Source organism: Pieris napi, chromosome 13, assembly GCF_905475465.1.
Source record: "Pieris napi chromosome 13, ilPieNapi1.2, whole genome shotgun sequence".
NCBI classification, from domain to species: Eukaryota; Metazoa; Arthropoda; class Insecta; order Lepidoptera; family Pieridae; genus Pieris; species Pieris napi.
Window position 1 is genome coordinate 1,019,641 of NC_062246.1, and position 134,041 is coordinate 1,153,681.

General features: G+C 33.1%; 11 protein-coding genes and 2 long non-coding RNA genes across 23 annotated transcripts; 7 read left to right on the top strand and 6 right to left on the bottom strand.

The window, feature by feature from the left end:
- Window positions 1-1,819: 1,819 nt before the first annotated feature.
- Window positions 1,820-17,165, bottom strand: LOC125055000. 4 transcript variants are annotated; one of them, XM_047657181.1, is made up of 14 exons: window positions 17,040-17,165; window positions 16,513-16,540; window positions 15,839-16,099; window positions 15,007-15,057; window positions 14,462-14,697; window positions 13,548-13,695; window positions 12,379-12,432; window positions 10,100-10,213; window positions 9,105-9,626; window positions 7,615-7,713; window positions 6,680-6,767; window positions 5,337-5,650; window positions 3,865-4,341; window positions 1,820-3,165 (listed from the first exon to the last, which is right to left on the bottom strand). In XM_047657181.1, the coding sequence occupies exons 2-14, from the start codon at window positions 16,533-16,535 to the stop codon at window positions 2,454-2,456; spliced, it is 3,099 nt and encodes a 1,032-aa protein (XP_047513137.1). In that variant the 5' UTR covers window positions 16,536-16,540; window positions 17,040-17,165; the 3' UTR covers window positions 1,820-2,453. The 4 variants fall into 4 exon arrangements, with proteins under 4 accessions (XP_047513137.1, XP_047513136.1, XP_047513139.1 ...); XM_047657180.1 differs by lacking the exon at window positions 17,040-17,165 and adding an exon at window positions 16,613-16,885; XM_047657183.1 differs by lacking the exons at window positions 12,379-12,432; window positions 17,040-17,165 and adding an exon at window positions 16,613-16,886.
- An 85-nt stretch (window positions 17,166-17,250) lies between these two features.
- Window positions 17,251-25,271, top strand: LOC125055001. Its single transcript, XM_047657185.1, has 7 exons — window positions 17,251-17,559; window positions 18,009-18,474; window positions 18,614-18,759; window positions 19,155-19,294; window positions 22,315-22,402; window positions 22,935-23,146; window positions 24,993-25,271. The coding sequence occupies exons 1-7, from the start codon at window positions 17,344-17,346 to the stop codon at window positions 25,108-25,110; spliced, it is 1,386 nt and encodes a 461-aa protein (XP_047513141.1). The 5' UTR covers window positions 17,251-17,343; the 3' UTR covers window positions 25,111-25,271.
- A 594-nt stretch (window positions 25,272-25,865) lies between these two features.
- On the top strand, window positions 25,866-27,002 carry LOC125055003. The gene is made up of 3 exons (XM_047657187.1): window positions 25,866-26,132; window positions 26,545-26,608; window positions 26,880-27,002. Exons 1-3 carry the CDS (start codon window positions 25,920-25,922, stop codon window positions 26,918-26,920), a joined length of 318 nt encoding a protein of 105 aa, XP_047513143.1. The 5' UTR covers window positions 25,866-25,919; the 3' UTR covers window positions 26,921-27,002.
- A 1,573-nt stretch (window positions 27,003-28,575) lies between these two features.
- On the top strand, window positions 28,576-30,527 carry LOC125055002 (NADH dehydrogenase [ubiquinone] 1 alpha subcomplex subunit 8-like). The gene is made up of 4 exons (XM_047657186.1): window positions 28,576-28,830; window positions 29,254-29,429; window positions 29,760-29,867; window positions 30,159-30,527. Exons 1-4 carry the CDS (start codon window positions 28,702-28,704, stop codon window positions 30,274-30,276), a joined length of 531 nt encoding a protein of 176 aa, XP_047513142.1. The 5' UTR covers window positions 28,576-28,701; the 3' UTR covers window positions 30,277-30,527.
- Window positions 30,528-32,796: 2,269 nt separating this feature from the next.
- Window positions 32,797-33,548, bottom strand: LOC125055596. Its single transcript, XR_007117925.1, has 2 exons — window positions 33,370-33,548; window positions 32,797-33,211 (listed from the first exon to the last, which is right to left on the bottom strand). It is a non-coding gene; the product is annotated as an uncharacterized LOC125055596 (long non-coding RNA).
- A 351-nt stretch (window positions 33,549-33,899) lies between these two features.
- LOC125055427 lies at window positions 33,900-39,116 on the top strand. 4 transcript variants are annotated; one of them, XM_047657886.1, is made up of 8 exons: window positions 33,900-33,990; window positions 34,079-34,256; window positions 34,556-34,654; window positions 35,050-35,137; window positions 35,632-35,733; window positions 36,882-37,243; window positions 37,446-38,141; window positions 38,867-39,116. In XM_047657886.1, the coding sequence occupies exons 2-8, from the start codon at window positions 34,132-34,134 to the stop codon at window positions 38,889-38,891; spliced, it is 1,497 nt and encodes a 498-aa protein (XP_047513842.1). In that variant the 5' UTR covers window positions 33,900-33,990; window positions 34,079-34,131; the 3' UTR covers window positions 38,892-39,116. The 4 variants fall into 4 exon arrangements, with proteins under 4 accessions (XP_047513842.1, XP_047513841.1, XP_047513843.1 ...); XM_047657885.1 differs by having other exon boundaries at window positions 33,901-33,990; window positions 34,058-34,256; XM_047657884.1 differs by having other exon boundaries at window positions 33,956-34,256.
- Window positions 39,117-43,285: 4,169 nt separating this feature from the next.
- On the bottom strand, window positions 43,286-58,605 carry LOC125055373 (synaptic vesicle glycoprotein 2C-like). Of its 5 annotated transcripts, none has more exons than XM_047657815.1 (13): window positions 58,357-58,605; window positions 55,394-55,536; window positions 55,025-55,161; window positions 54,519-54,666; window positions 53,607-53,769; window positions 52,933-53,151; window positions 51,316-51,436; window positions 50,638-50,778; window positions 49,468-49,560; window positions 48,429-48,709; window positions 46,673-46,881; window positions 44,603-44,762; window positions 43,286-44,356 (listed from the first exon to the last, which is right to left on the bottom strand). In XM_047657815.1, the coding sequence occupies exons 2-13, from the start codon at window positions 55,506-55,508 to the stop codon at window positions 44,209-44,211; spliced, it is 1,935 nt and encodes a 644-aa protein (XP_047513771.1). In that variant the 5' UTR covers window positions 55,509-55,536; window positions 58,357-58,605; the 3' UTR covers window positions 43,286-44,208. The 5 variants fall into 5 exon arrangements, with proteins under 5 accessions (XP_047513771.1, XP_047513770.1, XP_047513768.1 ...); XM_047657814.1 differs by having other exon boundaries at window positions 58,292-58,605; XM_047657812.1 differs by lacking the exon at window positions 58,357-58,605 and adding an exon at window positions 58,171-58,309.
- A 1,374-nt stretch (window positions 58,606-59,979) lies between these two features.
- LOC125055499 (origin recognition complex subunit 4) lies at window positions 59,980-65,362 on the top strand. The gene is made up of 7 exons (XM_047657960.1): window positions 59,980-60,313; window positions 60,468-60,593; window positions 60,904-61,126; window positions 61,871-62,065; window positions 62,177-62,400; window positions 63,142-63,350; window positions 64,734-65,362. The coding sequence occupies exons 1-7, from the start codon at window positions 59,981-59,983 to the stop codon at window positions 64,996-64,998; spliced, it is 1,575 nt and encodes a 524-aa protein (XP_047513916.1). The 5' UTR covers window position 59,980; the 3' UTR covers window positions 64,999-65,362.
- LOC125055498 (putative ammonium transporter 2) lies at window positions 65,079-77,513 on the bottom strand. Its single transcript, XM_047657959.1, has 12 exons — window positions 77,227-77,513; window positions 75,600-75,686; window positions 74,682-74,880; window positions 72,408-72,553; window positions 71,527-71,690; window positions 69,172-69,257; window positions 68,406-68,488; window positions 67,692-67,841; window positions 67,418-67,495; window positions 66,851-67,029; window positions 66,389-66,508; window positions 65,079-65,810 (listed from the first exon to the last, which is right to left on the bottom strand). Exons 1-12 carry the CDS (start codon window positions 77,375-77,377, stop codon window positions 65,415-65,417), a joined length of 1,839 nt encoding a protein of 612 aa, XP_047513915.1. The 5' UTR covers window positions 77,378-77,513; the 3' UTR covers window positions 65,079-65,414.
- A 7,066-nt stretch (window positions 77,514-84,579) lies between these two features.
- On the top strand, window positions 84,580-98,951 carry LOC125055639 (segmentation protein even-skipped-like). Its single transcript, XM_047658110.1, has 4 exons — window positions 84,580-84,970; window positions 94,614-94,677; window positions 94,864-94,996; window positions 98,247-98,951. The coding sequence occupies exons 1-4, from the start codon at window positions 84,685-84,687 to the stop codon at window positions 98,565-98,567; spliced, it is 804 nt and encodes a 267-aa protein (XP_047514066.1). The 5' UTR covers window positions 84,580-84,684; the 3' UTR covers window positions 98,568-98,951.
- Window positions 98,952-108,766: 9,815 nt separating this feature from the next.
- LOC125055433 (chymotrypsin-2-like) lies at window positions 108,767-113,079 on the bottom strand. The gene is made up of 5 exons (XM_047657896.1): window positions 112,949-113,079; window positions 112,620-112,767; window positions 111,323-111,581; window positions 110,321-110,479; window positions 108,767-109,319 (listed from the first exon to the last, which is right to left on the bottom strand). Exons 1-5 carry the CDS (start codon window positions 112,998-113,000, stop codon window positions 109,131-109,133), a joined length of 807 nt encoding a protein of 268 aa, XP_047513852.1. The 5' UTR covers window positions 113,001-113,079; the 3' UTR covers window positions 108,767-109,130.
- Window positions 113,080-117,860: 4,781 nt separating this feature from the next.
- On the bottom strand, window positions 117,861-121,658 carry LOC125055466 (chymotrypsin-1-like). The gene is made up of 5 exons (XM_047657929.1): window positions 121,536-121,658; window positions 120,844-120,991; window positions 119,496-119,754; window positions 118,841-118,999; window positions 117,861-118,177 (listed from the first exon to the last, which is right to left on the bottom strand). The coding sequence occupies exons 1-5, from the start codon at window positions 121,585-121,587 to the stop codon at window positions 118,025-118,027; spliced, it is 771 nt and encodes a 256-aa protein (XP_047513885.1). The 5' UTR covers window positions 121,588-121,658; the 3' UTR covers window positions 117,861-118,024.
- A 2,552-nt stretch (window positions 121,659-124,210) lies between these two features.
- Window positions 124,211-129,318, top strand: LOC125055628. Its single transcript, XR_007117934.1, has 5 exons — window positions 124,211-124,307; window positions 125,188-125,311; window positions 126,025-126,268; window positions 127,103-127,249; window positions 129,094-129,318. It is a non-coding gene; the product is annotated as an uncharacterized LOC125055628 (long non-coding RNA).
- Window positions 129,319-134,041: the final 4,723 nt, after the last annotated feature.

Sequence of the window (134,041 nt, forward strand, 5' to 3'; positions counted from 1 at the left end):
ATAAATATTTATTTTTCTTTTATTTTTTTTACAAATAAGATGGTGAATCACAGTGGAAGCGGCAGCCGCCCGACCACGCGCGTCCATACTCGCAGTTTACAAGAGTCAACTGGTCTGACTATCCGCCGCGGTCTGTTCGTGATGGATCGCCTGCCGCGCGCGGCAGTCACGTCCAACTAAATTTATATCTACATATTGGCTCGCGCGGCAAATGAAGGTCAACTCTGGTCGAACATTGGCTCGCGCGGCTGCCGCGCTTAATTTATACGCAGCTTAACATTGCCAGAGGGTGCGCAAGGACGCCTAAGTCAAAATTGGTTCGTAAATACTTCAGTGGGAACAAATATATTGTATGAATATATATTATAAATAATATATCAGCGAGAAAGGTGGAAATCCAATTGCATTATTTCTCGGGGAGCCCATAGGCTGAGAGCCTGTGCGTCCTCAGTCAGCCCTCAAGATATCTCAGGAGCTGGCCGTTAATAATGAATTTCATTGCACGTTTCCTCACGATGTTTTCTTTCACCGTACTTGAGTCCATTGGTGCACAGCCGGCGTTCGAACCTACGACCTCGGAAGGAATTCGCACCCCAATTATTATTGCTTATCAGGTTATAATTAACACCCGCGATAAAAATGTAGACTTTAAAACGCCATTGGTTCACTTTCATTATTACACTATCTTGTAATTAGTTTTAAAACAATTTTTATTTCATCAATTAAAACCATATCATTATAGTCCATCATGCATCGATTAATTTGATAAAATATTTGCAGCTGCTATCGCCGTGGAAAGATAAGCATCTTAAGTAGGAAATGACGTTTAAATTAATATTTAAAATACTTATCGGCGGAGTAATGTTTTGAAGTTGCAAAGGGAAGCTCATAAGGGCTTTCTAATAATGATTTTTTAATAAACAGGATTCGTTCTAAGGGGGTGAAAGGGAAGATTATGAAAAAAAATAGAACCATATTCTCTTATCTAAATGAAAAGACATAAGAAACTTCAATATTTATTCTTATAAATACAAAAACAAAACTTACTTCTAACAGAAGATAATAACTTTGTAAAAAATGGTTCGTAATATAAACCGGGAGCATTTAAATCTAATTTTACGTTTTTATCAAAAACCTTTATAAACCCTCGACTTTGTTTGCTAAAGGTTAACAAAGATATATAACGAATTCCTTCACAATCAGTTCAGCAATTTAAACGTAAGCATATAAAACTGAAACTTAGATTGATTTTCCATTACATATCAAGTAATCTTAGCTATAGGTAAAATAAAATAGTTATAATAATAGAGAGCGAGCACAGCTCCATAAACAAAGAGTTGAAGCTGGCAGAAACTGACATTGACGTATAGACTATAGACTATTGTCTATAGGAGAGCTAATGGTCTCTCTCTAGCTACTATTTCGTCATGATCGTAGAACAATGTCGGATTTGAAAAAAATCCAAAATCCACTTTTATCATATTTGGATACTACATTGACTTAATATTACGGCTACATTAAAAAATTCCATGTGTTTTAAATTTCAAATTAATCAGCCGGTTAAGTGACGGATTTGATAGAAACGTGACTTTTCGAGAAAACTGTGTAATTTAATGTTATTATTTTTATTTTGTTTCAAAACAAACCCTTTTGTTTGCTTGTATGCCAATTTTCATAATAACAGAATATGAATTAAAATAGTTATGACAAAAACTAACATGATTATATTATTTTGAAATGGCTGCCCTGTAAAGTTTACTATTTGTCAGATCCGTCACAATTCTACGACTATGACGATTTTGACATTGCTCATTTTCGATTAACTGTCAAGTATTGTCATCAATACAATTATCAGTTTATGTCAAACGCGTTGATTTCATATTTTACTACGCGAATACTATTCGGAAGATATGTTATCTCTATCCCGTTAAATCCAAGATATATTGCAAAAATGTCTTTAGTCTTCTTTATACGTATTTTAACTAAGTATTTTTGGTATTGAGAAAGACTGACTTACAAAAGACTGCTTCAAGAAATTCTTGAGATTGAAAAAAGTAATAATTTTCATTACTCAATACTGCATGAAACACCGCGACTCTCGAAAGAGGCCTATTTCAAACGTTTATTAAACATTACAAAAAAATATAGATATATATATCATTAATGTATTATATTTTGTAAATGTTTCAAGGAATAAATGACGCTTAATTATTATTCTATATTAAAAGTAGATTTTCAATTCATCCTATTTGACAGCTGTTATAGAAACCGGGCGTTAGACAAATATTTAGTTGAAGTATCTCTGCAACTATTCCCTTGGCCATTGTAAAGGCTTAATAGTCCCAAAATATACCAATACCAATTCTTAAAAAAAAATCTGTTTCCCAAGAAATATGCTAAAAAGCCGACATTAGCCATTCGTTATTAGTTACTAGTTTAAACACAAATAGGAACTATATAATGATCTCAAATGTTAACTCGTCAACACCCGTAAGCAATGTAAATTTTTTCATACAAATGTACTGAAAAGAATCAAAATCCATAGACACCGTAAAACTTAAATTACTATTTGTTGAGGTACTTAATATATCCCAATTGTTAACATTCAAATTATGATATAAGTGTAACCAGTGTAACACTTTTGCTAACGACGCGTTAGATTTGAATGTAGCCGCCATTTTGAAAAGGCTACTGATCTCGTACTCGACAATTTGAAAATCTTTTAAAACCTCCTTTAAGAATTCGAAACTGTTTTTGTCATAACAACTGTAGATCAAACTGTCACTTTTGACACCGTGACACTTCAACATTGGAAATGGCGGGGAGACAATCGCGTTCGAAATTCGAGTTTGAATTTCCTTAACCGTGTCAATTGTCATCGGTTTGCCGATTCGTTGAATAATTCTCACGTTTATCACCGAGCTGTTTGTGTTGTCATCTATTTTAAATTTAGAATTTTCAGACATATTATTGGACACATTATTTATATTATTACCAAAATAAAATATATTTTCAACATCACTTTGTTGATTTTTTTGCTCCTCGCTATCTTTAGAACTTTGTACACTTGAGAAACTGGTGTCACTGCTTCCAGAGGACTCTTCATGATTTTCATAAGTCGTGAAGTTTGGACTGCTTTTTGATATTTTATTCAAACTAAAGGACCTAAAATCGCATTAATGAATTTAATGTTAAGTTTGATTCTTGATATTCAACGTTTACTATAAACATGGTCTCTTAGTAAAAATAACTAAATTGGTATAATTGCACTGTTATAAGGGTTGCCACTTTATAATAAGTATTGTACTCTATACTTTATGAGAACATTAAAGTACACGAAAATACTTTATTTCGCATGATGTGCTTTCTTCAGTCGTAAATATTTTTTTGTTAAACGGAATTTATTGATTGGGGCTGAATCGATGTTGCCACTCGCCACTACTAGCCTCATTCAGTGCTCGTTAATTAATAAAAATACATTTCAAAATTATTTCATAAAAAAATGAAATTGTTCTTTACTTTTTTCTTGTGCTACCAATTAATGGTGTTTAATTGCAAAAAGGGTGGCAACCCTAATTGTTATACCAAATTACTCTTTTAACTCTTTGAACTTTTTAATGAGATGAGTACTTCACTTAAATCGGTGTAGACTGATTATTTCTTATGAATAAGGGGCTAAATGTGAACACTACAGACTGAAGAATCATAAATGAAGTCTCTGTCAAATTCAAACAACCATTTGACAGATTTGACAAAGGAGTACTTCTTTGGCTTAACTCTGAATCAAAGTTAAAAAAAGATTCGAAACTGTAAATAAATCAATTGCCAAAATGCAACTTTTGACAATTGACAAGCAAAACATACCTAGAATCCATTTGGACCATGAGATAAAGGTCTCTCCCCTTCAAATACTGCACGATATCCAACCAAACAAACGTCTCTATACTAAAACGAAATTTGTGTTCTGTTCTGCTATTTATGGCTGAGCACAATCCATGTATGTATTTCCTCATAGGTGACGACAATTTACAATTCAAGGTCACATTATCAGAGTCACTTTTGAAAAAGTCTAAGAACGATTTTATTATAAACAATCGTATCTTAAGTTTATTCATAGATTTCTTTGAGATTTTCACCTGCTCTTTCAGATCTAACAGAGAAAGTATCTCTTCATCTGATAGATATGCAGGTTCTCCGCGAACAGTTTTATTAGTTTTTTCTTTACCAGCATTTGGTAAACTATTAGTGTTTTCAAGATGTTTTTCTAATACAAAAGCACTTTGCTTTTGTTTTGTTTGGTTGTGTACGTTTAAAATTGATTTCTTTTCTAATTTAACTTGTCTGAAAAATAAAATCATATCAAAATCGACCAATACAATGAACACCTTTAGAGGCGCTAAATTAACTACTGGCAACACTACATGTGGTAGTGTAATATATCAAGAGAGTACCAATTTGTTAAAAGGCCTACAAAGACCTTGCAAGCCTCCTGACGATGTCAATGTCCATGGGCATTGGGCATATCAGATGAGCTTCCTGTCCGTTGGCCCCCTGTTATATATACAGGTTGGCCAAAAAGTCACGGGAGGATATTATCTTCAATACACCCAATAAACAACCATAAATAGCATGTCTAGCGCTATGAAAAAGATACAGGAGGTAGATTTTTCGAATTTTAATAAGAATTAGAAAAATTTAATAAAAACGCAAAATAAGTGAGAGAGAGTAACTCTGCAGGGGTTGAGCTGAACGACCTCCCGTAGAACAATTTTTACTTACAGGTCTATAACGAGATTGGTAAGATGTATTTACTGAAGTATTAATAGGAATAATTTTTGTTTCGGACGTAATCATAGAGAAACTGTACAGATCGTAATTTGGCCCAAAAAAAAATCTTATATTTATAGAAAAATAACAACCCTTAGTCGTGTCGATAAGAGAGCGTTCAAGTATTACGTAACTAATTTTGGGGGGAGGGGGTCCTTTTGTAAAACGTTACTATACGGGGCGGGGATTGAATTACGCGTTATTGTTTATATTATTTCCGACTCTCCAGTACTTTACACCACATAATGGTAATTTTTAGGTATAAAGAGTCACTAGGTGGTCACAAAACGTTTTAAAATACTTGGGTACAGAAAAACGTTACAGCGCGTTACGTGGGGGGGGTCCAATATTCTCCAAAAATTGCGTGTCGTAATACTTGAACGCTCCCTAACGAGTTGCATTGCGTGCACATTCCTACTATCAGTGACATTTAGTGCCCGACGACTTAGTTTAAAATGCTTCGACTATAGTTTTAAAAGTCCGACTATAAATAACGAAAATTTCCTCACCTCTTATTAACAACCTGTATATCGACCATCAAATCCCGTTTCGAGGACAAAAAAGCTGAAATTTTCTTATCCAGCTTTTCCTCACTCTTACTACTGACTCCGATACGTTTTCCGCTCTTCAGTGCACGACCGACATTACCAAGGTAATTTATCTCCTTTTTGTTCAATTGGTCACAGAAGTCAATCACCAATTCCGTTGAACTACTATTCAATAGATTTAGTATATTTTCTAAGATGTGTAAGCGATATTCCTGGCTATTTTTGGCCTTCACGACTTTGTTAGTACCGACGTGGCCGAGGCCAGCTTTGGCTGTCTGAAATTTTTTTAATTCTAAAGTGATGTTTCGATGTTTGCATCTATTACTTCTACTACGCAATTTCCTATAACGCGGTAGACCCGAACGCCATTACTGTATAGTAATCCCCCTTATAACGCGGTAGTACCGGCGTTATAGGAAATTGCGTTGTAGTAGTACGAATTTTTTTTAACAATTCAAAAACTAGGAGCGAGAATTTTATTTTGTGAATATTTATTTAGTTTCATTTTACAATAACGTAATTGTCTAATTATTAAATCATTTTAAATTTCCCACTACAGAAATATAACTTGATAAATCTCCGTATTATAGGGGAGATATACCGCATTGAAGAATAAATATAATAAAACCGGCATATCAGGTGATATTCAGAAACTCGCCTAGCTTAGAATATTAAAATCCAGTACATTTTTGACATACAGAAATCACTCGACTCATAGGCTGATCACCCTTTAAGAATATATTTTGAAGTTTAGTCCCATAGATATGCCGCACTGGACCATTCACAAACCAAGCTTAGGGGCCATCCATAAAGTACGTCACACGAATTTTACGACTTTTGAACCCCTCCCCCCGTCCTTGTCACAGGTTGTCACATTTTTATAACCCCCCTCTTGATGTGACGTCACACATTTTTTAAATTTATGTATGTATTTAAAAATAATCGTTGTAATAACAACTTTAAACAATTCGCGTAAGGTTGATTTTGCAATAATATATGCTTGTAACTTATAGAAAGAGACAGAAATAGTGTTTCGGGACACTTTCGAGCGTTACTTTTATTCGAGACTGTGCATCTTGGGTTTTTTGTATATCAATGGTTTTAGTATTTAAAATTTTAACATGTGACGTCACAAAAGTATTGACCCCCCCATGCCCCTTGTCACACGATGTCACACTTCGGTGATACCCTCCCTCCCCATTAACGTGTGACGTACTTTATGGATGGCCCCTTAGATTTATACATTTCTATGCATTTTTTATCCTTAAAATAAGCTTTCAAAGATAATTCTATATAAAACTCACGAGATGCAAAGCCGGCATTATCGGTTCGGTGATCCCTCCCTCCCGCGTCCCTAAAGCACCGCCATCCCATCCCATACAACGCATCATTCTGAAATTATTTCAATTATTTCTTACAGAAGTATTGTTAACTGAGATATTATTACAACTATAAGTCATTGGTATTTTAAAGATTCATTTGTATTTTTAAAATTTAGTTACATGACTGATTTAAACAAAACATCAGCTATCTGAAATTTATGAAAAATAAAATACGCAAATTATATATATTTGACAATAAATGGTATAAAAGTTGTTTTCTATGGCTTACATACCACAAGCCCATGAACAAAAAATACCTGTGAAATGACCCAACGTGAATTACGTTTAGAAGGCTGTTACTATATCTGAAAATAGCTCTGAGCACTATGCCGTCATTTCTGAGCGGTACATGTGAGTACGTGAGTGAATGGACTTTCTCAGGTACAATGGGGGAATTTCGACTAATTATTAATGTACGGCTTTGTTATAAGTGTATAGATGATTAAAAATAAATGTCGAAAAACCTAGTGCCGTACCTACTAAAGTGATGGTACCGGAAGTCGGTGCAAATTTTTAATTCGACGACAGTTGCAGAAGCAATATAGGTCATTTATTACTGTACGGCATTTGTGTGATTCCTTTTGGACACATATACAGATACTTTATCCGTAAACGCCGTACTTATTTCCAGCGGAGCGGTAGTGCTCAGAGTTATTTGCAGATATAGTAACAGCCTTCTAAACGTAATTCACGTTGGGTCATTTCACAGGTATTTTTTGTTCATGGGCTTGTGGTCTATTAGAGTTCCTTCTGAACTCTAATATCTAAAAAAAAACCCAACACTGCTATATCAAAGATCAAAGCGTTATATATTATAATATAAGTTTAGTATCGCAGAGCTATTTAGAAAAACACACCTTAAACCCTTTTCACTCTCCAAAGGTTTCGATAAACCTTCAATTAATTTCACCTTAGGCTGGGGCAGCCTTGATGTGTTCATCATTTCGTTTAATGCGCTGTAAAGAAATTTTTTACGTCAGTCACGTGACACAAAACGTAGAATGCTTGAAAATAATGTCTTAGCTTATCTAATGTAGGCAATGCAATGATTGATTAAGAATTACAATGTGGCGAGATCTCGGTATGTTTGAGATCTTCCCTCTTGCTTGCTGGGTTTTACGAATTTTTCACTGCTATAATTTCAATCTAAACTAAAACATCTTTGGGGCCGTTCAAGTATTAGGTAAGCAGATTTACTGCAACCCCCCCCCCCCCCCCCCCCACCTATTGCTAACAAGCAAAGTAAAAGTACATAACGTATGCATTTCCTTTTCAAACATACACAATGTGTGAGGTATATGTGTAATAAATATAGTTTAAAAAAACTAAAAAACACGCTTTTAAAGCACATCAAACTAAACGGCGCTCTGTGCCGTCTATCGAGCAACCCACGCTTTTTCACAATAATACCAGTATTTTTTTGTTAATTACCAATTTCAGCCTACATTAGGAATTATTTTTCACTTTTTAGTTTGATGTGCTTTAAAAGCGTGTTTTTTAGTTTTTTTAAACTATATTCATTTTTTCATATTTTTTTTTTGGATTATTGCATTGTCATCAATCTTTGACAGGTGCGCAAAGTTTGAATTAAATCTGTCCGTTAAAAGTGTGTCAAAATCGAGTCCGAAGGAGTCGGTTACATACATACATACAGGTGAAGCTAATATAAAGCGTGTAAAAAGAAAAATAATTAGTGTTGAAGTGTTCACCAAATAAGAAACAAATAATTCATAAAATTCTAAAAAAAATACAGTACATAAGGGGGCGTCCATAAATTACGTGAGGTGTTTAAGGGGGGGGGAGGGGGTCGAGTCAAATCTCATTGAATCTTACGTTGGAGAGAGGGGGGGTTTTGGCAAATATTACGCAATTTTTTTTCTGATTGAAAAAATTTTTTTTAGGAAAACGGTTGACCCTAAAGGCCATCTCTGCAACTTCCCGCTAACTCCATACCTAAACGCTCAGCATTTCACTTATTTTGTTTTTGAGCTCTTCGAGCTCAATATTACGAATTCTGTGTTATTTTGAGTTCTCCGAGCTCAAAAAGATAACTTCTTACGCGTTTACGTAAGAAACCGACATTTTGAAAAATCTCACGTGAGATTGGGGGATGGGGGAGGGGGTTGAATAAAATCTCACGACATCTCACCAGAGGGGGAGGGAGGTACAGAAAATTTAAAAAAACACCTCACGTAATTTATGGACGCCCCCTAATACATAGTACATAACACAATACATAATAATACCCATCATCAAAAGCATTTAAACAGTCGTAATAATAGTGCTTCACTAAGTTCCCCGGGGAAAGCAACAACAGTTAATTATAATTGAATTTGTAAATACTCACCTAGACACAGTCGGCACTTGTATAGTTTTATTTCTCTTTCTTCCAACAACAGTCTTTTCTACGGTCGGTACTTTATTTGAATTTATTTCTAAATTAGATATTTGTCTATCAATATTATCAATCACGGATTCTTTATCTAGAACTGGATTACTAGTTAATGCCGGTTTTCTATTTGTTGCTATTTCTTTATTTGTTGCTGGTTCTTTATTTGTTGCTGGTTCTTTTTTTGTTGCTGGTTCTTTATTTTTTGCTGGTTCTTTATTTGTTGCTGGTTCTTTATTTGTTGCTGGTTCTTTATTTGTTGCTGGTTCTTTTTTTGTTGCTGGTTCTTTATTTGTTGCTGGTTCTTTATTTGGTGCTGATTTCTTATCTATTGTTGACTCTTTCGTATTTGTTACTGGTTTCGTATTATTTAGTTCTAATTCCCTGCTATTCGTTGATTCGTTAAGTAAGTTCTTACTTGCTAAAAGCATATTACCGCTATTACCGCTATTTATATGTGCTGATTGGTGAGGTGAGTCTCTGAAAATTTTCATGTTAATAATTAAAACTTAGTATTGTCTTTTATTGACATACACTCACACATTTGATAATAAAACAATTTTTTGCCGGATTTAAGTTACGTATGAAGACGGCCTAAAATTTTCAAACACCTGGGATCCAATAATATCCAAATTAAAAACTCTAGATAAACAATCCGCGAAAATAGAGGACACCGTGAGCCATTTCTGCCAAAACCCTCCATCTTTTAGTCGATACCAACTCCGGGGAAACGAATACAGATAATGCAACTTTTTCTACAGCTATGACACTTTTTGACATTCAACAACTTTCCAGTGTTAGCGACAAAAATATATATATTTAATAAATGAAATGTATTTATTCATTGCATTACGTGTAAGATTTGGTAACCCGTTTAGGTAATAAATACCTGTCCGGGTTCCAAAACAAACTCAATATTATATATAATATATATCTATAGTCTATATACTTACTTCTTTACACAATTTTCTATGGATTGCAATAATTTCAACCTGTTAACATCGGATACATCTCTCTCCATATTCGGAGGACTCTCATTTTCAACATCAGAGTCTGTACTTTCATTTCTGAAATAAATATATATTTTTAAATATTAGTTGTTTAGTTCACGATTTGGATTGAAACAACTTTTGGATATACCGCGCGCCGTTCAACTTGGTTAGCGAAGCACCACTCACCCGTGCAATACATATAACATAATATAATAAATATACAGTCGACTCGCGATAATTTGAAACTCAAGGGACCAGAGATAAATTTCAAATTATCAAGAGTTCAAATAACAAGTGTTTGAATAACCACGACGGAAGGAAATAAGAATTTGATAAAAATTTGTTACTTATTATTTCTATATTCTTATTATGTATGGGTGATAACTGACAAGTGACGATTGCTGCAAAATTTGTGAATAATTGTTATAATAATGAACAATTATTATAACAATTATTCACAAATTTTTATTTCGAAAAGATGTCTGTAATCTTTTTTCAATAGTGGTGAGAGCTGCAAAGAATCGTCAGTTGTCACAAATTTATGTAAACAAACGACAGGTATGTGCATGATAAACGCTTCAATTTATAGAGAGTAGAGAAGACCGGATTTCAAATTATCGCATGTTGGCGAGCAAGATAATACTTTTTCAACTTCAAATTACCGAAGGGACCAATTATCATTGATTTTATTCAATTTATCGAGTATTTTTCAAGGGACCAGTAAAAAATTTCAAATTATCGAGAGTCGACTGTAATTTCTGTTGAGGTAGACCTATATGTTTGTACACTGGCTGAGTTCACAAAAGTTGCTTCCTATATTATTAGTTATAAGATTTAGGTATATAAATGTGGTTTTATGTAGGTTAATTAATGTGGAGATAATTAATCTGTCGTTCTATCGCATTAGTAATAACTGTAAAGATAGAATAATGATGTGGAATAAATAAATAACTTTTTAATAATTATTTTTATCACCGATATACCAAATGTTCGGACACATTCCACAGATAAGATAGCGAATGCATATGATCAGATTGTTTTGTATTCGACGTGATTTAGATTTAAATTGAATGTCTAAAGGCCGCCAACGCCTTCTGGCAATGTGAGTATCCACGGCCGGTATCGCTTAACATCTGATTAATTTTTAGCCTGTTTTCTCCCTTTAATAGTAGCAGATAGTCAATTGTCAAACCATTTCTGTATGATGTTTGACATATTTGACAGCGCAATATGTGAAACTAAAAAACAAGATTTTTGAAGTTATATGTACTTCTTTTCACGCGTTAGGGAAAAATGATGAGAATATTTTTTTACGATGCGCGCACACTGTCACAAAAACCCGACACCCTGAAGTTAGCCAGTCAACATTTTAGTTTTCTTGTGATATTTAAATAAATTTTATTTAACTAGATAATGCGTTATAATAAAACTTCCAATGTATTAAACACCTTTTTTCTATTGTTAGTGTCGTTTCTTCTACAAACGTAGAATAAGGCGAAAGATAAAAAAAATTTACGCCAAAGAAGTATAACTTCTAACGCGTTTACATAAGTACACTTTTTGTTTTTTTTTAATCAGACATAACTCTGTTTTAACAATGGTTAAGAGCAATGTTACCCCAGCGTTTTTGTTTGCACCATGTCCCAACTTAGCCTTTCTAAAATTCACCCCTCATGTAATATAATAATTTTTAATATAAAAAAATTGAGACAAACTTAAGAAAATTGAATGATAGGAGGGAAGCGGTGACCCGCTCATCTTCAATCGAATGCATGGAAAGCGTCACGTGACCAATCGTGAGCTATCTCTTTCTAACACAGCGTGACCACAATTTGGCAGAAGAAGACAAAAGCTTCAATTAACACAGTGTAATAAACTACGTACCGTTATGCTTTTTTCTTCTTCATTATAAAGTCTTTCGTAATAAAAAACTTCTCAAAACAAAATTATGACAAGATTACCCGTTTTTATGATTAGCTTTTCCGTGGTGCATGTTTAAAACAAACGGAATATAAGCTATTTATAAAAATATTGTTAAGAAAATGTAGTCTTAATGTTAAATGTAATTAAACAAAGTCGAATAGGTAAGTGACAAGTGTGTATAAGTATGTGAATGCGTGTGTAAGAGTGAATTTGTGTAGCCCATCATTCGAATTGAAGGATTACTTACTCCAATTATAATTTAAGTAACAAATTAAATAAATATAAAAAACATATATATTAATAATAATGATACTTACATTTCTTCAGTTTTCTTATTATTATACTTTGGTGTTTTAAACAACGTTATCTGTCTGAAAATTTAGAATTTAGAGAATTTTAATGTAACGAAGTATAGATAAATAAATTAAATATAAACTCATAGACATAACATTTATTACAGACAAAATAACAATAATCAAATAAAAAAATAAAATGAGAGATATCAAAAACAATTTAAAAGAATGTTTCAAATTTCCCCTTTTCCCATTCGGTTCGTTTCAAGTATGTAATGCGTGTGTGCTGTGGCTGTAATTGGCCCTGGCTCAGCATCATGCTGAGGAGCAGATTGTTCCACAGCGCTGGTCCAACTCCAACCGAAATATCAAAAAGCTATAATACTCCAATATCGAAATAACAGCTACATTATTGTACGGTTACTGGGACATCGGGATTTTAGATTTACTCTTTAGGGAGCGTTCAAGTATTACGTAACGCAATTTTTGGAGATTATTGACCCCCCCCCCCCCCCCCCCATGTAACTCGCCGTAACGTTTTTCAGTACCCAAGTATAGTAAAACGTTTCGTGACCACCTAGTGACACTTAAGTTACTATTATGTGGTGTAAGTCGAAAAAAATATTAAAAATAACGCGTTATTTAATCCCCGCCCCGCATCGTAACGTTTTACAAAGCGACCCCCCCCCCCTCCCAAAATTCGTTACGTAATACTTGAACTCTCCCTTATTAACCACTCACGTACAACATTACAATATATTTAAACTATTATTGCTTTAAGTGAGTAATAGTATGGTTCTAAGTGGTCTCGGGTTCGAAACCCGGGTGGGAAAAGACCAATTTCCGACATTACTAATATTTGAACGTTGTTCTGTTCTGTACATACATTATATCCTACATAAAGGCCAGTTACTAGACATTTGTAGCTTGAGAACTTTATTATGCACTCAAATGTTGCTTAATATTGTTTACTTAATATCATTAAGAAATAAATCAGTGGCGCTACAACCTATTTATCTAAACCTCAGATTTCTGTATCTGTTTTATGATTATTGTCAATCTAATAAGCAAGTAGGTGATCAGCCTCCTGTGCCTGACACGCCGTCAACTTTTTGCGTCCAAGGCAAGCCGGTTTTTTTTTTCCCACACACTGCTCTAAGTAATAGTGAATTATTATTGAGCGTAATATTTACCTCCTACATGTATCAGGATCAACATTGACGCTGGAAATTTCTAGTTTAAAATGAGTTGCATCTTGCAATCTATCATGTATTTTCTTCCATAACATATTACAAACTGGGGAGAATAGTTCCTGCATTGCGTCTTTTCGCTTTAAAATACCTAAAAATGAACAAAATTATTATTATGTTACACCAAAATAATACGCTTAATTATACAATTTGGGTTTCATAACTAAATCAAGACAATTTTCTCACGATGTTTGCCTACTCTACCGAAATCTCAATTATTTATTTATTTACACTTTGTTACATTAAAAAAAACAAATAACATCAATTATTAGGAATCACAAGCGATCTATTCCAGGCAACCCTAGAAAGGAAAAAAATCAAATTTAAGTTATGTAGTTATAAAATTACAATTTAAAGTAATACAAAAAATGAATAAAATGAACCAAAAGCTTATCTCACGGTTCATGAATTAACAACACAAAGAATAAGAAATTAATTGATTACAAAAGTCGCGAATGAGCAGGATAGTATATATATGGTAGAAGAGTTTAAATAGATGTTGGCGTTCAAGTTCTCTTATAAAACGTTACGATGCGGGGCGGGGATTAAATTACGCGTTATTGTTAATATTATTTTCGACTTTCCAGTACTTTACACCACATAATGGTAACTTTTAGGTATAAAGAGTCACTGGGTGGTCACGAAACGTTTTATTATTGGGTACAGAAAAACGTTACGGCGCGTTACATGGGGGGGGGGGGGGGGTTTCAATAATCTCTAAAAATTGCGTGACGTAATACTTGAACGCTCCCTTAGAAGTTGCTGTGAGATGGAATTTCCAAAAAGCATCTATCAGAAGCGTAACATGTAGTTATAAGGACCTGAGAACTAGTACAAGAGTTTAAAATAATATTTACCATTAAAATTATATATAAACACCGCCTCGACTCGCGACAAGCTGTCAAACGGAAAACTAGCCTGTGCCTCATCTTCGACAAAGTCGGAAATCGATTTCAATGAATTCTTAACAAATAAAGGCGATATCGAATCCACTTGTTCTCTAACTATTTGCATAAAATTCTTTTTATTGCCTTTCTTTTTTTCCCTCTTCTTCTGTCCTTTGGATATTGCGCATGATTCTGGTTTGCTCTCTCTGGAAAGTGGGTTAGAAAGGTGGCGTACGTGCCTTGAATTAAAATTTTATGTCAAATTGTAGTGTACACACAATCTACTTCTACAATCACTGCACAAATTCTCGATCTCAGCCACTGAGCCAGTCTATGGTAAGACTGCTTGATGATCCTCCGCTTAAGTCGGAAGTCAGCACCTTCGTTTCCTATGGAGCTTAGTCAAGCTTTTTACACCATCAGGTGACATTCAAACATGGGTACCTCTAATAGCAGTAGTGATGTCAAGTTCAATCTTAAATACTAGGCAATAAATAAGATAATTAATTTCTTACCCATCATCGTAAACAACTTCTTTCTTTGGTATTTTCTCCAAAAACAAATGTCTGCAAACAAAATCACAAATGTTTAGTAATTCATACAGCAAACTATTTCATCAAGTATTGAATATTATATGAGAATGCATAATGTAATAATAGTTATTATTTAGAAACAAGATTATTTTACTATAGTTGAATAAGTTTTTACTTAAATTCTGTTTGAATTGGTCACTGAATTTCCTATATAATCTATATTATATTTAAATCTCTTTGAAATGTGTTCTTCATCTAAGAATCTCGTCGAAGAATGCTTCATATATTATCCTACTGTAATATATAATAATTAAATAATGTGTGTTGACAAGATCTTCTGTGCTTTGAAACCCAAATTTTGTTCTGCCGGGAACCAAACCTAGGACTTATGGAATATTATGGATAAATGGGTTATCAAGACACAAAACCACCTAATCTAATATCTCATAACGCTTTATATCTTTTACACTTATTTATTATCAATAAATCCACATAGTTAGCTACACCTGTTTTGGCACAAATCAAATATTTATTTAAAGCTAGAAAAAGAAATACAATAATATGCTTACAGTACCAAACTTTCAGCAAGATGTTTAGTAGTTTAAACTTGAAAGTTACCAAAAATAGATATAATATTTTTTCAAGTCTTAGTAACTCTGAGTTATAATTATTTAAAACAAATATTGCATTGAACACACTTTTCCAATAAGAAAAATCATTAATTAAACAATTTGACTTTTATATAGCCCACATATAATTTCTACTACCTAACTACATATTATTTTTTTACTATCATTCTTAATAAGTAACTTACCCTTGCTCAGACCCTGTACGTTCAACATACATTCGAAAATCATACTTTAAGCTCATTATTTTCAATGCTTCCCTAAGTGGAGAAAACAATCCATTTGTATTTGATGTTGTTATCATAACTTTAAGAAATTTTATCCTGTTAGCAGGCATTTCTGGATATTTAAATAGTGATAGTTTATCATTTTTTACAAATTTCAATGTTGTGTTCAGCCATAGTACTTTAAAATCAGTGGGTATGTCCTCCTCCAACAGTTTTGTAGAACTACCAATAAAATCACAGAAAAAATATTATTTTATTTATAATTATTAACATCTTAACAGTTAATTACTAAGCCAATAGTTGTTCTTCTAAATAGTACTTGTTAGATGAGCAGAAGTGTTTTTATATTTTTTACTCTAAAAAGTGCAGGCTGTATCTTACACGAAACTCAATAACAAGTCAATCTTATTTTTATAATTCATCCTGTAATCAGGATTCACAAGGAAATGGAAGCTTATTAAATTTATTATTTGTATAGGTATTGAAGTCATGTTAAATTTACTAAATCTTAATAAAATATTGTTTAAGTTACTGAAAACATTATAGGTATTAACAAAGAACTTGCAATCAGTCTCAAATAGTACGTAGTATAGTATATTTATCTGATCAGTGGAAAATTAACGCTTATGACTTACCTAGATTTTTTTGTAGAATCCATTATATCTGAAAAAAGTTAAAATTAAACATAAGAGCATGATGATAGCTTAACTAATTTTGTTGAACGTTTATTCAAACCTTAAAAGACTGAAACTTTTTGCAGCCAAATTTTCTAATAAAAGTACTTTAGAAAGAAAGTAATGAAGATTGAAGTTATTGAAAATACGTATTAATCTAAATATTTATGGGTAAAAGTATTATTTAATACTCAATATGATTGAATAATTCGTATTTCGGTATATCAAAATACAATAAATATTTCTAGCTTATAAAAAACGATTTTTTTAAAGGGAAAGACGAAAATAAACAACCGATTCTGGATCGTGGATCCGCGAACGTTTATAGTTTATACTTGTGGTTTCAATTAATATGATTTTGACGTTGAGTTTTTACTTTTTTCTGAAAAAATTAATAATCATAACGCATTCATCATATTCTGTGGGAACTGGGAAAATTAGACCCATCGGCCATCACCCAAAATAAATATCCACGGTCCACCGTCCACCTAGTCGAGTGTCGACCGTCGTCGTTCTGTTTTTTACTTGTTTGAAGTCAGTTGAAACTTGAAAAAATATATATAAATTGTTTCTTTTAACGAGGGTCACGATCTGTTATTCATAATAATTTATCATTCTTTTACAATAAACTGTTTACTATGCATGTATATCTACTATCTGACGACTGACATCTGTGTTGAATTGGTAGGAGCCTAGGAGGTTAGAAGCGTTAAGCATGAAATGGTAGAAACTAGAAATCAAAATAAATAATTTTTTTTCCTAAAAATATAACTACTTTAAATTTACATAATAATGTCGGTTGATGTGTCATGGGATGTTGATAAATATCGAGAAGAGTATGAAAGCGAAGAGCATTGGAATTTAAGACGAGCGTTTATTAAAAGATGGAAAGATGACTATCCCGAGGAGAGATTAGTTTGTTTGGCGCAAGTTTTCGCCAATATTGAGTTTATGGGATGTAGATACCCTCTAGAAACCATGCAGGAAGTTGCCCGGTTATCACAGGATGTATGTTTTACTTGCTTATAAACTTAACTCCTGAATTTTTTTCCGTTTCTGTTTTAATAATGTTCCTAATTTCACTACTAACACTTCAGCAAGTAGATAGTATTGTGGCTGTTTGAACTTGTTAAATTTTTTTGTAAAAAATAAGACTACATCTATTGTTTTATTATACTATTGCTGAATATTGAGTATTTTAAATACAAGCTATATGGAACATTTTGTTTTTATATTTGTTGCAGTTGGAACCCTAGTCTAAACTGAACAATACCTGAAGGTTCTGTTTAGTTTAGTCTTAAGAATAATTTTGTTTAACATATTATATCCATAGCTTAAACTCACATAATTGTAAATGCAAGCTATCGTCAAGTACCTATTTACCTTTTCCTGAATTTAGAAGATTAACATAAATTTTGGTCAAGCTAGGTAACATAGAAAAAACTTTTGTTTTTCAGATAGCAACTAAATATAGAAAAGAAAAAAAGACAAAACTACAAAGGACATTTGTATCTGCCTCTGATGCTGCAGAAGATCGAGCAAGAGGCATCAAAAGAGAAGGTGGTGTGGTTAAAGATGCTCCAAGTTCAAAATCAAAGAAAATAGAATTTGTCAAACAAGGTGAATCTAAGAACTTAGAAGATATACCAAATACTGATGAGATAGCCAATTCAGATAATGAATTATCAGAAATCATTGAAAATGAAAATGATAAGGAATCTACAGAGGTCAGTGATGAAAAAGTTAGTAATGATGTCCCTAAGGAGGATTTAAAGACAGCTCTTTTCAATACATATGTAGAAGAAATCTCAAAAATAAGATGTTTAGACATCAGATGTTTTAATAGAAATATGTTTATGACATCATTTGGTAAATTTGTACTTCTCATACGGTCGTGGGCACCAAAAATGAGTAATATACAAGGTCAGTGTAATGTATAAGTATATTTAAGATTGGTTGAAAGTAATTAAAATATAATTTTAAGCAATGTGGAATTGAAGTGACGAAAGAATACTTTTTTAAATTATTAAATTATGTAAAATAATGTTTTCATTAATTCTAGGTAGCAGTGTTGCTAGCCATCTCCAATTACAGTCCACATATGAAAATAATATATTGACCGTAACATTAAATGGTAAATTCTTGGCTCAAGCATCCAGCTCAGTAAAGACAATTGCCAGAAAAAATGTTGAAACAATTGCATGGAATGTATGTACAATGTAAGACTTTTATTCTCTAGACAGAACTTAGTGTATTTTTAATAACATATATTTTTAAACATCGCTTTAAGACCCTTACTCATAAAGTAAACCTAATTATTGTTCTGCTGCAATTAGTGTGTTCAACTGTTTAACTGTGTCCAGTTTGTGTTTCCACCACGCCAACTTCTTTGTATTTAGAATCATGTATAGAATAAATAAATAAAAAAATAAAAAAAACTAATTATAAATAATTTGTGTTTGAAATGAAAATTATTTGTGCTGGATAGTTTATTTATTGAGGAAGGCTAAAGGCTATATTATGGCAATGCGCTACAACTTAATTAACACGACTAAATCAGAAGAAAAGTAGAAAGTATTAAATAATGTTTTTTTTGTTTTAAGAAACTATGTCAAGAAGCAATAATTTTGTTTGTAAAAGAGCAGTGGATAGCTCACGAGGATCGACAGATATCGATGAGTGAAGTTTCCGGAAAGAAACAGTATGAATTTGGCACTCCTATTGAAAGCAGTGTTGCTACCAAGTAAGTTTCTATAACTTATCCCTTGAATTGTTTGACAGAAACCTCATGATCAATTAATGATTAAAAAATATTCTATGTTCATCAGGGATAATGTAGGCTAATGGTGACAGAATCATATCCTTTATAATATTATGGTCGACGCATTTTAAACTGAGTCGTCGGGCAATAAATGTCACTGAAACACAGCTACCTGTGTACGCACTCTGATTTATGATAAAAAGTTACATGGACATAATCGTAGACACAGCGATTTGCTACAAAATGTGTCTTTGCAAGTTTTATGTACGATGGATAGTTCAGGAGATATAGCCAAAAACATGGTTTTTGGACCCCTTTATCCAAGATGGCGGCCGGGGGACAAGCACGCCAACCCCACAAACTTGGAGTTAAGCTTGTATTGACCCCCCCTACATGTTCCATAAATAAAATTGCGTCCTCTAAAAAACGCAACCCCAAATGTAACTTTTCAATGGACTATGGGTGCCTATCAAAATTTGGCCGCCATTATTTTTAATAGATTTTTGGTAAAAAATTTCGTTCATTTATTTTTTAAATAAAATAACGTCTACATCACGGTAATTAATATGAAGATTCTAAAAAATCACGGGTGCCATTGCGCACCTGGCCGCACCTCTTTGCAGCCAGGTGTAAACAGGTATGATTTCGATAAATTTATACGTTTATAACCTATTTTTATTAATTATATGTCAAATTGAAGCTAATTTTTTTCTTTTAATTATCATATAAAGTTGCTTAATTAAATCTGGCCGCAAATAAGGGCTACTGGCTGTTAAAGATAATAAATATTTAAGGTAGAGTGAAAGAGAGTTAGCGCGTAACATCATTTGTCAGACGAGGACAGCGATTGTCGGCTGTGCGACGCTTTTAAGCCATTGCGCATGCGTCGAACGTTAGTGTTCTCAACCACCGGGGAGTGTGAGACGACTTCTAATAAATACTCCAAAAAATATGTAATTTTTGCAAAATGACAAATTTAAAAATTGCAACAAATTCAGCCCAGAAAGTAATGGCTGGCTGGTACTAGATGGTTTTTTAAAACCAACATGGTTCCTGGGAGACTCAACTCCAACGCAAGTTAATAGTGTGCTATGTGAATCTACGAACAAAGCTTCCGATAACGACGATTCTGATATTTGTAGCGATGAAAGTGATAGCTCCGATGATTCAGATTTTTAAATAAGAGTTACGGAAATATAAGAGTTATAAGATTAATTTTTTAATTTGCTTAAATGTTTAATTAATATGTAATAGACAATTAATTACTTGAATAAAATCTAATAAAATCTTTAAATAATACTTTCGCAATAAAATTTTCTTTTACTTAAGTCATCTTGGTTTTATTTTTTTATTTTTTAAATTAATATTAAATATCGACGTTCTAATTAGCAAATTATCTAACTCCATTTTAGAGAATCTTTTATTTGTACGAAAAAAACAATGACTTCAAAATTTATTATCATTTTAAAAAACCATTTAATATCATTAATATCTAATAGAGATATAATATTTAAGTTTGAATCATTCAAATAATTTGTAATTGGATTATTGCTTCATCAAAATGTTAAAAAAATCACCCTCTAAAAAATAAGGAGTAAGAGCTGATTTACACAGGGTCAGTAACTGACTAGAAATTCGAGGCATCTCAGTGCTGACCCGAAAAAACCCTGTGTAAACTGATTTGAAGTCAGTACAGTGGCTTAAAGTCAGCGCTGACTTAAATATTCGTGTCCGAATATTTTAAAGTCAGTTGGCGCCCCCCGCCACCCGCGCACCCCCGCGCCAGCTAAATAAACCCCGTGTAAACAGACAAGTCAGTGCGTGGTTAGTCACTGCCGCTGCGTTGTAGAGTGACCACGTTTTTTTCGCTGGCGATAAAAATGAAGCTTAGCGAAGACGAAACCTTAAAATTGGTGCAATTATATGGCCAGTTTGTACTCCGCAGGATCTTCAAATCGCAATTGCTTCAGCAACATTTGCTCCATTTTCTTACCCATTGTCGTTTATTTTTAGTTATCTCATTTTCTACCATTTCTATTAACTCATTCAACAGCAAAATTTATAAATTTTTCAACAAATAATTAAATCGTCGTTTCAGTTGTTTTCGCGAATTCATTTTTCCCACTGACTTCACACACGTGTGCTCATCGTGAGAAACGCACCACTACTACTTACTTCATGTAAACAGTTAAAGTCAGTCGCGGCGCCGACATTGGCGCTACGACTGACTTGTCTACTGACCCTGTGTAAATCAGCCTTGAGACAAATTGCTAACTAGACCGTCGATATATCAAATCAATATTAATTTTTTGTTGCAATTTTTAAATTGGTCATTTTGAAAAAAATTACATATTTTTTGGAGTATTTATTAGAAGTCGTCTCACACTCCCCGGTGGTTGAGAACACTAACGTTGGACGCATGCGCAATGGCTTAAAAGCGTCGCACAGCCGACAATCGCTGTCCTCGTCTGACAAATGATGTTACGCGCTAACTCTCTTTCACTCTACCTTAAATATTTATTATCTTTAACAGCCAGTAGCCCTTATTTGCGGCCAGATTTAATTAAGCAACTTTATATGATAATTAATAGAAAAAAAATAGCTTCAATTTGACATATAATTAATAAAAATAGGTTATAAACGTATAAATTTATCGAAATCATACCTGTTTACACCTGGCTGCAAAGAGGTGCGGCCAGGTGCGCAACGGCACCCGTGATTTTTTAGAATCTTCATATTAATTACCGTGATGTAGACGTTATTTTATTTAAAAAATAAAGGAACGAAATTTTTTACCAAAAATCAATTAAAAATAATTTAATTAAAAATAATGGCGGCCAAATTTTGATAGGCACCCTAGTAAATATATATTCTCTTAATTATAAATAAACATAAAAATTTGGTTTTAAACAAATAGTCGATGAGCACACCAATCCTGCAGCGGGATCTTAGACCATTACCAATTTGAAGAGATCTAAATCGTATTATTAATTGATTTTTAGAATGATGAAGCTAATGGGTTGGAAGGGGGGCGGTTTAGGCGCCGACGCACAAGGGATTGCAGAACCCATCAAACCTACCTTACAAATGGTATGAAATATTCATTTAACCAATCTGGATGAACGTGTATTGATTTATTTTTGATGAATAAGGATAGACCTTACTTTTTAATAATAATTTTTTTTCTTGTTTTGTATGTGAAAATAGAATTTATGGTGAGGTCGTAGGTTCGATCACCGGCTGTGCACCAATGTACTTTCTTTCTATGTGGGAATTTTTCGCTCGAATGGAAAAGGAAAACATCGTAAGGAAAGCGGCCTGACTAAGACACAAAAAGTCGATGGCTTGTGTCAGGCACAGGAGGCTGATCACTTACTTGCTTATTAGATTTACAAATTATCATGTAACAGATTCAGAAATCTTTAGCCCTTTATAAATTATACATATAAATATAATTACCGCTTTTATTTGATTTTGTATTTCATCTTAATTTTTTTTTAAATAAATATTCTAATTAATGTTCTAATATTACCATTGCAATTGAAAAAATGATTTCTGGCAATGTGTTCATTCTATATTAAAACAAATTTTATATTTCTAAAATATTTAATTTAAATTTCAGGTGAACCGCGCAGGCCTTGGCAGTATCAGCTCCGATATACACCAATTACGACGAAAGGGTATGGATATGATGAAGAGGTTCGCAGCATCAGAACAGCTCGATGTGGACCTGGTTTTCAGCAATGAGTTTAGCTCTGAAGAAAGGAGTGCGTTACATCTCTGTGCGAGGAAAGCTGGTCTCGTTTCTAGAAGTTATGGAGTGGATGCTGATAGGTTAAGATTTTAGTAATAATAAAAGCACATAATAAGTACCTATAAAATGTCACATCTCTCACCCATATCTCAAAAACTACTGAACCGAATTTGATGAATCTTGGACTGTCTTCTTTAAGTTTCTGAAAAATTGTGGACAAATGTACATACACTTACGAAAATTAAACGTTCGCCATGTGCCCAAATTGGCTAAATTTCTAGTCCAAAATTTATCTTTACAAATAAATGTTACTTGAGGGAAATAGTTGAAGACAATTTTCATATAATATATCAACAAAATTATAATGAAAAATCATATTATGGAGTCCTCTTCAGAACCGAATTAGCGAAAGTGGCTTAATGCATACTAAATTGTATTTATTTTTGTTTAAATGAAGTTAGTTAGTTTATTTTTACCCTTGCTAAAGTGTTGCACGGACCGAGAGAAAAATGCATCGACTCGGACTCAGATGTTTTTCTTAATAATAATCTTTAAAGACAAGTTGTTTATTTTTTTAATCATACGAACGTTATAAGATTTAGAAACCGTTTCAGATTATTTATTAATGATTATAGAATCTACACAAATTGCTACTTTTAAATCATTTTAGTATAGGGTTTAAAAATCCAAATCAAATATAATTTCAAGAACCCTCTAAAACGCTTCTGTAAACAAGATGGCGTCGCATAAGTGAACACGTAAACAAGCGTCACTTTTTACTTGTTAATTTATCATTAATAAATTACAGAAATATATATATTTCAATCAAAAACAGTCTGCGACGAAATAATTTAGACCGTAATAGAATTAGGCGAAGTCATTTGTGACCGTTTTCTATCTAATATAATCTAAATTATGCAATTTTTATACAAATTAGTCTCAATCTATATATATAAAAATGAAGCCCGTTTTCCGTTGTCACGGCATAACATGAAAACGGCTTGACCGATTTGGCCAATTCTTTTTTTATAATATTCTTTGAAGTGCGAGGATGGTTCTTACGTAGAGAAAAATTAAAAAAATCGAGTGAAAAAGTCTAAAAACAACACTTTTCTATATTCCCATACATAATATTCGTAATAATACTTAAAAGTCAATTTGAACTTTAATACCATATCATAAAGTTCAAGTGTTAGTGGAGGGGTTCCGGGAACGTAAATTTTTATTTTTTGACAAAATGTCTTTGTTGTCTTCAACTTTATTTTTTTTTATCTTAGCTAGACCGGTGTCCCGAATAGCAGAATAAGTATTTAAAAAAAATAAAGAATCGACTGTTAGGCGGGACGATGTTCGCCAGGCCACCTAGTAACTCTATATTTTTCATACTGTCAACTGCCTAAACTAACTATTATTAGAAAATTTGTATAGCCGTAAAACTAATAATAAAACTTGAATTCGAACATTTGAAGAATTTTTCTTTAACCTGTTTGCCCAGAAGGGATCGCTTTACTAAATGTTGCCATGTTATTACTAAGAGCTATTACGCACTGTCGACTTGTCGCCGGCGACTCGGTCGTCTCGGCGACCAAAAAATAGGCAACTAGGCAGGAGACCAAGCTGAGCGACAGTATTCCAAGTACATTCGTATATATACGTCCGGTCGTTACAACAGTTGCTCGCAGTGTGAATGCTTCCATTTGAAGCCGTGCTCCTATTGGTCGCCAGCGACCGGCAGTCGCTTGTGTGTCGCCACGACGCGGCGAGTCGCCCAGTCGCTTGGGCGACCGACGACCAAGTGCGTAGACATCTATTTAAACTGTAGAAACTCACAGTCGCCAGCGACCGAGTCGCCGGCGACAAGTCGACAGTGCGTAATAGCTCTAAATGTCAATTGATTCCTTGATATTTTATTGTAATTTTTTTCAGATTCCTGGTCGTAAAGAAAAAGTTTAATGTATTTTCAACAGTTGAAGCTGTTGTAGAAAAGGGCGGTTCAACCCCTAAATATACAGTCTACATACCTGCCTCAATAGAGCATAGATAATAGACCTCGATACTGCGATAAATCTTTAGTGACAAATTTTACATATCTGTCCTATAAAAATTCATAGCAATATTTTGAAATTTTAAATAAATCGTATAGAAGTAAATAATTTGTAGAGTATAATTTTGAAATTTCTTACAAAATAAACTATTTTTATATAATGTTTATTTCATTTCAAATACATTTTAATCACAAAATAATTATAATTTCATACCTCTAAATTTAGTGTCCATAAGATACTACTTAACTCACTGAAAAAAAGAAAAATGGCAACACCATTTGGTATTAACCCAATATACCTACTGTAGATACTAGATCTACAATAATGGAAATGATTTAAGGGACACCTAAACCTATACAGCGTAGGTATAACCCTCAAATTTAAGTTTGCGACTCCGACTCTGACTTAATTGTTTCGGCAGAAAGTACACATAAAAACATCGGAGTTGCTTTCATTATCGCTATTGTAAGGTACAGAGTACAAACAATAAAAAAACAAAGGACGAAGAAATAAATTAACTATAAACACACATCAGACATCTTTGAGTACATACACATTACATTATGCGTTGCATATTTACCACACGTGTGAATTAGTGGAGGGCTATAAATGTAACATACTATTTAATGCAATCATCACCTACCCCTATCTCTGATAAGTATCAATCAGATACTAAATCTACTTAGTATTCTGCCCTAAACAATGCGGGATCAGGATAAAATCTTCCAAAACCGTATAAAATACAGGATTTTCAAATACTCAACACAGTTCTAAAAAGTTTTGACAATCGACACTTTAAGCATTTGACATGGCGGGAAAATTAAACATCGCAGTAGCTACTTTCTGTTTAATATATCTTTTGGTTAATGTTGAAAGTTCATTTATTAAGCCTAATAATGTGCCAAGAGTTGGTAGAAGCAACGAAGCCGATGGTTTATTCGATCAGGGAATGATGGGATACGTTATAAAAACTATTCCTAGCAAAAATATACCACGGATGGGCAGAAGAAATTTTGACTCTGTAAGTAAATTATTAATTATGGACTCCGAGGAAATAATCTGCCATCACACTCCTCGTGAGACATGGAGCCAAATAAGTTATGACATAAAGGTCTATGTTACCAGGTCATAAAATTAAAAAAAAATATAGAGTGAGGTATATCATCCTCTAATACCTTTAAAATCTTAGCATATTTTGAGTGTTATTCAGAAACGTCATTTTGCGCTGTCTGTCCACGTAGGTACGTCGAAAATGTAATGGATTATGATATATGAGAGTCTCGTTTCTGAATCTCACTTAGTTTCCTTGGAAATGCAGTAACTCTGAGCAAACCACGTAATAGATTACAGAAAGCAAAAGTTATGGTGCCGATAAATTACTAATATTATATTAAGTTAAAATATTAAACCAGAGTAACTTTTTTGCATTACAGACTAGTCGTTACGATATACCTAAGCTGTACCAGATTTCCGATGACGACACGCAAACTTATGCAGGTATGTAAATTTAAGTGGTACAGTGGTTCAGGGGTACACCCAGTACATTCAAACGTTACATATATATTCAATGATAGGAAAGTCAATAATAATTGCGTCTCTAACTTCTCAAATGACAGAATATTATCAATGTGACAGTTGGTTCCTTTAATCTAAGTTACAAATAATATACCTAATTATTAAATGGAACTTAGATTATTTGAATCAGGAGTGCATACATATTACATAGTATAAGTAACGTTCGGGTAATATATGGTTTTTTTATTTTCAGATAATGGTGAGCAGGAGGTTGAACTTTATCAAAACAAATAAGACTCATTCCATGGATGCCGCAGAACCTAAATTCTAGTCATAGTTTTTAATTATTATTATCACAATAAAAATTGCATGATTACATAAACCTTTTAATGCTTACCACCTCCTACTTAATATACTTTATAAGTTTAAAAACACATATACATATTTGATATTATAACTGCTAAACAATTTTAAGGAATCAATTATAATGTATTTTTACAATATTTAAGAATTATTATTATACATATTTATATTAAACTAGAAGATAGTAGAAGATTACACAATCCAAAAAAACAGACTAAAACATAGTTACATGTTATTAACGTTAATTTCGGAAACTACAGACTTCTTTAAATTTAGTCTGGTGAAATTTACATGAGGTATAGGTATGTTAACTAAAGCTGGCGGCTTCAACACATTTACACTTTGTGCTTGTGTAGTGTCTGTGAATAAGCGCGAGACGTGATGTCAAACTGAAATACAAACATAAATACATCATGAATAGACTGTCCGTCGTGTATGAGTGGACTAAAATGTATAGCATGGCAAAAAAATCATATTTTGAAACATACTGTATGTGAAATTGCATTAGTGTGAGTACTGTGAACCCGCCAGCTTTCGATAACCGACCTATACATGACTAACATAGAAGATATGAAAGAGAGTGAATGGGGTTAAAAAATGGGCCAGTCACTAGTGAATAATTGTTTCTTATACGCTGAACTGCAGTAGCCGGTGACAATTTTGAAAAACACTGACTGTTAAGAGGATGAAAGAACATAAGAAAAAAATATCTAAGATAAGTATTTGAAAGAAGTGTGAATAGGACTATACGATATTCTGATAGATGGAGAAACTGTGGAATAAGTGGATAAGTTCGTTTCGGAAAGTATGACGACGATATAGAAAGACAAGTGAATGCTGGGAATATAGTAAACGGTGCGTTGCATTCCTTTATGTGTAGGCAAGAACTCTGAAACGAGGCTCAACTGGCCGTACATTTTATCTCGACGTTAACATAAGGTCATCTTTCTCTGCGGTTCTGTAAGGTGCGGCAGAGAAAGAAAGAATGTGGAATAAATGCCGTGGAAATAAGGGCGTTAAGACGTATGTGTGGTGTAACATTGCGTGATAGGATAAGAAATAGTGAGATACGTGAAGTGTGGGTTAAAAGAGATGACAAGTCCTCCTCAAAGATCGGATGAATGAGAAGTGGGTAACAAGTAGGATATACAAGGCAACCGTGGATCATGGATGGTGAAATCGGTTTTGGTAGGCCTTGTCGTACATATCTGGACCAAATCACTGAACTTCTTGAGAAGGGACAAGTTAAAAATACCCATAACTGCCGAGCATGCATGGTGAATGTCACAAAAGTGGATGAAGCGAGAGAGGTATATCAGGACCGTAGTAAGTGGTGATCTGTGGTCTCTGCCTACCCTTCCACCTTCGGGAAAAAGCCGTGAAGACATAAATAAAAAATATATATGTGACGTCAGTGTCAGTGTGTTTGGTGTCACAACTATCAAATTGTCCATTGTCACAATTTAAAGTAGATGTCTATATTATAAATGATCAAAATTAAGAAGTTTGTAAAAGTATTTTTTGTTTCTTTCGCACGCTCTGTATTACCATATATGATTACTACTCTCTTTTTCGCACATGGAGTTACGTAAATATCTCTTATTAAAGAGTATTATCAACTTAAAAATTTCTTCCACTGGTTTTGTGGAAGAAATCTATTAATTTTTCGGTAAATTATCTAAATTCTCAAGTGAAATTTGCAACAAAACAACATGACCATTACCAACGATGTAGTTCTGCCGGAAGAATCGGAGTTAACTGTTCAAGAAATTAATTTATCGACTCCAACATTACATGCAGGCTCTTTCCATTTAGGAAAATATTGTGAAGAAGTGAATAATGTGAGTAAATTTATTATAAAATACATTTACTTAGGTTTTGAGAGTTATTTAACATATACTAATGGTTAATAGTTTATATTGATTGCATAACCACAGAGGTTATGTTTTGTTTATAATAAAATAGTTTTGTACATTTACAAGGTACTTTCGAACTTGTTGTGTAGCTGCGATTTTAATTTTTAGTAAGACATATATATGCTTTGTACCTAAAGAGTAGAGTTTAGTAGTGCTGAATTTTTAGTAGTGTTCATATTAATTATAAGCTGTTTAGTATTGTTATATTGTATTAATTTGTTTACCTATTGTCATTTTGTGTGTGTTATATTCCTACTAAATATTATATATAAATGAATAGTGTGGTTTAGTAAATTCAAGATAGTAAATTAATGATATAGGAAATAATTATTAATATATGTATTTCAGGAATTTATGCTATGTCGCTTTGAAGAGAAAGATCCTAGAAAATGTATAAATGAGGGCAAAGCTGTCACAGCTTGCACTCTTGAGTTCTTTAGGAAGGTGAAGAAAACCTGTCTGGCTGAGTTTAATCAATATGCCCATTGCATTGACAAGAGTTCTGGAGATATGTCACTTCGACAGTAAGTTGTACATATTCAAGTCTTGTATCTATAATATTGCAAATTTTGTTCAGCAACATTTTATATTATGTTCTTTTTTACATATATTGCATGGCCTTAGTATAGGAATGGAATGGAAATTGAGGCATATAAAAAATAAGTTACTAAAGATAAATAATTATAAAATTTTAATATTAGAAACATATATATATATATACATGTGCTAGAGATTTGAGTTGAAAGCATTTAATAACAGTGAACTGGCTGTTTATCATTGTTGCTGATTCACAAAATTTTAATGAAATCAGTATTTAATTGTGTATTAGATAATCAACAGCCTTTATTTTTTAGGTGTCGCAAGACACAGGGTGTATTTGACCAATGCATGTTGGAAAACCTGAATTTGGAGCGTCCACCATTTGGGTACTTCACTGAAGTTAGAGTTCATGCTACTAAGAGGTAATTATTATTTGTTGTTTATCAAAATTTGAGTATTTATTAATTATTAATAAATAGTCATTAAATTATTGTTAAAAAAATTACAAGGAACATGAGCTTAAATCAAGATTAGTCCTATATCAATGTCAAAAATCCATTTAAGTATATTTTCTAATAAGTTCCTTTAGGCATTGAAAAAAGTATAATGATGCTAAATTTATAAATCTTTTTTTGGTGTAAAAAATCCACAAGCCAATTATAATGTTCTTATTCAGTGCTAACATGACTTAATTCTTACTACAATTTTTACAGACCCAAGCCTTCTATTGAAGGAAAAGCTGTATACCCAGATGCAACCCCAGCTCTACCAGAAAATGCAGAGAAGAAACCTCCTCGATTTGGCAGCCGATTCTACTGGATGACCGAATAAATAACAAATTTGATCAGAATAATAAAAGTCTTTACAATATCAAGTGTTTGAAGAATTTTTTTTTATGTCTGACAAATAGGTGATATTATGTAGTTTTTATTATTCTGTTTGAAAATTGAAATGAAAGAGTAACTCAGTGATAAAACACAAAAGATCAATAGCAGTAATTCTAAGCGTAGTTTTTTTGATGTGTTACTTTATTTTCATTCAGTGTAATATTTAATTGTAGTTAATTAAATCTGTTGAAATTTTGTAATTGTTTTTTTTTTAATACTTGTAAGTAAGTATATTATTTTTTATCACTGCTCCGGTGCAATGTAATTGTTTAATAAGGTTTTCTGCAGAATTATCTTGGACAGGTTGTCTGGAGCCGTCGAGCCTCTCCTTCGCATATAACAAGCTGGCTTCCGGCCTAATCACTCGAGTACTGACCAAATTAATACTCTTCGTATCATTCTCGAACAGGCATCAGAATGGCAGAGGGAGATTTATCTTACCTTTGTTGACTTCGAAAAAGCTTTTGAAGCTTAGGAATTCCTCCCTTAGGGGTTTTCAACAAATAGCAATAATCACACATTGGGTAAATCTCATTGTTTACGTTATGCCTCTACGTAAAGTTAAAAAGTCCGTAAGGTATAAGAATTCTATGGTCTGCTGATCTTCTATGTCTGTGGTTGGATTGTTGAAAAGATCAAAGAATATTATAGTCTTTGGAAAGAACTTTCTTGACACAGTTGGCTTAAAGATCTCGTTACCAGTCTAGCCAAGATGGCTTAACAGTAGTGTATGTAGAAAGTCGAAAACTAAATTTGTATGAAAATGACAGCTCGTGTCGACAGTCGGTAGCCTAGGCCCTAAAGGCGTGAGTCGGGATACAATAAGCGACGCCATGACAGTGCTACGAAAAGACACACATTAACGCTTACGCTATTCGGTAGCCAACGGCCAATTAATGTTTCGGCAGTGTAGAAAAAACGGCGTTTCTCCGCCATGTTTTAGCGTGATCTCAAAAGCTGCTGTTTGCAATAATTCAGTACAACTATTGCCATCTTTAATGACTACCGTTTTAAAAACATCTCATATTTTGGACGTTTTAACGAAATGGTTTTAATTTGTTATCTTTTTTTTTTAACGATCTCGTTTAATTATAATAATTTAAACTAGAGTGAATATTTTTAAGTTAAGAGTTTTAGTTTTTCTATGAATCAATGCGAGGATAACATAATAGACACAGATAAATATGAAAATATCAAGAAAATCAGCAAATTAGTAGAGGTAAATCCTGTTTATATTGGATATCTTTTATTGATATTTATATTGCATGTAAGTTTATAAAATTGTTCTTTAGTTTGAAAAATACATATACCATTTAATATTGCTTATATTATGTAATCACAAAGTAAAATGATTGTACATTTTATTTATATTTCAGATGAGAAAGCAGTCACTAATGAACATAATTAGAAGTTCTAAATATATTTTATTGTAATTATAATAGAAGCTAATGATATAATATTGATTTAAATTAATCAAATAAAGTGGATTTATACTTCTTGAACTTTGGAAATATAAAATCTAGTGAGCAATACTAAGTAATGGTAAGCAGATATTTTCTTTAATTATTTACAAATGTTAATATACTAGAGAAGTTATTATAATATTGTTAATGAATGAGAAGTTTGAATTCAAGTCCCTTGGGAGTTACTGACATTGTTTGGTTATTAAAAACTTTAATTGACATTAAGCAGTAAAGTGACAAATTAAGTATATTTTTAAGTTTAGAATTAAGTAAAGAGTTTTAATATTAAAGTTACCTATTGAACAAACCTTGGACTGATCTTACAGTTTAGTTTGTCAGTTTTCTATTTGATCAAAGTACTAACTAAAATATTTTATTTTCAGAAAAAGAGAAGCTAATAAGACAACTAAAAATATAAAAAAAACCACAAATGGACAAGTCTTATCTTTTAATTAATTTAAGTGTTATATTATGTACCTGAAAATGAATTTGATAATGGGGAATGAAGCATTTTATGAATAATGTAAAAAATAAGACAAGTGGAGTATGAAACATTGCAGACTGCATTATGTTAAGGAAGATATTTGGTGCCTTATTTTAATAAAAACCAACCATAACTGAATCATTTTTATTTTGCTACCTGTTTGTTTAATATTCCTAACTATTAGTAGGTACGGGTCATTCATATATGCATTATCTGTATATTCTTGTAAAATAAACTAATATTGTGAACCACTTTAATGGCTTTTCCTACTAAAGAAGACATAGGTAAATTGCCAAAAATACAACTGACAAATACATAACATACAATGTTTATTCATTTCTTACTTCAACAGATTTTGCATTTACATATTAACTAGTAGCAAATCACTGATATAACCAAAAGTTAATTGACATAAATATTAACTTAAAATCAGCATCAAACTTAAATTTATATCTAAGATGTTGGAACATCAATATGGAATCAAAGGTTCATTAAGGGTTTTAATGTCATACCAGACTAAGTTTCTATTTTATAATTTTTATTAATCCCTCTTTTCATTTCATTGAGTACTTGCTGCTTTTCAATTCTCACTTTCTAAAAGTATAAATTTATTATAAACAATCAACCTTTATGACTCCAACTTAAACTGAAATTGTTTGTTGGACATAAACAGAGATAATTCCAACTAGTAGCAAATCACTAATAAAATCTACACTTATATAAAAGTTTGATTTAAACTCTAATTTCAGTGATCACACTAGTCTACGTTTTTTTTCTATTGTTTTTTAATTCTTTGGACTTTATCAACTTCTAGTCAACCTTATTTTCACTCTTTATTTATCAATCCACAGTACTATTTCTATTGTTTCTTCTAAGCGGTAACAAAATATGTTGCTTCTTCATTTTGCAGATTAGTTGTGAGGTTCCTAATCCTAAAAATATCAAAGTATGAGTACTACTAATTATTATATATCGCGATTATGCAATTTCAAAATATTGTATTTATTTGTAGCCTTAAATTTCCGACAAAACATGAAACAAACCATAATTAATTTAAACATGCAATTAAATTCATATATTTACTTTGCACCTTCCGTAAATTCCACTTAAATCGAAAATTGTTCCGACCTTGCTGACATTCTAATGTCCCTTTTGCAGCTTCCAATTGCAAATTTACAATAATATTGTAAAGTTTTAACTTTTATTTGTTTATAAAAGTGACATTAGGAATACATTTAATCCAGAGACAATATGACGGAATAAGGTGCTACGAACAGCAGCTCGCATCTACGCTGTCGACTTTGCGGTAATGTATCGACATGCCTCTTGGCTACGAACGAAGCGTTTTCGACAGTACAATTACGCAAAAGCGGTAGTGTATGTAGAATACTTTTCGACACCAATATGGCTAGACCCCCAGGCCATATAATTATATAAAAAAAAACTTGACACAGTAATACCAACTTGGAAGGCACGAAAATGCACCCGAATAACTACAACAGCATGTTCACGTAACTATTTTATAGTACTTGAATGTATTAACAATTCATCTTAGAAATTACCACACAAACCGAGTGTACAATAAAAAGTTTAGGGGGTTTATTTCATTGTTATAGTCGATGTCTAGTCTAGGGGTTTTTTAATTTTAAAGTTGGTCCTAGGGGGATCGTGCCGTAGAAGTTGGCATCACTGCCTTGGCCTTGATTATAAAGTATAAACATAATTTTTATTAAAATCGGTTTGTATTAATTGTGTAGTATTTTAATTTTTTTCTTTAGAAACTTGTGTCTAAATTACAGTGCACAGGTTTAAATGAAAAGATACCTTGAAGAGCATTTTACAATAACAGAAAATGAGTAAAAACCGAGGTTTACCACCACTGATGTCGTCTGTACCGAATTATAATCAGTTTTTTAGATCAGCTGAGAATACAAATGACCATCAAATTGATGATATGGGTGGTCCAAGAGATTTTCAGTAAGTTGTTTATTTATTAAAACTTGAGCTATAAAGCGAGATATTTTTTCACAACTGTAGAGATAGCTCTGGCGTTTCGCAAGTTGGGTGCCGAAGTACTACTCACATAACAACTTCTTTATACCACCAATCAATTTAATTGTTCAATCGTCAAACTGTTAATACGGTCATAATTACCTGAAAACGTATAATCTTCTAAATTATTAATTATGTTATATGTATGTTAGTATTGTGTATTAAATAAGAAAGAAATATTTTTATAAAAAAGTATGTTATTATGTTTGGAAATGAAATTGTAGAAATAGACAAATTCAAGGACAAGGACCAAGACAGAATGCAATTGAGAAGAGATTGAATCACGCACTACAGCAGCCAGTTGATTTGGGAAAAGGAGAGAGGTGATTCTTCATGATAAATTTGATATCCCTAAACCTTGCTCATGAATCATTTTTGCATACCATGAAAATTTTTATGGAGTAGCATATAGCCTGTGACACAAATAATGTGAACCAATTTTAAAATTTCTATTGGTAAAAGAATCTTGAAAATCAGTTTTGTAGATAGATAGATTACCCCCCTTTAACAACCTTTACCTCTTTATAATATTAGTAAAGCCAAGTGTGTGGATTACAAAAAAGCACAGGCTTTTGTTTATTTTTAATTGTGTATGTCACAACATCCAAATATTATCATTACAGAAACAGAAAAGTGTCACTGTTAAGGGGCAAAACATTCTATAAATAAATGTTTATAGAATTATTATAAAAATGGTATATATATAAATATGTTCCAGTATGATGAAGAAAATGGGCTGGTCTGGCGGAGGGTTGGGCAGGTCTGGAGAAGGTATTGTGGAACCCATCGCACCAAATGCTGCATATGTAAGTCCACTTAATCGTAATCGTAACTTTAGTACAGGTAGTTAGGGTACATTTTGACGATGGAAGATTAAGATGAAGGATTTTGTGAAGGGGCCATTCAATTATTACGTAAGCAGATTTACTACATTTATCCCCCTTTCCCCCTTGTCAGCAAAAGTTAGCAAAGTTTTTATATGGTATTATGCCATATGAGTAAAATTGTAAATGATTACTCCTGACGTAATCACCATCTAAATCCCCCCAGCCCCCATGTCATTTAAAATAAGAACCCTCGATATAAAAGAAAGAAGAAAAAAATCAAAGACCCCCACAAAAGTGATTACGTAATAATTGAACGGCCCCAAAGGTAAAGATGGTAAATTTTGCTCCAACAACAAAAACTTCCATTGTTTTGCGGATGAAGAACGAAAAAAAAATATCCAAAAATATTAAAAAACTACTATTTTATAAAAACGTTATTATCCAAATATAACATTGGTATTGTGGTATTTCAGGCAACAAATAAACAAGGTTTGGGTAAAGCAGAGATCCAAGAGACTTTCGATAAACGTGGCTGTGCCGTTTCGAAAACATTCAAGCACTCGTTTGGGCCTAAAGTAAGACATTTAATTAACCTCTATGTAGCCTTCATTACCAGTAGTAGTAGTAGTGTGGACTCAATTTCCGCACTTAGACGCTCATTAGGTCCGTTGTGTAAGCCAGCCTAGCTCCTTCCAGAAGTTTCCTTCCCAGGCTTCACGGACCTTACTGCTCCGAGAATTTCTGTTCGAAGCCACAGCCTACATTACAATCACACTGTAATGTGTTCACTGTGTGCATTGCTTTAATTCCGAAATTAATGAATATAGCATTTATTAGTATAAAATTAGGGAATTAAATGTTTGTGAAAGCGGATTGTCTGCAACTGACTGCTTTTTTTATTTTAATCTTTTATATACATGAGTTTCTGTATGGTAACTCCAGTGGAATTTCTTATTTTGAGAAACTCTTTATTTGGGGAACTCTTAAGAAAAACCTGTGTCAGGGTTCCCAGCTCTTTCAAACAAACTTAATAGTTAATTCCATATAATTTTTTTTCAATTTTTTTAAACTGTTTGCAACACTAACTTATTCTAATAAATGTGTAACTTTTGAAATAAAATGGTACGAAGGATAGCGTCCTTTCACATCTCAATTTCCTACGCTTGCTCTATGCTTACTAGAAATCATGCTAAAAACAAAATACATAGACAGAATGCATACACTTTCATAGTGTTTGTAGGAAATAGATCGTTAGAACTCTTAAAACAATTTTTAACCGGATTGAAGTTTTTTTTTTACAATTCACACCAATTACCCGAGTCCCATGCATAAGCTGGTGAAGCTTGTGATATAGGTACTAGGCAACGGATATACATACATATTAAAGATAGATAGACATATAAATACATATTTAAACACCCAAGACCTAAGCACATTACCAAATGCTCATCACATCGATGTTCGTCTCAGCCGGGGATCGAACCCGGGACCCATGAATTCGCAGTCAGGGGTACTAACCACTAGACCAATGAGTCGTCAAAGTTGTGTATTTACAATTATTTTTCATAATTTTAAATTTAACCGACGTTTCGCGTGCTTTACAGCGTGCGTGGTCACGGTGACTGAAGACAAAAGGCGTTAGAACTCACTAACCGCCTGCCCATATAATTCCTAAATAAATTCCAAGCGCGTACACAAAATAATATTTTTATTTCTTTTCCAGGCAACAGATAACCAACGGTTAAGGAAAGAGTCTAAAGCGAAACAAAATCAAAAACCGAAGCGCTCGCAATTTACGACCAAAATGCACAGCAAAGCCAATAAGAAGCAACTCAAAGAAATCTTAACAACATCCGTGCTGGAACAAATATTAGATTTCGTTCAAAACGAAAGAGAAGTAGAATTATTATTTGATAAAAACTTAACAAACGTTGAAAGAAAAACTGTTCATAACCTGATTGACGAAATCAGTTGTATACATACTTGCGATGTTGGAAATATGACACAAATGGAGTTAATAGAACAAATAATTGAATACAATGACTACCATTTGCATACGGAGAGCTCTGGAAAGCAGCCGAATAGGTGAGATATCTTTTAGTGGAAAATAGCAAAATTAATCTTGTCTGTATGTAAAACATAAAATTGTCTCCTGTTTGTTCCTTTAGAGCAAAGATATATTAATTAAACTTTTAAAATTGTCGATATTTATTTAAAAACTTATATCCTTCACGGCCCAGTCATAAAAAATGCCTATTTTCTCTTAAGAATTTACTAATCATTTCAGACAACTTGGCGTATACAAAGACGCAAAAGATTTTATGTTTCTGGTAATACCAGAGGATTTAAGAGAAGAGGATACCGGAGATAATGAGAAGGAGAAAATAGATGAATCTAAAGATGATTCGGAACAAGCAGAGGAAAATACTAACGAAGAGTTCAAGTGTGTTGGAAAAGAAGTATCTAGTTCGTATTCTGAAAAAAAATCAATCAACAGAAATATTACCAAAGGAGAAATTAATGATGCAACGGATAAAATAAAAAATCTAAATACAGGAGTTATACATTTGTGCAATGAGGATAGTACTTCTAATACAGATAAAGAAATTTCATTTCAATCGTTATTTAAGAAGGCAGAATTTCCAAACAATAAAAAATTCAGAAAAAAACTAGCGGAAGAAGAACACAAATTAGTTTTTAAAGATGAATTAGCAAAAAATGTCTCGAACAAAACATTTACTGTGATAGAAGTTCTAGAAAAAGTTGTTGAATATTTTATTGATTTTGTAAATGATAACAGTTTCTCGGAGTTTAGGTTTTTGGGGTCATTTAATGACATAGAATATGAGGCTGTGGGGATATTCTTTGATATTTGTTCGGGAGACACCAGTGATAATAGTGAGGTGGCAGAAAAATTAAGAAAAGCCCTCAACAGCAATACACATTGTTATAATCTAGGGGTGAACAGCAATGGTACCACTATGTAAGTATGGCTTAAGCTATCGTAGGGTTCATTTAAACTTTAAAGAATAAACAAATTAAAGTAACGCAGTAGAATTTTGTGTCTATCATTGATTATTTTGTTATATAGGCTTGGAGATCGGCCTTCTATGCCTGACACAACTAACAGTCTTAAGCTATAATAGGGTTCATTTAAAGAGTTAAAAAATTAAAGTAACGCAGTAGAATTTTGTGTCTGCATCATTGATTATTTTGTTATATAGGCTGGGAGGTCGGCCTTCTGTGCCTGACACACCTGGCATGTGATTCCGGTTCTCAAATTGCGCATATTAGTATAGTCGACGCATTTTAAACTGTCGGGCAATAAATGTCACTGTCAGTAGGAATGCGCACGCTCTCTGACTCCTGATTGGTCGTTACGAGTAAGGGTTGTTGTTTTTCTTATTAATAATTAACATAATTAAGCATATCGATCGTATCTATCCCGTTATCGATATGCACCTCTACAATACTTACGCACATCACTACACCTTTCCATAAGACCGGTAAGTGCGAGCGAGACAGACAGATAAATTTTTCAGTCCAGGAATGGCCATGAGGCCGTGTTCAATTATTTCATTTCAGCTTTATAGTTAAGAAAAGCATAACCACTGAGTGAGGAATTGCATAACAACTTGATGAGAGGGTGACAAAATAATGAGGGTAGATAAAAATATCTACTATAAAATACATACTTTTCTATTTCAGACTATTTAAAGAGAGGAAGAGATGATTTTATACGAAAATAATCACAAATGAAATTTACATAATACTTCCAAATGATGCCTTCATATAGAATCTATCCAACTTTTAATTTACTCTTCGGGCAATAGATGGCGCTAGTCAGGCCAAATTTGTCTAAAACTTTATTATAAAAGTATTTTGTTTGTCAAACTATTATTATTGCTTTGGCTGTGACCAGACTCGTGGATGTAGCATAGAAAATAAATGATAAGAACTAAAAAGTGTTTCATTAATAGATTTATACCCGATTAATGTAAATTTTAATCACAGTTAAATATGTATCACAATACTATGGTTTGGTACAATTATGTATTACCAAATCGGTTCAATAGATCCAGGCACTTAGAGTGCAAATTATATCCTGCATTACAAAGAGTGACCCAAATGGCCCAAGAAACCGCGCAGTTAGGCTGTTTTAGCTTCACGATGACTGCTTGCTGGCGGCCGAAATATATGAAATTCTAGAAAGCGTTTTTGAATGACGCGTAGACCACTGTTGGCGCTGACTCTGCCTTCCATGGTTCCAGTATCGAGCTGAGCGGACGTCGTCAGCGTGTACGGTCATAACTGCCACTCGTACCAAAAGCATACTCTAATCATTTTGATATCAAAAGTTTTGAAGTAGAAGTTATTACGCGTAGTGTAAATAAACTAAAATCTATTGACTGGCAGACTATTTAATATTACCTATATCGCCAATTTTCGATATTTTATATTCAGGGGTCTACCCAACGTCTTATTCGCCGTAAGAAACAAAGCCTGGAAGGATATTATGGGCACACTTCGAAAATGTTTCAGGAGAACTACAACTTGGTAAGTGTTACTTACTGTTCATTTTGAATACATTAATGGTTTTGTTAATTAAGGTAGGTAAGAAATAAAAAACATGATTTTTGAAATTATTTAATGACACATCCACTCAAATAAATCGCAGGGATGTATAGGATTGTCTTTTATATAATTATCTAGAGAATAAAAATAAAAGCAGTCTCTATGATATCACTTAAACAAAGGATATGGCAACACTAAATTACTATAATGGCACAATAATATACGGTATTATGTCGGCGTATTTATACTAATTTGATTTAAAAGTTTGTCCTTTAACATCGTACCCTATATTATTGTACTAAACCCTACCTAGCATGATATTTGTGATTAATTACAAAATAATTTATTAACCTGACCCACTAATTACAGTACAAAAGAATTACAACCATTTTCTCCTCCAACTCCGATATGTCCACACCTTTATACGTTTGCATTTTCAAATTATTTTACACTAAATCGCCCGGTAGAGGTCGCTTTTCATATTATCTAAGACACAGCACTGTTTTCAACTGAAGCATCTCCTTTGTTTCTTCTCTTTCTTCCCAATTGTGTTATCGCTATGACGAAGAGAGAGTGCTTTGATTAAAACAATAATTATTCGTTTACAAAATCGAAATAAAAAATTCACTAGCTTTTGAAAATGCAAATCGCAATAAATAATCTGACATTTAAGTCATATAAAGCAGTATTCACCAACAAAGTTGCATATAAAATATTACTTCGAACTCCACGCCCATCATAATATAAATGAATGTTAGCGACAAATGTCAGTCACACATGACTAGTAAATTCTAGTTATAGAGCATTAGGATACATCATACCAATGCGGCCTTGAACGCCTGACCCTTTAAGCTTCTCCCCCATTCATAGTTGTAAAATTAGGACTAAACACACGATGGAAACTATATATATAGGGGCTATACATACACATCCATATCACGAGATTCGTCTAAACGAGTGCATACAGCTTTGGTATCGCTAGCTTTCTAGTGATCTACAAGCCTCGGTCAACTAAATCGAAACCTCATTCAATATCCAACACGTTTTTGACATACGGGAGAGTTGCTGTCAAGGAAGCGTTACGTAACGAATTATGGAGGGGGGGTCCTTGTAAAACGTTACGACGCGGGGCGGGGATTGAATTACGCGTTATTGTTAATATAATTGGACTTTCCACTACTTTACAAAACATAATGGTAACTTTTAGGTATAAAGAGTCACTAGGTGGTCACGAAAAGTTTTACTATACTTGGTTACAGTACTGTACTTGGGTACAGAAAAACGTTACGGCGCGTTACACGGGGGGAGGGGAGGTCAATAATCTCCAAAAATTGCGTGACGTAATACTTGAACGCTCCCCAGATTGTATGTACAGCCACCATTACAGATATAATTACAATAACAGAATTTCGCCGTGAAAGATCGACGGATTATCACTTGACGATATAAAGTGTTGTAAGTGTGAAGGTTTTCACAATTCATTCCTAGGTTGCAATATGAAATTTTCTGACCGTCTCTGCCACTATCCACTGGTAATATACACACTTTTTTCAGAAACCATATTATTCGATAAGTTAATACGAAAAAGTGCAGTTTAAAATTTAAACAATTTAAAATATAGAGATTATCAAAAAATCTCGCCCTGCACCTCTACCATGAGTAAGACAAAATATGCGTTTGATACGCTTCCTTTAAATATGTTAAAATCCATCGCTCTTAACATATTTTATTACATAATAAAAACAGGTATCAATGTTTGCTTCATTTATATTTAAAAAACATGTGTGTACTTATGTACACGCGTTAGTAGTTAATTTATACCCGCTATTACTGTTTAATCTTTGAGTCGAAGGTACAAACATAATTTTGGAGCATGCGTTGCGTGAATTTTATAAATACCTTTTTGAAGTTATACTTCTTTAGGCGCGTTATGAAAAATTGATGAGATTGTAATTTTACGATGCGCGCGCACCGTGACACAAAATTAACAGAAAGAAGTTGCCTACGGAAGATGCTACGTCATTGGACATAATTTAAAAACAACATTCGAATAATAATAGAATTTATGTTAAACTTAATGTAAGAGAATAATAATAAATATTTATTTATTTAATTTTTTAAATGTAAACTGAACTTTATTTACTATAATTACTCCTTTTCCAGTCTTTGATTATTTAATTGTAATTCATTATTTGCATGCAATCAAAAACTATTTTTAATAACGCCAAAGAAGTATAACTTCTTACGCGCGTACATAAGTACACGCATCCTTTTTTATTTTTATGTATAAACAAAAGGAACAGATCAATATACAAAACAACGAACATTTGTGTTGAAAACTTGATGTCATACTTATTAATTTTACTTATTTTGGCAAACTCATGGTACTGTACAATTTCACAAGTTTTTTCGTTATTATAATATTAGTTTATCTCGATATTTCAGTGAGTATTAAATAATGGCTATTACGTGCATTGGAAGCAAGTTTTAAATTAAGAAATATTTGGCGTCTGCCATTTAGCTATTGTTACACTGCCCCCTTATTAAAAAAAACCCTTATTACAAAACGAATACAGCCTTAAAACAAACTCGGACTCTTTGGGGCCGTTCAAGTATTACGTAAGCACTATAGGGGGGAAGGGGGGTCTTTGATTTTCTTATTTATTGATTACGTTAGCAGTAATTATATACTCTTTTTACACATATTACCCACACATTGTCTATGCTAGAAAACGAAATGCATTTTCGAGGATTCCTACAAAAAATTAATACGTTTATGTACTATTATTTTTGAGAGCTTTGAGAGAAAAGACCGGGGGGGGGGGACAAATTGCAGTAAATCTGCTTACGTAATACTTGAACGGCCCCTTTCGACAAGATGGCGGATGGTTACGTTTTATTAGGTATTTTCACGGGGGGGAGGGGGGGTGAAAATATTATATTATTTATTATTATAATTGCCCATATATTGATATATGGGCAATTACCAGTGTTGATAACACTGGTTAAATGATCATTGCTATGTTAGCTTTATTGCAAGGTGCTTTAAATTAACTAAAATTACGCTATCTAAATTGATATGTAAAACAAATTCATAATTTTAAATATAATATAGCTTATATATTCAAGCTTTCTTTATCATTGGGTTTTGTTTACGAAGCTGCCATTTTTCATTGTATTTATTGTCAAAAACCCGGAATTTTGGAAAATTTTCGAAAACGTAAGAGAAATTTAGCTACTCATAATTTTCTTGTTAATGTGAGACAAAAATACTCTTGGTCCACGCTTGGTCACGTGACCGTCCCTTGGCTCATGCATTTCGCAAAGTATTTATGTTATATATATGTTACGTAAGAGAAAGCATGTGTTCTTCCAAGAACGTACAAAAATCTTTGAATTGTTCGCGAAATTAAACGCGTTTTATTTTGTTTAAACTTCGTTAGAGATAGGCTTTCAAATGTAGTCATTTAAAAACGACAATAAAATAATGCTACCTATTCCAGCGATAATATTTTAAATTAATATAACCTTTAAGACATAGACTGCCCGTAATTCTGTTCGTTGAACCATTTCCAAGCGAACACGAACTTTATTCTGGTATAATAGTGATTAATTTTCACTCAACCGCAATCCTATCCAAGGAGACTTTATATATATTTTGAAAACTATATTAAAGACCAGAGCAGAACGTACTCAGAGTCTGTAATCGTTACTTAAGCTATAAAGAACTATCTTTGGGAAGCTCAAGTCACTGCCAACTCATCAAATTTAATTCACAGGTGATTTTCACAAACAACCTTTCTTAACAGATATTAAAGTTCATTATCCGTTATTTTATAACAAAAATTATTATTAAACTATAATTTCATTGACTCGCCCAGTTTCTGACCTGTTCGTTCTTTTTCATTCAATCAATCGTTATGACACTTTAATTGGTGTTTGACAAGTTTTTCTTTAATGTTACAGAAGACAAACGCACAGGAGGCTCACCTAATGTTAAGAGATACCGCCGCCCATGGACACTCACATTGCCTGAAGGATCGCAAGTGCGTTGCCGGCCTATCAAGAATAGGTACGCTCTTTTCTTCTTCTTCATTTTAATCAAATTATCTCCTAAAAGACTATTTGGCAAATAAAATGGAGTAAACTTGTAAATTATTTAAATTTAAATACTTGACTATTTTTCAGTGTTTACAAGCATTGTACGTCATAGGTACTGGACGCCATCTTGTCTAAAGAAGCGTTTGGGCGGATGATATAATGAATGTTTAATTTAAATAAAAGCTAATAAAACCAATATATATATAAATTCTATAATATCTTTTCAAATAGCCCATTGCTAATTGTCATTCCTATCTGACAGAAGTTTGACACTTGACTTTCAGAAACTGGGCGCGTGAGTACGGCTACATTTACGTATTTATTGTTTAAGATTACAATTTGTATCAAACGCTCATAGTATTTTTCGATACAGTCTATCGTATTCTTACGGAGAGTGCTGTTGCTGTGATAGCGAAAAGTGCGCACAGAATACAACTTATAAGGGGTCCAAAGTCCCCCATGCCCCGTACGGCCGTACCCCACATGTAAGTTGTCGATAATATCAGCCCATGGGCCGTGCATCTGTAACAAAATACATCCTATATAGTTGAGCGTTCAACGGTTCCTTAACTTTAAAGATTTTTTCTAACTTCCATTAAAGAAGCATAAAGGTAATAAATTCCATCAAAATCGATCTAGCGATTTAGGTCACATAAAATAAACATACAATATACCAGACAATGAAACAAAAATTTTGCCATTATAAGAGTTATTTTGTAATACCCTCAATTTTGTAGCTACCCACAAAATGTTTTTAATTAAACTCACCTTAAATTAGCCGGATAAGAATCCACCACCTTAATACTGATGGTGAAGAAAATAACAGTAACGATCAGTCTGTAAGCCGCCTCGACTATGTATAGCGCTGTCTCTATCTGCGCAAAGTAGAGTGTCGGAGATAGCAACACTAACGCGCCGCATAGGATCACTGTAAAATTTAATTAATAGGCCTTTAATCTCCTACTAATTTGAACAGTGATTTTAACACTTTTAGTAGGAAATATCGTCACAGTCGTTGAATAGTGACGAATCTGACAAATAGTAAACTTTACAGGGCAGTTATTTCAAAATAATATAAGCATGTTTTTGTACTATTTTAATTCATATTCTTTAATTATGAAAATTGGCATACAAGCAAACAAAAGGGTTTGTTTTGAAACAAAATAAAAATAATAACATTAAATTACACAGTTTTCTAGAAAAATCACGTGTCTATCTTTACCGACTGATTAATTTTTAATCAAAAACACATGAATTTGTTTTAATGTAGCCGTAATATTTAGTCAATGTAGTATCCAAATATGATAAAAAGTGTATTTTTTTTTTTCAAATCCGACATTGTTCTACGATCATGACGATATTTACAATTAAGTTAATCAATTATTTAAATGTCACAATAAAAGCCAAGTCAATGAATGAAATGGCGTAAGCTTTCATATTTCTTTAGTTTGAAATATCTTAATAGACGTTATTCTCTCAAGTATACAACGTAACGAATAAGCTGAACGGTATGTATTGTACTGAATCTTTGTATTTCGGATTGTATATATCTTTTTATTTATAAAAAGAAAAGAATCATAGCTAAAACAATCATAGCATGTTTTAAAAAAATAATGTCTAGTAATTACTAGTGTTGCTAGTTATAAAACAAAATATTAAAAAAATACGATTACAATTACTTATATTAAATATCGTACTAAATGAAAAAAAATGTGTGCGTGTACTAGGTGTAACACGTAAGAAGTGAAACTTCTTTATGACCTTATTTTTCGAAAAATGATCTACTGTATGCGACTTAACGAAATTGGTTAAATAAAGTTTAACAAAAGGCTTTTATTATCATAGACATGAATACAAATACAATTATTTCATTTTACATTATTACTACTAAGATTATTACAGAATTTCATTAATTGTAATAGAATTATTAGTATCATTGTTATCGTTATTATATATTTTTGCTATTAATGGCTTCGAATCTCTTCGGATCAACCGTGGTAGGGACAAGAAAAAGATGGCGCGTAACCGAAAAACGTGACGATTTGCTACAAAATTTCTCCCAAACGTCGATAAAAAATTCATTCTAACGCCGATAACGAAGTTTGACTTCAAAAAGCAACATGGCGCGTAACCGAAAAACGTGACGATTTGCTACAAAATTTCTCCCATACGTGGATAAAGAACTTTCATTCCAACGCCGATAAAGAAGTTTGACTTCAAAAAGCAACATGGCGCGTAACGGAAAAATGTGACGCGTAACGAAAAAATTTTACACAAAATTTTTTTCCAACCCCGATAAAGAAGTTTCACTTCAATAAAACAAAACCAAATCTAAATAAAGGTATGAATATTTATTTTATTTATATCGAGGCTATTCGACTTCTTGACACCAGGGGCATTTGAACTAGATAAGTGTTAGTGCACGTTAGTCTTAAGGGTTCGTTCAAGTATTACGTAACCAGATTTACTGCAATTTATCCCCCCCCCCCCCTCCTTCCTCTTTTCAGCAAAATTGAGCAAAGCTCTCAAAAATAATAGTACATAAACGTATTAATTTTTATTCTCGAAAATGCATTTCGTTTTCAAGCATAGACAATGTGTGGGTAATATGTGTAAAAGAGTATATAATTACTGTTAACGTAATCACTAAAAAGAAAATCAAAGACCCCCCCCACCCGCAAAGTGCTTACGTAATACTTGAACGCCTCCAAAGTGCTTAACAGTCAGAGTAGATCGTAATTTTCCATATTGTCTCATTGAAGACACAAGGTATTAAAATATAGAAACGAAATAATATATATGTGTATTGGAATTAATTATTAATTAGCAATTCCTTACCAGGCGGTCTCAAAGCGTGCGGGGCCGCAACAGGCAGCGAGGCCAACAGAGCCGCGTACGCCCCGTACGTCTGCTCGGCCAGCGGACCGCTCAGCGTGGAGGTCAGGTCCGCGTGTCTGCTGCACCCGCCCTTCACCCCTCGCACTGTGCTGCCGGTCAGCGTGCAGTCGTCCAACTCCTTTCCTATCTCTATATCCGTGTCTATCATACTGAAAAGTGTCATTAAACATACTTAAATGATGGACATTGCTATTCGTACGACAAGGAACGGTTCTATGGCCTGAATGCATTCGTTTCGATATATTCTTAACATGATAAGGAGGTAATTAGTATGCGAACAATTAGAGGTTAGAATAGTGTTTTCCAACCTATTTTGTGTCCCCCACCCCATGAAACATACATAATTTTTAATATTTACAACAAATATATTGAGAAACTTAAACGATTGGTTTTAGGAAGAAATTTCTTGGAAATTGTTAACGAAACACAGTTTGTGGATTTTAAAACATAATGAAAAATCTGAAATTACAAATATTTAAATAGTACATTTTCGAAAAGCCCCCTTTTACAATCAAATTGCCCTAAAGGGCGCACGCCCCACATGGGACATACTGGGTTAGACTAATAAAGAAACTAATACTTAACCTTGAAATAGTTTAAAATACCCACAAACATTGACTAAAACATATACAATACTTCGTAGGGGGGCGTATAGAGGGCGTAATAAAAAAGGTAAGTGAATAAAATGTGACGATGGGCCGAGTTAAAATATTATGGACTCAACAAAACTTAAAAATAAAAACAATGTATTTCGAACACTATTGGAAGATCCAAGATAGTGAAAATGTTAAGTTTTGATACCCAATTTCGCAAGAATTTCCTCATACTAAAGTTGGCATTGCTATCGGAAGTTACAGACCGACCAATCAATAAGTGGTGATAATAATACAGTATAAAACTGTTTAATTAGGGGCTCATAGCCTAGCGGTCTTATTAAGTGGCAGCTAGGTGAGGGGTACCGGGGTACATGGAGGACACGGTCGAATTTCTAAAGACAAGCACGAATTATAAAAAATCCTATACTTGACGCTGGCTAATGCACAAATCGTGCCAGAGCCATAAAAAAAGAAAAAAAAAACTGTTTAATTTCTTCCAGGGCGATATAATACGTGCAGACGGAGCGCGGTTTCTCAAATTATTTTTTTTTATAGAATAAGATATCTAATATATAAAATTCTCGTGTCACAGTTTTCGTTGCCATACTCCTCCGAAACGGCTTGACCGATTTTGATGAAATTTTTTGTGCTTATCCGGTATCTACGAGAATCGGCCAACATCTATTTTTCATCCCCCTAAATGTTAGGGGTTACCCCTAAATTTTTATTTTTATTTTTTAGACAAAATTTTTAATTTCTATTTTTTTATGATACAGCATTAAAATACATACAACCCCTAATTTTCATCTCTCTACGATCAATCCCTATTTTTATTATAAATGATATACATGGCAAAACGACGTTTGCCGGATCAGCTAGTATTATATAGTTTTCTATTTATCGTCTTTTGAAAAAATTTATGATTGAGCGTAAATGACTAAATGAAGAGATAAAATAAATTTATTTTATACGTTAAAACATCAATAAATGTTAAATTAATTTAAAAAAAGCAAAATGTCACTCCAAATATAATCTTGTATTGTCTATGCTACTCTGTGGCATTACAATTATCATCTATATTAAAATAATGTAATACTCACGTTGAATTAACAAATAGGCACCCCTTGAAGCTGGTGTACGACGTCTTAATATTCGAAAAGGCCACATTCAGGAAGGTGTTATTGTAGAAGGTGACGTGCGACATGAGCATATCCCGAAACGTCACGTTACGAAACGTGACGTCATAAAAGTCTACGTTCTCCAACGTCTCGTTGTATTTCTCGTTCTCATACGTCACGTTCGTTACCCGACGCCTCGAAAGGAGGAAGGCCTCCGTTTCTATGCTCAGCACTGTCGATGGGACAGCCGCTGATAGGTAGAACTGTCAATTAAAAAAAATAAAGACATTGTCAAGAATAAAGAATATAATGTATGGCTTATAGTCGACGAATTATGAACTGAGGGTCATTAAATCATATTTATCTGTCTGTCTCGCTCGCACTTACGGCTCTTATGGAGAGACGTAGTGATGTGCGTAAGAATTGTAGAGGTGCATATCGATAACTTAATAATATATTATAATAAATAATCTTTATTTCTTCTCTCACATATACATACAAGGATAGATACGATCGATATGCTAAATTATGTTAAATTTAAGTTAGTTAAATAAAAAAAAAACAACAACCCTTACTCGTAACGACCAATCAGAAGTCAGAGTGCGTGGGCATTCCTACTGTCAGTGACTCAGTTTAAAATGCGTCGACTATAGTCATACATATAGAAAAGTGTGTACACTCACACAAAACCTACTGAACATATTTTAATAAAAGTTTGACCGACCTGAACTATATCTGATTGAATTTGAATTGCGCTATTATAATATTTTAATATTATTAATTGTCGCTAAATTTATGAACAAACATACATTTAGAGTGCTTGTGAGTCGAAATCATCTAACTAAAACTACTTATTACTAAGGTATTATGTAAGGTAGTATGTTTTTAAAAATAAATATGTCATTCCAAAAATATTATTTTTTTCCTTTTTATAGTGTGTACTAAAAGTGTTTCTTTATTTCTTTCTTCCTGAAGGAAATAAAATAAATAAAGATAATTAAAAAATTAAATTCTCACTTACCGATATCGCCATAGAGAATAACAAAGTCCCGCCCAGAGACACTGTTGTACTCCTGTATGTGTTTGAGAATAATTGGAAAAATGTCTGCCAAAACTGGAAAGAGAAAAAGATTATTACCTAAAAAATATATATCTAATATAAGAAAGATTTTTATGTTTGTAACGAATATGCAGACAAAAATTCACACTTAAAATAATTTTTAATGTTTTTTTTTATTTGCAAGAATATGTTAGAAAAATATTATAGTACACACATAAAGGCGTGCAAATTTATCTGACATAGTAAAAAGGTAGAGTTTTACATATTACATTACCAAACATATCATAGTGAATTCTTACATTATTTTATCACTACATCATCACATTAATAAAATATATTTTTTACAATATAGTATTATCTTTGATTGACATAACCTTTACACATTTAAAGAAAAAACTTTTTCGCCAAAACCCTCTATCTTTTAGTCAATACCAACTCCGGGGAAATAAATACAGATAATGCAACTTTCTCTGCAGCTGTGATACTTTTTGACATTCAACATCTTTTGTCTTCAGTCACCGTGACCACGCACGCTGTAAAGCACGCGAAACGTCGGATAAATTAAAAATTATGTTAAATAATTGTAAATTTATAATAATACATAACTTTCATCCGGTTAAAAAGTTTTTTCTTTAAATATTTTTTACAATAGTTATTTTTATATTTATCAATGCGCTACAAATTTTTTTGGGACTGGGCCTCCGAATTCTGTATCTGTTTCATGATCATTTGTCAACTAATATGCCTATTGGCGAGGTGATCAGCCTCCTGTGCCTAACAGCCGCCTGGGTCGACTTTTGGGGTCTATGGCTAATGTTAAATGGGCTCATAGAAAGAAGGTTCGAACCAGGACTTTCTCTGTGTATATAACACTCGTACGTGAAGGAAAGAAAGAAACCGGCATCAATTATCAGCGACAGAATGCTGGTATACTTGCCTATTAAAAAAACAAATGACCAGGAAAGATACAGAAATCTGAGGCACAGACTTCAAAGATTGAATACTTTTTTGCTACTTATTCAATTCTCACAATTTGATCATGAGTAGGTAATAATAAAAATTTATTTCCATAAAAAAAATATCGATTCTGTAACTACCCACACTTTGTAAAAAATTAAAGTAGTTCCTCACCATTTTGACGCTATGCCTGACGTGATGCAGGGCGGGCGGACGTCTCTTCCCCGGAAGGGAGAGTTCACCCAAACGATAATCGCCATCGTTGCTCACGCTCACTTTGCGGCACACGCGGATTTGGTTGCCGCTGTGTATGCTCTGCATTTATTAAATACCCTCATTTTAATAATACCAAAATTCTACCCGCAAATAATAAATATAAATTATTTTGACGGAAAAGGGCGATCGTTTAATTTTAGTCTTATTAAATCATTTTTTTAAAATGTAACAGGAGGCAAACGGGATGAAAAACGCTCAGTTGTGGAACGACGGACGTCGAGGTGATACGGATGGTATTTTGTATTCTGCCTTGAGGTCTGATGATGTGGAAGAGCTTCTTAGAGGCTAACTTAGCCTTTCCTTCCAAATGACCGCGAAACTGAACGTCATTCGATATGTCAACACCCAGTATCCCGATGCTAGCTGAGGCTTTAAGTGTCTTGGAAAATATATAAATAATAAAAATTAAATTCTAAATAAAGAAACATGTCCGCAAAGCGTAAAAGTCAATTGATTGCCTGAAAGAAATAGCTTATCTTACTTTATGTAGTGTGTTTTGTTTGTCAATTTTTTATTAATTCTTTCATGTTATGTGTATTTTGATTTTTTTACAAAACCTTAAAAAAAAATTTTCACCTGGTACACCATCATAGCGTCAACTTCCCTCCCCACATCGAGGAGGTACCGGGGAGACTCCTGCGTCCAAATGAGGCTGATTAACGACGCAATGATTGGCAACACACAAAGGAGGAGGTACCTGAAAAAAAAGTTTGTGACGAATTGTGGACAAACATACATACACTTAAGAAATTTACATGACGGCGCATTCCTAGCGCCATCTGTTAAAAATACTGGAATTATTGGAACGAGATTTGACTATTGTCAGTCTGGCGGAGCGTCGTGTCGATGGTCAGCGCGGCCATGTTGAATTTCGTTTAGTTTTCAAACGTCAACGGCGAGCGCACCACGTCTGCGACGAATCGCTTTTGTTCCAAATAATCTTGTGTCTTTTTGTTACAAAACTAATTAAAAGTGATTGATTAAGTGATTCCCTAATTACTAGTGAATAGATTTTAGTGAATTACTGTGAGGGAGATACTTTTTGTGATTCTTTTGTTGCTACCCACATTACAACTTATTGAAGACATGGCTTATTCTTATGATAAAGGGTATCCGCCCATATACACGTTTAATTCCTAAATAAAACAAAATACCTAAATATCCTACGGATACAGGTCAAATTGACCTTCTTTTTGGCATTACTACATACCTTAGTACGACTTTCCAAGGTCACTTATGAGGTTTCAAAAACTAACACACACACAGTGCACGATCATAACAACAGCTACACTCTCAAATACATGCGCATACACACCCATTCACTTATTTTGTACCACTAAATTTATTATTATTTTTATCTTTTTTTTAACTGTTTTAAACATGTACATGTTGTGTAGTTACATACAACACAGGGCCTCCCTAGTGTGGGGACTAGCGATAAATAAATTCTGTCACAACCATTTTGACATAAATAAAGTTTTTATTATTGAAGTGAAACTTCTTTATCGGGGTTGGAAAAAAATTTAGTGTAACATTTTTTCGTTACGCGTCACGATTTTCGGTTACCGCCATGTTCCTTTTTGAAGTCAAACTTCTTTATCGGCGTTGGAAAAAAAATTACCGTCACATTATTTATTATTTATTAATTATTATTTATTATTTATTATTTATTATTTATTATTTATTATTTATTATTTATTATTTATTATTTATTATTTATTATTTATTATTTATTATTTATTATTTATTATTTATTATTTATTATTTATTATTTATTATTTATTATTTATTATTTATTATTTATTATTTATTATTTATTATTTATTATTTATTATTTATTATTTATTATTTATTATTTATTATTTATTATTTATTATTTATTATTTATTATTTATTATTTATTATTTATTATTTATTATTTATTATTTATTATTTATTATTTATTATTTATTATTTATTATTTATTATTTATTATTTATTATTCGACACTTAATATTTTAATGACAATTAAATTAATTAAATTCCTAACATATCTTCCTTTTTCCGTCCCTCTAAGTATCGGAAATCTAAACTTTTAGATTTGTATAAATATGAACAACACTTCAAGATTAGTTTGCCACTGAAGTTTCACTTCTGACATGTGTACTTTGTACACACACACTTTTTTTTTATTTTGAAGTCGGTTAAACTCACCTATGCCAAGCGCTGAAATGCTCCTTATTCTCTATCAAAGTCTCGGCCCCGGTCAAAGGTAAGATGGCCCGGGCGAGTCCAGCCGCCACCAGTATCCCCACCCCCATACAAATGGGGAACACGGCCATCGGTATTGTTCGCTTTACCCGGGATATCATTTCCGACGTATACACATATCCCGTGGGAATGATACCGCCCGAACCGATGGCTGAACAAAATCTGAAATTTAACATATTTTTTAAAATAAATTAAAATGCTTTATACATACTAGAATACTTAATTTTATACTTCTTACGTCAAAAGATAAGTCAAAAAATTCTCTGAAATCCAGAGCGTTCACCCCGAAACTTAAAATGGCAAAAATATAAAAAAAAAACAGTGGCGCTACGTCTTTAGGTCTAGGCCTCAGATTTCTGAATCTGTTTCATGAAATCTAATAGGCAAGTAGGTGATCAGCATCCAGTGCCTGACACACGCCGTCGAATGTTTGGGTCTTTAAGACATGTCGGTTTGCACACGATGTTTTCCTTCACCGTTCGAGCGAATGTTAAATGCGCACATAGAAAGTCCATTGGTGCACAGCCGAGGATCGACCCTACGACCTCAAAGAAGAGAGTCACACGTTGAAGCTATTAGGCCAACACTGCTCTAGCAAAAAAGCTAACACATAATACCTGGCCATCATAAATGTCCCATAAGTAGGCATGAAGGCAGCAATAGCAGCAAAAACCGCATTAACAGCGAGCGCAGATAACAACGCCCTTCTTCGGCCGAGGCGTTCGCCCAACGCACCCCAACCGACAGCACCCAGCGATCCACCCATTATACTAATCATCACTGAAATAGCAGTTTGTAGCAGATAGTATAATAGCAGTGATTTCTTGTAATTTACTTCTATTTAATGTTAATCAAAAGTATAACTGAGGGAACATTTTGACATAAATTTACAGTGAATGACACAAATGCAAGACATACAGACATTTATTTAGGTAATGACTAAGGCAAAGGTAAAAATAACTTGGTCGCATTTTGGTCGGAATTTTTACTAAATTTTAAAATGTTTAAAAGTAGTTATACTGACATAACTGCAATAGCTAGACTACTTTTTTGGTGGATATTGATATGTTCTTCAATATTGTTGAAATTTTTTTTGTTGCATCAATATTTATTGCAGCACATGCGATGAAAGATATTTTATAGGATTTTTTTTACACATTGGCCTATATTAATCAGTGATAATGCATAATTTTTAAAATCGGTCCAGTACTTTTTGAGCCAATTCCTTACAAACACAGTAATCTTTTCTCTTTATAGTATTAGTACCTAACTAATAATACTTTAATAATCACTGTGATAAAGTTTAAATTCACTGTTAAATAATTTGTTAGCAGTTGTGAACAAAATATCAATATATTGTTAAATAAAACTAATAACTTTGTATAAAGTGCTTAACAAATGTAAAAAAAAATTGTTTGTTTGTTTGTTTGTTAAAACTTTTAAAAAGTGAAAATTTTTAAAATAATTTAATTTTTTTTAAAGTTGTTTAACTAATTTATAATAAACATGTAGAATTTATTGAAACTTACCTAACCAATTTTTCTCATGTGGCAACACACACAGCTCTATCTCAGCAGATGGCAATACAAATGGAATGGATGACATTTCTAAAGCTGACCCCACCACAGCCAATCCAACCGACAGGAACACTTTTCCTTGAGATAAACCGCAACCGGCCTATAATATTCACAAATTTACGCTGTTGACTTATTGGGTAAGCCCGGTTCCCACAACAATAAACTGGAGATGTTTAATGCTCACATAGAAATAAGTCTATTGGACCACACCCATAGTTCGAACCTAGAACCTCAAGACACTAGGCCAACACTGGTATTATTTCAACTTTAACTCAATTTTTTTATATATCTGTGGGCTGACAATATTCCTTGACATGGATTGAAGGTAGTATAATGGTTTTCATGGTTACGCTTTACATTACCTCAATAGTTAAGGAACTAACTATATTTTTTATTGCAATAATTAACCTCATCAAATCCTAGAGTCAATAATAAAAGAAATATGTTTAATTATTTACCTGTCTCAATGCATCTTCATGGAACTGCTCGAGTACACTTGAATCATTATAGTCCAAGAGCTCACCGCTGTCATTGACATCATTGTTGTCAGGCGGAGGTGGTATGTTATTTCTGATGCCAGGATCACCACCGCCTTCTGAAATTTTCAAAGTATGAATTTTAATAAAGAATACAATTATTTCAAACAGAATCAAGAAAAGGAAATAGCCTAATACTATATCCAAAAATACACCATTTCTGTAAGATAGGATCCAAAATGGTTGCTTGTTGTACTTGCTAGTTGTTAGTATTTTTTTTAAGTAAAACAATTTCACTTAATTGTCAGTACTGGTCATGAATTAAAACTATGTTACTATTAATTCACATACCTGTGAGTCTGTCCTCGGTATAGGACATGGTGTGAGCTATGGAGCCGAAGCTTCCCAGTTTCGAAGAACTCTCAGAGTCAGAGCGAGCGCGGACAAGGCACGCATGCTCCTCCATTGTCACTGCTTATTAACCGGTCTCCCATCTGCAATTATTTATTTTTATAAAGAGATCATCAAATTTGAAATATATCAGGATTGTACTAGCGTGTCTAAAAGGCAGTAAGTATGTAAAATAAGAGTACATGGATGATAGCCAATCCAACTAACGTGGCTTCTCTTTTAATACTTAGGCAATCTACCCCGACATAAATATAGCTATAATTAATTAATTAAATATACTACAAAAAAAAAAAACTTACAACATTTTAGACATTAGTCTGTTAAGAACAAATTTACTTGTTTGGTGTGTTTAGTACGTACAGTTAAAGCACTGGAATTTCTTAGGATTCAACACAATAAGACTAACTAGATATACAATGAATGCCTATCTATAAAGCTGCCTCAGTAAAGGTTTACTTTTTTTGGGATTCTTGCTATAAAGTTGCAAAACTATACATAAATTTTTTTAATAGAATTGCTACAAAATGAATAGGCAGGTTAATTAAAAATATCACTGACACATCTAATTAAGAAAAGATTATAAAAAAATACTTATGTACTGCAAATATTGATAAACTGAACATTTGATTATATGCAAACTAAATACGTAATTAATTTGGTAGTAATTGTGCTCTCTACAGTATAATTGTTGTGGCCTCAAACAAAGGATATCTCTACTTGATAACATGTAATTATAAATATTTATACTAGCATTCTCAGAGATATCAGTAAAATATAGGTATAACCTTATATCAAATTTTAGCTGTAATGTGTTATAATACAATTTTATTATTAAATTGCAAATATTGCAGGCCCTGGTTGACAGGCAAATTTTGTATAGTAAAACCAAATAGATACACGCACTTACTGTACAGAAAGAATAGCATCACAAAATATAAATACTGTGATATTTTAATATGATATGGTGATATGTAATAATTTATTGTGTCAAATATTACATTACATTACAACCCAAAATTTTATCAATTGCACCAATTATATGTGAGAAATTTTTGTATAATTTATTGATATATACAAATAGTTAAACATGATACTAATTAAGCACCTAAAATATGAAGCTTTATCTACTGTACTGATTTGATGATAGCTGTTTTAATATTTTTATCTTATATTTATATACAGCCTTGGCAATCAAGTAATATGAAAACTAAAGTTTATGTGTTTACTTCTTAACTTGTCAGGCATATTGGCAGAGGCAACCATTTATTAAGTAAAAACTAAATTAGCCAGTTTGATCTTTACATACATGAACAACCTGCTTTTGACATGTGAAGCTATACTTAGGTATAAAAATAAACATAGGTTATTAGATTAATAAGGCTTCAATCAAAAGGTTTGATCATTCATAAAATTGCAAGGAACATCAAAACATTTTTCAAAATTTTTAGCTTTAAGTATTATTTAAATCACACAAACTTTAAAGTATTATATCCTATCCTATGGATAAACATACTTAATTATATCTAACATTAAAACTTGAATCTAATGCTACAAGTGAATAAGATTTAAAATACTTGCACTTTAGTGTGCAAAGGGTGTTAAAGAAGCATGGAAGAGAGAATTATGTTTATCGTTTAATATGGAACTATTTCAAGTGCGATCACCATAGGGGCAACTGGTTTTATGTCAAGTTGGCATATGTGAACATCTACAGCATAAGATTCTAGTAGTTTTAAATTGCATCTTATTTAGGTGGATTCAATGATGTTGAAAGTTGGAACTACTTACGTTGTAACTTCAATGAAATAATAGAATGAAGAAATTCGTTTACCGTTACCAATAACTTTCTAAAGTTATTTAAAATAATGTAGCAAACTTCATACGATTAAAATAAATGTTTAAAACGATTATTTTACGATAAAATATCTACACAAAGAAATCAATCTACAAGCAAAATAAAAATAGCCAGAATTTAAGTGTTGCAAGTTGTATTGTTATTTATTTTAACTTTATATTTTCTTTTTACCGATTTATAAATCTCGAAAACCCTTTAAGACCGTCGAATATGAATTGTATTCTGTGTGGTTTATCTAATATATTTAAGTAAACATGGTCTGAGCTACTCATGATTTGACATGAGAGTCCTTTAAATTATCAACCATTAAGTGCCTTATTTTACGGTGATAAGCGTGTTATGGCAACCTACAGTTACCTACAAAAGTCAATTTTTATTTTCAACTACCACGACAACTGTCAAATTTAATTTATGTAATGACAGGGTTAAAAAAAAATGGACGTAAGACCTGGCTGTATGGACAAAAGTCCTTTGCCTTTCCCTGTTCCCATTTGGGATAAATTAATATCATCATCATTATGTAATGACAATCTATGGAAATTCTCACGCGTAGCGTTAATTTTATTCCTCAGACAAAAATATAAATATCAATTAATCCCTAAATTAGCTCATTTAAAAAATCACTCTTATTGACTGATATAGGTTCATTATATATTTTTTTAATGTTATTATCAAAGACCGAGTGATTTTTATTATGTTTTTTACTTAATGGAAACAATCTTTAAAAAAAATTCACTAGGTCACCTAATTCCAACTTATTCGGTACAGATTTTATCATCCCAGTCAGTATCTTGTTATTTTATAAGATATATAGTTTTTATAATACTCTTTAAATAAAAAAAAACATATAAAGCTCACTTACAATTTGTCAGCGCTCAGAAAACATCGTTTACAACATTGCTGATAGAAAATTAGAAGTAGGTAGGTATATTTTACACAACACAAAAAGCAATTCATCAACAGTGCTTAAAAAAAACTATTACATTGCAATTTAATTTGCTTGTGAAATGTGCAATTTTATCCGTGTGTATAATTGTATAATTAAAACCTGCTGCTGATCTTATAGAGCAAACACATCACTTAATAACAGTATTTTGATCGTTAAAACACTATATTATCATCATTATATCACTTGTGCGTACACGTAGTTCACTCATCATATTTTGGACCTTTTATTTACACATATGACTACAGTCGTTTCAAAAGTGTATGTTATAATATAAAATCTATGGCACTTTTTACTCTAAATCTAAATTTAGATCTTGGCTTAGCACCCGGCCGAAATTTTGGAGCTTTACACATACGTATTATGACATAAAATCTAGGGGTTTTAAGGTCAGGAAAGAGATATCGTAAGCCAAGTTTAACAAGTTAAAGCGAGATAGTAAAACTATGAATGTACTAATGAAACAGAACTTACTTAAGCGACAAGTCCGAAGACAAATAAAAAACCTACAACTATTTCAGAAAATTTACTTAAAAGATATAATTACAGTTATGGAAATCAAAAATTAACTGATAAAATCCTAATGTATTTTTTATTTAAGTTTTATATTGGGATTTTTTAATATTAAAAATAAGTAATGTAATCGAAACAATCATTATAAAGAGTTTTACGCTATCAATTTAAAGATCTAGTAAACTTAATGCATTAATAAGTAAATGTATAAATCTTTCGATGTTTTACCCCTGTGTGCCATACACATTATTGATCGACAAATTTCGTTTTCACGCAGTGCGCACAAGGGAGTGTTAACACATGCGCAATTTTGCCCTTCAATTTAATTTTAAATGAATATAACTTGAAAGCAAGGCAAACATTAACAATAAATCTAATTTGATTGAATATATCTAAATTATAAGTTGATTTTCACAAACTACATTAGAGTTTTGTCATTATTGTTAAGGTTTAAGAATTGATTTTGAAGTGAAACGCATGAGGGTAAATTTTTTACAGAACGTCACGAAGGTGTGCAGCGTTTTGTCGGAGAGAGCGATTGAGACCGATACATATCAATATCATTATTATTTTATTAAGTAACTAAATTGCCATTTTTTTTGTTGGTTTTGTATTTTTATAAGGGCACAGAACCAAGACCTTTTTTGTTAAGACCCAGTTGGCTATTTTGGAAAATGTGGGATTAAGCTAGCAATTGTGATAATAATTACCAAATAATATGTTATATTATTTGGTAATTGTTACCATATTAATGGTCGTATTTCTATATACATAACAACAACTAATTTTAGTTCTGGTTTTTAACTAGCCTAAGTGTCATTCATTAATATAGAAAGACAAAATTAAATTATGGGATTTGGGCAGCTTAATTACTTAATATTTAGTTTACAAAGAACATAGTTGACATGTATACTTTTCGCTAGGTACAGTTCGCTAGTTTGCTAAAGAAAATGCCTAAATGCCTTATGTATTTACATTAAAGTCTCTACTCTTTCAATTAATTCTATGGTATCTAGAGAATTAAGTAAATCAGTGTGACTGACGAATTTAATTTAATGACTATAAAATAAAAGTTAATGTAATGAAAATTCCTTTAGCGTTAATAGGATTGTCGTCTGAAATCACCTTTTACTTGAAGACGATAAATGTCAGCCATCGATTTTACTTTCGAGTGTCACTGTCACAGTTGACAGTTTACAGTTGACACATGATTATGTTACGATGGCGCGAGCCGCGAAAACTATCGCAGTTGCAGCTTTCTTTAGAGCTCATTAATTTTAAGTTTTTATTTATAACATCGTCTATTTTAGTATTTTTTTACGAATTGATTAAAATAACGTTATTAACCTTTAATATGTTTGAAATAGAGGACCAAATAAAGCTGGTACGAAAATATCTGAAATTGAAAATCATAGAAGATGATGTAAAATTCAGAGGACATGCAAATGAAAGACAACATGTTTACGATTTATTTATGAAGTCAATAGAGCAAGGGGAGTCCCACTCAGCCCTCATTTTAGGTCCAAGGGGTTGTGGAAAGACCACAGTAAGTTCAAAGCTTAAATAATAGTTTGATTACTTTGGTATAATAGTCTAATTCTGAATACCACTAAATGCTAAACTTTAATACAAAATATGGTGTTCTTAGATTGGTATGTTAGCTAATTACAAAATAACTCATTAATAATATTACTTTTCAGCTAATAAATTCAGTATTACATCAAGTATCAAATGAAGTTGATATGAATAATGATGTTATCATCATAAAACTGAATGGACTTTTACACCATGATGAAAAGATTGCTTTAAAGTCTATTACTGCTCAGGTAATTGAAAGTATAATATAATTGAAATGATCAAAATATATAATAAATCATGAAAATAAGAATTATCTTTTGACATTTTAAAAACGAGACTACCTATTTGGTAAAACTAATCTAATTATTTAGGTTATTGAGAAATTCGAAGTTCTGGAACTTGCAGGACTAAGAATCTAAGCTTTTATTGTTATTTGTTTTCCTCATAATTTATCTTGAAAACCGAAGAATAAACAAAGATTTACTGTATGGTATTTTGAAAAATATGTATTTTCTGATGTAGTCATACAAAGACTTTCTACCAACATTTTATTTTCAGATGCAATTAGAAAATGTTGTGGGTGATAGGGTATTTGGTACCTTTGCTGAAAATCTAAGCTTTCTACTAAGTTGTCTCATGAGTGGAGTTGATAGAAAGTGCAGGACCATGATATTTGTTTTAGAGGAGTTTGATTTGTTCTGCCATAGTGGAAGAACACAGACATTATTGTATAATTTATTTGATATAACACATAATAAGCAGGCACCTATGTGTGTGCTAGGTAAGGTTTGTCTTGCTTTATTAGAGCTTAAAACTGATGTAATTTTTTTTCTTCTGAATCTACTGTGTAACAAATACGCAGTTCAGTTCAGTTTTTAAATATAATAAAGGTGCAAACACATCAATATATAACTAAGCTGATGCAAACATCTGTATTAACCAATAACACCTGTTGTTTTATAAAATCAGTGGTGCAGTTTTCATGTTCCCAAATCTCTATATATATATAAAATTCTCGTGTCACAATGTTCGTTCCCATACTGCTCCACAACGCCTCAAAATGTCATAAGAATACATTTTTTATGCATATTCAGTAAGTCTGAATCGGCTACTTTTTACCTTTCAAACTCCTAAGTTATAAGAGGTGTCCCTTACCCTAAAACAATTATTTTTATTTTTTAGAATTTTTTTTGTTTTTATTTTTTTATGATACAGCATACAAAAATACATACAACCCTTAATTTTCATCTACCCTCTACGATCAACCTAGGGGTTGAGTCAGCTAGTACCATATATATATTTCAAACTTAAACTTTCAACTTATTTAATTTAATGTTTAAAATCAAAAAGGTTGGTGGAAGTTTCATCATCATCTTTTTTATGTCCTGGAATTGAGAATTGGTAGTAAATGTAATTTAATTATTTTTTATAGTTGTTTGTGAGTGTACTTTTTATTCGCTACATGAATAAATATTTTCTTTTTTTTAAACAACATCAAGCTGAATATTTGACTGAATATTTTCAGGTCTGACCAACCGATTAGATGTGATGGAATTGTTAGAAAAACGGGTGAAATCAAGATTTTCCCATCGCCACATCTTTATATTTCCCTGTGAATCAGTGTTGCCGTTGGAAAACTTAAAGAATGTTTTTGTTCAGTGTTTATGCTTGCCAGTTTTCAAGGAAAAGGTCAAACCAAAAAGAAGTAGAAAGAGCAGAGGTGATTTTTTACATGTCCCTAAGAATATAATGAATTAATTTTATGTTCTGTTTTCTGTTCTTTATTTTACTTCATTCAGAAAATATTAGTAAAATTATAATATTATTTCAGCATCAAGCGATTCCGAATCCGATACGGAATCAAAATATTCCATTTCAAATCAAGTATTCCAGGAATGCCATATTGATTCCAGGCAATTCCAGGATTTAGATCCGGTTTTTATTAAAAGTTGGAATGCACACATCCATAGCTTGTTGGATGAAGAAAAAGTGATGGATTATTTTGAAAAGTTTAGCTATTACATTATTAATGAGCAAATATTTAGGAATGTGATGGTAAGTTTATTTTTACAACCGTTTTTTTTATCAAACATAGGTTAGTTGCGATTTTGATTTGTTTGCGCAATTTAAAAGTTGTTAAGTAGGCAATTTTTTTACCTACCTCTAAAAATTTTATGTAATCTAAAGCTTTAGGGGTGTATAAAGTGAATTAAATCTCGTATGTGTATGTTTGTTCACATATTTTTCGTAAACTGATCTGAACTTAAGGAACAGTCCAATCCAATAAATTTCCGCTATATAATATAAATATTTAAGAAATATTTTTAGAAATTTAGGGACCACTAGTAGTATTTAGAGGGATGAAAAATAGATGTTGGTCGACTCATTTTCATTTAATTATAAACATCGTGACATGAGAAATTTATATATTAGATCGAAAAGCACTTCTTCATTTCAAAAAAATACGATAATTAAAAAAAAATTGTCAATACTATCTCTAGAGTAATAAACACTTTACGTATCCGCCTTTCAGTTTGAACAATGACAAAAAATACACGTCGAATTGACAAACTTCTTCAGATTTATTTTGAAGTCGGTTAAAATCGTTTCTTTTTTTTTTACATTTTAACCTTCTAAGAGTATTAAAAATTATGTTTATATTACATGACCAGAGTATAAACATTACCAAAATAAACTCGTGTTATATTAATTCTAAAATTAGTACAAAAATATTTTAACAGAATTTATAAATAGAAGTTCATTTTGTTTATTAATATTTAATCTTATTAATTTCAGTTTCAAATTGTATCAAAATTATCTCCAAAAAAACCGTATATAGACCCGCAAGACATTATAATGACCATAGACAAGACAGTGGCGCCGGAGCATAGAGTAAAGCTACTGCAATCTTTATCTATTCTAGAATTTTCTCTGGTCATAGCTATGATGCACGGTCTGGAGATATTTGACGGCCAGCCGATGAATTTTGAAATGATCTTAAATAGGTACGTATTAATTCAGATCTGGGCTTCATCTGTCAATCTAATAGGCAAGTAGGTGATCAGCTTGGGGTTGACACAAGGCGTCGATTTGGATCTAAAGCAAGCCGGTTTCCTCACGATGTTTTTCTTCACCTTTCGACGTCTGAAGCCTCTAGACCAGAGTTCCCCAAACTTTTTTGTGTCGTAGACCCCTTGCCATGTTTTTCCGTGTTGGGTAGACCCCCTACTTATCTGATATTGATTTCCTGTAAATTACTAACTGTAGTGAAGTTTAGTGTTAAAAACTTAAAGTAAAAACACATGTTAATTTATACATTTATTAATTGAATTTAAATTAAAACTACTCAAAATAAAATGTTGTATCTGTTATGTAAAATATACGTATCATTAAATAAACATAAAATAACATAAGCAATAAGTCAATATAATGTATATGTTTTGATATTATAAGATTGAATGATGTAAGTAAATAGGTACTATCAGTGTGTGTTGAGATCCACTAGAGTGGACCCCCATTTTCATTTCATGGACCGCAAAATTTTTTTTCGCTGACGTAGACCCCTTGCAGGTTGTCATAGACCCCTAGGGGTCGATATAGACCACTTTAGGAATCACTGCTCTAGACCAACACTGAGATTTGGATTTTAGATTCTTAAAAATGTCTGCTTTAAGTTCAATGGTCGTTTATTTATTTATTAAAGTACACATCATAATATATAATCCATTTTCTACAGTTACGATCTATCGATTCTAAAATACATGACAATTATGGTGAACATACATTTTTCATAAAAAAATAGTAGAAATATTACACTTCCAACTATAAATTTTAGTTTCCTAGTAATTTAAATTCCTTATTCGCTTAAAAATGCAAATAGACGCTTAAAACTTTTTTTTATCTTTTTTAAAACATTAAAAATCTTATATAAATAAACAACTTACCTTATGAAAAATTCAAACATATGTACACCTAATTGGGGTTATTTAAATGATTGAAGGCTTATTGTATCTACTTATTAGAGTTAAAAAGGATATTTAACACAAAACACAAAAAGTTTCCAATAACACTACTCACAGTCTCTATTAAGGGGAACTACCACTAGTCCTGTTTAGCACTTAAGACTAACGTGCACTAATTCACTATTTCCAATGGGTTTGTCCTTTCCCATCTTCTCACCAGCCCCGTGGTGTCAAGAAGTTGAATAGATTCGACATTCACGTGTTGGTGGAGACTGTTCGTGGGCTCCAGCAACCTTTTTGATTATTGTGGTGACGTCCTCTACATTTAGGTCCCGATGGAGTACCAGGGAGTCAATAACCCCCAGAGCGGTTTGATTTGGACCATCTCATTTAATTAACTAAATCATTCTTACTTATTCATTTTAGGTACACAAAATTCGCAAACGAAAACTCATCGACGCAATCAGTACCACGCCCTGTTATTCTAAAGGCGTTTGAGCATTTGCAGTCTTTAGAAATAATATTGCCTGTTCGCACTGAATCTGGCAATGACACGACAACCCATAGAGTGCAGAAGGAATATAAATTATACACTCTGGCAATACCCACAGACGATATTAAGGAGGCCGTCAAAGGGTTTAAGGCGCTGCCCACAGAAATTCAGCATTGGGTTAATAATTCTGTTGTTTAGGGCTTTGATTTATATACTATACATTTTTATTTATTTAAAATCGTCCATAATGTCTACTGCAACCAGAAAGAAACCGAAAACATGGTCGTCAAGTAACTATTTATTTACAAAAGAGAATTAAACAAATCTGAAATAAAAATGATTAATAATGACTTGTTGTAACAAGAGTTTTAGATTTGGCGCCGATTCGCAAAAACAAAGTATTAAGGAAAATGCACGCGAAATTGTATTTCTTTTTTTGCCAAATGTGTTATGTAATAATCAAAATAATCTAGTGTAATTAGTAATTTATTGTGTTCTGTGACGTACGCGTCGAATTGTGTTACTAGTTTTTGTAAGTTTTGTAATAAATTATTCAAATTTACTGTATTTTTAATCCATACAAAATAACAGAACTTGAAAAACATTGTCCGCCATTATTCGGTCCATTTGAAACTCGGTGACGATAATCCACTCCGACTAACATCGTCTATATAATTCTGTTCAGTTATTCTATGCCTAAATCTATCCTGATTTGCATTAATTTCGCCCCATTCCCTCAACTCATCCGGTGTGAATTCCTTGAATCTTCTCCCTTTTAGATCTTCAATGTTTTTGGAAGCTGTATTACTAATGACATTGACAGGTCTCCCGCCATTTAACTCACTTTCCATAGAGTCTATAGCGCGATGTAAATCATTTTCAGGATTGCCAGGTCGTTTATTTAAAAAACCGTTTTTGAAAACGGTTTCGGTTGTATTTTCGCCTGGTTCAACTTCGAAAGCGTGGTTTGTAAATAGATTTAAGTTGTTTTTGTTTCGTCTCTTCTTTAGCTGACAAAAGGAAAATGTACAAGTTAAGATCTACTTGATTTCCAACCTGTATATAAAGACTTAATTAAAAACTCTTTCAAATGAAAACTTGAAATGGCTGGAAGTTAAAACTTAACAAGTTGTACGCCAAAAGCTGATAAAAAGAGATACTAGCACATCGCACTATTGCGGTAGTAATTTTTATATGAATATGTGTCGAATACACACTTCTAATTATTATAATTATAAAGATGCAAATAGATAGATTTGAGAGCTGTGTTAGCTTAGTGGCTCCAGCGTGAGACTCATCCCTGAGGTCGTAGGTTCGATCCCCGGCTGTGCACCATTTGTTCGGCGAAGGAAAACATGGTGAGGAAACCGGTTTTAGATCAAAACATTCGACGGTGTGTGTCAGGCACAGGAGGCTGATCACCTACTTGCCTATTAGATTGACAAATGATCATGAAACAGATACAGAAATCTGAGGCCCAAAGCTTAAAAGTTTGTAGCGTCATTGACGTTTTTTTAAAGGAGCAAGTAAAGTTGTAATTTGTATTCTGCGCATCTAAATCTAAATATATTTAAAGTACACGAGTTACCTCACTAAGTTTGTCTATGATCATAGTGTGACCAGTATTAACGCCAATTCCGCCAATTTCTTCAATACTGTTTGACTTGTGGAAGGGTCGTAATGCTGATACAGCTCTTGAAACACCGACCTATTAAAAAAAATATGCTCATGACATTGATGACATTTTATTTTTTGTATTGTCAAACAAAAATATGATTTATACACAGTTATTTTTTTAATAGAACAGGGGTCAAATGGGTAGGAAGCTCACCTGATATTTAATGATACCTTAATAACCTTTCTCATGGACTCTCAATCCCAAATATCTCGCGAGTCCGTTGCCGGCCTTTTAAGAATTGGTTCTCTTTTTATTGAAGGACCTTAAAGTTCTTTTTTTCTGTCAAATTGGTTCGGATCCTCTTCAGTGAGCAACTGGTTCCCCATAGTGGTGGTGCGCGGCTAACTGCCTTAAAAAACGTTCAGTTCTTACCTGACCATGACGTATTCTATGTTCAGTCAAATCAGCGCCTAATAACTCTTCATACGGGTCCATCCTGATCGGCAGGACTTTGTCTATGAGCCACAATAGTACCATAGTGACTAGACCAGCCCAGATCATCAGGCATAAAGCTGTCAAAGTTTGCACTCCGAGGAGATACCAACCGCCGCCTAAAATATTATTTTAATTCAAAATTATATGAAATATCACAGTTTCGTAACTTTTCACTCTCAAAGCATGTTCACAAAATTTATTACTTTTAGTTACAATTATTTAAAAAAAATGTGTGTGTACTTATGTACCTACACGCGTTAGAAGTTACACTTCTTTGGCGTAACAAGATAAAAATCTTTTCAAAAATTTTATTCTACGTTTGAAGAAAAAACTAAAATGTGGACTATAGCTAACTTCAGGGTGTCGGTTTTTTGTGACAGTGTGTGCGCGCATCGTAAAAATTTACTCTCATAATTTTTCCCTAACGCGCCAAAAGAAGTATAATCAAGTACAATAAGAATTTATTACTTCAAGTGTTTTTACTTAATCTTTAAATTAAATAACCTTTAAACAATCCAGATCTTCCATTAGTGGTGTCCATTGGTATCGGGTTATCAGCAAATAGACCCACTGCGATTACTCCTGCAAATGTAAAAAATATGTATATTTAGGTACTCTGAGAGCGTATTCCTTCAAAGGCCGGCAACACATCACACATAATAGTTTTGAATTCATTAAGTGATAATTCCCTAATTGGGAGTTTGTTGTAAAAACGAATACAATTTCCCCATATAAGGAGTGGTTTATCTTCTGGAGCCTGGTAGAGAGAATAACTTACCCCAAAAGCCACACGCTCCATGTACCGCAGAAGCCCCGACTGGATCATCCACATGGAGTCTGTCAAAGAGAGTGGCGCTTAAGGAGGCGATTAGAGCCCCAATCATTCCTATCAGCAGTGCCTCCCATGCGCGATATAGAAAACATCCAGCTGGAAAAGAAATGGATTTTGTGTAATTAATATTATATTAAATATTTTTTTATTCATATGTGATAGTTTAAATGCATTGATATGCCTAAAAGACTAGCTAAATATTATGTTCAGCGCTACACCTATAGCAGGCTCACCTGATGTTAAGTGCCCATGGACACTCAATGCCAGAAATAATTTTAAAAAAAGCTTATGTTCATTTGATTTTTTTAGGAGATATAGTTTAAAGCAGTGGCTTCAGCATGCGTGAAGAAACATCATGAGTAATCTGGCTTGCCTTAGACCCATAAAGTCGACGGCGTGTGTCAGGCACAGGAGGCTGATCACCTTCTTGCCTATTAGATTGACATATGAATGATCATGAACCTGATACAAAAACATGAGGCCCAGACCTAAAAAGGTTGTAGCGCTACTGATTTATTTATTTAAAAATAATTAAAGAATATAATGGTTATATACCACGCGCAAAACTGGGCATAGTAAAATTACTTCATACTCACGAATTTATTGTTAAATATTATTAAGTTAATGTAAATTAAGCTAATATTAATATCTGAAACCCACCTGTTATAGAAACCAAAGATCCAAGGATGCTGTTAATCAGGTCCAGCACTTCAGCACGACCCTTGTTCTTGATGAGAGTGAATCTAAAATGTTTATTTTTAAAGTGGTTAACGGTGATAAAAATATTAAAAAACGTGTGTGTACTTATGTACACGCGTTATTTTCTTATACAAGTTACATTCTTTGGCGTAACAAGATAAAAATTTAATCAAAAAAAAAAAAGTTTACGTAAATTTTACTCTCATCATTTTTCCTAATGCGCCTAAAAAAGTATAAGTAAGTAAGTGACTTCAAAAAAACTATTATGTGGACTATGGCTTACTTCAGGGTGTCGGTTTTTTGTGACGGTCTGCGCGCGCATCGTAAAAATTTACTCTCATAATTTTTCCCTAACGCGTCAAAAGAACACCTTTTTAATTTTTCTTACTGTTTTTTAAATCTTAGAGAGGCCGATAATAATTTGACCAGCCACGTGTTATGTGAGCATAGCGAACTTTAGACAGCGATTGCGATTACAGCTTGAACTCAAATCAAAATATCATAAATTTACATTTACTGCCAGTTCTCAAATCAACACGTAGGACAAGAAGTACTTGGAAACTCTGTTCCTTTTAATAATCAACAAATGAATTTTACAATATATTACGCAATAACTATAACGACAAATAAATCGAATCTAACATAATAATTAATATAATAGAAATAATATTGGAATATGGTTTTACCGCTTTAATAAATAATGCATAGCGAATAGAATTGAACTTACAACAAACCAAAGAATCCGCCGCCAAAGGATCCCATCATCGTCATAACTGCAGCCCGTGCCGCGTACTGCCATTTCGCACCACTCACCTGACAAACGTAAAAATAAAAATAAAGTTTTTTGGTTATTTTTATTTTGTGTGTTTATGTGTATGTGTTGGTTAGTAATAAATGGTATGTCTATGATATTCTACTATAAAAAAAGATACACATTTATAAAATAATCTCATTTTATTAGTCATACAGGCGTCACTACTGTTGCACTTTGTACCTGTAGAATTTATATGCTTTGTTTATTTTTTATTCTTTAATAAAACATTGTTACGCCATGGCCATCAAACTATTTAATCACCTTCCTGGAAGTTATAGATCACTGCCGTGTAATGCTTTCAAGGGAAAGGTGATTAAATTTAAAAATTTAAAATACTCGCCCAAGCTTTAAAGGCAAGGTGCCTTTAAAGCTTGGGCGAGTATTTAGTCCATAAGTTTGACAACAAATATAAATAACTCAACTTATTATTATGACATTATGTTAATGTTCTTTCATAATGAAAATTAATATGACATTTGCATGCCTATTTTTATAGGGCTGATTGTGCGGATTTTTATAATTAATCGATCTAAATGTATCACTTTCTTTGCAATTTGAATAATATTGTAATAAATGTCAACGCTTCAGTGGACGGAGAAATTGTGGCCCATTTGTGTTCCACCGTCACATAACTTTTTGACTTTTTTTAAATTAATAAATAAATACTTGAGCGCTGTCTCGACTGCGTTACCCTTGACGAGATGTGTACTGTTTGTGGAGGGGGGAAATGGTATTATATTACTCCTACCAAAAGGAAGAAAAGAAGAATGAAGGTCAAGAAGTGCATACATCCCTACTTATAGGTGATTCCTTAGTATGTTTCAGGGTATTAACGTCATTGAAGTGATTGACTTGACACTAAATGTATACAAAAATCAAAATCATTTATTCATATAAGTAACACAATGTACACTTATGAACGTCTAATAAGAAAGAAAATTCAAAAGTATTACGTGAAGAAAAATACAAAAAGTTATTTATACTATTTTTAATTATTATTTAAATTTTGCATTAGCAAAATTAGAAAATGACGGATAGAAAACCGTAGTCCGAGGAAAATTTTAGTTGAAAAACATTTTAAATGGCTATTAGTGTAATGAGGGTTCAATTTGTGCTGGTTACTGTAATGAGAGAAAATGGTTCTCATTTGACACACGGAAGGATAAAAAGTTAATTATTTTAACTTGATTTTACTGCGGTTCTGTTTAGTATGATATAAAATCACTTGGAAGAACATTACATTATAATAGACGCACAATAAATGTATTAAAATATGAGATTTATATCTTTTTATTTAACATATATATTATATATGTCGGAGCAAAAGCGCTGGTATCAGCTGCCATTGTCATTATAATTTAGTAACATCAAATACAAATTAGTTCAAAACTGTTCTGTGGTTTATTTGATCAGCTAATATTAATAGATCTACAAATTAACGACTATTTGATAGTCTGTAGTAATTTCATAGTCACATACATTATGTCGAAGCAATGGTTTTAGTGTTAGCTGCCAATGTAATTATAATTTAAAGCGATTGCTCCGACATATATGATGATATTTTTAATAATCCCAGCCGATAAATCAGTAGACCCATGATGATAGCAAATTGCTGGTACTTTGGCTTTAGTAAATAAATCCGATCGCCAGAAGAATACCAAGCTTGTTATGTACAAAACTCAGCTGCGACCAGTGCTGACTTATGGTTCGGAAACCTGGGCCCTTGGAAGAAGGATGAGTTTGCTGTATCGAGCGGAAGATTCTTCTACTTCATAAAATGGAACACGCTCAAGATGTTGGTAGATGTGCATAGAATGGCGGACGTCAGAACTCTGGTAAGAGAAGAGAAAACTCGATAGACCGAGGCTGCGTTGGTGTTGTTGAGGACCTCGTAACAATAGGTTTTCGTAGGTAACGCAAGAAGCACGAGATTGATATGGCGAATGATACTTGCGGAGACCCATTACATTTATAGATGATGATTTTTATAAGACCGATGTTCTCGAATGGAAAATTCAATCAGGTGATGCCATATTACAGAGAAATGTCCATAACAACCACCCACGAGATACTAAATTCAATAATTTAAATACTACAATGCTTAAGAGAATATCGGCTACATATACCCTAAGTAAAATGCGACTTGCCTGGGACATCGACTCTACATATTATATAATTCTGAAGTATCATTATTAATTGATACGGCATACTTCGAAATTCCTACATTGCCATATATTTGTCTCCACTTATACTAGGAACTTCTATTACCCCATAAGTGCTGCCAGAATTGAAGGCCAGCCATCCCCACCACAGCACCAAGGTCCCCATGACGGCATTGACCGGGTTGCCCAAAGGTAATGGCGCGTAACCCTTTGCGTACCGGCCTAAACGGGGACCCAGCATCATGGCTGAAGCGAAGGCAGATGATCCACCTGGAAAACCAGTTCTTACTGAATTGTATACGACAGCTAAGATTTAGACTCTTTTCAATAATCATTACGCGTAAATAAAACAATTAAAATAAATATCTGTCCCTTTTTCCTGTATAATATTATACAGGGTGGCCAAAAAGTTGTGGATCAAACGCAATGGGGGGTTAATTGGGGGTCATCCGGTGCAAAAAATTGTTCTACGGGAGATCCTTCAGGTCAACCTCTGCAAAGTTATAATTTATTTTGCGTTTTAAGAAAGTTGACTTTTTTTACTAATTCTTATTAAGATTAGAAAATGTACATCCTGTATCTTTTTTATAATATCCACTAGATTGGTACTGACGAGTCCTTGCGTTAGACATGCTATTTATGGCTGTTTATTGGGTGTATTGAAGATAATATTAAGTTATATAAAATTTTCTCAAATCATAACTTTTTGTTTACTTCGGACCCCACTGTGAAAAGAAAATACTCTACTGAAAAGTGACCCTGTATTACAAGTTTTGGCGCATTTAATAGGGATTCTGAAAAGATATTACACATGGCGATGGGTGGCTCTAATTTATTTCTAGAAAGATTTACAAACAACGATTGTGAAATAATTGTTTTAATAAAACAAAACATTTTATAGTAAATTCTATATAAAATAAGAATTATACAATCAAAGATTTTATATGTAAATGTTAGATTCTCTCTATTATATATGTAAAAACTTACCAATAAGATGTACAGGTCCAGAACCAGCTATATCAACGGCACCCAGCTTATTAAGGAATCCATGTTCGCCCCAAACCCACCCAGCTGGGACACAGTACACTATTGTGTTCAAAAACGAAAACAGGCAGTATGCTTTGTAGTTGCATCTAGAAATAAAGATAGATTATAACTTTGTATAAATACTCCCTGCAGCATTGACCTAGTGGCTTCAGCATGCGACTCTCATCCCTGATGTCGTAGGTTCGATGCCCGGCTGTGCACCAATGGACTTTCTTTCTATGTGCGCATTTAAAATTCGCTCGAACAGTGAAGGAAAAACATCTTGAGGAAACCGGCTTGCGTTAGATCCAAAAAGTCGTCGGCGTGTGTTGTGGAGGCTGATCATCTACTTGCATATTATATTGACAAATAATAATGAAGCAGATTCAGAAATCTGAGGCCCAGACCTAAAAAGGTTGTAGAGCCAGTGATTTATTTTAATTTTATAAATATCTTTCTAGGACATACATATCGATGTTTTGCGAGGATATAATATATCGTTTATCTTATTTATATGATACATAAAAATTTCTCGGAATTTTCAGCGTTATTAGAAGTAAAAAAAGGGAATAAAATGTAAAAGAAAAGAGTATTAACTGAACAAAAAGCAGTCAAAATTGTCGCTTTTATTTAGAATTAAATATAATTGAAACAATTTGGTAACTTAATTCCTGTCGTAAAAATAATTAATGTTTTAAAAAGATGCGGATGTATTTTATCAAAGGAAATAAGAAACTAATATCCGCTGAAGAAAATAGTATGTTTAATTATTTAGTAAATTTCCCATTATTATCTTCTACATTATTCTTAAAGGAAAAAATGTATGACGTTTATTCGTTTATTTTTATACTAATTAGTTAAACCTTGAAAACATGGTAATTTTTTAGTGTCAAATATTAAGAAAAACAAATGACTGTGAAGACTATGACCATCAACTAAGTTTAGGGCAATCATTCAGTGGTGTCACTATACCATCTGGGGCCCGTGGCAAATTCTTTTGATGGGGCCCTATCTGTAAAAATCGTCACGTTGTACTCAGTTTAATTTTAATAAACTTCGAGATTTTCAGCGTACTCAATTACACGTTGTATATGTCCCACTAATGGCCATAGGCCTCCTTTCTTAGGCGAGCGGGAATGGTCTGTAGTCACTACGCTAGCCCAATGCGTATTGAAGACTTCACATTCATCCATAGAACATAATATCTCTTGGATCCGAGGCATTTTGCCAGCCCTGCTATCATTTAAATGTTAACAAAATTTTGAATGTGTTTTATTTGTCTCCCCGCCGCCGTTTTCTGATCCCGAGACTATGAAATGGTAATAGACAATGGTTATGCTAGATAATATGAAGTTTTTTAAACCTTATTTATGGATTGTACCATAACTGGATCGTGACCATAACTGATTGCATTGCAGAAGTTAATTTGTATGAAACAAAGTATTAAGTATATCTTTCAACTAAGAATTCGCTTTTCTATTTTATTTATGTCGAAATCCTACAGCTAACATATTTATAACAAAAAACAATTGTTTTAAAGATATATCCAAAGATGGAGTAGGTTCATATATACAAAAAGGTTAATATATTTACGAAAGAAAGAAAAATATATTAAATATTATTATTTTTGCGTGTTTGCGTGTTCTTCCCACGAGAATGTAAGTGCGTGCTCCTATTTCACCATGCCTTCTGCTGATAGAGGACAAGTCTTTGTTTTTAATTTATTTTTAATAATTACTTAAGATTCATGTGGATTATGGTGTAATGCTGAAATGTTACACAAACATTGTGTACACAAAAAACTTAGCGATTAAAAAGAGTGGCGGAGAGTTAATTGCCAGTTCTTCTCTTCCGTTCTACGCCCTTGATTTGAGAACTGGCAGTAAATGTAAAATTAGAAGCATTTAATATGTATGTCTTTTTTGAGGTTCATAAACAATAAACTACAAGCTCCCTCCTTATCAGAATGCCAAATCGTAAAATGACTGCTTCACGACTGATTTGAGCGCGACCGCCGCTGCGAAAACCGCTGTGCGAGTTCGAAAAGTGAGTTACAGAATCGCAAGGCTGTATCTTATGTTCCATAATAAACATATTTAATTTTTATTTAATACATATAAAATTAACTAAACATTTCATAGTCCACTGTCTGGACAAGCTGTATACCTCGTTTCTGAATCTCTCCTATTTAGTCAATTAAGTTAGAATAAAGTAAACTTATAAGCACGTTCTTACCGTTCCGCCATTGCCCCACTAACAATAGTAGTAGCGGTGGTTGCGAATGACAACTGAAAGAGGAATGAAGCGAAAACTGGCCCCATCAGCGGGTCACCGACTGGAGGATCCACGAGAAAGTCTCCGACTCCAATGAATGGGTTGGATAGTACCCCTTGGCCGAATGACAGGCCGTAGCCGAAGATCCAGTAGGTTATACCTGTAATATGGATTAAATATTTAAAATTGTCTTCTGCTACAGCGAGCACTAATAACTAGAGAACCCCGCATTTGTGACTGCTTTCACAGAGACAGCTTTGAGCCTTGACTAGTGTCTCGCTGACTAGGTAGGGTAGTAATACATATTTACATATATATATATATCCGGATACATAAATTAAAGTGTATAACCCCAGTAGAATAAGAGACCATAGCAATTGGCTGTAGATGGTTGACTAATAATTCGTGCTTGAGGAATATGGAGGCCTATTTCCAGAAATGTACTCGAAATTACTGGTAATGCACTTGACTACATTTAAATTTCCTCTACCCTCTAGATAACCCAGACCTCCCATCACCCCATTTGTCCCTACATTCAGAAGAACGCGTTTTGGCCAAAACTTACCCATATCCAGATTGAGCATTCTGATAAACCAGCTAGGTCTGGAATGGACACATTGAAATAAATTTTCCTTTAGTTTTTGTAATTTATGAATCGATGTATTTTTTTCTTCGTATTTGTTATTTGCCCATGAGTGCTTGTCACAATAAATCATGTATTTTATTTTTCTAGTAACAGAGTGTGTCGAGCGTAGCTTTTGTAAATAAATAAATAATTTAATCCAGAATCCTATATTTTTATGTGATATTTTTCTTTATAATTAAAATGTTATATATCAAAATTAATTTTAAATATAGTGTATCATAAACAGTCCTGACCTCCAAGAGAAATATCAACTAGGTTCTTCATCATGATGTTGGCTTCGTTCTTTATGGAGACGCAGCCTGACTCCAACATTCCAAAACCTAGAGAAATAATTCAAAAACTGTCACGTATTTATGTGTAGGTATGTAACTAATAGGCCGGGAGATAGTGACACAAAATAGTGGGTCATTTGTACCAGTGTTTTGTGTCACTATCTCCCGGCCTATAAGTATGCATGCATGTTCACGGTAAAATAAATATAAAAAAAATAATTTCAAGCGATTAATTATGTGAAGATTCTGTTAAAAAATCTCGTGTAAATCATACAGATTAAGAGCAATAAGATCTGATTTTCTTTGGCCTCGCGAGCCTATGCAGCAATCATGAGGCCTTTGCGAGCCTCATGATTGCTGCATAAACTCAAAGGTTAGAGTAGATTGACTATATTTATTATGCAAATGCAACCTTATATAACAAATATATTACTTTCCTCAAATAAATTACAAAACATAAGGATAAAAGATAATATCTATTGTTGCACGCCTTGAGCTGTCGGGTTGAAATAATAAAGTGTGAAATTAAGGAAAAATAAATATTTAATCATTATTCTATTTCTTTAATATCCGCTCCCATTATCTTCCTTTACGTCCGGTTTTCATATTCAGAATTACAATGAAAGTTTGTTGGTTACAATTGAATTTTAGACTATTTTCTGATTAACTGAACCTCTGTGAAAACAATTCTTTATCCAGGTTAGGAGTAACGCTTTGTGTTGACAAACAGATTCTTTTTTTTAATAATAAATTTAAGTTTTAATAAATTTATTAATGTGTCGTAGAATTTATATCCCCTTAAGTCCTGGATTTTATATCCGACAATACTTTTTTTTTGAGTTTAAAGAAACAAGATTTTTTTAAACATATACCAAGCATTCAACTATGAAACTTAATGCCCGATTAGTTAATGTCCGATTTAAGGATTTTATTAAAAGTTTTAAATTGGAGTCATTACCACTTATTAAATACTTAGTAAAGAATACGACGCTGAACAAAAATCAATTTTTTATCAACATTATTATAATTAATAATAAAAATTAATTAATGTTTTATTGTTGACGTTCGTATATGCGTAATTTTTTAGGACTGTAATATACCGGAAGCGAAACTAGCAATTGCTAAAATCCAGCGATGCGTTAATACAGCCTTAATGACAATATAGTTTATTTTATTTCTTAAGTTAATTAATAAATTACTTATAGTCAAGTCAATTCAAAGTCAAAAATAATTTCTTCTTATAGGTAATGAACACTTATGAACGTCAAAAAAGAAGTAAACATTAAATGCTTCTAATTTTACATTTACTGCCAGTTCTCAAATCAAGGGCGTAGAACGGAAGAGAACTGGCAATAAACTCTCCGCCACTCTTTTTAATCGCCAAGTTTTTTTGTTTTACACAAAGTTTGTAAGGAGCTGCAACCATTACACCATGTTCCACGTGACATCTTAAGTTATAAATAATAATAAAACAAATTAAAAACAAAGATTTGTCCTTTATCAGCAGGAGGCACGGTGAAATAGGAGCACGCCCTTACATTCTCGTGGGAACAACAGGCACATACATAGTCAAGTTCATAATACTCACCAGTTTGCATAGTAAATATAATAAATGCCGACGTCAAGATCCAATTCGTATCTTCCAAATCTATTTCGAAGTTTTCTTGCAAACTTACTGTTGTGTTCGTTAAATTCGGTGAACGGAGACCAATGTGTGGAAAGGAATAGTTAAGATCCATCTTTATTGTTTTATATAACTCTTATAATATTGAATATTGTTTTATCTTAAATACGTATTATTTTATACATTTTTAAAGTAACTATGAAGACACTAATTTTTTTTTAATTTTCTTTATTCACTTGATTCGTCTACTCTGTTTTACGGAGCAATGTATAATGAATGGAATTAGCATTCCGTGACGTTATTACCGTAAACGAGGCTGTGTTACGGCTTAATAATTCTTTATGTCACCGTAAAATTGTGACCAACCAACAAACAAAAAAATATATTTGGAGAGCGTTTTATTGTTTTTAATTGCGCAATTTTAATTTTATTTATTTAAAAGTAATATTATAGCTACACGTATACATATTATAAACACTGAGACAATATACAAACCCAAAACAGATTACATTGTTAATCAACATTTACGAAACAGAAAACATTCAATTAAGTACATTAATCACATTTGAGTCGGTTCGATTCCCAGACGAGTCAAGTAATTTTTAGAAAATCATTGAATCCAGTAATTCTTACTTTTCAAACTAAAATAAAGTCTTCTTTCAGCAAAATATCCTATCTACTATACTTCAGGTACTTTCGCTTGATGTCCCATAGTCTTGGGACGCCCTGTATATATAAATAAGAAAATAGATAAAAAGGTAAAAACAGTGTACATTCTTTATAACGACATTCGTAAAATTCCATATAACATGAAATAGTTACATTTGTTTGGTTTAACACAAAACCCATACAGTAATTCACTCTTCTTAATGCAACAGTCATTCTCTATAACGAAGAAATATTTTCAAATTTAGACATCAACTACTTAAGTGTGTAATTGTTTTTATATTCAGCTTACAAAACTAAACTTTTGAGGTGCCGAAATTTCTACGAAAGACACCTGAGGTCATAAACAGCCTTCTCGCCTTTGTTATTGTTAATTGCATTAACACGTGTTATTCTTAGATTTCATTGACTTTAGGAAATTTTGGTGTTTCGTTATAAAGAGTTTACACTGTTTTTACCTTTTTATTTTACTAAAGCAGAATATCATCTAAATGCTAGGAAGTATCTTGCCTTGCATCGCTCGCTAATAATTGGGTAATTATTGATTATTTTACTGTATACTAATGACAAAAATTAGTACCTAAATATCATTGCATTACTTTTTTGTGTAACAATCTTGTCAAAAGGTAAGGTTTGTTATTAATAAGGTTGGACCATAAGTTATAAACAAGAAACGATAGTTAGTGTAAATTTTATTCACCTAACATATATATTTTTCTATGTGAAAGTATTAGATATACAAGTAGGTCGAGGTATTCTTTAAATAATCATATTACTAATTATTTTTTAATGGATTTTAGTGACGCTAAATTAGTTTTGTATTCGTTCCAATTAAATAAAGAACGAAAATACGTAAGTAATAAGAACAAATATGAAAACGTATCAATTTCATATCCCATACTCACGCTTCCCCCATCATATTTTTTTAACCCCCATACACAAATGAATATCAATGGATTTTTCTCTATATGTGTCTGTATATATATTAACCGGGATGTCTTAGGGATGTTTTCAGAAATGAGTTTTTAGCTTTGTCTGACTCCCGTGCGTACCTATGTGGAGGAAGGATAGTGTACGCTTCCAATCTAAAGGGAAGGTTCTCGACCAGTCTAAGCATTGACTGGTCCGAACGCTGACTGGCGGAAGGAATAATATCCCTCCCCCGCTGAAAAATCTTCAACTAAAATCAAATTTTCGTCGCAGTTATAAACTACATGTACTTACTCAACAAAAATCCCACGTAATCTATCTATTTCTTATAGTAGTTTTAGTATAAATTTTGAAGATATACATCGCGAGAGTAAATTTTTACAATGCGCGCACACCGTCACAAAAAACTGACACCCTGAAGTTAGCATATTCAACATTTAGAAATAAAAAATGTCCTTTCTTTAATTATGTAGAAATAATTTTAAATAACACAAAAATTATCATATTTTCAATTTAACTAGATAATGCGCTATAATAAAACTTTCATTGTATTAAATATACCTTTTTCTATTGTTAGTCTCGTTTTTCCACAAACGTAGAATAAGACACTAACGCGTGTACATAAGCACACATACATGGTTTTTTTTCTTATTTTTTTTAATTTATACTTTTTCTAATAATACTTTATACACAATTCTTCCAAGCCTTTTATACTTACATTGTTAATTTTTACATTCTTTTTCTTTTTTGTGTCTAGTGCGCAAATTAATGTTGTGGTCTCTGGCAAAATACAGAATGGACCAGTTACAACCACAACACACACAGAACCTTATTCCTTTTTTTAATTCATATTATTATTTTGTGTGTTTCGTTAGTAATAAATGTTATGTTATGTGTTTATGTTAAAGTCGAGAAGTTGTATATGTTAGTAGCTGGAATAACTTCTTTAGCGCGTTTCAGGGCAGAATGAAGATGACGTCCAAAAATTTACTTTGACAGTTTGACCTAAGTTTCTGGATTCCTCAGACCCGAAAGTAATTACTCTTTTAAGTAGACCTTTTGACGTTTGCGTTACCAGCATCACATACATTATTCGAAGGTGAAATAATATCTTTTAACAATTCATTTAATTCATTTGTGCGGGTTTGGCACCAAGGCTAACTGAAGTTTAAATTTTTTTGAATGAAATGGAAATTATTCTTGTTCCATAGACATGGCTTTGAATTTGGTTGCCGCGCTTCTTAACAATGATTTGGTGCTACCATTGCAGAAGATTCTGCAACCACTACGTGCGTCTGCAGTCAGACCTTTCCTACCTGATACCTTGTGCCAGTTTCTATTTAGGTTTTGTTGACTGGATCTTTGTAATATGTCTTGAAAGAGCCTCTCCTAAGGGCTTCCCTAATAACCCCGCTGCTCATGTGTGGTCGGGGACTGCATGTAGCAACGTAACCACACCTAAGTAGTTATAGTTGTTACTCATGCTGCTTTGTTAGTGTGAAAACGAAAAAACATACATGCTTATCATAATCAAATATATGTATGTACTGACGCGAATATAGTCAAAATCGATTCAGTATTTGAGTACTCTTTTAATTTGGAAGAAAATTTAACGATTTTGTTTTATGCCTCTTATTTAGTGGCATATTTAGTAACATGTTTATGTAACGCGAGATTACGTGTTTGAGAGTATAATGTCATAATATATTATGACGTTATGTCTTCGTTTTTCAACTATTAGTTAAATTTGTTAAACTTTTTAAATTTAGACCACTTATATATTTTATTACACTATTATTAATCCTACTGAAATTCAAAGTAAGCAACATTTTTATAATCTTAATATTAAAAATTTACAGTAATAACTAAATACATCTTTTAATAAAAATAATGAATAGTATTTGAAAATACTGCCATCTGCAGGTACATTTTTTTTCTACAGTCAGAGTTTTAAGGGTCACACTGAATTGTTTATAGCTACTCAAAGAGAGATGGCGCTGTGATACGTCGTAAAGTCCAGTGAAGATTATATTTTATTTCAGGTCTACTGGCCGCTAGATGGCAATACTGGTGTATAAATATTTTTCATATTAATATTTGACGAATTAAGCAATGTAAAAATATAGTATAGTCAAGACCGTATTTTAGTCTACATACTAACATTGCTTGCTACCAGTTATACAAATTTAATAGAAATTGAATAATCTTGACAAAATTTGTGTAAAAATATATTTCGTAATTTATACAAATCTCGATATATCATATTAATTCATCATCATCCTGATTTACCTTGATACCACTATATCTTTGCGTTGTTTCCATAGTAATGTACCGCACTTTCCTTCGATAGAGGTGAAATATTCGGGTTTCTTATTTATTAATTAATTATTAACCATAATTAACGGCTTTAATGTATCATAAGAAGTATGAAGTAATGGTTGCAGGTGCTTACATTTTTTTTTGTAATAACCCACACCACTGACCACAGCAGCTAGTTTGCGCCTCAGTCGCAAGAAAAGATATAAACGGAATGTAATAATACTTAGTAGAAAAAAAAATAGTAAAAGTTAGCAGTGTAAGCAATGAAGTGTTGTGTAAAGGTGTATAGTAAATAATAAATTGGAGCTCATTGGTGGTTTAAAGTAAACCCTTAAGACTGAGGTGTTTTTGTATGCGATCCCAATGCTGCGATATCATCGCTACCTACCTACGAATTACATATCGCTTGCCCTGGGGAACAAATTCATAAAAGCAAAACATAGTTTTTTTAGGAAAAAAAACAAAGTAATGCTATTATTACTAGGATACTAAGTACATTACATATATAAATATATATAACAAAAAAGATATTTTGTTTCCTATTTGACGATTAAAACGTTGTTGTTATATATTTAGTGGAAATAAACAAAAAAGTGCGTGCGTACAAAGTACCTACGTGTACACATGTCAGAAGTGAAACTTCTTTGTCTAACAATTTTTTTAAATTTATTTCTTGAATAATAAAAACACTTGTAATTTTAATTTACAATTCGTTGTTATTGAGATGATTTGAGATTTCAATAAATTATTTTGCATAAAATATAAAATACTAGTATTTCATAACTTCTCTTTACAAAATTTTTATAAGGTCCCTTCTCACTCTCTCTCCATCGGTCTCAATCGCTCTCTCCCTTTTCTTCGACAAAAACGCTGCACATCTGCGTGTCGCTAATAATATTATTAATGCGTTTTATCCGTAAAAATTTTACCCTCATGCACCTAAAAAAGTTTCACTTCAATAACTAAACCTACATTACAGTACATAATTTATGTAGGTAATTAGACTTAAGAGCAAAGACATTTTAAAATTTGACCATAATCACAATATTATAACGGCACATTGACAATTGTTTAGACCTTGGTGAAACAGAAATATATTATTAGCACTATTTTATGATTATGTGGTAGAATTACAAACTAAACTAAAACTATCTTTATGGTTGTTGCTATCTATTTCAGGAAAGTAAAATTAGACAAACGATTATTAACATTGTGTACAATATAATTTCCGTAGAATTTAAGACATTCTCGTGATTATTATAATAAAACTAGCTGACCCGCCAAACGTTGTTTTGCCATGTATATTATTTCTAGGAAACATTTTTTTAGTTTAATAAAAATATGTATCTCCTATAATTAAAAAATTGGGGTTGTTCGTAGAGGGGTGAAAATTAGGGGTTGTATGTATTTTTGTATGTTGTATCAAGGAAAAAAAAAAAATAAAAACAAAAATCAAAATCTATAATAATTCTTGTTAGGTATAGGATAAAGAAGTTGTAGCAACCACTTCTTCTTTTAGTGCCTCTCCATTACTTGAGGTTGGCCGTCAGTCTCTTGAAACGTGTCATGCTGTATCATAAAAAAATGAAAAGGTTTTTTTCTAAAAATATAAAAAATATTTTTTGGACACCCCTTATCACTTAGTGGTTTAAAAAACAGATAGTAGCCGATTCTCAGATTTACTGAATATGCATAAAAAAATCGAATATTGTGACACGAAAATTTTATATATTAGATTAATAATAAATGTTTATTTCTGAGTGATAACACACAAGAACAGTGTTGGTCTGGCTTCAGGGTGCGTCTCTCATCCTTGAGATCGTATCCTATCCTATCCTATCCTATCCTATCCTATATCCTATCCTCGGCACGGCACGGCTGTGCACCAATGGACTTTCTGTACCTATAGCTCGTTCGAACACTGAAGGAAAACATCATGAGGAAACCGGCTTGCCTTAGACTCAAAAGGCACAGGAGGCTGATCATATACTTGCCTATTTGATATATGATCATGAATCATATACAGAAGAAGAGCGAACTTAAAAAGGCTGTAGCGCCACTGATTTATTTATTATAATGACACACTCATATATGATAGTTTGAATTAGTTATTATGTTAAGAACTAGGTTAGTATAACATAATATATCGATAATAATATACCTAAAAAAAATTTTTTATTATGGCAATTTAGCGGTGTCCAATGCCAATAGCTGTTCTAGTATTCTGAGAAGGAATGAGTTTCGCAATCGTACCCTCAAGATAAGAGCGTACCAATTCTTACCAAAAAAGGCCGGCAACGCACGTGAGCCTTCTAGCCTTCACTTAGCATCAGGTGAGCCTCCTGCCCGTTCGCCTCCAATTACGTAAAGAAAAAAGATGTAATCCTAATTATATCAAAAAATAAATAAATGAACATTGGTCATTAGTATGCAAAATTTTAATTAAAAAAAAACATTAAATCACTGTAGTATTCACGTAATTAAAGTATTGTAAGAATCACCGTATCACCTCGACGTCCGTCGTTCCACAAAAGCGTTATTTAAGTCAGTTTTAGCCGCGCACCACCACTATGTGGAACCAGCTACTGAAGTATTTCGACTTAGGGTCAAGAAAAGAGTAACTTACCAATTCTTAAAACACCGGCAACGCACTAGCGAGCCTTCTGAGTTCTGGCAGTGTCCGTGGGCACTTAACATCGGGTGAGCCTCCTACCCGTTTGCATAAAAAAAATCAAATGACTTTAAGAATAGATCAAATCGAGGCAAATCGTTAAGTATGTTTCGTTTGTCTGCTAAATATTGAATTTTGACATGTGGGAGTCATAGTTAAGCGCGCTAAGGGTGACATTCAGAAACGAAACTTAGCTCGAACTTAATCCCCCGTATATCAAAATCGAATACATTTTTGACGGACGAAGTCATACTTAGCGTTATGAAAAGCCCTAAGCCCCTAAATATTGATAAAATACTAATAAATGGGTCGTTTATGGGTAGTTTAGGAAAGTTTATAAAATAAAACACACAAAAACTTCACCCAAGATAATAATGTTCTGTAATTGCGTCTAATAAATAAATTACACTTTAATAACTCTAAGTATTAAGAGAGTAATAAAATAAAATAGTTTTTTCTAAACCACAAGAATCCAAAGTTCACGGAATAATGCGCTTTATATCGTACGCATTTAAACACATAATAGCGTAACGGACGTTTCAGTACCTTACATTTTTGTACGGAAAATAAGGTTTAGAATCCTTAATAACAATTGTATGTCATTGAATAATATACCATAGTTACGTTAACATAAAGACTAGTTTTGCCTATTTGTATTGCATTCAAATAAACAGATCACAGAGCAAGATGTACTCTAAGTCACAGACGTAAGGTTCATAATACAAAAATGGCAGTCTCCTCCCCCACACGTACAGGCGTGGCCACCTCATCTCAAACCAAGTCAGTCAGCATCAGTCGTTCGAAATTCAGTGATCGATACGTGTTGTGAGTGAAAAATGGATTCCGAAACCAAACAAACCAAAATCCCGCCGAAGAATTTCTCGATCGAGTCTATTGTGGGGATCGATCGACGCTCCCCGGAAATCGACATCGAGAATAATATCGATTTCAACGATGAAGAGGTCAAGAAAGTTGGTTATTACTTCCAAAATCGTGTACCGAACTTCCCTTTCTTCATGTACGAGAAGAGAAATGAGTACCAGGGGGAGGATTTGAAGAGGGCAAGCCCCGGGAGTGTCAGGAGTGAGGTGGACAGCGACGGCGCAGAGGACAGACCACACGGTAAGTTCGCAGTTTTAAATACTTTAATATTAACAATACACATTGCATCAAGTAGTATTTAAAATATAATAAAATAGACTGACAGATGAATTAATTACGATATTTTTTATAGAAAAATACCTTTTAATCCAGACTATACGAATTAGAGATTACATAATATATCCTATAAATGCGTTTTTTTATAATTCATAAATTCTGAGATAGTTTAGCAAAGAAGTACTGCTACCGTATTTTATTAAGTGTAGGTATAAGTAAAGTAAAAAGTTTGTTAGCTAGTATACCTATAATATATTGACAACTGTGTGTACAAAGCTGCGTATTTTTTTTAATGGTACTTCATTACGCATCTTCTAATATAACTGATAACATTTCAATCCCTCTGTGGGCACGGCCGCGGCGCTGCGGCCGGCGCACGGGAGCCGAGAAAAAAAGCGACACGGCACTTATTAATTTTCTCAAAGCAGTTCAGGACATTTTCGACCCCCTATAGGGTTATAGGGATAACTTCATTATGGATAAAATTAGAAGCCTGAATTCAGTAACCAAGCAGGGATTGTAGAAACACGGTATATTAATTTCATTCAATTTGAACCAGTAGCTTAAGAACTATAACTAATCGAATTTATTTATTTTATATTTATTAAAAGATAATTCATGCCGTTTTAAATACAATCTGTATTAAACTTGTAATAAAATCCTCTCGAAGTCATCGCTCTAATTTTTATTGTTAGGCATATTTATAATACCTTCCCTTAATAATAGACAAATAATTAAAGAATAAAAAAATAATCATAGATTATACACTCGTATATAAACACGCCGACGAAGCGACAGGAGATGGAATCATACAGATAATAAATGACACCTTATTACAATAATATAAAATTAGTATTTACCTGCCTGTATTGGCGTTATTTGAGAAAATTATCAGGTCATTAAGCTAGCTGTAAAGCAATAAAGTGTGGTCCTTTTTATAATTTTTATTGCTGAACGGTACATTGTCACTTTGTGAGTACCGACGGCCGAGATACTATTAAAATTAACAATGACTTTCCAGGCTAGAAATTCATTTAGATTTTTTGCAAAGTCGTAACGATTCGGCTTGATTAATTATTAGTAATAGTCGAGCATAATAGGATCTCTCTATGTGTATCAGAGCTTAATCTGATTGAAAAAGTATGGAATTATTTATGACATATCATATTTACACGGTCATTTAGCACATTACATTAATTTTTTTCAACTATGTTTACTATTGGGAACTGGCCCAACAAGCGGGGAGTTTGGCTACTACGGCTATAAGAACCGTTGTAAGTATATAATAATTGCAGCAATTATTTTTTTTTGATTTATTTACTGACCAAACTGCCTCGAAGGCAAGGTAGATTAAAATGTCACGAAAATTATTTTAAAAAAATTGGTGGGCTGGAAAGTTCGTAGGCTGAATAGAATTTGATATGGTTTTCAATATTGCCTTTCCGATACAACGATGATAGCGGTCATACGATTTTTCGATACCATTTTTATAGTACAATAGGTTTCAGTTTCGGCAAATACCTCTTCATCAACGCAAAACTTCTGTCCAGCGAACATTCTCTTGAGGTCTGAGAACTTGTACCTCTGATATTATCTAAAAGATCAAAGTATTCTTGCAAAGTTACAATCAAATATTAAATGCCTTTGACAAGCAATAATGACGACGTACGAAAGTAAAACCATAAATATAGAGGATGGTGTTAATAGCCAGATTTTACAGTTCTAAAGAATCAATTAACATTTGTTTATAAACAGGTGGAAAATAAAACATTTAAAGTTGAAAGGGTCACACCCTTGTTCATTGGTTTATAATACGATTAGTTGTTTGCAAAATATTTTTATCATAACTCCATTAGGGGTGTCACCCTCTACATATTTAAATGTAACGAATTATCATAGCAAATATTTTATTATTTGATTATGTTAATGCTTAATTGACTGACAATTTAAGTTTTGATATAATGGCATCTAAACGGTAACTAGGCAAGCACAGTTTTGTATGTACGAAGTAATAATATGTCGCCATGTACAATTGAAAATATTATTTATATATGTTAGCAATACTACACATAAATATATAGTAGGACTATATTTACATTTAATTATATATCGTAATGCAAATATTATAATAATAATATGACATTAAGATATATGGGGTTTTCAAATATATTTTAATATTCATGTTTGTGACGATTAAAAGTTCTGTGTCAATAATTCAAAGCTCACATAACTTTGTAATGAAGTATGAAGTAGCAATTCCACAAATTGTAAGAAAAATGCAAACAATAAACACTTCACGGTTTAATATTGACAAATTATTCTCCGCACCTACCGCGAACAGTAGCAATCGTATTCAAAACAATTGTTTTAAAATAATAACAAGTTTGGACACTAGCAGTTTTGACGCAGCGTGACATTTGTCAAATTTACCGCCAAAACAATGAGACCACAGACAATGCATGTCTTTCAATGTTGCCATACAATTGTTTTGCTCAATTATAGACTGGTGTATTGTGGTGGAAATTTCTCTTTTATTACTGCTTAGTTTTGGGTAAATATTTGGTTTTATTGCTTCCATATTTCGGTGGAAAGGTTTTATTACTTTACGGTTAGTTTCATTAACAATGTATTATAACAATACAGAACGAATTTTACTAGTCTTGAAATTCTGTAACGCTAAACTACGCTACTTTAAATGCAAAGTTATATACATATATAGCTTTTTTATTCTATGAGTACCTACCGTTATAAGCTGTTTAGCCCAGACACAAAATAAGTAATACCTCATATACTCTTATCTAACAACCCATACGGTAAAGGAAATTTTTTGTGGGTTGGCAATGACTTTTGGATAATTATTGTTAATAATATATTAGTAAAACATATAAGATATAATGATGGCATATCAGTTGTTACTTTTCGTAATACAAAATAAATCGTTTAAGTACTTTGTTTATCTATTGTTCGACATTATTTAATAGTATCTGTTATACAGAATCAAAGCGCTGTTAGTCGTATTTATCAGCGAGGTGTTATATCGTATTAATAAAGTTACCAAGCAATAACGCGCCATGATACTCAACGCAGCCGTGATTAAATTGTTAGGATAATGGTACACTGAGTGATACAGCAACATATAGAAGTTTAAAGGTTTTATACATGTTTTATAATGAATTTGTTTATATATGGGTTTACTATTAATATGTACAATGTAATTTGTATAAGGTTATGACACTAAAAGAAGGATAAAATGCCTAGGGTTTATTATACGGGAGCCTCTAGTTTTTGTATTATTTGGAAATACTACAAATAAAAAAACATTATTACGTATATATCACCTCAGTGAGGCTTTAATTAAACAAGTTTTTATTTAGTCAAATCCATTGTACCACCAGCCTTATAAAGCAGTTAAATAAGCTTCAGAAGCTCGTGAGTGAAAGAGACAGAACGTGCCCCGCCCTGATTGGTGGGGAGAAAAACGTTCAACCTTATTGGTTGGCGCATTATGGATTTTTAGTACAAGGCGTTCCACATTCAAATATCGATAAAACGTTGACTTTCACAGTTCACTTTTTCCGCGCGCGTCTCTAGAATTTCCTGAAAAATCAATTGACAATTTACATCTACGCGCCTTTTCCGTTTTGTTTGGCGTTTTTTTTTAATGGAGGCGCTTAATTACGTCATGGATACAAGGTTAAGAGGATTATCCGTTGACATAGTGGCGAAACCTCATACTTGTAGTGACATACAAAATACGCCACCATCGTCACCTAAAGGTACCCATTGTCTTATTAATTACTTTTTATTTTGACAATCTACAATAATGTCAATTACATATTGAAATATCTTGAAAATTCTGCAGTTTAACACGTTGCATTCCTTCTATTTTACTTTTGTTAACTTAGACATATTATTCAAAATTCGAATATAAAAGAAAACTAACAAAAAATATTTATCAATTTAATTGATTTTCTTCCATAGGTAAACTGTTGCAATAATAAAAAAAAAACATAAATTATGATTGATATTGAATTTATATTTGTCAAGTATCTTTTTAATATTAATTTAATTGCAAGAATATGGTACAAAAATGTTATGGTGGTACAATCCAAACTTCGCATATTCTTCCACACATAATGGGGTGCAAATTTGTCTTAATAGGAATTTTACATACATTATGAGTCAATTCTTATATTATTGGTAGATAGTGATAAAGTATCACATTATTAAAAAAAATAATTACGTTATCAATTTAATATTAATTATAATATTGCACGCAAATAATCATAAATAGAATAATACATTTTTTCCAAAAGTAATACTTTAAGTCGATTTTTAAAAACAATAGTAATCTTTTAACGTTTTTAGTAACTATTTTTACCTATCCCTAGTTGTGCGTAATGGTAACTTAGACTTTTTACAACTTAGAATAGATAAATTAATTTTATTTTCATCCTGTGCACTTCATGAATTCTCTGTCAACCACAAATGTGTCCTAGCGGCGACTTCGTCGATAGGTATCTTTATGTAAGTACATATAGTAGACCGAGGCGAATCGGATCACTTTTTCTTTGAGGTTGAGTAAATCATACTAAAGTGCTATATAATGTTATTTTTATTGATAAAATCGTAAGAAGTACCAATTACCTATGAAATAAATATTTGAAAACTTAAATCATACATATATTCTCTTAATTAGCTATTAAAAACTAAAAAAAGGAAAATATCCGATTCGCCCCAACTTTCGGGGTGAATCGGATCGTGCACAAAATAAAACAAAATTTTAAGGTATAGTGTTAAATAACTTTGGAATCAGTAAAAATATATAATAATAAGATCAATTTTAATTATTAGCACATAATTCACATATATATTATGGTCCTTTTTTTCTGTTAGCTCGTGAACGGTACTGAAAAACTCTTAGCAGCTTTACGCAAGGTCAACTCTTTGTTCTGGACTTAATTTACAGCCTCTTTAATTTTTTCTTGACACCATTCTCCGGTGGTCATGAAATAAATATGAATCAATAACCTCAAACATGTAATAAATCAGTTTAAAAGTATCATCCAATTCCATCCTAAGGATTATCCGATTAGCCCCATAATTAAGACTTTTGAAATAAATATTTTAAACGTTAACCTCTAAGATTATACTTAAAAGCGAATTGGTTCTTCAATATTAGCATCTTGCTTAACAATATAAACCAAAGTAGTTAAATTTTAAGACAAATCCGTCATATGACACAAAGAAAACGTAAGTACGTAACCTTAGATGAGCGCCAAATTGCGACACACACAAAAAACCGAGTGGCTGACGAGCGGCATTGCCTCTGATCCACAAGAGCGATCGAAATACTGCTTATGTCGGGAGGTGCTCAGTAAATGGAGAGACACAAAACGCCGGTTGAGTGCGTTCTATGTGAATGTGATATTTGAATTATCAACACATTTCTTATTTTGATCCGATTCGCCCTGTGATCCGATTCGCCTCGGTCTACCCTATCTGGTTTTTAGTTTTCATAAACAAATCAAACAATTCTTATTTTTTGTGTGTACAACCGCAATATAATTTTATGTAGTTATTAAGTAATAACTTAACAGCACTTATTATAAAATTACGATCCATAATTATGTTGTAAACCGTTATTTTGTCAAAGTCGCCGCTAGGACACTTTTGTAAATCTTTCCAGGTAATGCTATGATTTTAAACTATCTTCGTACTGTGTAAGAAATGAAGGTTATTTTACTCATTGTTTAACTATAGCAATTATGAGGTTACAACTCCAAATGTTTTGTCTTTAGCGTTTGAAACGCCGACAAATTTGCATTCATTGTTTTATTTCCCGTTAGGTACCGTTTTGAAATGTGCCGATTAGTTTTTATATCCCTTTTAATCTTAATTACACACGTTTACCTAATTGACCACGCAGCTGTCACAAAATCCTTGTCTACGGTCACTTCCCGCCACAGATTGACAAGTCGCCATTTTTAATTACACGTCACATGGGGTAATAGGTTGTACGTCTTGTCAATTGGGCTTTAACTGATTGTGTTTTTATTGCCAGCTCCCTACAGAGATATTTATCTCCATTACAGTGTTGCCGACTAGTAGATACGGATTTTATTATGAAAATTGGTTTAGGGGAGCGTGCCGAGGGATGACACTGGATAATTGGCTGTGTATTGGATAATTGTTCGCTATCGTCTGTCTAAATTGTTTTAATTCCTTTGAGAATTACTTTTTTTAATTAATCAACTTTCTAAGATACGTTTTATTGTTAGGGGTTTGTTGAGATTTAAAGCATTGCTTTTTATTTTATTTTGAAGACTTTATGACACAGAAAATATCAAATTAGTTCACTCAAATTATAACAGTACCTAAATTTAAACGTCTCGTTTCACGTTACAAAAGCTGTTTAAATTACAGTTTCAAATCACGTCCTATTACGACATGAATCACCACAGACCAGACCGCAAAATAACAAAGGGCAGTAATACTACACATACAAACCGGATTAATCATTCGTAAACACATTAGCGTAAACGCACAATTAATACCGATTCGCAACGTAATAGCCCTTGTAATAGTATCGATGCATCAATTACTATCGATATCTCACCCTCGCCACGCGTCACTAATTGATCGGCCATTGTTCATGCGTTTATTGTCTATGATACCGGTGATGGGATTCGTATTTTGAATCTGTTAGAATTCGATTTGTGTTCAACGTTCGCTGCTTTGTCCGATATTCATTGACTTTTCATTTATTAGTATATACAATTTTATACTTTATAGTTTAACATTTATTTTCATTTTTCTAACAATTGCATCATTATTCTTTCGTTTCTTTATTCTTCTTAATTTTTAGTCAATGTGGGCGAGAAATAAACATTCTTCATTTATGGGTCTTTGCTAATATAGAATATAATTAAATTGTTATGTATGTGATATTAACTTAACAAACGTGTCCTATTAATTATCGCTGACAGCATCATAAGTGTTATTTTGTTCAAATATAGTCACTATATTATGAAAATTATTAAAGTTTGATTTAGGTAAATGTTTGCCTCGGCATTTTGTTTTACGTGCCAACAAAACTACGCCCGTGGTAGCCATCTCCATGCCCACAGAGCAACATAAAAATTAAAAAGAAAACACAACTTAATTTTAAAACAAAATCGACCGTTACTTATTGCATTACGAAAGACTGTGTGTCATTTTAAATTTATGACTGTCAGTTGACTTTGACAATTAGCGCGTTTTGAAACAATGTTCGAGGTTCTCGAAATTGTGTAAGTGGTGCATCAGTGTGTGTGGGCGGTTTATAAATTACATTATCATACATGAAATTGTTTTTTTGTAAAATGTATATAAATCTAATTAGTTAGTTAATAATGAAGTGAAATATTTTGAACCAATTCGGTTCTATTTAAATCTAATTGAAAATCTTTTGCAGAGCTAATCATTATTAAATTTCATGATTACATAGCTATTAATAGTAAGACACAAATCACAAAGTGTTAATTGAAATTAAATGTGTCTTGATTAATCAATTATGATTTAATAAATTATAAAATAAATTACGTCTTTCTTAGGACACAGATTGTTTTCAAATAAAAAATAAAATAAATCAGTGGCGCTACTACCTTTTAAGGTCCGGCCTCAGATTTCTGTATCTATTTCAAGATCATTTGTTTATCTAATTGGAAAGTAAGGGATCAGGCTCGTGGGCCTGACACACGCCGTCGACTTTTTGGGTCTAAGGTAAATCGGTTAAACGCGCACATAGACAGAAAGTCCATTGGTGCACTGCCGGGTATCGAACCTACGACCTCAGAAAGAGAGTCGCACGCTGAAGCCACTAGGCAAACACTACTCAATAACCATCAAATAAGTCATGTTAATATTTTTACACCATCAGAAGCCACACTTAAAAGATATTTGTCACCGACAAAATTAGTTTACAATTAACTGCGCTCCATTTCAAAACAACTTAAGTGGTGCGTCGCCATGTAAATTAAAAAATCAGATGTCACATTCAAAAACCGAACGGAAGCAATACGGAAGCTTGTCTATGACACACGCCATAAATACAGCTGTTAATTTCTTTTTAAAGAACGATAGTCTGTTGTTTTTTTTAAAGGAAACGCGGCTAGACCCTTGCAAATTGAGCTTAGAGTGCTGTCGCCACCCAGCATGGGAACGACATAAGTGGTTGCCGCTAATATAAATTAAAAAAATTAACGTCGCTTGCAAACACTTGAACGCAATAAATGTTTCATAACGAGGCTCATTTATTAGCCATTCTATTTAGATATTTTTAAAACCTTGTCCATACATGACGATTCATAAATGCACAACAAATGTACCTATACAATTCGCATACATTTATATGAAAGTTGTTTTATTGAAGTGATAAATAAGAAATTTATGACTTTTTAATAGGCCAATAATAACGTACCAGAAATAATGGAACGTCTTCATCACGAGCATAGACAATAGACTTGAAAGCATTACATTTAGTGGCGTGTCAATACGCGCCCTTTTTAAATTTAGAACCACTTCAGCGACTAATCAGATTTGTAAAGTAAAATCTTTTTGAACGCCGAAATCGGTATTCTTTGAACTCATGGGAAAATATTTAATTAGAAAATAGCTTATTTGTGTTTGTTTTGTGTTAATGTATTCCTTTTGAAAGGTAAGGCAATTAGCACCTACCGGCTTCTGGTAAAAGCGAGTTTTTATGATAAGTCAATTGTGAATTCGGTTAGTCATTAGTGGTATGAGTGTTTCGATCCACCTGGTGTGATGTTTGCAATAAACATTCAATTTACAATCATTATTATCATTTAAAAATCAAAAGGTTTAGATTTTTTAATACAAACCTCTTTTGTCATTGACTTGATAATTCAGAGTTCCATTTTCGAATAACGAGTGCCATTACATTGGAGATAAAGAAAAGAAAACTATTTGTTTCTTTATTACCGACTTGACAGTTCCGCGTTCGAAATTCAAACGGGAGCTACAGATTAAATTCCATTTAGTACAAGTAGCGATGTCTAGACAAGAGTCATTTAGATAATACGCGACTTGGTATAAAAGGTGCCGACTAAGTACTACTTACAACCCTTTGCGTCTTGAGCGTCTTTACGCATTATTATTATTAATTGCTCTGTGGTATTTTTAGAAGTGATGCCAGCATTCAATAGCCATTAACTGTACTAAGGCGTATATTACCACAGCGAAAATTATTACTGCTAACAACTTTCGTTCGAGAGCAGTGTTGGGCTAGTGGCTTCAGCGTCTCTCAGTCCTGAAGCCGTAGGTTCGATCCCTGGCTTTGCAACAATGGACTTTCTTTCTTTGTGCGCATTTAGCACTGGCTCGAACGGTGAAGGAAAACATCGTAAGGAAACCGCCTTACCCATAAAATTCGACGGCGTGTGTCAGGCACAGAAGGCTGATCCCCTACTTTCCTATTAGATTGACAAATCATGAAAAGATACGGAAATATAAGGCCTAGACCTAAAAAGGTTTTAGCGCCATTGATGTTCGTAAACATGAGTTTATATTGGGCTAAAAATTAATTTATGAATGTTTGTTACAGAATCGTTGAGTCCACAATCAGAACAAATAACAAATTCATCGTCAGTACCAGATCCCAACATCAGGTAAATATATATTTTATGAACTTTTTGAAATCGCTTTATAATTTGTATTACATAGGATTTATATTTATCTTTAAGCCGTATGTACTAACAGTAAGAAAAATTTTGTTTCCGAAAACTGTTTCTTTAAATTGTAACGTGTAATTGGAGGATCTTTATAAGCATTTAATAATGTTTTTCTTGTTATAGGAGATACCGCACAGCGTTTACAAGAGAGCAGTTAGCTCGTTTAGAGAAGGAATTTATGAAGGAAAACTATGTATCAAGACCGAGACGATGTGAATTAGCAGCTCAGCTACAATTGCCCGAATCTACTATCAAGGTAATTAATTTAATTAACTTAAAATACCAATAAAATATTTTCTTACATTAACTGGTCACCCTATGAGGTAACACGTTTGAACCAAGTGTCGCAGTGCACAAAGGGGATTTGTCTAGAGACGCAACTGACCAATGATAATTAATCTATGCAAACCAATGCTTCGTTTATTAAAAGTTTCTAAACGGCTGAGGCAGAAACAATAATTCCAGAAACGTTTAAAAATAGTGATAATTTGCTTTAAATAACCGACCCGAGTACACTTGTTGTTTAAACAATCGAAAGTATTGCGAAATGCTAAATCAATAGACAAAAATTCTGTTGTCACTAATAAATTTTGCTTTCAATACACTAAAAAATTCTACACAGTAGATAATAAATTACCAACATTCCAGAAAACAGACATAAAATTCTTTAAGAATTCATATAAAAATTAAGCAATACTAATAAAACCAGTTGCGCGTTGTAAACATAATTAAAACGAATCATAAATTGATTATTTTCAACCACGTCTTAATAAGGAATGTGTTAATTGGCCATTAGAACCGTTAAGTTTGGTTGCGAATCTATTATGAAACATGCGTATAGTAAGAATTCTTATATAATACAACAACAATAACTTTTTGATAATTATAAAAAAAACTAAATCTGTCTATAATCTATTAGTAACGAAAAAGAATTCAGAGGATATATATATATAATTAAATATCAAGTACATACCTAAATGAAATATGTACCTAATTGGTATAAATATATTTCGTAAAATGTTCTTTGTGGTACTTTTGAGCGAAACTTTCTCTTTCCTGCGAACAACAAATTTTGATGAATGTTTTACGATATATCAACAACGGTAAAGCTGGGGTATTTATTTGTATATAAACACAACAATCTTTCCTTAAGAGGTTCATTAAGCAAACAAACAAAACCCTTTAAGATTTTAAAGCGAGATACGCAATTAGCAGCCATTTTGAAGTTTGCGCGCGCAAAATGGCGCGCCTTCTGCAAGCATCATAGACAAGATTATTGCTTTTTACAGTACACGAAGGTAATAAAATATTCCAGACGAGGTTTTAGTATATTTTGCTTTACGAAAAGGGCTGGCAGTATTTTTGTTGAATTAATTTAACATAAATTTCATCGCATAAGCTTTGGATGTCGAAGTGTGCTCAAGTTATTATTTTTTACTAAGAATAACCTTATCTAAATCTTTATTATCAACAACACGGAAACTTGATAATTAAAAGAACTAATAAAAGTACAATATGCTAGAAAATAATCTCAAACCTTTCATTATGATACAAAAGACTCAATCAAATTCTTTCTAGATAATCGTAATTTTATGAGAAATAAAATTGTCTATGGCCAACCATAGATTACACCGCAATAAAAGTCCATCACAATAAACAAATACTTTACACATCAAATAGTAGCCGCTGTTTATAATTTTTTAATTGGTGTTATCGTAAAACCAGTTTAATACAATCGCTCACATTTTTGTCGAACGATAAGCAATTTTAATAGCATAAAATCAGAGGGATGCTTTTGATTATAGATAAAATGCTTGTCATGAATACAAGCCCTAATTACGATTTAGTTTTTGAAATAATTAGGATTCGAAATATAAAAATAAATATTTCTTGGTCTGTGAAATATAAAATTTGCTTGTTTTTATCTACTTACTTTAACCACAGACCACAACCAAATGTAAGTAAAAAAAGACAACAAACTTAATGTAGTATAAGTAAAAAAACATTTGTGTTCTCGACTGTGACCGTCATTTATTGCCTACGAGTGTTTATAATGATTTGACTTTATAATGGAGTTTCTTTTCGAATTAATGTTTATTAGCATTGTATGGCTACTGAATAATTCGGTCGGTTTTTCAACAAATTAGCGTTGGTGTAAAATTTGAATGGCGTTATAAAACACATGTATATCATTTGGGATTTCTTTTTGGACGTGATAATTGTAATTAGTGCGTCATTTGAACTAAAAAATATTTAAATTGGCATACGTTTTGAATTTATAATAATTTTATGGTATTAATTATATTGGTATAACGAAGTATTTATAATTTTAGTTAACGTAAAATGCTATCATCATCGGAATGCGGAAAGACTTAATGAAAAGCAGGTTTTTTAATCGTAAATATTTTAGCGAAGAGTTTTAAATTTAATACTAGCAGTTAGACATTTAATACTTACATTTAAGTCACTTATAAAACAACGAATGTCCAAGATGTACGAGGGAGTTGATTGTTGTATGTGATGTGTACTTATTAGTTTTGGTATAAGTACATAATGTTTTTCTTAATTGAGTCTACTACTAAAGTTATTGTGGGATTACAGTGAAATACATAAGACACGGAATGGTCGAAAATCTAAAGCCTGCCCAAAAAAAAACAGTAGCTCTACGCTTTATCGTTTTCGACTTTCGATTTTTGAATCTGTTCCATTGTTGTACGTCGATAATGCTCCCCTTATACAAGAAATCATTTAAAGAATCGCTAACTAACCATTAGAATAGCGCATGATGAAAACGTTCAAGTATGATGCTTCAATTAGATCCATCATAATTTCCATCGAGGTGGTGTTAATTCGCAGAAATCATGTTTCAAATTTGTTGCTACCAACCCAATTCACACTTAACGGTGCTTGCTCTATGTTATGGTACCAAAATATGTAGGTTAGTACAAAAATAGTTTGTATAGGAATTGCCTTTGGTTGGTATCTTACGACGTCTATTACGTATGTACATCTAATGTGAGAATAAATATATATTCCAAAAACGCGTTTATTTTTGTTCTGATTTCTTAGAACACAGGAAAATTTTGTTACATTAAAATGGCAATAATTAAATGATCTTGGGAAAATCCTTGGTCATGTTTATTTATTATCGTAATTATATAAGAGACTATTGGCAACACTTGTAATGTTTTTTGGATGAATTATATGTTGAATAATTCAATATGTGTTGACCTAGTGGCTTCAGCGTGCTACTACCATTACTGAGGTCGTAGGTTCGCTCCCCGGCTGTGCCACCAATGGACCTTTTATATGTGCGCATTTATCATTCGCTCGAACGGTGAACCGCCTTGCCTTAGATACAAACGGCGTGTGTCAGGCACAGGAGACTGATCACCTACTTGCCTATTAGATTGAGAAATGATCACGAAACAGATACAGAAATCTGAGGTCCAGACCTAAAAACTTAGCTAAGCAAAACAAAAACTAACCAAAAATTTATCTTGCAGGTATGGTTTCAAAACCGAAGAATGAAGGACAAGCGCCAACGTATCGCCGTGGCCTGGCCCTACGCAGCAGTGTACAGCGACCCAGCCTTCGCAGCATCTATCCTCCAAGCAGCTGCATCATCAGTAGGCCTGCCTTACGGCTACCCTTCAGCCCCAATGATCCCCCCCTTCCACAACCCGCAACTTTTACCCTCGGGCTACCCGTACCCCTATCCCTACCCCAGATACCCGTACATTCCACCAACCCCACCTTCCCCAGTCAACCCAGAAGGGCCAGTGAGACCCGGGTATTCGAATTTTAACATTAACGTTGATAAGTAATTAGCTGAAAGAAACAAAATGTTGTATGAAAATTAACAAGTATTATAATGTATCTTAATAATTGATATTTATTCAGGATTTTATAAAACGAATCACTTTAACCATATTGTATCGAGAGTTGAAATATTTTATGTTAAAAAATTGAAATTTCATGGTAGTAAACATTACATCGATATTTTAACGAGAAATCTATTGTCAAGTTTGTTCATTACCAAACTGGCCCTAGTGTAATAAAGACAAAATATCAGGAAAGTTCTTATGGTAGGAAGTAGATGAACTGCTATTCAAAGAATGATATTTCAGTACTACCAGGATATTTACATGAGGAATCTTTTGTCACGTTTGCTCATTACCAAACTGGCGCGAGAGTAATAGAGTCACAACATCAGGAATGTTCTTTTAGTAGGAATTTACCGCTAAGTATTTTTACGGGGGATATAGTTTGCGGCGGCTCGCCTCAGAATTATATCAAGGCACTTATGTAAATAAAAATAGCTTAGGTAATTTATTATATATTCAAAAAGACATATTCATTCCACTATGTAAATAGGTTTAAATCACTAAAATAAGAACCAAAGTGTATATTTAGTGCAATATTGTTTAAAGCTCAATCAAGTGTTAATACTCAGAATCCTTCATTAAGCGTTGATTTTAATTGCGTAAATTTTCTCCTTTAATTTTTGATTCATATCCTTTTGTTTAATGGATGACTCTGAATATAGCGGCTAGACTTAGTGCTTATATTTTACGAAAATTAGGTTTATACAGTGCCAAAGTATACCTATGAACGTTGAGGTTTCTGTTTATTTTGGTCAGATAGCTCTGTGGCTCTATAAAAAAAAATTAAAATGTCATCAATTAGAAATTTAGTTTGTAATGTATAAACTGTAAATATTTTAAGAGTTCATAGGACGTATTTAGAATAAGATGTAAAAATTAATTTTAAAAGACAAATATAAGAAGTTATTATACTTTTGTTTTATTAATTAACGTCGTGGAAGAGAAGAAAAGACACAAAGGAATCTTATAATTACGACCGCTTCTCGCTAGCCGTCGCTGGATGACTTGATTACTTAGTAATAGGTTTTTTTTCCAACACACAAATATACAGTATTTATAAAGGTCAAAAAGTCAAAATCATTTATTTATATAGGTACACTTATTAACGTCATAAAATAAATATATATTAAATGCTTCTAATTTTATATTTACTGCCAGTTCTAAAATCAAGGGCGTAGAACGGAAGAGAAGAACTGGCAATGAAGTCTCCGCCACACTTTTTAATCGCCAAGTTTTTTTTGGTTTTACACATAGTTTGTAAGGAGCTGCAACCATTACACCATGTTCTTAACCTACATAGTAATAATAATAGTACTTTCTACTAGGCGCTAACTTAAATCTTTAATTAATGCCTTTGCACGTGAACCCCACTGCCCAAGAGTCTCTACTCCAAAAGGAACAAAATCAAACTAAACTATTTTTAAATAGTCTAACACTGTCTGTAATTAACTTGAAATTAAAATATTATTCGTTAATGGCGTTTTTTGATTTGGCAATTAATTAATAATTGTAAAAAGTACTAACAATACTTTTATTTCGCCATTATAATCTCCAGATTTAACTGAAAGTTACAACTCTACCACAATGAAAATTAAGGGTTTCAGGAGAGAGAATGATATGAACTCTGAATATATCTGTATTATTAATTTAGGCTAAAGACATAAATAATACAAAAAAAAAAGAATAATAACAAATATACAAGATCCAATGGTAAATTTTAATACAACATTCGATTATTATAGTCGATAGGTACCTATAGGTGTTTTTGAGTGTGTTTAGAATATTCTGAACCTCATAATAATAGTTAAAAATATACGTATATGCACACACTAAAATAAATTTAAAAAGTTTGGTCCCTGTGACTGTACCTTTAACGCTGGCATCTTTTCTGGTGTATTGCGATACTTTTTCGTTGAGCGGGGAAAGATCTATCTACCAGGCGCCAACTTAAATCTTTAATTAGCACCTGTGCACTTGAACCCCACGGCCCAAGTCTCTAAAGGGAACAAAATCAAAGTTAGAGGAAAGGTTGATATTTTTGCCCTTTATTAATATCCGCCTGCTCTTGTGCTTTGAGTTTCATAGACAATATTATTAAAAAACTTGATCAATACACAGCCTATGAAGTAAAAAATACCTATTTCCGGGTTGCTGCTCTTCCATAACCAACTTAATAGTAAATACCATAGCAATATAAACAAAACGGAAAGCGCATACTTGCTGGGAGAAATCATGAGACTGTACGTTCCGGAAAATTATTACCGCTGCCGGAAACATAACCTTTTTGCTGTGCGTTCGGCTCGCACTGTCCAGCGTCAACAAGCTCCCATTCCTCGCTGCTTAATAGGTTTCTCGACTCTTCACCAGTGAGCGACCTATTTGGGAAGCGTATGGGGGTAGTATACTGTGAGTTGAGAGTATACTTGGAGGATAAGAGGATAGCATTAACTGTCAATTTTGTAAATAACTTAATTGTATTTTATTGTGGTTTTATGTTGTTGTTGAGTTTGGCCATGAATGGGCTGTAATTAAATAAATAAATAAATATACTATAGTTTTTTTATATGTTTATCTAGAATCTATTATCAAGTAAGCGTTGGTAAGCCGGTAAGTCCCTAAGTTAATAAAGCAACACGTTTATTACGTCACCTGACACGTACTTTATTACGCTTTGCACATTATGTGTGACTTATTGGCAAAGGTAGGAAAGCATTTATTGGACTAATTAACAGTCACCGTGGTTCAGTGAATCAAGTGCTCACTTCGTGTGTTCAGTCTTCGTTTCGGTTTCTGTTGAAACTATTTTACAAACAGAAATTATTTTAAGAAAGAAAGAACTGTTTATTTTTGAAAGAAGTTGTTTTATTCTCTGTAATTACAATATCTTGTCCTTGTATACATACATATTTTAAGAAAATTGGATTTATAATATTTAAAACAGACTATAGTATAAAACAACTTATTTGGGTTCTAAATCTGGGGCTGAACATTCTGGCCCGAGACAATCTCTTATCATCAGCTGTAGGAGCTGTATGCAATGAGCAGTGGCGGATTCTAGGGGCTATTTTTGGGGCGGCAAATTTGGGATTCTTCTTCTTTCACTTTTGAGGTTCTTCTCACTTATTGTATATTTGGTGTAGCAAACTTCCATACCCATATAACCCCATACATGTCAAAAAAAAATGTTTATTATGGAACATAAGATACATGTATCACTTACTCCACGTCATTAAATTTGAATTTGTAGGCATCCCTACTCATCGGCAAAGAAGACAGAGGGTGTAGGCCGAGAGAAAAAGCCGGCGTAAAAAACTCTCGGTACTGTTTTAAAATAGCAAATCATCAGTCAGTAGTCAGTCCTATTACTGGTTGGAGGCAGCGAACTTGATGAAATTTTGTTCGTAGAAGGGAAACTTAATCGAAATACCGAAACTTTTGCAATAATTGCAGCGTCGACTATTCCGATTGTTAGTAAGTTTTACTAAGCTCCAATTTACCACAATATATTATTATTTATTTTCTTGACTTACTAAATGGGGCTGAGGGCGTCTACAGCGAGACTCCTCCTTAGAGGCTGCTGCTGTTTTTTTGGGGTTTTTCCAAAAATATACCTTTTTTGTTTTCCTAGAAGTTATAGATCACTGCCGTGTTATGCTTTCAAGGGAAAGATGATTAAATTTATAGGCAAGGTGCTATTAAGCGTGTGCAAGTATTTAGACCATAAGTTATGATGACAATTTTATATAACTCAACTTATTATTATGACATTATGTTAAGGTTCTTATTATGTATATGACATTATGAAAATTAATATGACATTGCGTGCCTGCTTTGATATGGCGGATTGTGCGGATTAATCAATCGATCTAAATGTACCTTATTTGCAAATAAACGATTTTTTATTATATATTCCAGAAAAGCGAACAGTCTCTATATAACATAGCTAAATGTTCCATATGTTAAGTAGCTACTAAAAACAACTTATTATGGCGAAAATAACTTTGCGAGGGCAGCTCGTTTGAAATAATAATTCTTTTACACTTATACAACGTTAATCTGATTTATTCAGACTTGGAAAACAAAAAAAGATACAAAAGAATTTATAAGGATGTATGAATTTATGATGATGTACAATACAGAAGTTTGATAGCAATCTTTACAAATAAAAACAGGGAAATTCTAATATGTATTAATTCTTAACGGAGGCCCCGTTCGAAGTTTGGCGGTCTTCTACTTAATTTTAGCCATGCTTCATACAGAAAGAGAAAACAGATTTTATAACAAGTTACCTCATTAAACAGCAAATGCGCAAAATATGCAATCAGCAGACTACCACACACGCCCTCGACTTTTTGGGTCTAAGGCAAGCCGGTTTCCCCACGATGTTTTCCTTCACCGTTCGAGCGAATGTTAAATGCGCACATAGAAAGAAAGTCCAATGGTGCATAGCCGGGGATCGAACCTACGACCTCAGGGATGAGAGTCGCACGCTGAAGCCACTAGGCCAACACTGCTTATGCTTACGTATTATGGAGCGTTCAAGTATTACGTCAAGTAATTTTTGGAGATTATTGACCCCCAAATGCGTTATAAGAAAACACAAGAAAACAGAAATCAGAGCCGAAAACCAATTTTTAAAGTGTTGTTGACAAGTTAAATTCGGTCTGTTGTTTCTTGTCTATGAACTGCAAATAATTCCCAAACGCTTGGCCACCCCACCCAATTCCGTTATGCCTTATCATTTATTACCCCTTATCTCGCGTCCATATATAATGTTATTACAGAAGATATCCAGCGCAACGCAATTTACAACAAACAAAATCGCATTTTGCTGATCTTTCTCATTATTTTACGACTGGTCACTAATTATATGGAGTTTAGGACGTCGTAAAATTCATGGGATTTATGAATACATACAAATTCTTTCGTTCACTGTACTTAAACTAGTGAACGGGCGAACGGTTTTCACTAAACGTATCCTTCGATTTAAGTGTATATAAATTAACTGTACTAAAATATAACAAATTATGTTGAAAATAACGAATTAAAAAAAATAAAAAATAAATAAAAAATGATTAAAAAGTCAGTCTTGTCTAACACATACCGTGATTGCTTTGACAAGAACAAAAAACTAATTCCTAGTGTTGGTAAATCGGGTGTTGTAGTTTCGAATATCCAACATCCTCGATATCCTCTAAATCCAAATTCTACCACTGCACAGCTTAAGGATCAAAGAATTCAATACAATAAGCGAAAAAATTAGGTACGCAACGCGTGTGTTGGAAGTACCTACCGCCATTTTGAGGTTATTCTCGTGCGTACCAAGATTTGGAATTTATATAACTTTTAACTCGGAAAGGCTGTTTGTTTATGTTTAAATCATAATCTATTATAAACATATTTACGTACAACACGGCCTTGGTTTATTAACCAGTTTTTATTTATTAAAGATTTTTTATTTAATGCCTTGACACCACGAGTCTAGTGAGAAGACTGAAAAGGAAAAAACCATTTGAACTAGTGAATTAGTGTTAGTGCACGTTAGTGTCAAGTGCTAAACAGTAAGTGAAAAATTGAACAATAGAACTACCCTTTAATAGAGCCTTTAAGTAGTGTTATTGGACATTTTCTTATGTTAAATATCCTTTTTAGTAGATTAGGTTAGACTTAAATTACTTATTCTTAAGTTGGGCTCGTAATGTTCCATGATGTCTTTGTTGTCTTAATGGTTGCATGTTTTAAAGCCGAAAAATCAAATATCACAAGTATTTTAAAAATATTCTAAATCCCTAAATATTACACTGCATTGTCACCTTACACAAAAACTTCCCCTATACGCTTATCATTTATTATTTCCCCATCGTAGCTGAGATAAATTACTTATATTTGTTATAACTGTATTCGACTATTAAACTTCTAGGTTGGACATTTTGGGCGCTTCGAAAAAACCACATCCAATTCCCCAAGAAAAACCTTAGTTCAAATAACAATATAATTCCTTTAAATATAATACTGGCGAAAGGATTCCTAAAAACTGTTTCTTGCTATTTTTTATACACATTGCCAGAAAGCTCGCTAGTGCGTTGCCGGGATTTAAGAATTGAAACGCTCTTGGAAGACCCTAAGTCGAATTGTTTAGATTGACAAATTCCTATAAATAATAAGCAACTATCGTTTTTCATTACAGCGTAAACTGAAAGAGACAGAGACATACGTAAAAAGAGTTTATATAAAAGGTAGACTTAGAATTGGTGAGTAGGTATATGGCCGGTTTATTTTTAAGTAGCTGCCTTAGAACTTCGTTACTTACCTTTTTAGTAGCTACATATGGAACATAGATATGATTTTCCATAGAGACTGTTTGTTTTTCCGGAATAAAAATCTAGGTACTAAATTTTCACATTTTTCACTCCATAAAAACCTTTCTGAGTTCAAATAATTAACAAAAACTTACTCGAATTTGTTCAGCCGTCTTCGAGTTTTGCGCCTGGCAATTTTTTTTGCGATTCATAATATCATTAATAATAGAAATTTTGTTTCTATGTAAAATCCCCTTTATAAAACAGAAACAAGCCCAATTGGGAAGTTAAAATGTAATAAATAAGATAGGTTGTTATGACATCGTTATTCCGAAAGCAATTTGGCTCAGTACGGCATTACATTATGAAATTTCAACGCATTTTGAAACGGCGTAAGTGACATTTTGTTCATATGGGATTTATTTTGGAATTTTAATATGGATAAATAAAGTCCAATTAATATTTAATACACGTATAACACAGAATATTAATTTTTCTTTTTATTATCTGTTACTGGATAGAGAACAGAACAATTTGGAAGAATTATTCTAAGACTCTTGGTGATCTATAACATTTATAGCAATATGTCTATGCCCCTACAGTGAAGGTACCACCCTAAACTAATCTAAAACTTGTCTAAAACAAACAAATCATTCGTCCAATGGTGGCGTGTTCCTTTTTCAAAACGACCAATAGCAAGCTAAATAATAGACGACGCCGCACACCCTAAGCGTTTTAATACGAAACTCCCGGAAAATCTGACGTGTTAAGGGCTGGCGAAATTTTTTTTTAAAGTAAATAAATAATGTAGATTGCGTAGTCAATTTTCACGTTGAAGAATATATTTATGGCTATCCGTAGCCGAAGAACCGAGCTGATAGGCAAAGGTATTTAAGAGTAAGAAGTTTAATAGTGGATCTTGAGTGAGAGAGCCTACATAGCGTTCGATTCTCGCTCAAAAAACGACTGTCTAGGCACAGAAGGGTAATGAAGCAACAGGAATTTGCTCCAAGCCCCCTTGTAATTTTTGCCTGATCACCACATTACCACATAGGAAAAAAAAATCCAACACTTTTAAGGATTTTAAATTTTTGTACAACCCTAGCTTTCAACCACATGAAATTGTATAATCAGCTATCATGAAATGCGAACGAGTTTAATTTACTCGCAGAAGAGCCTGGCTCGCTTTGCCCACAGTTACGCGTTGAAAAGGGATAGATATACCGAATTCGATTTGTGGAAGCGAGATAGACCTGTGGCGGTTACGTTGTTTTCGAATTGTATCAGTTGAAAGCAATTTCCCGGCATTTATTCAGTGGAATAACATTAGTGTATTCGTTTGGACTATGGCATAATAATAAATGGTCTAGGGTATCGTTTTAAACTTTGCTTTTTATATAGAACAATGGGCAAATGGGCAGAAAGTTCAACTGATGTTAACTGTGCCCATGGACACTCTCAATGCCGCTCGCGAGTGCGTTGCGAGTCGCGGATGTCGAGAAACCGAACTACTCTTCGTTGAATACTGTTGAACTGGTGAGCTCCCCAGTTCCTTCCACGTGACCGTTCAGAGGTGAAGACAATATTCTATGTGAGGCCAAATTTGTCCTTAATATATTGATGGCCTGGGATGGAGTACAATTTTAAGAATAAATTAAAAGCCGCCCGCGCGGCGAATAATAATAATAGCCAAAAACAGATTAGGGTAAAAAACCGCCTTCCCCGGGGAAGGCAATGACCTTTACTGCGTACTTCGCTCACTCCAGTGAGCTTCCGTTCTGCCCTTCAGGCGATTGACCACCCCGCGACGGCCCAAGTAGAGATTCGAGTCTCACTGGAGACGCCCTTGCGTCCATTCAGGCCGAGCTACTCTCGCCAAAACCGAGCTGACCTGTAAAGGCCCTTAAGGCCAACAGCCAGATTCCATTCCAAAAAAAAAGACGCTAAGTTTAGAGTGAATCTTACCCTTACCCTCAAATATCGACGATGTGTGAAGAAAGACGACGTACTTACATAAAAAAAGATCAACCTAGGGCCTATATTCAGCCCGTCATATATATAACATATCCTAATAGGGGAGGTCAAAAAAGTCAAAATCATTTATTCATATAGGTAACACAATGTACACTTATGAACGTCAAAAAAGAAATATATAGTCCTTTTCATGAAAGAAGTCCCCCAGACGCGGCGCTGCAATCGCATAACGTAATGTTGCCATTTATGAGTAAAAAATTTACCTATTTTATTTACATTTAGTAGATGTAATTTATCAAATAATATTATTTTCCGCATGTAAAAAGTTTGCATTTCTGTTATGTAAAAAGTATATTTTTATTTAATTATATTAGCGGTGTTCTAACTACTTACAGGGAAAAGATGAGAAAATAGGGTAAAGAAAAGCAATACAATTTTTTATTCAGAGTTTTATTGCATAATAATTGTTGGGTTACAATTTTTTTCGAAGTACACGCCACTATTATACCTTCGTTTGTAATTCTTGTTACAGTTTTCTCTGACACACCTGCAATTAAATTATGAACAATTAAAAATAATAATAACTTTAAGTTTATAATGCTTATATAATATGTAACATATGTTTTAATTTCAGTTACCTAGTTTCATCACGTTATGTATTTGTTCTATTTTGTGACAAAAACGAATTTATATCATAAAAGTCCCATCAATACAGCAAAAAATGATTAAATGGCAACTCTAAAAAGTACCTGTTATGGCGGCAACTCTCTTCCGAACATTGTTTAGTTGTATTAAAACACCTTGATTCTTATGTACCGCTTCACAGAACTCTTTCACCTTTAATATCATTTCTCGAGCCGAACTTTTTACAACTTTTGGCATTGTAATCAATCTTTAAAATGCACTAAGCTAGTTAAAAATTCACCAAAATCTACCACAACAAACGAACTTGATAACATCGACGAATGACAACATTGCCGACCTGTCAAATTTAGTTCCAAAAATCACCGCGGGACTTCTTTCATGAAAAGCACTATACATAAAATGCTTCTAATTTTTTTTTATTTACATTTACTGCCAGTTCTCAAATCAAGGGCGTAGATATATAAACTCTCCGCCACTCTTTCAACCCGGTAGACCAAGGCTTGGATGTGTGAGGTGGGATGGAGTTGTCAAGGACCTCGTAACAATAGGTGTTCGAAATTGGATGCAAGAAGTACTAACAGAGATAGGGAAAGATACTTGCAGAGGCTAAGGCCCACAAGGGGCTGTACAGCCATTGATGATAATTATGGTCTAAGATCCCGATATACAACGACCTTCACCGAGATGCTTATTTAATGAAACGTATTTTATATTTAATTTAATATGTCAATAAATATAATCCATATGGGTTGCCTAGCAAATTTCAGTCCAGATTATTTTAATTAATATTAAAAAAAAATATTTTTTTAAACATTTCACCGGTATGATTATTAGATAAATTCTATACCAATCGAAAGTATGAAGCCCATAGAATATGCAAACGTTAGGTTGTTTTTAATCAATTAATTATTTATGTGTATATTTTTTATGTGACACTAAAGTATATATACATCTTTAGTAAAAAAGAAAGTTATAGTGATACATATATAATACTACCCTGATTAAAAATATAGATTGAAAAAAATTTACTACATGCAAATTATAAAAAAAAATTTTTTTTGGACTGAAATTTGCTAGGCAACCCATATGGATTATATTTATTGACATATTAAATTAAATATAAAATACGTTTCGTTAAATAAGCATCTCGGTGAAGGTCGTTGTATATTGGGATCTTATACTATTATATATTTCATGTACCAGAGAGTAAAAATGCCAATATTGTGATAATCTTTATTTGAAACTTGAATAATACTTGTACAATTTATAAAATTTGACAATACCAGAATTAAAGTACAAAATTCATGCATAATTTCCGCGTTAGTATGCACATTGCTAAAATTTTACTCTATCTTGTTTTTATACGCACTCGTAACGATCAAATTTATGTAGTATCTCGTAACATTTATACGAAAACGGTTTTTTTTCTGCAGAATTCCGCAACTATTCCAGTGTATCAAGTGCATAAGCTTAAAATATAGTAATTATATGTGACATTTGCAGATTTTGTGTTGTAAAATTGAATTGTGTGACTTTGTGTTGACATACGTTTTGGACAATTTGTCAGGGCAATCCTTTAGTGTTTTTAGTTTTTAATGTCACCGTTACAGATTGCTTGGCCTTCATTGATGGTCTCATAAATAAACTGCCTATAACGAAATGCGCGCAATCCGATACCAACAACTTTACCATCTGGAATGCTGTTTAAGGAAACAAGCAAGATGCCTTTTAGTTGTCTTTTAGCTCCAACAATTGGTCCTCCTTGGTAACTGAACTGTGAACAAACGACAGTAACATATATTAAATAATAAACTGATTATATTTGTGGAATTTATCACCGTATTATTCCCGTCTTTGCCCCTTCACCGCTCAATACATTTCTATAGAAGCAGACTCTGGTCACAATGTTTTCGTTCTGAAGCAAGTTTTCATTGAGTATGAAGAATTAAAAGGAAGTCTTTCATAAATGATATGTTTTGTATTTTATACGAGTAGGTAATGTTAAAATGAGGTGCTGTGTTTGAATTCAGACCAAACTGGCGGAGAAGGCTGATCACAAACAAACTCAAGAATATAGCAATTCTAAATAGATTAATTGTGTCCTGCTTAAACGTCTTGTTATTTAGATATGATATCAGAACACTGTTTCTTAATACTTGTATGGAGGACCTCGCCTTCGTGGAGGTTATTTTTGTTTGTTGGTCCGATTTAACCGCGCGGATTTGTAGTGTTTGATAAGCTACTATGTATTATGCTATCATTCACTTAATGTCGGTTCTCGAATATTACTTTAAATTCTCGTCTAAAGAGATAGATGGAGCCATAATATCTTGTTTAAATGTTAATGTGTTGTGTTTGTGTGTTATCCCTGAATAAGCTGTATTTATTTCCTAAATTGAAATATTTGTCAATAGCTCTAGAAAAACAATCGTGGTCGTATGTTTATTTGTAAACTTATCATATCATATTGAGCAGTGTTGGCCTAGTGGCTTCAGCGTGAGACTCTCATACCTGAGGTCGTAGGATCGATCCCCGGCTGTGCACCAATGGACTTTCTTTCTATGTGCGCATTTAACATTTGCTCGAACGGTGAAGGAAAACATCGTGAGGAAACTAACATGACTTAGACCCAAAAAGTCGACGGCGTGTGTCACTGGAGGCTGATCACCTACTTGCCTATTAGATTTAAAAATGATCATGATCATCATCAGAAATCTGAGGCCAAGACCTGAAGAGGTTGTAGCGCCACAGATTTTTTTATGTTGATGTACTTACAGGTGGAAGGTTATCATTTCCAATATCTTTCCTGTTCTGCCTCAAACAGAACAACTCTTTTACATCATCCACATCTCTTTTGGCTAGGGCACCGCAGTCATCGTTGTCTTTTACTCCATTACCAAGCAAAACTTGCAGACGACTAACATAGTTTGGATCCTGAGAAAAGTTTAGAATTTAATTTTATAGCCTATGCAAGAATTCACGTAAGTTGCCAGCGTTTTATGTTGTTTTGTTTAGTTGAGGAAAATTTCGACAGCGTGTCTTCTAATCACGTATGGGAATTTATAGATGAGACTTGATAGAACACATTTAGAACTGTTTATATTTAAATCAGACTTAGGGTCCTTCAAGAAAAGAGTCAGTCAATAAAGATTTGTTTGTTTAAGATTTGTTTGTTCAAGAAAAGAGCGTACGAATTCTTAAAGGCCGGCAAGGCACTTGCGAGCCCTCTGGCAATTTGCATGGGCGGCAGTATCACTTAACATTAGGTGGTCTTGTCCATTTGCTTCCTATTACATACAAAAAATATCTGAGCATCCCATGATAGTCATGAGTGACTAACCCTGCCCAACTGGTCTTAATCACTTTCAAGATATTTTGCGAAAAATCTAAATAAATCTATAAAGTGATTAATCTGCTAATGATTCCCTCCTCTGATCTGGTTCATCCTCAGTATCTGGTTAGCCCTAAGCCCAACTTAGCCGAATATTCAAGATGCTTTTGCTGCCCTGATCCCTGGCTGTGCATCAATGGACTTTCCTTCTAGTGCACATTTACCATTCGCTCGAACGGTGAAGGAAAACATCGTGAGGGAAACGGCCCACCAAAAAGGTGTGTGTCAGGCACAGGAGGCTGATCACCTACTTGTCTAGATTGACAAATGATCATGGAACAGATTCTGAAATGAGGTCCAGACCTAAACAGGCTGTAACGCCACTGATTTTATATGAAAGCAATCCAAATGTACCAAATAATCAAGCCTTAAAATTCTATACTTACATAAGGATTTCTCCGAGCACTTGTGGTTAAAGTTTCACCGTCGACAATATCTTGGTTTGAAATGGTAATTGGTTGTATTTTCGCGTTGAATGTGAACCTGGTTTGAATTCTAACCAATGCTATATTATTTCGTGAGATTATGGTGAAGTTATATGAGTTCTCATAATATGATCGTATCTTGTCGACTTTGTAATAAACATTGCTCGGCGAATTCAGATCGTTGGAACCAGCTAAAACTCTCAGTGAAGACTGGGGATATCTGAAAAGAGGTTTTAATTAGTTTAGGTCTGTCCTGCGATTCTGTAACTCACTTTTCGAACTCACATAGCGGTTTTCGCATCGGCGGTCGCTCTGAAATCAGTCATGAAGCTGTCATTTTATGATTTGACATTCTAATAAACAATAAACTACAAGCTCCCACCTTTTTAGAATGCCAAATCATAAAATCACTGCTTCACGACTGATTTGAGAGCGATCACCGATGCGAAAACCGCTGTGTGAGTTCGAAAAGTGAGTTACAGAATCGCAGGGCTGATTATAAACTATTGTTATATCCCTAAAGGATGAGGGAGGCACAGTCTAAAACATGTTCTTTTTAGATCAAATTCTTTTGTATATTTAAAAAAAATTATGTTTTGCCATTTTGATTTCCTCTATTCCAATTTTGTAACCACCATCTTTATATTGCAAAACAACGTTTTGCCGGGCCATAAATTACAACTTTGATAAATTCTAAGCTTTGGTCTTTTTACTCTTTGTTTGTCTAATTCACATAGATATTTAAAGAATTTCCATATTGCCCTCGTAATTGACAAAGTTTTCTGTTTGTAAATTCAAATTCAAAATAATTTCAAAATAATTCAAATAAGAAAACATATGGTTACATATCTATTAGGTTATTTTACATATGGTTATTTAAACCTGCATCATTAAAACTTGCAAAAAAAACCCAGGAGGAGGCCTGACACGTGAAGGGGTTGCGATCGACGTTACTGAAGGTAGCTAGGATATACGATAACAAGATGAAAACAATGTAAAAAATCTATGCTGTACATTATAATTTTTTTGTCGTGATTGGACATTAAACGGGCTTCATAATTATTATTATCATTACTTGCATTGGAAAACTCAAAGCTGTTTTAAACAGAAACATAATTAATTATTTCATAAACCAATGGCGTTATACCCTCCAGTTCTTGACTTCTTGAGATTTCTTTATGGGGTTTTTTTTTTAATTGGGTCTGTCTTTAATCTTGCTTAATTGTTTGAACGCTGAATCCTATAATGATAAACTTACAGTTCAACGAGAAAAGCGATTGTGATGATATATCGTTGGTTTAAAATTGCGCCTGCGCAGAGATACAGATACTCGCCGTTACGTAGAGTTTGAACAACGTCAGCTTGATATGGGAACTCACCGGGCCGGGCGTCTCTCGCCCATGAGCCTAGAAATACATACAATAAAGGTGGTAAAGCCGAAATTGAACATCAGTGAAGTGGAGGCAAAGAGTTAACCAGTATTATTGAAGAGCCTGGTATTAAAAATTATACTACTCAAATCGTCGTACCAAATTATTTTCAATTAAATTGTAACAGCTTCAATGATAATTAAATTTAAATACTCACCCTGCACTTGAAACAGCAATGCGAATATACATATTGACAAAAAAGAATACATGTTTCTCTATCCTTAAAGCCTCATACTGAGTTCTTGAAATTTTGTATCTGTATTTATACAGAACATAAAAAAAAGTGTGCCGCTGATTATATCTGACAATATCAGGACTTGTTAACGAAAACCTGTTTGAATAAACATTTTTATTAAACTGAGACAAAAAGGTGTTTATTTTTATTGGAGCAAATTCTACATTTTTTTATAGTACAGGGGGAAATAGGACTGATGGGAAGGGAAAAACTCACCTAATGTTAAGGGATAACATAACGGTCGGTGCTCGTAGAAATACTGTGGTGGTGCGCGGAAGAAACTGCCTTAAATAACGCTCTGTTGTAGAACGATGGATATCGAGGGGATACAGGTATTTATCGGAACAACTCCTCTTACCCTACGCAACGCCAAGGGATCGAGCCGCTTGGATAGTGACTGTTCGTCGATGATTAAAGGAAGGAGCTGGTACTGGGGAGCTCCCGCCTAGAGGTGAGAACGGTACTCGATGTGGGACCGAATTTTCGCATTATTGAGATGCAAGCTCTGGCCCGGTGTGAAGTACCGTCTCGCCTTGCTGAGCACTCCAAGCTTCTCGAAAGCTAATTTAGCGTTTCCCTCCAAATGACAGTGACATTGAACGTCTTTCTATATGTCAACTTATTCCGATGCTGGTTGTGGCTTTAAGGAGAGTGCCTCGGAAGAGAGGTATAGGAATAGCAATAAAGGGTGTTTTTTTAGCGGAAAATGGGGCAAATTGTGTCTTCGAAGGGTAAAATTGGACTAGATTTAGACGACCCTACTCCGAGACTCCATGTAGCAAAGTTTCCACTTTAGATAAAAGTTGGTTCTGAGAAATACCTTCACGGTCAGTGTACAGAGTATCCCCAGTGCACAGCAAAGGATGTTGCTAAGTTGCAACACATGATATGCAAAAGAAACACGATCGGATCCCAGCGTTCACGGGGTTTAAGGTAATCTACCAGTTTGTTTTATTTGTTCAAGAAAGTAATGAAAAAGAACATGAATTTTAAAGATAGTGTCCTCTTGGGGTTAAATTGGACTAGATTTATTCGATTTTCGACTTCAGACACAAGTATGTTCCGGTGATGATCTGCAACTCCTCAAGAAATACCTGCAGAATAAATAAACTATTCGATTTTTGTTTCTTTTGGTCCATTGAATTCATCCCTCATAATGTGGAGCTTGCTTAAATAATTTTTTTTTTAAGGGGGTAGCTGAAAGTTTCTTGCCATTTCTTTTCGACTGTTTTACGCCCTCAATTCGGAACTGTAACGGCGTTATTATATCTAAATAATGTGATCGGGCATAGGTCATATGTACGTGCATAATAACACATAATAACACAATAATTTCCCGACTAATCGCTGTCCTATCAGTCGTTGAATGGGAAAATATCTCGTCGTTGTACGCGATGTGTTTCGGTGGAGTAAATTGTTAAATGGGGTTCAGCCGCCGTAATGCTAGACATGGCGAAGGCTTTTGACCGTGTCGTGTCTGGCACGACGGCCTCGTGCTGCAGCTCCTCGAAGCTCCTTACGTCGCGTCGCGCCTTTCTCAGTGTTCGCACATTCTTCATCGCGACGGGAGAGGTTGAGTCGAGACCGCGACCCATCGCGTTGGACTTCCCGCAAGGCAACGTGCTGTCGCCTCTGGCCTACGCCACGTACACAGGCGACGCACCATATCTCCAGAGCAGTAGAGAGAGCCAAGCGGGCGAAACATAAAAATTAAGATTAACTTCTCACCACCGGATTGACACCCTGGACATGCACCCCAAGCTCGGCCACGCGCAGTGAGTAGAGACTATGCCTCCTCGCGACCTGCCACCCCCCACCAATGCTTATAGAAGACCGCCCCCGTACCGCCCCCCCCCCGTACGTAATTTTATATACCATTTAATTGGTCAAAATGTATTTCTTTGCGACATACAATATATGACAACACATTTTTCCAATATTTTTATTAGAATACAAAGCTTTCATGGTTAACTCGGCTGTACAGATACCAGCAAACATCTTGAACAAATTTCCTTGCCTGCGCAGAAGCGATTTTGACGCAGTTGACGTTTGTGTCCCGCGTATGTGTACGATGCGCAAACTTTCCCCCACTCCCTTGTTTAATGCTCAAGAAGTTTGCCGGTATCTGTACCATCCTGCTAATAAAGCAGTTGTTTCGAGTTGGTAGGATGATTTAGATGAAGGGAGTATTCATTAGGTTTCAGAAATTCGAAGGTGTATATATAATAATTTATATTTATTTATAGATTAAAATGTAATAAAATGAAATAAATTAAATTTTTTCAATAATGAGTAATGTATTATGTAATCTACATGATAATGAATAATTAAAGTTTATCAATTTCCATGTTCTTAATACCAGTTTTATTGCTTTTTATCACACCTTTAAAATATAACTTGAATTTTGTATAAAAAATATAATTATGTATTTAGTTAGATACTCAATCATTATATTGATTGAGATGATTACTGTCAATTATTGTCATTGCATATTTATTCTATTTGTCTTTGAAAAGTGCACTAAAATCAAGGATTATTAATTAATTACTCTTTTTTTTTGGAGTTTATGGCCTGGTATCTATACCTTTAGGCCAAATAATTACTCTTATTAACAGAACGTAACAGACTGAATAATATTCAATACATTAAAGCGGGTAGCAGCAACCTTTATGCCAGAAGCATTTCCTCACTGTATTGCGATGTTTCTAGAGTTTCCTAGTGTAAACTCCATTACTTTTGATGTACGCAGTCTTAATATGTAGTCTGCATGCACCACCACCTTATAATAAACATTTTAAAACTAAATAAAACATACTACTTTTTGATTCTGAAATATAACAAACAAACGTTGAACTATGGTAAATAAAAATTTATATTTAAATTACTTACATAAGCCAAAAGCTATATTAATATATTAATTATTAAAATGCCTATTGGTTTTAACTTGGACAAAGTTAATTGAATAACCTTTGACCTTCAATCAGAGATCATTAGATTTTTTTTTTTATAACAATTTTCAAAATTTTCGATGTAGGATTTAATTTGAAAATATACTTTCCTGTATGTTATATTTTTGGAATATAAAATTTTTCTATCAAACAAATATACCGTATTTACAATTTTCTTAACCTAATAGTAATAATATACTAAAAATTAATAAAAAGAAGGTTAAAACAAATTTAAAAAGTTTGTCAGCATTTCCTCGCTGTATTGCAATACTTATTCGTTGAGCGAGGAAAGCACTAGCTCTGGGGTCACCGGTACTATCTACCAGGCGCCAACTTAAATCTTTAATAAGCGCCTGTGCACTTGAGCCCCACATCTCAAGAGTCTCTACTCCAAAGGGAACAAGATCGAAGTTTGAGGAAAGACTCTTGTATTTGAGAGGTTTATTATTTTTCTTCAAATTGTATTTACTCTACCAAAAATCATTGCCATTAAACTGAGAGTTATATAGGGTTCTTTGGGCATAGCGTCCTATTAGTACGGGAGGTAGCAACGTTTTCGAGAAAGTATTTCAGGTCAGCTGATTTTGTGATATGTCTTCCTTCTTACACTTTCGGTTAGAGTCTGGGCAATCTGGCTGGCGGTAGCGGTTGCGTTCATTAGTGCGCATCCTATCTGTCCAGGTAATAATCCTGGATTATAAAGCATTTTAAGAAGCGTAATTTTTAATTTTTCGTTTTTAAATAAGTCTACCTGATATACTTTTTTTATTGCCAGACATTTTTCACATTGCTAACCATGTGCCAGACGCGATTTTAAGTTTTTTTTTTATAAAAATTTCAAAGTATTTTAGAATGTCTGTAATATTAATATTATGTTATTTAAATATAAGAAAAACTAAAAATGAATTTGCCAAACATTAATTCGATTGTTAAGTCCAGAATTAAAATGAAAAAGTATTGCAGTATGATGAAGCATTGCATTTTAAGAAGCGTAATTTTTAATTTTTCGTTTTTAAATAAGTCTACCTGACATACTTTTTTTATTGCCAGACATTTTTCACATTGCTAATTGTGTGTGTTTGGGCGTTTATAATGTACTCATTAATTGTAACCGGTAAGAAATATTTGCATAGAAACCTTGAAAATGTAGTGGAGTTTCTAAATGAAATTTTTTTTTAATAATCTTGTAAGGCTTACGAAAAAACACGTATTTCTTGGAACAAGTTTTATGAAATTTCCGCACACTATTTTTCTTTCAATTTTATCGCGTTCTCCCTTACTGACATTGCGCTGGATGAAACAACAAGCTTTTTGGCCATACTCGCGTTGACGTTCGTAGGACGGGGAAGGGCGCTCTTAACTCAAATCCGTTGGCGAAATTCGTCACTCACATTTTGCATACTCACTTACCTCTAGCGCCCGGACTATTAAAGGTACACTGCCACAGAGACCACACTTTTTAAATTTGTTGTAATTTTCTTTCTATTTATTTTTATTATTACTATGTAGGTTAAGAAAATTGTATATACTGTATATTTGATTGTTATTTGAAGGAAGGAAATAAAAGAGTACTTTTAAACATGCCACTTATTTATTATATAGGGAAATATTTTTATTATAGACTATTTATTACTTTACGGTTGTGTCGGACATTTCTACCATCGTTGTATTGGACTTATTGAATAAAGTACATGTGTAGGTCAAAATATACATATTTTTGTATATAAAACATGAAAATCTTCAGCATTTTAATTCAAAACTGCTTGATTGACCTGTTACTATTGGTGACTGCATAGCTTTTTCAAAAGCTAATTCGAGCTTATGAAGTTAAGTAAATTATATTACTATAGATTTTAATAAAATATGAATTTTCAATAAAAGAAAAGTAATGATGAAAATTATTTTATTAAACCTTATACATACAATAAGAACGTATTTTGCTAACATAACCTTTTTGAAAATGTAACTGTGCTATATTTTTAATAAATATCCTAGTGTTACGTGGTACAGGATATTTAACAATACATAAAGATTCGAAGATAATCAAACATTAATTTTTGATGGCAGAATTAATCATGTTCCTGTAAGGTGCTAGTCGTAATCCTACAGCTACGATGTCTTTGTCCACTCGCCTGCCTCTTGCAGCAATGTTCAAACCCCTCAACTCGTTCTTACTGGCAATTGGTCCTCCTTGGTAGCTGAACTAAAATTTGAGTTATGGGTTAAAGATCTGCCAATGTTTTACGTTTTTACGTAATTAAATTGACTAAATTTGTTATATTTAATAAATGTATGACATTGCAGTTGAAGATACAAGGTGCTAGTCAATATGAATATAAATTGTATTAAAATACATATCAATCTTAAATTAGAATATCACTTATGAATTGTATTTATTTGCAGTGTTGGTCTAGTGGCTCCAGCGTGCCACTCTCATCCCTTAGGCCGTAAGTTCGATCCCCAGCTGTGCACCAATGGACTTTCTGTCTATGTGGCCATTTAACATTCTCTCGAACGGTGAAGGAAGACATCGTGAGAAAACCGGCTTTAGACCCATGAAGTCGGCGTGTGTCTGGTTGATTACTTACTATTAGATTGACAAATGATCATGAAACAGATACAGAGATCTGAGGCCCTGGCCTAAAAGAGTTGTATCGCCATTGGTTTCTTTTTATTTTACTTTTATATCATTAACATAATCATAACTCGACGTTTTGACTGCTAAAAAGCACTTGATATTCCGGTTTCCGACGTTTCACCCTAGAAGCAACAGATCTTTGCGCACTTTGAAGGAACATCTATGAGTTCGAAACTGGAATATTTAAATGCCTACTCGCTTAAACCCAACAATGCTTTATCTGCTTACTGGTGGTAGGTTTTCATTTCCAGTATCCCTTGGGCTCGCGGTCATACAGAACAGTTCCCTGACACTGTCCAGTCCAATTCCAACTAATGAATTGCATTGTTTATTATTTTGTATTGCCATTACCAAAAACAGCTGGAGGCGGGTGGAGTAGTTTGGATCCTGAAAATAAATCTTAAATTTGTATCGTTCACTCTGATGAAATAAGCTCTGGGATATTTGTAATCAGAAATATATTTTTTCTTGATAGAATCACCTGTTGTGTTGTGAATGTGTTGTTCCCACGAGAATATAAGTGCCTATTTCACCATGCTGATAGAAGATAAATCTTTGTTTTTAATTTATTTTATTATAATTTATTACTTAAGATGTCATGTGGAACATGGTGTAATGGTTGCAGCTCCTTACAAACGTTGTGTATAATAAAATACTTGGCGATTCAAAAGAGTGGCGGAGAATTTATTGCCAGTTCTTATCTCCCGTTCTACGCCCTGGATTTGAGAACTGGCAGTAAATGTAATTCTAATTTTAGATTTATGTATATTTGACGTTCATAAGTGTACATTTTGTTACCTAAATGAATAAATGATTTTTGACTTGAATTGACTTTAAGAAGAAAACTAAAGATTATAAGATCATTAGTAAAATATGTACTTACAATATGATTCCTAAAAGCTGTTAAGCTGTAAGTCTGACCGTTCATCACGTCCTGATTCGATATCGCTATGGGCTGGACTCTTTTATTGAAGATTATCTGGTTCTTAACCCTGACTACAGCAATATTGTTACGGGAGAATATAGTTACATTGTACTTGGGTTGACTGAACTGACGAACTGTATCTACCGTGTAGTAGGTATTATTTCGGCGAGCAAGATCGTTTGACCCAACTAATATGTTAATTGTAGAAGGCTTGTACCTGTGAATAAAATTAGTTTTAGGTAATTCTTGAATTGAATAATATAGTTACATATATAAAAGACTAGCTGACCCGGCAAACGTTGTTTTGCCATGTATATTATTTCTAAGAAACATTGTTTTAGTTCAATAAAAATAAATATCTGCTATAATAAAAAAAATGGGGTTGATCGTAGAGGGGTGAAAATTAAGGGTTGTATGTTGTCTCATAAAAAAATAAAAACAAAAAAAAATCAATTTTTTTTTGTTGGGGTGGACACCCCTTATCACTTAAGGGTTTGTAAGAAAGATAGTAGCCGATTCTAAGACTTACTGAATATGCGTAATAAATTTCATAAGAATCGGTCGAGCCATTTCGGAGGAGTATGGGAACGAACATTATGACACGAGAATTTTACATATATAGAGATAACAGATTGTGTCGGATTTACAAGAAAACTGTGAATTTTCAGTAACTCTATGGAGCCCTTTCGCCGAGTCGTTTTACTAAGTTAATTATGTATTAGCATTGTATATTTGCAGCTGCTTAGTGACCCATTCGACCTCTTCAATACAAATAGTCCCAGGGAGCCGTGTGGTGCGATATTGCGGGCTACTGCCTTGCGATGCTGTAACTCACTTTTCGAACTCACACAGCGGTCAGCGGACCGCCGCTGTGAAAACCGCTGTGTGCGACATTGGCGCTGCGACTGACTTGTCTACTGACACTGTGTAAATCAGCCTTTAGCTATGATCATTTTAGTTTTTTTGAAGTTATACTTCTTTTTGTGCGTTAGGGAAAACTGATGAAAGTAATTTTTTTCTATTGTTACCTTAGTTTTTTGCTACAAACGTAGAATAAGGCGAAAGATACAATTTTTGAAAAGATTTTTATCTTGTTACGCCAAAGAAGTATAACTTCTAACGCGTGTATATAAGTACATACACGTTTTTTTTTTCATAGAAATCTGATCGTTCTATTTGTGATATGTGGATGTTTGAGTGCAATAACAAAAACAAAATATGGATTTTGCCTAATTGCCAAAGATCTAAGCTGGTGTTGTTGTTTAATTATATATTATATATATATATATATATATATAGGACTCACTGTACAGCACAGAGGGCGAGTGTCAATATATATCTTTGGTTAAGTATTGCGCCGGAGCATATGTACAGAAGTTCCTTATTGCGCAGTCTCAGTAAAACAGCCGCCTGGTATGGAAACTCGCCTTCTTTTGCATCTCTTGCCCATGTACCTGAAAGATATCGTCATTCAAAATATGTGTGTGGAGGTTTTAAACTAATTCATGTAAATAATAAAGAGGCTAGTCTAAGATTTAAATCCAATGCCAAAATTTATATTTGTGGTAATACAGTAATCCCGTAAGGACCGCGTTATAGGAAATCGCGTTGTTTATTATCATAAAACAATATTTTTACAATTCAAATACTGGTAACACGAACAGTAAAATTATAGATTAATTGTATAACAACACAATTGAAACAGGTGCAAAGTATGAAAAACTAATTATGGACTTGACAAAACTACAAAAATATAACTTCCGATATTTCCGCGTTATAGGGGGAAATACCGCGTTATATGGAGGAAGGTAATCGCGTTATACGAAAAATTATTCTTAAATAATCTAGACACATAACTTGGCTAAATTTGTCTTGATGAGGAAACGTGCCGGAAACTATAGTAATGCCCGTAATTCTATTTTCACCGATAGAGGTCACTTTAAAACATTTTCTGATGAATGTAAGTTACTTGTGAGCAATAATAATATAAAGACTTACCTTGCACTTGACAAAGCAAAGCAAATACACACAAAGGAAGAAAAGAATACATGTTTCTCGATACTGCGGAATGATACTTTTGGCTGCGAACTTCATATTTATACAGAGTTTAAAAAAATAAAAAAAAGCAACGCCGATGTTCAACATACATGATAAAACCTTATCAGAACGAGTTTAGCACTTTCATATGTTTTTTGATCAGAAGTTTTATTAATTTATTCATAAAATACATTATCCTTACAGTAACTGAGCCAATACGATAACGTCGATAAAAATATATTATATACAATTTCGATACTGTGAACTCACTCTGCGAACATATAAATATGTCGATAGTGTTAGAGACAGCTTTCAGTAGGCGCAAAGTCTTTGTTAACGAGGGTCAGTGCGACAGAATAGTTCTGGCCTTCGCCATCGCATATATTCAAAATTCAAAAATCATTTATTCACGTAGGTAACACAATGTACACTTGTGATGCGTCATTAAAGAAATACATATTAGTGCTTCTAATTTTACATTTACTGCCAGTTCTCAAATCAAGGGCGTAGAACGGAAGAGAAGAACTGGCAATAAACTCTCCGCCACTCTTTTTAATCGCCATGTTTTTTTTTTTTTTCACACAACGTTTGTATGGAGCTGCAACCATTACACCATGTTCCACATGACATCTTAAGTAATTAATAATAATAACATAAATTAAAAACAAAGACTTGTCCCCTATCAGCAGGAGGCATGGTGAAATAGGCGCACGCACTTACATTCTAGTGGGAACAACACGCAAACACATAGTCGAAATAATTAACATCACCTAGTCGAAATAATTAATATCGCCTAGCTACAAAGAAATCGAGTTCTTGAAGAACCCTTGGGTTTCTCACCACCCCCCGCAAGACTTTAAGTATATATATGTAGGCCAATTTTAATTTTAACTATGTATGTATTTTTACTTAACAAATTTTGGAAGTAGGTATGTTTCGACGAAATGCAAAGACTTCTTGCAGACTTTTCTATTGTTTCAAGATAGAAATATTCCTCGTAAAATCATAGTTTAAAGTTGTTTTTGTTTTATGGTAATTAAATACTCGATTTCTTACAGAAAAATGACCTAATGCCCAATGAAGTAAGTTCCTCGTACCCCCATTAACGATACTTATGTAGTCCATACAAATGACAGAAGACAAGCGAAAATGTGCTCTCCCTAACGTTTGGCGTGGGCGTTGAAGTACCTTTAAAGGCACCAACCGCTATTTTTTGTGCTACTAATTCCCAAATGTACTCGAAATGTGTACACAAATTATTTTACTTTTTTAAAGACATGTAATTAACATAATGATAACTGTCGTCACATTGTACTATTCGGATGATACTTGCAAGTGAGTTTCAACAACAGATAGAATACGAAATTTCACCAGTATCACCTCGACGTCCGACGATCCACTACTGAGGGTTTTTTAACCACCACCAATATGTAGAACTAGCTGCCCATCGATGTATTTCCGACCACTTTGACTTCGTGCCCTCAAGAAATAAACGTACCAATTAAAAGGCAACGCATACGCGAGCCCGCTGGCAATGGCCATTACACATCACCAGATGAGCCCCCTGTGGTGTAATGGTTGCAGCACCTTACAAACGTTGTGTAAAAAAAACATGGAGATTAAAAAGAGTGGCGGAGAGTTTATTGCCAGTTCTTCTCTTTCGTTCTACGCCCTTGATTTGAGAACTGGCAGTAAATGTAAAGTTAGGAGCATTTCATATACATTTTTTTTTTGACGTTCATAATTGTACATTGTGTTACCTTTATGATTAAACGATTTTTGACTTTGACTTTGAAAGAGTAAATTTTATAATTAAGAAACAAAAAACCATTATAATTACACATGAAACTAATTTCACTTTACTAAAGATAACCTTGAAGTTTAAATAATTTAAAAATGTTTTTCTAAAGGTATTTATATAATATATTAACAAATATATTTAAAACTGTTTTTTTTTTAAATTTCATGTTCATTTTTTATTCTATTACGTTGACATATATAATTTCGCTTGAATGAACAAAATTATCGTATTCTATTGAATTTTCCTCTTATATCCTTATTTAGTCTATAAAAATAAGCTCGATCGATATATCGAGATAACAATCAAAGAAATATCTAAATTGGTTTTTATTCTGGTGGTTATTTGGGTTTTTGTCCCAAATATCCTACAGTAGGGAGAAATAGCAATGTAAAAATTTTTTATTCAAACAAGTCGTAACATAAAATATTGTTAAATTTAGTAACTTGACCTAAATAATAATTAGAAATAGATAAATATATAACTATAATAATTGTCGTTTAATAGTAGGATTTTTATTAGATTTTTTAATATAACAGGGGGAAAACCGCCGCCCATGGACACTCTCAATGCCAGAGGGTTCGCGAGTGCATTGCCGGCCTTTTAAGAATTGGTACACTCTTTTCTTGATGGACCCTGAGTCGAATTGGTTCGGAAATACTTCAGTGGGCAGCTGGATCAACAAAGTGGTGCTACGCGGCAAAAACTGAACCAATAAAAAACAAAAAAAAATTTCATTACATAATAAAATAAATATAAAAATATTTGTTGAATAAAATAGTTACGTAACTATTATATCAAGATTAAATAGCTTTATTATGAATACTACTTTATGATCATAATAGTAATATATTGCCATGAAAACTATTTTTTATTCAGTCTTTTCAAAATGTTCTCGTCACTCCTACCTATATTTTTGGTCGCCGTTGTTTCGGGTAATATATTTTTAATTTTATATACTGTTTTCAAAGTTTTAATTTCAAGCAATTAAATTGTCAACGTGTAAAATAAATTCATAATATTATAAATTTTACAAGCACTTTAATTAATATATAAACTAGGTTAGTCACATCTAGTTAATTATATATGGCTGATTGTGCAGATTCTTATAATTAATCGATCTAATTGTACCACTTACCATCTAATTGTTACCATCTTTGAAAATAAACTATTTATTATTTATTGAAGTGAAACTTATTTAGGCGCATGAGGGTAAAATTTTTACGGAACGTCACGAAGATGTGCAGCGTTTTGTCGAATTTTTTTTCTTTAATAAAGATGTGCTAGTATAATATTGTGGCGCAATTATTCATACTTGAACACCGATGGTGTTTTTAATACATATCAATATCATTATTATTTTATTAAGTAACTAAATTGCCATTTTTTTTGTTGGTTTTGTATTTTTATAAGGGCACAGAACCAAGACGTTTTTTGCTAAGACCTAGTTGGCTATTTAAGAAAATGTGGACATAAGTTAGCTATTATGATAATAATGAATTTGTTATATTATTTGGTAATTGTTACCATATTTATGTTGGTATTCTATAGACATAACAACAACTAATTTTAGTTCTAGTTTTTAAATAGCCTTAGTAGCATTCATTAATGTAGGAAGACTGGCAAAATTAAATTATGGGATTTGGGTAGCTTAATTACTCAATAATTAATTTACAAATAAGTTTCACTTCTGACATGTGTACTTTGTACGCACACACTTTTATTTTATTAGTCACAGAACATTTATTTTGAAATAAATGAAATGACGATAGATACTATTTTTTAATTTAAATATATAAATAATTTTGTTTTTAGCAAAAGAAGCGAGAGAAGGTGAGTTCCCCTATCAGGCCTCCATTAGGTCTGAAAGCGGTCACATGTGCTCCGGCGCCATTTTGGATAAGTATTGGATACTGACTTCCGCTAAATGCGTATTGCGGTAATTTTATTATTACAATTTTTTTTTTGAATATTATATTTCAGCTGGATATTAGGTTATATTTATTAACACATAAGATGTCAGATGGTAAAATAGGCAAGTAGGTGATCAACCGTGTACAGGAGTATTTAACACACGCCGGTGAATTGAATCTAAGGCAATCCAGCTACCTCGCGATGTTTTCCTTCAACGTCCGAGCGAATGTTAAATGCGCACTTAGAAAGAAAGCCCATTGGTGCACAGCCGGGAATCGAACCTACGACATCAGAGATCAGCATCGCACGCTGAAGCTCCTAGGCCAATACTGCAAAAAAAACTGTCATGTATTAATGATATTTAATCAACAGTGGTGTAACAATAGGCAGGGCAGTGGCAGGGCTGGCAAAATGCCACGGGCCCCCGACCCAAGAGGGCCCCTGTCTAAGAGATATAATGTTCTATGGATGAATGTGAAGTCTCCAATACGTATTGGGCTAGCGTGGGGACTACAGACCATTCCCTCTCGCATAAGAGAGGAGGCCTATGAGTTATGACCATTAGTGAGACATATACAACGTGTAATTGAGTACGCTGAAAATCTCGAAGTTTATTAAAATTAAACTGTGACGATTTTTACTCATAGGGCCCCATCAAAAGAATTTGCCACGGGCCCCAGATAGTATAGTTACGCCACTGATCAAGTCCTTGATTTAGCGTTTTATGAATTTATACAGTTTACGCCGCCAAAATGTACAATATGTTGTGGTCGGTACAAACGACGTCACTGCACCAGGTACTAGTTTTCCAGTTGAGATTATTCATACACACCCGAGACACGTCAGCTATAAACACGACATAGCGCTGGTGAAAGTTGACGGTACAATTAAATTTAACGACAAAATCAAACCCGTACACTTGCCCGAGAGAAGTACCAAACCGGGAGCCGACATGGTTTACTCTGGATGGAAAGGACCATCTGTAAGTTTATATTAATTTAATTCGTGAACGGGTGCTACTTGTGGTGACTGGTCGTACTTGAATTCGTGTATGCGGTGATGTTAGTTATTTCGATGTATTTGCGTGTTGTTCCCACGAGAATGTAAATGCGTGCTCCGATTTCACCATGCCTCCAGCTGAAAGAGGACAAATCTTTGTTTTTAATTTATTTTATTATTATTTATTACTCAAGATTACATATGGTTTAATGGGTGCAGCTCCTTACAAACGTTGTGCAAAACAAAAACTTGGTGATTAAAAAGAGTGGCGGAGAGTTTATTGCCAGTTTTTCTCTTCCGTTCTACGCCCTTGATTTGAGAACTGGCAGTAAATGTAAAATTAGAAGCATGTAATGTATATTTCTTTATTTTGACGTTCATAAGTGTACATTGTGTTACCTACATGAATAAATGATTTTTTTTATTTACATTATGTTTGTAAGAGTCAGCTTAACCCTGGCATTCAAAACCCGGCTTGGGACCAATAGATTCTTTAGTCACAAGTAGCACTTTTCGGCGTCCTGCCCTGCGATTCTGTAACTCACTTTTCGAACTCACACAGCGGTTTTCACATCGGCGGTCGCTCTGAAATCAGTCGTGAAGCAGTCATTTTATGATTTGGCATTCGGATAAACAATAAACCACAAGCTCCCACCTTTTCAGAATGCCAAATCATAAAATGACTGCTTCACGACTGATTTCAGAGCGACCGCCGATGTGAAAACCGCTGTGTGAGTTCGAAAAGTGAGTTACAGAATCGCAGGGCTGTAGCCAGTGACTGTTAATTTCATTGTTGATGTACATATTATGTTTTTAGGATTCGAATTGTACAAAAAATTTGCTTATGAGAAAAGTGTCTTCTATACCCCGTGATGAGTGTCAAAGGTCAACAGGACCACACCTCGACAGGTACCAAATTTGCACCCTTGATTACGACGCTTATCGAAAAGGCGAAGACTTCTTTGTAAGTATCAAACAACAAAGCAAAATATTCTTGCACACAATGTCGAATCCAGGGAGACTGGTCATGCTCCTAAATCACTTATATCATTAATAGTGGACATAAAAATAGACAGAATTACGTTGACATACCTCCCACTCTGCCCTGCGATTCTGTAACTGACTTTTCTAACTAACACAGCGGTTTTCGCATCGGCGGTCGCTCTCAAATCAGTCGTGAAGCAGTCATTTTATGATTTGGCATTCTAATAAACAATGAACTACAAGCTGCCACCTTTTCAGAGTCAGTTACAGAATCGCAGGGCTCACGTGAACTCTGCCTTTCTATCGTGTGTAGTTTTTTTTTTATACGAGGTGAAAATGCGCTTACGCAGGCCCGCGTCAAGGATGTCGAGCTTGACGCGGGGACTGTGGGGCTGGGTCTACACTCAAAACCCTCTGCTATTCAGAGGGGTATTGGGCCCTTAATATGGGCCCTCGGGGTTCGCTAGGCATTCTACCCAAGGATCGTGTGTAGTAGCTCAACTTGGTTTAGGTAGGTGTATCTTCACAGGTTCAGAGATACAAAGTAATGGCAATCCTTGTAGCTATACAGCTGAAGAGATGGTATTACATATTTGACTGTTCAATGTATGTACAGGTCTACTACGACAGGTATAAGTAAGCAAGTTATGGGAATGAAAGTAACAGAGACAAGCAATATATATATATATAAGAAATCATTTTGAATAAGGTGAAAAATACATCTTTCTAAAATTTGCTGTAAATGCAAAAAGTTGTTAAAATAATTAAGTATTGCTCAATCATATTTATACCAATGCTATTTAGCTATTGCTATTTGATACCTCCTAACGGCAATATATTCTGGGAAAAAGAAAGTATTAGTATAGACGCAAACTAGCTGCTGTGGTCCAGCGCTGTGGAACATTCCGCTCCTCAGCATAATGCTGAGCTAGAGCCCATCACAACCACAGCACATACGCATTACACACAACGTACAGTACCTTCTTCGTTAAAAGAAAAATTGCTATGTCTCATTTACTATTTTTTTTTATTTTTTTCTTTGATTGTTGTTATTTTGTGTGTTTCTGTGTGTTTGTTTTGTTAGTAATAAATGTTATGTCTATTTCAGAAGTCGCCATTATAAATAAAGTGAAGTGAAGTGAAGTTATGTCTATGTCTAATATATTTCTTTGGCTTGTTTTTATGTGGGCTAACGATAAGCTATTAATCATTTATTAGGTAGACGATACTCCAATATTTATCTGTTAATGACGTTGTTAGCTTGCGTTTGTACAACATGCTCAACACGTATTTTTATGTCATCTGGAAAAAAGTGCTCGACGGAGACATTTATTATTAATTGTAATACCTTAAAATCCCTTTCTTCTTGTATGAATCGAGTAAATTTTTCGAGACAATATTGAGGATTCGTTGTAGGAGGTTTCATATTCGGTTAAGATACGTCGGTTAAGTTTTGCCATAGCTACTAAGACCGTTACTTGCGCACTAATTCGCAAAGCGTGTTTGGTTTTAAATTTTCTATAGTTATTTGTTCTAAAAACGTGCGGTTCGACTCAACGTCCGTCAAGAAAAGAGCGTACCCATTCACAAAAGGCCGGTAACACACTCGCAAGATCCCTGGCATTGAGTGACCATAGGCGACATCACTTAACATCAGATAAGCGTCCTGTCCGTGGACTGAAAAAATCTTTTTTCTTCTCTTATTAACTTATTGAGTTTCTTACACTTACATTAAGAGTTTTGATACTTGAAGAAACATCTATTTTATCACATAATACACTGGTAACAGAGATTTTAATATTACAGTTATATTTTTCTTTTTAGGATGACAAAGGTGGTCCAATCGTGGAAGGGTCAAAATTGGCAGCCATCGCATCCGTTCCGCGTAGGAAGAACGCAGCAAGTGTACACACAAGAGTCTACGAACATCTACCTTGGATCACAGTTACCAGAGATCCGGACACTATTATTCGTTAAATGACAATGTATAAAGTAACATTGAGATAATTTGTATTTAAATGTTTTGTGTGAATAAATGCAAACTATATATTTATGTTTTGATACACTTAGAATATTGTGTACGTGGGATTTAGATTAATTAACGAAGAATCATTAACAAATAGAAATTAACACGTGTCATCTCCTTCAGGCATTGATGAGTTTGGGAAATCAAACAGCTATTAATAATACAAATACAAGCCTGCAACGCTCTGTTTTTAAGGAATATCAGATGCTTGCTACGAAAATGCTACGCGATGTTTATTCCTGCTACGCTGATGCTACAGCGCTACGGACTTTTTTTACTTTAGTACGAAATCATAATCTAGTTCGATCATGGCGAACTTTATACAAGTAATTTTATTAAGAAGCCGTTTTTTTAATAAGCCGACATAGAAAGTCATTTTGTTATTGGATACCTATTTTATGAGTTGCCGACCGTTGAGAAAAGACGCGCTTTTTCCACCTGGAGATCGTATGTCTCTTAGAAGTTATTACATGTTTTTAATAATTAATGTATTAATAATAATAGCACCGATAAAGGATATTTTTGGTTTTAATCCCCATTTAAAGGCAAAGTCATTGGGAGAACTAAAAATATTAACATTTTTAAGTTTAATATTTAAAGCACGCAAAACGTATAACGAAAACGAAAAGCCATTTATTGGTTATCGTTTTTAATTTAAGACCAAGGATGTAAGTGTAGGTAGATAATACGTATGTGTGTGAAATAATGTTATTTATCATGTTTGACATTTATTGTCCTTGTTCACTTGTTAGCACTTTTAGTTTCATTTATTATTTATGAAAAATAATAAAATCTTGTCCCATAACCCAGTGGGACTATCTGCCACTTTTTTATTACTTTCTTGAACAAAAAAAATAAACAAGACCTTAAACCCGTGAACACTGGTGTCCCACAAGGCTGTTTTCTATCCCCGACTATATTTGTTATGTATATGCATATCAATGATATGTTGCAACTTAGCAACATTCATTGCTATACACTGAAAATACTCTTTACACTGGCCGTGCATGTATTTCTCAAGAGATTAGCACCGGAACAAACTTGTGTTTGAACTCGAAACTCTGCTATCGTATCTGGGATCAACTAAATCAAGTCCAATTTAACCTCAAAAAGACACAAGTTTTCGTGTTTCCCGCTTAAAAACACCATTTGTCGCTTCTCCTCTTGAAGACACTTTCCTTAAAGCCACAGCACTACAGCAGAATACTAAGTGTTGATATGTGACCGACGTTCAAATTCACAGTCATTTTGAGGGAAAAGCTAAATTAGCCTCCAAGAAGCTTGACGTGCTCAGCTGTACAGGGCAATTTCGGGCCTACACGGAGTACTATTCTTACCTCTGGGCGAGAGCTTCCCAGTACCAGCTCCTCCCACTTGACCGTAATCAACCTTCTTAATTAATTAATTTAAACGCAATAATAAAAGTATTAGCGTCACGAAGATGAGCGGCGTTTTTGTCGAAGAAAAGGGAGAGAGCGATTGAGGCCGATTGAGAGAGAGTGGAGAAGGACGAATTACCTAATAGAAATTCTATTTTTAAAATTAAAATTTCGTAAAGAGAATTTATAAAATATTTTAAAAGAATCTGTCCCTTTCTAGTTGAAAAAATAAGTTACTTTTGACATCTACAAGTCGAGTCGTATACAGATATTTTATAAATTTATTTAAACCTTATATTTTCAAGTAAAAGACGTTGTAACATAAAGAAAAAGGCTAAAGTGGAAATGGGCCGGTCACATTGGCCGCATTTGTGATGGCAGATGGGTCAAAAATACCCTTACTTGGGAAGATGAAATAAAAGGGATAGGGGGAAAAAACTGGAAAATTTTCGCAACAAATAGGGATAAGTGGAAGAATCTGGAGTAGGCCTTCACTCCGTCGGAGGTCGAGTACTAGTGTAAAACTTAAAAGACATGGACTGTAGTTATAGTGTACTCGAATAAAGGCTATTTTTATTTTTTATTTTATTTTCAAATCGTCTAGATTAATATAATAGTCTAGTCGACAAGTTGAAAATGGTACAAAATAGAGATACTGCTCTTAAAATTATGTGCGATACCTCATTGGATCCGGAATGACGTCTAAAAAAATGTGCTAAAAGCGTGTATTAGCACATAAAAAATTGCAAAAGTTATACACAATTAAAGATGTAAAAAAAATGGCATTTTGTTTTTTGCCAATATTTAATAAACTATTGATATTTAAGAAATTTAAAAAAAAGATTCTGAAAGAGGAGACCTATTTTGAGCGTTAAATTAAAATTATAAATAATGGAGATAGAGTTCCGAGAGTTAAGAATTTTTTATTGGAAATTTCCTCCTCTTTAAAAACCTTTTTTTTAAATTTCTTAAATATTAATAGTTTAATAAATATTGGCAAAAAACAAAATGCCATTTTTTTTCATCTTTAATTGTGTATAACTTTTGCAATTTTTTATGTGCTAATACACGCTTTTAGCACATTTTTCTAGACGTCATTCCGGATCCAATGAGGTATCGCACATAATTTTAAGAGCAGTATCTCTATTTTGTACCATTTTCAACTTGTCGACTAGACTATAAAAAGTTAATAATGTAACATAAGTGAATAATAGATTATAAATCTGGTAAAGTATAGATCGGTTCAAAGATACTTTATTTCTCAGATAATTAAATTCACTTAGTGAGAAAATTTAGAGTAGGTTAGTTATGTACATCGTGTTATGAAACTTATATATTCTAAAACACCTTAATAACAAATTACGGCTTATTATGAGTGCATTGTAATTTGTAATAAAACTATTTTATTTTTGTTATTAAAATGTTTTAGAATGAATCTTTAGTTTACTAGAAACATATTTATACTATTTTTAAGTATGTTGAATTATTATTTTAATCAAGTCTACTTTTATATTAATTTAAACGATTTGAATATATATATACAAATTTATAAGATAATTGTTAAGGTATAAAAGTGGAATTCATCTTGTACTTATTTACTCCTGAGGAAGAAATGCTTTTGCGGATTTCCTACTTCTTCTGAATCCTTCTTATGCGGCCTTTACTACTCAGAGAACTGGGTAAAATACCCGAGGTGTGCAGCCCGAGAAGATCGCAAATGACAATCGACTGACATGTGTTTGACCCAAATGTTGGTGATAGCACCTAATGGGTTACGGGACTTTAGACTGCAATTGTAAACGAATTATTCAAATGATTTTACCTTTAATTCTGTATTTAATAAATTGAAAAATGCTTTAAAATTACTTATTAGCCCAAAATGGATTACATAATTAAAACTGCTGTCCAATAGCAACGTGTAATTGGCAAAAAGTTCGAGACAAAAATTTGTCTATGCAGATAAATTTAAAGGCTTTGTGTTATTTTATAGATTTTTTTCTGAAATTAATCTAAAACCTTAAACAAGAACAATAAACATCAAGTATGATAACTAATTATACCTATTGGTTGGTTGGCCTTGGTTTTAAATTGAAAATGATAAAAATGTAAATGAATTTTCGTGTATTTACTGGAACGAATGTATAGGTATTAAACTAAATGTAATATTAAAAAACATTAGTTTATGGTTTTTAAACATTTCTATATATATACTCGTATGTGTATAAGAGTGTAATAATTTTATAGTCAAATTCAAAATCAATTATTTATTTAAGTAACACAATTTACACGAATGAACGTCAATATAGAAATGTTACATGCTAAATGCTTCTAATTTTACATTTACTGCCAGTTCTCAAGTTAAGGGCGTAGAACGGAAGAGAAAAACTGGCAATAAACTCTCCGCCATTCTTATTAATCGCTAAGTTATTTGTTTTACAAAATGTTTGTAAGGAGCTGCAACCATTACACCATGTTCCACATTACATCTTTACTTAAGAAATTAACTATAATAATAAAAAATATATATAAAAAAAAACAAAGATGTGTATTAGCAGTACAGCTACAGAGTTTATTCTTAAAAACCCTTCCAAAAATGGAAATATATACCTAAGCTGTGCATAAAGAATACATTTAGTACCGACAGCGTTTGCTAGGTAGAAACATACTTCTATGTAATTAAAATCATTTCAAAAGCAACAGGTTAGAATGTTCAACTCATAAATTCTTTAAAACTAATTTCCTATTTCGTTATCGTCATACCCTTTTATTTTAAATTACTTTTTATGAGAGTGTAATTATAAAGTAGGAGCAGCCCTGTGATTTTGTAACTCACTTCACGAACTCACACAGCGGTTTTCGCATCGGCGGTCGCTCTCAAATCAGTCGTGAAGCAGTCATTTTATGATTTGGCATTCTGAAAAGGTGGGAGCTTGTACTTTATTGTTTATCAGAATGCCAAATCATAAAATGACTGCTTCACGACTGATTTGAGAGAGACCGCCGATGCGAAAACCGCTGTGTGAGTTCGTGAAGTGAGTTACAGAATCGCAGGGCAGTAAGCACTAAGCAGTGTTCAAGTGATTTGAGCGAGCGATCTTCGGTCGGACGTTCAAATCCCGACCAAGCAACTTCGATTTTCGTATAACGCTGTCAGATAAAAGTTAATTTAAAATTGACAATGTCAAATAAGGAAATTAGTTTCACGGAAATAATAAGGTATCCAGCATGGTATGAAATAATTATGGATAACTACTTTAATGGACTCAAATTTATTTTAGTGCTATATGTATTTTATTACGTTTTTGCAGTAAGTTGAAACAATTAGGATTTAAAAAAAATTAAAATTAAAATTAGGATTCGTGTCAGT

Bases quoted from the DNA above. Each gene is read 5' to 3' on its own strand.
- LOC125055000 (XM_047657181.1), bottom strand. From the start codon at position 16,535: ATGGATTCTACAAAAAAATCTAG. The intron at 12,433-13,547 runs GTAAATATTACG...CTAAATTTTCAG, and splicing joins GATCCTGATACATGTAGGAG to ACAGATAACGTTGTTTAAAA. The intron at 5,651-6,679 runs GTGAGTTTTATA...AAAAAATTTCAG, and splicing joins TAATGCCGGCTTTGCATCTC to ACAGCCAAAGCTGGCCTCGG.
- LOC125055001 (XM_047657185.1), top strand. From the start codon at position 17,344: ATGTCGGTTGATGTGTCATGGGATGTTGATAAATATCGAGAAGAGTAT. The intron at 17,560-18,008 runs GTATGTTTTACT...TTTGTTTTTCAG, and splicing joins TTGCCCGGTTATCACAGGAT to ATAGCAACTAAATATAGAAA. The intron at 19,295-22,314 runs GTAAGTTTCTAT...ATTGATTTTTAG, and splicing joins GAAAGCAGTGTTGCTACCAA to AATGATGAAGCTAATGGGTT.
- LOC125055003 (XM_047657187.1), top strand. From the start codon at position 25,920: ATGGCGGGAAAATTAAACATCGCAGTAGCTACTTTCTGTTTAATATAT. The intron at 26,133-26,544 runs GTAAGTAAATTA...TTTGCATTACAG, and splicing joins GCAGAAGAAATTTTGACTCT to ACTAGTCGTTACGATATACC. The intron at 26,609-26,879 runs GTATGTAAATTT...TTTTATTTTCAG, and splicing joins CGACACGCAAACTTATGCAG to ATAATGGTGAGCAGGAGGTT.
- LOC125055002 (XM_047657186.1), top strand. From the start codon at position 28,702: ATGACCATTACCAACGATGTAGTTCTGCCGGAAGAATCGGAGTTAACT. The intron at 28,831-29,253 runs GTGAGTAAATTT...TATGTATTTCAG, and splicing joins ATTGTGAAGAAGTGAATAAT to GAATTTATGCTATGTCGCTT. The intron at 29,430-29,759 runs GTAAGTTGTACA...TTTATTTTTTAG, and splicing joins GGAGATATGTCACTTCGACA to GTGTCGCAAGACACAGGGTG.
- LOC125055427 (XM_047657886.1), top strand. From the start codon at position 34,132: ATGAGTAAAAACCGAGGTTTACCACCACTGATGTCGTCTGTACCGAAT. The intron at 34,655-35,049 runs GTGATTCTTCAT...AATATGTTCCAG, and splicing joins GATTTGGGAAAAGGAGAGAG to TATGATGAAGAAAATGGGCT. The intron at 37,244-37,445 runs GTGAGATATCTT...TAATCATTTCAG, and splicing joins TCTGGAAAGCAGCCGAATAG to ACAACTTGGCGTATACAAAG.
- LOC125055373 (XM_047657815.1), bottom strand. From the start codon at position 55,508: ATGGAGGAGCATGCGTGCCTTGTCCGCGCTCGCTCTGACTCTGAGAGT. The intron at 53,152-53,606 runs GTATTATGTGTT...GTTAAATTTCAG, and splicing joins GGGACATTTATGATGGCCAG to ATTTTGTTCAGCCATCGGTT. The intron at 46,882-48,428 runs GTGAGTATTACA...GACACTTTTCAG, and splicing joins TGCCTATTTGTTAATTCAAC to TATGATAGACACGGATATAG.
- LOC125055499 (XM_047657960.1), top strand. From the start codon at position 59,981: ATGTTACGATGGCGCGAGCCGCGAAAACTATCGCAGTTGCAGCTTTCT. The intron at 60,314-60,467 runs GTAAGTTCAAAG...ATTACTTTTCAG, and splicing joins GGGGTTGTGGAAAGACCACA to CTAATAAATTCAGTATTACA. The intron at 62,401-63,141 runs GTAAGTTTATTT...TATTAATTTCAG, and splicing joins AAATATTTAGGAATGTGATG to TTTCAAATTGTATCAAAATT.
- LOC125055498 (XM_047657959.1), bottom strand. From the start codon at position 77,377: ATGGATCTTAACTATTCCTTTCCACACATTGGTCTCCGTTCACCGAAT. The intron at 67,496-67,691 runs GTAAGTTATTCT...TTACATTTGCAG, and splicing joins TGGAGCGTGTGGCTTTTGGG to GAGTAATCGCAGTGGGTCTA. The intron at 66,509-66,850 runs GTAAGAACTGAA...TTTTTTTAATAG, and splicing joins ATAGAATACGTCATGGTCAG to GTCGGTGTTTCAAGAGCTGT.
- LOC125055639 (XM_047658110.1), top strand. From the start codon at position 84,685: ATGGATTCCGAAACCAAACAAACCAAAATCCCGCCGAAGAATTTCTCG. The intron at 84,971-94,613 runs GTAAGTTCGCAG...TGTTTGTTACAG, and splicing joins CGCAGAGGACAGACCACACG to AATCGTTGAGTCCACAATCA. The intron at 94,678-94,863 runs GTAAATATATAT...TTCTTGTTATAG, and splicing joins GTACCAGATCCCAACATCAG to GAGATACCGCACAGCGTTTA.
- LOC125055433 (XM_047657896.1), bottom strand. From the start codon at position 113,000: ATGTATTCTTTTTTGTCAATATGTATATTCGCATTGCTGTTTCAAGTG. The intron at 112,768-112,948 runs GTGAGTATTTAA...ATGTATTTCTAG, and splicing joins ATTGCTGTTTCAAGTGCAGG to GCTCATGGGCGAGAGACGCC. The intron at 109,320-110,320 runs GTAAGTACATCA...GTTTGTTCACAG, and splicing joins GAAATGATAACCTTCCACCT to TTCAGTTACCAAGGAGGACC.
- LOC125055466 (XM_047657929.1), bottom strand. From the start codon at position 121,587: ATGTATTCTTTTCTTCCTTTGTGTGTATTTGCTTTGCTTTGTCAAGTG. The intron at 119,000-119,495 runs GTAAGTACATAT...ATTTATTTTCAG, and splicing joins CAGCTTTTAGGAATCATATT to GATCCAAACTACTCCACCCG. The intron at 118,178-118,840 runs GTAAGCAGATAA...CTCAAATTTTAG, and splicing joins GAAATGAAAACCTACCACCA to TTCAGCTACCAAGGAGGACC.